This window comes from Aspergillus thermomutatus (assembly GCF_002237265.1).
Source record: "Aspergillus thermomutatus strain HMR AF 39 chromosome Unknown NODE_74, whole genome shotgun sequence".
NCBI lineage: Eukaryota > Fungi > Ascomycota > Eurotiomycetes > Eurotiales > Aspergillaceae > Aspergillus > Aspergillus thermomutatus.
In genome coordinates, this window is record NW_020798123.1 from 1 (window position 1) to 113094 (window position 113094).

The following is a 113094-nucleotide window of genomic DNA, read 5'->3' on the forward strand; positions in this document are numbered from 1 at the left end:
ATGAGTAAGTGGTGCGTGATGTGGACGGGAGTGTTAGAGTGTGGTGAGAAGGAGGGGGACCGCAGAGGCGAGGCGGGGAAGAGCGTCGGGAGGGTCAGAGGTGTATAAGAGGCAGGGTGGATACCGGTTTCAGGGACAGGACGGGGAAGGGGGGAACCAGCACGTGCTGGAGTGGAGGAAACGGGGGGCTGGGTCTAGCGGCAGGGAGAAGCGGAGTATTTCGTTTTCTTCGTCGTCGACGGATCCGGCGCCGGGAGAGAACGGCCTCGGGGCCGGTGCCGGTGCCAGATTCGTGCTGGGGATCGTCGACGCGAAGACGCGCCGGGGGGCGCGGGTGGCTTCGCTTACGAAAAGGGGCTTCCAGGTGGGTTGTTGGGAACGGCTGCCGCGCGATGCGCTTCGGGAGTGTGTGGGTGTGGGTGTGGGTGTGGACTCGTCTACGGAGCCTGAGCTGTCCGAGGCGCAGCTCAGGACTGCTGTTTATACAATTATTCTGACGATGGGGGTTTGGGTTGCGTCGCAAGAGGGTTGGCTGGGTTGAAGTTAGCATCGTACGAATCAGTGCCAATTAACGATTATGACGGTCATATGGTTAAAGATGCGAGATTTCCAGTTTTCTACCGAGTACTCTCTGCTGGGTCTATATGCGTCTATTTCGCTCCATAGACCGTGATACCTTCCACCAGGGCCTTGATCTGCAAGGCCAACAACCGCGAATAGTACCGGCAGAGCGCCAGATTCCCGCCCATGAACCAGAATCCCGGATGGCCGCTCCGCCGCCAGATTGTGCGCATCTCCCCTCCCTCGTCAAATCCCCAGACACTCTCGACGCGATCGGCGACCTCGTCGCCGAAGATGGCGCGCGCTTGCGTCTTCATGTTCTGATACCCGGTGGCGAACACGATCTCGTCGGCCTCCAGATGCGTGCCGTCCGCGAACTGAACTCCATGAGGGAGGACCTCTGTGATCTCCTGGCCCTGTTTGACCTTGATCTTGCCGTCCGCGATGAGCTGGCTGCCGCCCACATCGATGTAGTAGCCGCCGCCCCGCGACAGGTACTTCATCAGCAGACCGGCGTTGTCCGATCCCATGTCGACCTTGAAACCGGCCTTGTCCAATGCTTCGAGTTTCTCGGCATCGCGTTGATTCTGAGCGGCGGTCAACTTGAGCTGTTGCGCCTTGAACAGCTCGCTCGGGATGCTCCACAGGTACAGGTCCGAGTCTTCGGTCGGGGGTCCGGCCTCCTCGTAGAGACCCTTGAGCCCGATCTCGACGATCGACTCGGATGAAATAACACACGTTGTGCTTCTCTGGACCATGGTGACATCGTATCCCTTTTCGTAAAAGTCCTGTGCAATGTCATGGCCAGAGTTACATGATCCGACGACCACCGCTTTCTTGCCCTTGGAAGCGGGATTGGCTCCGGGAAATTCGGAGCTGTGGCAGATACGATCGCCCTTGAAAGACTCCATCCCCTTGAACTTGGGTAGATTCTTCTCTCCGGAATGGCCGGTAGCCTGGATGACGTGCTGTGGATGAAGGGTGCGGCTCTCAACCGCGCCATCCTCTCTGCGTCTTTCAAGTACGACCGTCCACTGCTTTCTAACATCACTCCAGGAGGACGACTTGAGCTTGGTTCGCGTCCACACATTGAGTTCAAGAAGCTTGGCGTAGGCTTCAAAGAACTCGGCTAGCTTGTCCTTCGGGGTGAATACTGGCCAATGCGGAGGGAACGGCAGATATGGCATGTGATCGAACCACACGGGGTCATGCAGCACGAGCTGGTGATATCTCCGCCGCCAATTGTCTCCAATGCGGTCCTCTTCGTCAACGATCAACGTGTCGACATTGAGCATCTTGAGACGAGCGGCCGCTGTGAGTCCAGATTGGCCGGCACCTTGTCAAGTCAGCATCAAACGCCTCGTCAATCCAAGGGATGGCGAAATACCAATGACCAGCACAACGGGACTCTTTCCTTCAAAATCCGAGTCCATTGTCCGTCTATCCTGCCAGTTCGTTCTGCCTAATTGCGCGCCATGCTGCACGCCCAGCGGTCGACGGGTGTTCAGGGCCTCCTCATGCCCCTTGAGCTCCTGGAGGGTAGTAAAGACAGTGAAGATCTTCCAGACCCCGTCCTTCTCCGCCAAGCGGACTACGCCCCTTCCATTCCCTACATCGTTTGCAAAGGTGGTGAAGAACTCAACACCGGTGACCTCACCGAACGCATCAATTGGACCAACATGGGGCGCACGGAAGGGCGATGACTGGTCAATGTCAACCTGGACCAGCCGTGCGGAATTCTCGAGGAAGCTGGCGATGTTCTCTTTGCCTTTGGTGGTTCGGAAATCCCACGACAGACCCAAATGGTCCCGCCAGTAGCCGTCCTCAAGAAACAGATCTGAGACTGCCTTGTAGTCCTTCTGTTTGAGAGCATTATTGAACTGATCAATCACCTCTGAGGCGACCTTGGCAGCATCGATAGATGTGGATGATGCAGTTTGGGGGAACTTTCCCATGGGGACATAGGATGAGCTTGGCTCGATTCGATCCTTCGAGGGGAGATCAGTGATGGGGACAGTCATTTTGTCAGTATCAGGAAAATAGAAGTTGAACAAAGAGGCAAAATGTGTACGAGAATATGAACTCGAAAGCAATCACTCCTTCACATTGACAATGAGTAATCAGAAAATGCGGGGTAATGTCAAGCCCCAAAACGGAAAGAGCTCGCCCTCTTCAGGCTTCTCAGCGCTGGTCTGGACAATGTCGACAGCAACAACCTCTTGAAATGAGATGACAGGGCAGAATGACACGTATTTGTAACAGGGGTCCATACCCTGTACGACTTGACAAGAAGCCTGGTCCTGATATACCAGACAATTGAAAACTTTGCATGGGATATATGCATTTACTGGGTTTGTTCCACATCTTTCAAATGAGGCAGTCATCTAATTAGTCATGTTATGTGCAACTAACATGTAGGAAGTGATTGCTGCACCTCTATGACAGCTAGCCGGCCTAGATGCGAGAGTTGGCGATCATTTGATGGGGTTAGATGTGACAGGACATTGTCATGTTGGCATTGTGTCTTCGGGCATCTGAGTCTGGAGATAGGTCCAAGGTGTCAGGAATCCAAGTCTAGTTCACAGTGGTTGCGCATGTTGTACCAGACAATACTTTGATCTCAATTGCGAGCACCACTTCCTGGGTTAAATAGAGCGGTACTCCACTATGTACATTGATGGTGGGTCAGCCAATAGAAGAGAATGGTTCCCAAGCAAAGAAGAAGACTACCAAAAAATACAAAAAGAAATGCTCACAAGCGGATTTGAACCGCTGACCTCATGATTACTAGTCATGCGCTCTACCAACTGAGCTATGCGAGCTCTAGATATTAGCATGCTCTACACAGTGCAACATCATGAACAATTGGATTGACTCCTTTAAATCTTGACACGAGAATCGATATTTGCAGAAACCGACTGTCTTTGTTTCTTATTTAACATGGAGCAAAGGTCTTTAGACTATGGATTTCCATAAATGACAGAATTTGACCTGTTCAGTCTAATGCTGTATTTCAGTCTAGTCTGGTCTGATATCGCCCGTGTGCTGGTTGTGAAAAGTAATATATATATGTAATTCATTGATCATTCAAAAAGAGCGAATTAAAGCGAGGAATTGACACAATGCAAAGACTATCTGCCTATTGGAAAATATAGCTATAACGACTACAATAATCGGATACAGGTCCGATTAGTGCACCCAACCCGACTAAGAAACCATCTCATACGATGAACTGCAGTGGCAAACCCAGCCCTACCATCCAGGTCGTCAATCCCCCCAGGTGAGTCACGCCACACAATATATACTGCTATCCGAAAGCGTCTTTGCCTCATTCTGAACAAGGGTGTTTCAACCCAGACGAAGTAACGGACCTGAAAGGAGCAACGATAGCACCCAAAGAGGACGCAAGCGAGGCGAAGATGTTCCCAGCAAAACTCGACAGAGGTCCCTATCTGAATACACCCGACGGCACCTCCTTAGGCATATAACCCAGCATAATCACCATGACTAAAAGGCTACTCGAACCTCCCCCATAATAGAATCATCACGACATGACTCTTATCGAATACCCTGCTCTCCAGGAAACCTCTCCCTCCTCGAAACACGACCAGCATTGAACGAATTCCGCGAGAAGAACCCCGTGTCCATCCTTGACATTGCGGGGGACGCTACCATGTCATTCCGTGACGATAACAAAACTCCACTTGGCGCTATATCGGAGAGGTCGAGAAGGAGAGAGGGACACGAAGATGTGGGGACTGCCGAGGGGGATGGGGAGTTGGCAGCCATTGTCTGAAGAGTGGCTGAGGGGAGTGCGCTGGCTTGTTCCAGCGTCGATGCTTCAATTCGGTAAATTGTGCGACCCTTCGAGGTTGGCGCACGTGCAATTCGTTCGTGGCATATCTGGATTCTAAGGGCGAAGCTTGGAGGCAGGAATGCTTGTGACGAAGCTGCAAGGACGCTGCGTCTGGTTTCCAGGAATAATTTGCATAAGCCACGGTGATGTCGAAGATTCCGTACTAATGCCGCGAGGGCGGCACTACCTGATGTGAAAGGATAGCCATACCGCACCGCTGTATATCGCGAATAGTCTGTCCCGAAGCCGTCGCCGTATCATGCTGCAGTAGTGCTAAGTCGCGTTCCAAGTCTCTATCCGTACCGTTGCCTTACGCACTGTACTCGCTGCTGAAAACTCCGTACTATCCAAAGACCTGATGCCAATACCCAGTTGCCCGATCGCAGATTCCCGTCTTGCCCTCCCAACTGATTGTTTTCCCCTCGAGCGCGCAAGCTGTCCAGCGGATCTCCTCCCAGAACTGCCTCTCAACGTCTGCGCCAAACGCCTCGATCAGGTCTTCTGGTGCCAGCCAAGCCCGCGTATACGAGCCATCTTCTTTAATTACCGGCCCGTTCTCATGGAAGATCGTTGCGGGGTTGAATTTTGGAAAGTTTGCGTGGATAATGAACGGTGCTGGAGCCGGGGCAGCTGAGCCCCTGATGCGCCATTCCCCTTTGCGCGTCAACGCATAGTCCTCAATGGGATTGTACTGGATCATGGTCGAGCCGGAGAAGCCATCGGCCTTGTGGCGGCCCAGAGCGCGGATTGGCTCGCTGACTTGGTAGAATGGCTCGTTGAGAACCATCGCGGCGGCGAGGAAGGTCTCCTTATCGCCCTCGCCGGCTGCGCCCTGCGAAAGCAGCGGGTAATAATAGTTTGGACCCCAGAAGTTGTAATACGCGCACAGCAGAAGAGTTCGGAGATGGGTTCTCTTGGAGACAAACACCTCTCCCGACTCGGTTGATTGGCGAATGTTGGGGGCTGGTTGCTCCAGAGAGGCAATCTGATAGAATAGCGGCGAGGCAGTTGGGCCCCAGAAGTCGGGGAACGTGACCAGGCCTCTAGACTTGAATGGCTCATTTGAGAATATGGATTCTGGTTTCTGTAGAGGAAAGGCATCTGCATCGAGGAATAGGATCTCTTCGAAGGAGGAAAAGAGCATCGCCAGTGGCTTGTACTGATATTTGGCGACCTTATCCCTGCTTCCGGGGACGGCGTCCAGGATCTCCGAGAGTACGACGCATTGCGCATTGAGAGATGGTAGAACCACCTGGCAGGTATACCCATCGTACTCGGTCCAGTCCGCCAGAAAGACCTCCATGGGTAGCTCCGAGCCCGTCCGTCGTAGCATTCGAAGCGAGATCACCAAGACCGGCATGTATGACGGGCCCGCCGTGGAAACCAGACCTCGTGTTCCCAGTTTGTAGTGTAAGGGCGGCGGATCCTGCCGAACACTCTTGACAAATGTGGTATGGGCCTGCTTCATTTTCGTCACATCCTCATCGGTCATCTGCAAGAGATTCGCGACCGGCTGGGTGTTTTTGGGGTCGAAGCCGGCCGACTCTGCGTTTGCGATCCTGGAGGGCGGATCACAGTTTGGCGCCGCCGCAGTCAGGAGGGGGTAGAAGTCCGTCCAGAATTGCTCATGTCCAGTGGTTGTGTCACCGGATTGGGATGATTGTGAGCCTGAAAGGAGCCATGTAGCAATCGCCACGAGGCCTAAAGCAATGAAGATGTTCCGTCGTCGAAACTGCTGGCCGGGTCGAGTCATGATCTTGATCGATTCACGCTTCTCATCCAAGCATGCATTGATGTGGTCTATAACCAAGCCTGGGAAATAAGGGTAGTGGTTTCCACAGAATTAAACGAACTAGCGTTATAATTCAATCATCAGAGAAGATAAATAATGAATGACGTGAAGTGAGAAAAGATAATAGAAATGATCAGAAAACTGGCAGCAGAGCAGAGAGCTAGATAAGCACTAGTCTAGTCTAGCTTGCAGAGCCCAATTTCTCTCAAACACAAACGGAGCTGGCATTTTAGTAGTAGACTAGTCAGTTTTTAATAACTACCTAGTCTATTAGCTCGGAATCCCATCCGGACTAGGCCAATGAGATCGACCAAGTCCGTTGTCCTGCTTGGCGGAGCCTTATGGCGCTAGAATAGGGGAAGTCCAAGACTCTGGTGTTTACTCTGAACATACCTAGAATAGGTGACAGGCTGACAGCAGTTGAAAGGCAGGGGCTTGAAACGCCTAATTGCTAACTAATCTAGTTCATATGTGCTCCCCAGCCTCCCTAAGTCCCGAGCCCCGTCCAGGCTGGACCTGACTAGGGCTAGTTTCTTGGTACCGGGAAGTCAGGGACGTCCACGTAACTAGTTGGATGCTAGCAAACTAGCTATCAGACCGTCTCTTGCTGCTCAGCCTGATGCTGACATTTTAGGCATCGATAACAACCGAATATTACCTACGGAGTATCCCCGAAGCCAATGCTCTTAGGGATCTTCTGACATCCTATATTATAATTTGTCCAGACACACGGCACTATTGAATATCACCCCAACATCTCGCACATCTTGTACTGCTTAGAGGACCCCATGCGAGTAAAGTGAAATGAAAGAAGCCACTGCGATCTTCATTTTCCAAAGTTCAAATACTGGCAGACTCGCACTGACCGATCAGTACTCAGTAGAGCAACCGTACTAAAAGATAGTCGCTGTAAGAGCTGGACTAGACTGCGGCCGAGTGAAAATTCTCCACAGAAGGATCCAATAATGCCTGCAAATTGTCAAAGACAGCAGAAGGATTTTCTTGAGGCGTGTGAGGCCGACCAACTGTCTTCATGCATACATAGTCCCCCATGTTAGTGGCCTAGCATAAAGCCCCGAGAAGCGTGGCAGACAGGGAGCTTTAATGTTTATTATTACTATCGTCTTGCTCGCAGTGTAATCCTCTCTCTCACCGATCCTGCCCTTCATGGGCTGCATGTGTATATAGTCCTAGCCAGACTGCTATGCTCCGTCTGTAATACCGATTTTCCATTACTTGTACTACTACTGTTGCTTTTTGCACACCGGCAGAAGGGCCATCATGTCCACCGACGGCTTTGAGAACTGCGTCTCCGGTACATTCTACGGCTTCACCGACTCCGAGAATAACGAGTTCCACCCCGGTGACACCTTCAATCTTCAGTGGGGAGCGATCGATGGCGGAAACACACCCCTCAATATCTCGTTGGGACGTGCAGGAGGGACCCTGATTGACAAAATCGTGGGTGCGTTAGCACTGGTCTTATAATCCTTTCTCGTCTTGTTCGATGTGATCTGACTTTCCAGCGGCCTAGCCGGCGCTTCATTCTCCACCAGCAGCAGCCTTTACCGACTCGTTGTGAACGACACCGCAAACTGCACCCTGGAGCAATACAGCTGGGCGATCCCCGCAGACTTCAACACCACCAACCCGCAATACCAAGTCGGCCTGTTCGATGCCTCGGCGAAGCTCGGCACCGCGGGAGTTGCCCTGTACGGATGGAAATCCTGGAGTCCTTATTTCTACGTCAGGGAGAAATCGACGACAACAACCTCAACCACCGCTACCGGTACATCGGCGACAGCCTTGCTGACGGGGACCGGCGAGTCGGCCCCGTCGGGCGTCACGGCAACCTCCACATCGACATCCACCTCGTCGGGTTCAAATTCCTCCAAAATCGGCATCGGCGTTGGCGTCGGAGTTGGAGGCGCGGCTGTCATTCTGCTTCTTCTATTTGCGGTCTACTTCCTGCGTCGACGCAGGAGGGCTAACCCACAAGAGGGAGCCCCGGCTCCCATACCAGAGACCATGTCCATGGCTCCGGCGGAGCTACCAGCCGTGGAATTGCCCGGCAATAAGAAACAGCAGCGAAATGTATTATATGAGATGCAAGGGTAGCATTGATACAACAGCTTTGTATTCCGTTTGGACAGGGCGCCGATAAACTATCCACCCGATCATCGTTTGCATTGATCGAATGCGATCACGGAGCTTTGTACGATAGGCACCTATTTCTGGGCGTTAACCTATGTATACTCTAGGGCCTCGTTTGCTTGTGGGTGCCATTAGGCTGGTAGGTGCTACAGCACTGCGATTCAGGTCATTAATAGAAAGATATACACCTGTCCGGAAAGTGACAGCCAGATCTCCAAAAAAGAGCTTGGTTGTCTTTACTGCTGTGAGAGTAGACAAGCGTGATGTTGACAAGTCAAAAGTAACAGGAAATAGATCTCACACAGACTGGGGTGCTGTACACAGCCCTAGTCGCCACATGAAATGGATCAATGCCTTGACAAAACTGCTAGCAGGAAGCGCAGATCAAGCGAAAGAAGGGTGCAGACGTCATCAACTTGCTATCAAGGGAATCGTAGCAGCTTCAGCAACGGTCTTGTTAATGATCAAGCAAGTTATAGATTGTCTCTTGACTTGGAAAAAAAAAATTGAATGAATAGGTAATGAATGGAAAGAGGGAAAAAAGCAAAAACATACAACAGGCGGGATTCGCTGGTGGTCACCCACCCAACTACTAACCGGCCGGCGTGTGGCTTAAGTACGGCTGAGCGGACGGGAAGCCCTGTTTTCCACACCCTATGGTCGTATGTGGTAGATTATGTTAAACATGATATTATATAGTTAGGAAATGAACATCTCTCTAAGCATTTATTGAAGATTAACGCTCGGTTGATTGACCAATGAAGAGAACTAACCAGATAGACTCCTCAGCTTCACATAGAGTCCCTCATAGTTGAACTTTATTGGTACATACCAAGTATCTACCTTACTATGAGAACTGTATGTTTTAGGCTGATAGAGCGTAAATTGACAATACTTAATAATAAGTAGCATCATTGGTCTAGTGGTAGAATTCGTCGTTGCCATCGACGAGGCCCGTGTTCGATTCACGGATGATGCAGTCGGCTTTTTTTACTTGTGCTTTCTTCGGACCTCATCATTTCAGCCCTCTGATATATAGATAGTGTTGCCTGTGCGTCCCAAGCCTGCTCATCTCTTGATTATTTTCCCTATGATCAACTTATTCATCGTCCCAATCCCAATTTTTGACAGTCCTGGTGACCAACAAACATCAGATAGCCATCACGCTTGATGAACTTATCGTCATCGCAGAGATTGAGAAGCAATTCAGCCATGCATCTTCAAGATGACTCAGAAGCTGGCCCTCTTTCATCCTCAGCAGCCACATCATTATCACCCATCGACTCCTTCCAAGCCCTCAAACCAGCCAGTTCCTCCTCTGGAATTACAACATTCCTACTCAGATGACGTTGCATATCCTGTATCACGCCTCCAACCTCAACCTGCGACTTGCCAGTCGAGCAGACGACAGTCACCGAGTACAAGCTTGCATTGAGGCTGATAATGCTATAAACTTCGTTTTTCACATGGTCCGCAAGCGCAATAAAGACTTCGTTAATCGACGCATTGAGTGTGGCTCCGATACTCCTGAATGAAGAGCTGTCGTGGACGTTGAACCACATCACATGTACCGAAGGAGGACCGAGATAGGTATCTGTACGGGTGTTTTGTTGGATCTCGCCAGTGTTTGGGTCCTGAAATCTGCCGTCCACAATGGGGACTTTGTGTTGGGGATGCCATTGGGTGAGGTGTCTCATATTGGGAGAACAGTTATCGATGTAGATTGTCTTTTATTGAGAATCAGGTAGCTGAAGACGGGATGTTCCAAATCTCTAACTACTGGTATTATATCCGTGGAACGAGGGGCCTCGGAGACTAACCTATCGAGTTCTGTCTTTGGTCTTCTTCCAGGCCATATGAGTGAAAGTGTCTAAAACATTGACCGAAGTGTCTTGCAAGCAGGCATGTGTCGTATGACCCTACCTTCATGCATAGTCGCAGTCAGTGCAGGGTTTAAACCAAGCTTTAGTGGGGGAGCTTTGTGAACCTACTAAAGTACTGCCTTGATGTATCAACGCCATGGAGTTGCCGCAGCCAGCTTGCATTTGCCTATGTAACCCTACATAAATAAGGTTACAATGAAAGAAGTATGCCTAGATCATATTAGAATGTAGTATATCACCTCTATCACGCCAATCACGAAAAATTATATTGAGAAAAGACGCATTATAGTCTTTCGAGCCAATTAGTCGAGAATGCTGTTGAACGGCCTGATATAGAAGCTATACAGCGATATACTCTGATCTGAGTAGAAAGATCTGATACCTTAGTTTCCTTGACATTGTCCAGCATTGAGAGACCCTTGCTGTTCCATTACTCCTTCAAATCCCAGGCAATCTGAAGCTTGAGGTTTGTCCAGCTTTCTTCTCACATCTTTCCATCGCCTTCCTTTTCTGACTGGCGATACTACACTCTCATGTCATGGACATGTCTTTCGCCGCCGTGGGCTTAGCCCTGCCCATGACCTCGACTCCTGAAAACGAAGTAATTAAGAATCTCCAAAAGAGAACAGTCATCTATCATCCGAATCGCTCGACCCGCGCAAACATTACTTTTGTCGACATCGTAGAGCATATTGTTCAGGGTACTACGTGCATGGAAGCGCCTTCTATGGAAATGATTGCACCTGCAATTCTGAAGACTCGTGCACTTGACCTCACTGCGTTCTTGATAGCATTTCGAATGATCCTGAAGAACACTCCCATCTTGCTGTCTCTACCAGCAGCATCGCTACGGCTGCAGCGCTCCTACTACAGCCCACAGTCTGCAGGCAGAATGATGTCCATTACCTTGTTGTCAAGCTCAAACTTGTAGAGGGAATCAAGGGAATATGCACAAGTAGAGTATTTCAGTACATCAATTAATCCAGATATCATTCTTCATGGTGAGAAACTGAAAGCGTCGTAGAATCTCGGCTATTCTTATCCCCGACGTAAACCCGGACATCGGACTCGGCCTTGGACCTGGGCCACCTCTTCGTCACCCGTCCGGATGACTTCCATCTTCGCAACCACCGGCTCCTGATACAACCTGGCATCTTTTCATCAGGAAAAGTGCGATGAACGGTATTTCGACTTCTCGTAAACGCCGTCGACCTGCATTGTCCTGCGAGCAATGCCGTCGACGCAAGACCCGTTGCGACCGGACCATCCCTTGCGGTCCTTGCCGTAGAGCCCGACATCCCCTGCCGTGTTTCTACAGACCAGGAGGTCAGCCAGAGGCTCAAAGGAAAACCACTCCAGAGACGCAGGAAGATTTTGCTATTTTGGATACTCCTGTTGGGACGCACGATGATTCCATCCTCCCCTTCAGACAAACTCTCGATGATCTCCAAGCGCGTGTTCAAAGGCTCGAACAACACTTACTGGGAGAAAACGGACCCAGACCGCAGCCGACACGAAATGCACCCTTTCCACAATCGTTGCAGGAACTTGATGCCCGTATTTTCGGCATTGAACAGCGACTGGTCACCCAGCCAGCCGATCAGCCGACCTCCCAACCATGCAGTATTCCACCAGTGCTGCCGCACCTTCGAGCTTCGGCGGATAAAACCAAGCTGTTCGGACCAAGTAGTTGGAGTCACACGTTTGAGCAGGTATGATCGCTACATGAGCATTCATTCTGGTATTCTGAGCACCTACAGTTGCACGCCATTCGCAAGGTCCGCATGGCGACCAAGTCAGCACCCAGCAACGATGTACAAACCGCGGAGATGACCAACTTGTTCAAGACATGTCGTAACCTACGCAGGACAATCAAAGCTCGCGACTCTCCACAGCTGATTGATCCCGTTCCGGACCTGCTGAGAAACCTACCTACCCGCGAGGTCTGTGACCAGCTGGTCCATCACTATCTTCGTACTCTGGAGTTGGTCTACCGCGTACTGCATGTTCCATCCTTCCAGAGAGATTACCACTGCTTTTGGGATGATCCGGAGTCAGCACGGCGTGGCTTTGTACTGAAGCTTCTCTTGGTTATATCTATAGGTTCCATATTTCATGCTGACGAGACAAAATGCGCTCCCGTCAGGTCGTCGGTGCGTCGTTGGGTGTGTGCCGCACGGTGGTGGCTCACTGGACTTTCGGAGGCCTCTGCAGCCAATTTGGAAGGAGTGCAGGTCTTTTGCCTTCTCCTCCTCTGTCGGCAGACGCACACTCTAGGCAAAGAGTCAGTCTGGGTTTCGGCTGGATCTTTAGTACGGCTCGCCTTTAGCCTCGGACTGCATCGAGATCCGAAACATTTCCCGTCCCTTTCTGTGTTCGAATGTCAGATGCGACGGCGCTTATGGGCGACCGTTCTGGAGCTGGCTACGCAGACCTCGCTGGATGCATTTATGCCTCCGTTGATCTCGGTCGACGATTATGACACAGAGCATCCGCTAAACCTTGATGACGCAGATATCGACGAGACAACTGCAACCCCTCCGGCCCCCAAACCAACTGGCCACTACACGGACTCATCCGTTCAGATTGTGCTGCTGCACTCTCTCCGAACGCGATTGCAGATTGCCCGCATGATCAACCGAGTCCACTCCGAACTGCCATACCATGAAGCCTTGGAACTAGGGGCCGCGCTCAGCACGTCCTGCAACGACATCGCCATATTCATACACACCCACAGCGCGCAACACTCCAACCACCCGATGAAACCGACCGACTTTCACCACAAACACCTCACCACCTACCTCCACCGATCCATCCTCCTCCTCCACCGCCCATTCACCCTCCACTCCCTCACCGACCCCCGCTTCCACCTCTCCCGCAAACTCAGCCTCGAATCCGCCACCACCATCCTCTCCCTCCTCAACACCCCCGACAACCCCCCAGACGACTTTACCCGCCTCTCCTCCTCGGGAGCAGGAACATTCCGCGGCCCGCTCTCCCTCGACATCATCAGCGCCCTATGCCTGGAAATAATCACCCAGCTGGAGGTGGAATCCGCGCGGTGCCCGCACCCGTCAACAGCCATACCCGGCTCGGAGCTCTTGGACGAGATTGCGCGCTCTGCGCGGCACCCCCTCCTACACACCCTCCAGCGTGCCCAGGCGCATCTCCTGCAAGCCATTGCGGACGGGAAGCCGAGTATGAAGCGGTATGGGATTCTGTCAGTAGCCCTGAGACAGATCGAGGCGATGAGTGCGGGGACTTGCCCTATGCGAGTTATTCGGGATGCGCTGGTGGATGTGATGCGGACGTGTGCGGGGCTGCTGCAGGGGTATCTCGATACGACGGAGGCTGGAGATAGACCGACGGAAGGCGTCGACGACTGGGACGCCATGGGGTTCACGCCAGATAGTGACCTGGACTTTTTGGTGGGTGTGGGTGCCCCCGGCTCATTTGCTATAGCTGACTTGATTCTAGCTTCGTGGTATGGGCTGGGACAGCGCTCTCTTGGAGGTTCCGAACCCGACGGATGAATATGCAGTGATGTGAAGTTTTATTATCTATGGAGGAATATTTTTGGTAAAGGTGTAAATGCAGTATATACAAGAAAGAAAGGTACCCGCTATACCCATGGTCTAATTAATGAAGCTCATACGAAAACGCCGGCACCGGCCCCTGCCCCTGCCTCGCTGACTGCTTGATCGCGTACCGGCTCCTCCACCCGAGCCGACCCAGCGCCAGCGTCTCCAGCGACTGGTGCTTCCCGCCCCAGAACTGGCCCTTGCCGGCGGCGTCGCGCTGCACCGGCGGGATCCAGAAATGCGTCACGGCGGCGCCGAAAATCATGCACGCGCTGAAGACGATCAGGATCCAGCCGTGGCGGATGGTGGGCTCGTTGCCCGGCCCGGTCCCGAAGTTGTAGTATGAGGAGAAGACCTGCACGAGGATGGAGCCGAGCTTGCCGGCGCCGGCGCTGATGCCGTGGCAGGTGGCGCGGTAGCGCGTGGGGAAGACCTCGGCGGGGATGATGTATGTTGTTGAGTTGGGGCCTGGGACTGGTTGTTAGTCTCTGGGTCAATCTGCACGTTTGGGGGGGAAGGTTAGCTTACCGAAGTTGAAAAGGGCCTGTCCGATGATGTAAAGAATGACAGCCACAGGCCCTTCTTGCTGGACAGTGATGAACATGGTCCCCAGGGCGATAAAGAGCGCAGCCAGGGCGAGGAAGCCGTATTTCTGCAAGGCGGTGCGGTCGATCTTGTGGATACAGAGGATGAGTAAGAGGCCGCCGACAAAGCTGCCAATGTTGAGGATGACGAGTGCGTGGATGGAGCTGTTCATGAACATTTGGAAGACGTTGGCGTTGGGGTCGTCGTTGGTTTTCCACACCGGCGCAGGGTCGTGGATGTTCAGGGCTCCCCACGTTTTGGCCAGGAACTGCGGGCTCGAGAGTCCGATGCCGTAGAAGCCGAAGTCGAGCAGGAGCCAGGACAGGGCGGTGCCGACGAGGGTCCGCCAGTTGCCTTCCGTCCAGAAGTACTGGATGAGATCCTTCCTGGTCAGATGCCAGTGCGAGTTGAGGGTGGCGGGCTGGAGGATCTCGGTCTGCGAGGGCGAGCGGCCTTCGCTGAAGCAGCACTGGCTCGTGACGGACATGGCGGGCATGGGGAGGTTGCTCCAGCTGTCCTCGGGGTCGAGCGACGGGGGCTCGTTGAAGAGGGTGGTGGCGTCGAACTCGGCCTTGACGGGGTCGTCCTCGATTTCGAGCAGGAAGCGAGGCGTTTCGGGGATGGCGACACGGAACAGGGTCGCGATCACACCGGGCACGACGCCGATCCCGACCACCCACCGCCACATGATGTCGAAGGTGCGGGTGAGGTCCTCATGCGTCTGGTTCTTGCTGATGGCCACGACGATCAGGGTGACGATGTTTCCGGCGATCTGACCGAGCGGTTGCATGAAGAAGACGCTGGCCATCATGCGGGCGCGATGCTTGGCCGGAGCGAATCTAAGCCGTTAGCTTCGTCCGTCCCCCTGGGAACAGGAGAAGAACCTACTCCGAGGTGATGACGGCACTGAGGGGATAATCCGCCCCAACACCAATGCCAACCACCAGTCGCCACCAGACCAGCCAGGCAAACACATCCATGCTCCCATGCTCTCCGGTCGAGGACATGACGACGCCCAGGGTCGACGTGATGAGCAGCATCAGCTCCACGCCGTACATCTTCTTCCGTCCGTTGCGATCCGCCAGATAGCCGAAGAGGACCTGTCCGAACAGCGTACCGGCCAGGGTGGCGATGTTGATGTAGGTGAGTTTCTTGGAGGAGACGGTATTCTGCCAGTAGACGTAGCTGACCATGGGGAGGGCCATGTTACTAGCGAAGAGCTATCCACTTAGCTTCTGGTCAATCTTCGATCATCTGGTCGGCACTTACTGTGTATCCGTCGAGAAAGAAGCCGACACCGGCCACGAACACGACAATCCATTGAAACCCTTGTCTATCGATCGTCTCGTAGATTTGTCGCATGCGGACATGGCGGTCCTGTACGGAGTACAATCAGCACACTGGCCCCTCCAGCAGAGTCTCGGACTCTCCACATAGGAGACAGACGTACCTGCTCATGGTCAAAATCCTGAGCCCGATCGGTCTTATACAGCCGCTTGATCTTACCCATGGTGATGACAGCGAAGGGAAAGATGAAAAATCAAAAACGATCGACACACGACATGATGGATGCTTCACATTGCACAGATCTAGAGATGCAGGCTAGATAAGAGAAAATCGTAAACCGAACGAGTTGGCCAAGGCATGGGCCCACGAGGCTAGGCAGTAGACTAGGCACTGACCACCTGAGGGGTTCGCTTTACCCTCATAAACTCAATGAAAAGCAATATGGGTACGGTACTCTGTAGCTCTAGTGCTCTGCCCTAGCTCGAACCAGTCATCCCATCCCACCAGGCCCGCCACGGACTCGACTAGAAAAATCCGCAGTGCCCGCAGCAAAATCGACGCAACTGATATCATGTTAGCATCGCAGGATGTTATTGGCTCCACTCGCTCCTCGATATCACTAAGCTCCCGGGCCTAAGGAGCCAGGTGCTGCACGTGCGGTGATGTCGTGCAACAACTGGCCCGCTGAGATCCACTTGTCACACGCAGTTGACAGTTGAAAAGTTTATGCGTTAGTCGAGGACGGAGGAGATACTTAGACGAGCCCTGAGCCGAGTGACTAGTGAGTCTGCACTATGAACTCCTCAGGTGAAAACAACCGACAAAGACATCTACTCCGTCTGTCTGTCGAGACAGCTAATATCAAGAACGATTACGAGTCTGGCCTACCCGGAAGCAAGACTGATTGTACCGTTTGTACGCATAGTTGTGGCGTGTGGCGAGTCGTCCAGTCTAGAACACAATGGCGATGACAAAGACATAGATGATAACTAGGGGAGACAGTGGGGTAGTCTCGCAACAGTGCCTAGTAGCTGTCTGCACTCCAGAATCTATCTATCTACTACATACTCCGTATTCCGTCTCCGTGCTCCGTACTAATCATTAATCCCTCCACGTGTGAGGATCTAATCGAAACACCCGAAGGATCAGGTTGTCAGCGGTCAGGTCACCGGGAGCTAGGTACCGTACTTATTTTGGAGTTTCCAGCGAGTCACAACCCAGCAGTCTGTCATTATCGATCATTTGTCAACAAGTAACAAGCAACAACAAGAAGAAAATGAAGATAATAACTGCGCTTATTACGGATACACACCATCAAAACTCAGAAAAAGAAATTCCCTCAAGCACCGTACCTAAAGTCAAAGTCAAAGTCAGTCCGTAATATTGCCTTGCCAAACTCTATCAAACGCACAATAGGGTATTTATTTCCGACAACCTAATACCTAAACTCCTTGCAATGACATAAAATAATGAATTAAGATGAGGGTCGACGTCCCATGTGATCCAAATATCCAAATATCCAATCACCGTAGCATGCACCCGAGCTTGGCGATTATATTCCTCAATTCTGTGCTCATGCCTCGTGCCTTGGGCCTGCCTTCCAGGTACCAGACATTAACATTAGATAGGTACTCTGCTGTAAACCGGCATAGCCTGCATATGGTACAACTATAACATCTGATTGGTCAAAAAAGCACAAAAGGCTTTCCGATCTGTGGCTAGTAAGCATGGTTCAAATGACACCAAACATCGGAAAATGACATACCCTGATCATCCAGGAACTGGATGTTCAATACTTTCATCTGCGCCAGGATATCAAAGTTCGGCTGCAGCTCCAGCACCACGGGCCGCCCGGCTTTCTTCCCGGGATTGACCGTCTCGATGCAATTTACTTGTACCGTCAGTATACAGTATAATTCTGTAGGGAGATGATATGTAAAAGATGGTAGAGGCATACCAGGAATCGACACATATCGCTTCAGCTCTTTGCGCTGGGAGTTCGCAAAAAACAGCATGACCTGTTTCCCGTTGGGCCCGCGCAGGATCCGCAGGTTCTGGCTGATGCATTCCTCGCCGCGGCCCTTGGATTTCGCCTCGGCAATGCCGGCGATGAAGACGAGTTTCGCGGCGAGGATGAGTTCCTGGAACTGGACGCAGTCTGTGCATGGTCAGCAGAGCGGACGGAGCAGACAGACTAAAAAATACTGACCGCGCCAGTCCTCAAAGGTATATGAAAGCTGGGTGGTGAAGACCGTGCTTGCGCTCTGGACGGTCTGCTCTTCGAGAAAGGAGATACGCAGCGAGGGTTCATCGCAGAGTTTGGGGTGTTCGAGGTGAGGCACGGGGAGTTTTGTTCCGTGGACTGGATCGTTTAGTCTGCGGTTTGGAGATATGCAGGGGCTGACGTACAGGTATGGATGAAAGGCGAATTCTGCCCTATCCCGCCCCCCAGCTCCAGTCCGCGCAGGGTGCCTGTGGCGTCTTTGCAGATGTCGATGTAGGTGTATCGTAGTTTGAAGAGTTTGCTATTTCGCAGGAAGGATCTGTGCAAGTTAGATTGACGCTTCGCAACGGACCAGGGAGCATACATCGTCACGGCGGGATTGAGCTGTAACCGAGTGACCTCGTCATGCAGCGATGGGACCCTCGACCTCGTCCCCGGCGTGGTCGCGGGGCTGATGGGCGGGTGGTAGAACAGGGACGACGGAGAACCCAGGATTGCTGATCCGGATGAACCTGTTGAGGAGGAAACTGTGCTTTCGCGACGGGATGGAGGGAGAGGAGGCAGAGGCCAGTCGTGATCGAAGACGGATACGGTATGGTGGCTCATGGCCGCGATGCGGGACGGCCGGTGGTCATATATGAGCACTAAGGGAGATAGGTAGGTGTATATACAGTTGTATACGAATCTGTAGATGATCGTCAAGATGACAGCTTCAGAGATGGATATTTATTTAATGAAGCTGAGGCCACTATCAATCTAGCAGTGGAACAACAACGTGGGAGGAGGGCGATCGTGCTGATCTCCGAGGCGTGATCGATGGGGCTGAGATGGACACTGGGAATCGGAGTCCCATTCTTCCTGGCTGGTCGGTGGAATGCCAATGTCAACAATGTGTGATTTATGACTTCAATTATGACGGATAATCATCAGATCGCAAAGGTGGTGGAACTGGACTGGACCCAGTTCAAGGCGGAGGGGTTGTTGAAAAGACCACAACTTAAATAGAGTAGTTAGCTGATAGCAGTCAGAAATGTCGACAGTAGAGCATCCTACTGGAGAGATTGAGTAAATAGATAGACAGACTGAGCCCTCGTGGACCAGACAACTGGATCGGATGTCTTGGTGGAGGTGCTAAGGGAGTGCATAGTGCATACATACAAGAGCAGGAATCAATACTAGTAGAAAGAATAGTGCCTCTCTCTATCCAGATAATCCAGGACTAGGCGACAGGGTTATCCGCAACGTGCGCAAATGGATGGCTGCGGTGCAAAGCTTATAAACTGGTGGGGTCCTTGTCAGCCTCTAGAACGGCGTTTAGGACGGGGATTCGATTCGATTCAGTCTTCCTCGGCTTTGTCCTGACAGTCATAATCGACTATTGTTTCTTGTGTTATGGCATATCCATGGATTCAGAATCAGCGGTTGCTGAACTGCAATTGGTGGTCCTGCTCACTATGGCACGATCTTCTTGAGTCATGGACATGGCATCTGTCCTGCACTGATATCACATTGATTCTTCTACAAAGTCCAAGCTCAAGCTAGATAGAGCTCTGTCCATTGCACTGACCATTGAGCTGATCATCATGACAGGCAGTCGCATGTGTCCTTTTCCTTTCTTTTCCTCCCAGATAGTTACAGACCAGCAATTCGCGTCCCCTGGATCATGTTTCCTGGGTCATGTCCCCTGGGTCAACTATTGATTTTATTATATCATTGACCCAGAAGAAATTTAAAGTTTTGAGGTTTTCGTCGGAGGTGGATCGGGTCCGCGCCGGATTTTCTTCGAAGAAAAGGAGCGGCAAACTTAGAGAAATGTGAGTACGGAGTACGGAGTACGGAGCACTGATACTGATAGATATCGAATGTATGACACAATCCCGAGGCAACAATTCAATCAGTTTGATCAAAGCATGTATTAAATATCTATATACAGAGTAAACCCCAAGTAAACCCCAAGGACTCCCCTCTAACTGGGTATCCAACCTGAGGCCCAACACATGAGACGAACTAAAATGGCTATCCACATCAATCAAAATCAAAAACAAAACGCGCAAAAGATGCTAGAAACCCTAATGCAAATCTATCAGCCACTCTGTGGCTATGGGGGAAACACCTGAAATTACGGAGAATAGACCAAAAACCGACAAGCTGGGTAACCGGCACTCGCCTGCACGACGCACGTGGTGACTAGTCCAAGACACACTGACCAGTGTCAAAACGGTCCATCAGACTAACCTGGAAGGATTCGAGATTCCTCATGTTGACTCCGGCCCCGACACGTGCTGACTGAAATGCCGGTTCTCTGTGATTGTTCCAGATGATCTATACAATACCGAGTTTGTTGAGGATGGAAATTAGATTAGACTTTCGCGAATCGTCGCGAAGCATTTTTCGTTGTCGTGACAAAAGGGGGTTTTGTGGCGTCGGTCTCATCCAGCCAGCAGACTTGTTGACTTTGATGCGGCTCCAGTCCGCGAGGCCACTGTCGCCAATGCTCTGGTCGCGAGGCGCGTGCGCAATATGAAACAATATGAAACAATATGAAAAAGGTGAAAGAATGCGCCGCTTCCCAAATCAGGGGACCAGAAATCACCGCAAAGGCTTCTGAGCAATAATGCGGTAGCTCGTACTGCAGAGGCGCATGCGGTCCATCTTGACAAACGCCTGACCGTCCAGACAGAGCCGGTTGATCAGAGTCTTGAAGTGGTGCGGCAGCGCGTGCACCTTGACCAAACCCAGGATGACCTGTCGCATGGACCGGAAGTAAAAGTCCACCGTGTCAATGAGCGGCGCCTGCAGCCCGTCCAGGCTGGCATTGTCCGAGCGCAACACGGTGAAGCCCGCCTCGGCCAGCGCCCGCTCCAGGATCTCCGGGGTGGGAGTGCCGACTGCGCCGATGAGCGGCTTGACGCGGCGCATGAGCTCCGCATGCTCCGGATTCGAGGGGTCGTACGCCGGCAGGCTGACCCAGTCGAGCAGGGAGATCTTGGCGCCGGGCTTGACGACGCGGTAGATCTCGCGGAAGAGGGCGGCCAGGTCCTTGCACAGACTCAGGGCCTGGATCTGGTAGAAGGCGTCGAAGCTCTCGTCCTCGAACGGCAGCGGCAGCGAGTTGAAATCCTGCACGACGAACTTGTTCTTGAACCCGCGCTTGTCGTTGAACGTCTGCGCCTGCGCGATCTGGTTGGGATCGATGTTGATGCCGGTGACCTGCGCGCCGCCGGAGAATTGCGTCATGTGCGCCGCCACCCGCCCGCGGCCGCAACCCAAATCCAACACCTTGTCGCCGGGCCCGAGCCCGATGTCGCGCGCGATCGACTCCTCGTACAGCAGCTGGTTCTCCAGCACGGTCGCCTTCTTGCTCATGAACGGGGGGATGTACATCTTCTCCACGTCGCCCAGCGCACACAGGTGGTTCAACACCCCGTAGTACGCTTTGAGGCAGTCGCCGACTTTCTCCTGGTAGTTGGGCCCCAATGTCTCGATCATCTGTTTCTCGTCCGACCAGTCGAGGTTATAGATGACATATGACGCCATGAAGTCGTCAACCTGCTTTTGCGTCAGGTGCTGCAGGTATCGGAACGCGGTCCAGAAGGTCTTCCACCGCTTCGGGGAAGCCGAGTTGTGCAGGTCCGGACGCTCTTTGTCCGTTGTCGAGGGGGGCGAGCTTGCCGCCGCCGCTGCTGCTGCTGCTAGCTTCTGCTTCTCTTGAGCGATGACGTCCACGGAGCTGCTGCTCTCGGAGCTGCGTCCGGACTGGCGCGACGACGCCAGGGCCGGTGTTGCGGTCTGTGTTTCCGTCATTATCTTGTTCGTTGATCGGGCGGTGATAGCGGACTGGAAAGAGGAGGTGATTTCAAGGCGGGCGAATATCTATTATGGGGACATCCTACGCAGACAAGAGGAAAAGGATACGAGCAAACATCCCGGTTGAGCGAGCGGGGCTCCCTTTGAATTTATAAGCAGTTAAGCACAGTTGAGTCAAGAGAAAATTTTCTGCACCGGCTCGTTTTCCATGAGGGGGCAGCTATCTAATTCGGATAACCGCCATATGACCTGCCATGGATAATAGGGGACCCTAAGAGTAAAGGAGTGAGGCGATCGCCGCAGTGGGCTAATTACTCTTCTTTGTCACCAGATCTGGAAGCTCACGGAAGGGTCGGATGTGGAGGTAGAAAAAAAAAAGAAAAAAAAAAAACTGTTGATAATCCAAAGGACGGGATAACACGGCAGACGATCCGGAATGGACACTGTCTCCTCACAGGAACAGACCCCCTGCGAGGATGAGTCAACGAAGCTGTGGTTGGTGAGGCTATCACAGACCGCTGCTTCCCCTCTGATCGTGAGGGGTAGGTATGCTGGTATTGTAGTCTACTTCGTTGCGACTTGATTATCTGTGCTTCTAGTCTACCTATGAGTATGACTTGATCAGCAATTAAAACCCGCCAAGACACTCCTCTCAAGACCCATCATAGCTCTATGACAAGGCTTAGTATCCAGAGCTATGCACAGAATCTGGTACATAGGGATCAACCCTACCGGGATGTCTCGGCTCGGCTTCGGCGTGGACGTTGCTTCTTTAAGGCTTCTGATTGACAGGAAGGGCTGGAACCCAGGTCTTGGCACCCCTTTCGGGTTTAGCCTGCTGAGAGAATTACTCGAATAGGGCAACTCGCCCCGGCTTCGGCCTTTGGACCCGAGTCTGCTTAGTCACGCTGTCATCATCGACGGTTGTTTTTGGTAAATCCGGATATCCGAGTCCAAATCCGAACTATGGATCAGCTCACTGTACAGATTACTATTGAAGTAGACTCTTCCAATGTTGTCGAGATACTAATCTCTGGCAAACATACTCCCTGATGCTTGCCGATCCCATTATGAAAATGCTGCGATCTCATGGTTCACTCTCAGACCTCTGACGATCCATACAGAATTTTCATTCATCACCTCATCTATTCTCGTTGTATTCACTCCATTCAGAAAGGATTGTCCTGGCCTTGTCTCCCCATCACAGGTCCCGTACTAGACCTGTCTATCCGCCGGCCGCTGTCAACACAATATCAGCGCTAGCCACGTCATGGCCGTCCTCAGCCTATAGCTAGAGATGGACTCACGCCCTATGGCCAGGGTATGGTACTTTTGTATGCACATCACCGCTGTGTTTGTAGTGTAATGAGCGGGGTAGCTCCAGCGGTCATCCAGACCTGGAAGATTGGAACATAATGTCCGTTAATTCCATTCAAAGAACCGAAATTATGTCGAGCAGATATTACACAGACGGGAATATCCGGATATCTGTATATCTATAATCTATATCTAGAACGGTCACGTGTCTATCCTTGGATAGCATCAAGGCCACGAAGGTACTGCTGATGCCGAACCAAGCATCTCTCTGCTGTATACCTTGTATACTGAGTTACAGCAAGGTTCGAACCGCCGCAGGAACCCCCGTCCCAATCTCTCGGGAAAAAAAGTCAAGATAAGCTTAAGCGTACCAGTCTAGCGGCCCCGATCTCCTGACGCAGACAGCTGATCTCCGGCTCCATGGCAATGGTCACTGGTCCTCTGCAATCGTAGCTCCGAATCAGGATGAGGACGGTTCCACTGTGCTAGGCTGCAGCGGTGGTGCACCGTGCTCGGGGGACCGTAGTCGATCTACGGGGTGGGAGGCGTGGGTGGCGCTCGGGTGTTAGGTAGCAGCGTTTCCAGAGGGCCTGTACTGTCGGGCTTAGTTAATCATGGTGTGTCGCAAGGCGTTGGTACGTGAGGTCTACCTTATGTGTCTCATGCTCTGTCGGTGTGTACTGGGTGGAATTCCGTCTGGTTGGTGGCCTTGTACTTGCCTGAGGGCTCAGGTTCTTGCGGAATTTCAGGAGCTCGGCTGTTGGGCTGGGTTATGCATTGTCGCAGACGCAATGATGTATATGACTCTTTCCTGTGTTACTGGCTCGGGGATTTAGTACATTGATAGAGGAAAGGTACTTCGTCTCTGGGTCCCTGACAGGATTCATGCGTGATATTATATTGCCTTCCTGATGAACTTGACCGTGTCGAAAGCAAAAGTACATATCATGTCGCCTGAACTTCGTATTTATCTGTTGGCGATGATTCAGCGAGGGATATCTCTTGAGAAAGTCCGGGTTTCCGTGCATATAGCTACAATAGCCTTGAGTCTCCTGCACGTCAGCATACCTTCGCCATCGAGAAGATCTCCACTTTGCTGATCAGTGATCTATATGACTCATCAAGGTATGACATCTCACTGCGTGATCTGGAGTGAACTATATTTCATTCAACGCCGGATGGTGGTACGGGTGGGACAGTCCGACAGAAGCGTCGAGAATTGTCACTTTGATAACCGAATGGCCCATAATATTATGTAAATTACCACCCTAAATCAGCCTAAGAATATGTAGACTATATGATAGATCAACTGATTTAATCACTGCCGATCCGACCCTCTAAATCGACAGCACAACTCCCCACACAGACAGACCTTATTCAACTGCTTCCAATAGTGATCCGAGTAATCTACCGTGATCTCTCTCCCCGCGACTATCCCTCGTGAAACCACAATGATCCGCTCCTTGCCGCGCCAGTAGAACCGTTGGAACCGGCTGTTTGGGCGGCATGAATGGTTGATAAACCGGGTGAAGTTGCCCATCTCGCCCTGGTAGATCTGGTACGTCCTGCCCTTCGTGCCGCCTACCATGACATCCACGCCGGAGACACCATGTGTTATGAGTCCAACGAATTCGCCGATTGCCACCCCGCGGTCAAAGTTCTGCAGCCAGCCATCCATCAGCTGGACGTCTCTTGGGAAATAACCACGATGTGAACTTACCACACGGGCCACCACGCCATTGTTCTTTCCGCTCGCTGTGCTGAATATCTGCACCGGAGCAGGTCCTTTGGCGCCTCCGAATAGAGCCGGAAAACACGAGCAGTGGTTCTGTTCAATGTCGTCCGACTGTTTTGCCTTGCAGACCTGGCAGATATCCGGATCCAGATCGGGTGCGCGACGGGGGTCCTCCGTCCCGAATACGGTCGTATCAAGCACACACTCGTCGATGAAGCGATAATGAAACCCGTTCGGCAGATCGAGGTGCGCATAGGTCGCGTGCAGGGGTAGTGCAGGCTCTCCTGCCACTGTCACCCACTCGTGGGGATGGCCATGATACTGGCGCCGTGTATCCCCTTGGCCGATGACATGCAACAGATCCCTCCATTCGGGGTGGAGGGTGTCCGCCGCAACTTCCAGACTCGACCGGAGATGGCGCAGACGAGTCGAGAAACCCTCGCCGAAGCCGGTGCGGTATTTGCAGAACCGGTAGACACCGGAGCTGGCAAAGATCAGGCCGGGCCAGCCGCCTGCATCTTTGATTTCCTTGTAGCCGCGCCAAATTGCCCTATTTCGTCAGTGCGCGGTAGGAAACGAAACGGTGGGCTGAGATACATTCTGTTGCGGAGATCCTTCTCCTTCCAGTTAAGGACCGCGCAGGCCTCTTTCAGCGCGGTCATTCGTGCCTCAGTACTGGATAAATGCGGGTTCTCCAGTCGGATGACAGCAATACGTGCTTCATAGCATTCAATCCAGTAGGCCTGGACGATCATCTCCAAGGCGCGAGACGACTGACTCTGGTTGTAGTATTTCATGCAGAGAGTGTTGACAGCTCGGAAGACCTTTCTTGTCAGCCAAGTTCTACCCAAACGTCGAGCACCGCTCACTCACATCTCCACTGACGCCAGTGCGGATGTTAATCGTGGGTTCAACCACCTGTCCGGTCAGCAAAGTACACGCAATTCGATCAGGAACTTACAGAAGGAGTCCGGCTCAGCTTCACAGGTGAGTACATCTGTCTCCAGATTCCCGCGATCAACTTATCGGTTGATGTAGGCTCCAGGACCGGCGCGGCGTTATCTTGTCCGGCTTTTCTACGCTGTGGAAACCCAGTGTCACTATGGACCTGCCGCACGGACCCGGAGACCATGTCTAGATCCTGTAATGAAGAGTTATCGCCGCTGCTGTCTAACTCTGAAGAATCTACTGTTGTCACGGCCGGCTGGAGATGTCGTGATGGTCGCAAACCGCTGACCGTCTTGTGACGTTTGGGAGGATGCGCTTCCTCATTTTGGATTGACTGAGGGGTCAATGGTGTGCTTTCGTCGGGTTCATCGTCCTATCAAATCAGTATACTAGATATTACCAGTCGAAGATGGTCATACTCGAGGCGGAGTCGCAGTCTGAGTGGTTGGGGAATATGGAATCACTCGTCCATTCTTAAGATCAATGGAACCCTAATTAAGGTAAGAATTAAAGCCTCGTATACACGAAGGAGAAATTACCAGCAGTATTGGGTCAGGCAGAGGCGAACGGGCATGCGGAGATGCGTCCTTTGGAGAGATGGACGCTTCTATCCGCAGGACAAGATGATCTTTGCTCTCGTAGCTCTGGTTCGCTTTCTGATGACTCAAAATCGACGCGAGCTGCGACGGAAAATGCTGGTTGCACAGCAGTGAGCATAATTCCGATACCAATGGAACCGCCATGCCATCGAGTCGACAGATATCAGATCGTAGATGAAGATGAAGATGATGTTTATACTCTGCTCCCCATTGGAATCTGCCCGCGCAGAAAACCTGCTGACTCATCGATCAGAATTCAGAAACCTCAACGCCATGACGTCAGGCATCCCCACCGGCTTCGAAGTATGGAATATGGATGAACGCCATGAAAAGATGCATGGGGGGCAGTTCTCAAGATGAAGGTAGAGGGACCGAGGAGACGCCTGCGGTATGCCTTATGCTGTGTCTCAATGCCCTCTCAGCTAGGTTATCACCCATATCGTGCCCATACATTCTCCAGCTTTTGTCAGCCAAGGTCAATACTCAATCGTCCTCCCCACCGAGAGAAACTTTCGAGGAACGTTCGATCATCCTCTGACGAAGAGGCCAAGATGTCCTGAGACAAAGATTGCATAAAAGGCGCACCCATTCCTCTTCTAAGCTCTTTTTCTTCATCGCCAGTCATATCCAAGCCCCTCCGTATAGTTCATCTCATGCATCATTTTGATCCATCATGTCGTTCGACCAGCCTCTGACAAGAGAGAAATCGTGGCTCTCCTATACATACGAGGACCGCGAAGGATGGAAATCAATCCGTGCTCTCTGTCTCTTTCGGGGCATGTATCACGACGTCCGTCGTCGACTGCCCTACTACTGGAGTGATATTCGAGATGCCTGGACATATCGCGTCGTCTCAAGTACTATCCGGATGTACTTTGTCAAGTGCGCTTCACTCCATACTATCGCTATTAAGACTGTCTACTGATACGCGGCAGCATGCTTCCTGCCGTTGCATACACACTGGACATGTACCGACGCACTGGCGAATTCTACGGCATCAACGAGGCCCTCTTCTCATCTGCTATGGCGGCAATGATCTTCAGTGTCTTGGGAGCACAGCCTCTGACCATCGTCGGTATTACTGGTTTGATCTCGCTGTTCAACTACACCATCTACGATATCGTGACCATCTACGAACCGGCCATCTACCCGAATTTCATGTGCTGGACCGCCATCTGGGCCGCTATCTTCCACTGGCTTGTGGCTGTCTGCAACCTGTGTGACTACATGCGCTATGTGACGGACTTTTCGTCCGAGTCGTTTGGCGCCTATGTCGGCATTATCTACTGCAGTGAGTCTCAGCCCCCGACTATGGGGGTTTGATGGTACTGACCGGCGGTAGTCAAGGGCGTCGAGGAACTAGTGAACGAGTTTACGACGCAGGGCAACACGGCTGGGTTCATGAGCACTATGATTGCCATCCTATACTTTCTCACCATCTACGGTCTGGAACGGCTTGGGTCCAGTACCGTCTGGAAACCGTGGTTCAGGGGTCTACTGGCTGACTACGCATATGTGGTATGCATTCCCCCGGTACGCAAGATCCCCAATCTCAACTCACATCCGTACAGATTGGGACCATCTTCTGGGTAGGATTCTCGCACATACCCGGTAATCTCAAAGCCACCAACATCTCCTTCGTCCCCATCACGCGGGCCTTCTACCCTACACAGCCGCGCGGCTGGCTCATCCATTTCTGGGAACTCGATGCCAAATGGGTATTCGCGGCACTACCCTTCGGGTTCCTGGTGATGCTCCTCTTCTACTATGACCACGTACGACCTCTCCACCCCCCTTCAACAGATACAGCACTAACCCAAGAAAAGAACGTAAGCAGCCTAACCGCCCAGGCCAGACAGTTCCCCCTCAAGAAACCCGCCGGTTTCCACTGGGACTTCTTCCTCCTGGGCTGCACCACCTTCCTCGCAGGTATCACAGGCATCCCCATGCCAAACGGCCTAGTGCCCCAGGCCCCCGTCCACACCGACTCCCTAACCATCTACGAAACCTCCCTCCGCACCATCTCGACCGCCGAAGGCGAGGGCGCCGAGATCCGCCGCCCCATCGTAACCGCCACCGCCGTCGTCGAGCAACGCCTCTCCCATTTCCTCATGGGCCTGCTCATCGTCGGCACGATGACGGGCCCGCTGCTGATCGTCCTGCACACGATGCCCGCCGCCGTCTTCGCGGGCGTCTTCTTCACCGTCGGCTGGGGATCCATCGAGTCGAACGGCATCCTCCAGAAAATGGTCTTCCTCGCGCGCGAGAACAGATTCATCCAGCGCGGTGAGCCGCTGCTGACCGTGCGCAGGCGCAAGATCGCGCTGTATATCGTCTGCCAGGCGGTGGGTGTCGCGGCGACGGTGGCGATCTCGCAGACCATTGCGGCGATTGGGTTCCCGATTCTGATTATTGCGTTGATTCCGTTTCGGGTGTGGGTTATGCCGAGGTGGTTCAGCGTGGAGGAGCTGGACGTCATGGATGATTTGACGGCGGATAATAGTGCCGTGTTGGCGAGTCTGGGGGGTCCGCCGCGGTTTCCGGGACAGCCTGATAACGAGAGGTTTGGGCTGGAGCGTCGCTATTCGGAGCAGAGGTTTGGGTCGACGAGGCAGAGGGCGGGAAGTATCCATCGTTAGTGGATGGTGGGGGATGTATATACTAGAGGTGATGTTGCAAGAGATATAGGAGTACTTTAGGGTTAGAACACATTAGTACTAGCAAAGATCTATGTGAATCATAAGAACAACAACATGAACTTTTCCCTTCAATAACCTACATTGCACCCTGATATAGACATCCTGAATTGACGGGACCCATTATTCATCTCTTCCAAGGATGTTTACGATAAGCCAGCAGAAATCTCCCAATGGCCAGATGACCATTTGCCAGTGCCAGTTTCGCCGCTCTTTTTTTCTTGATCTCAAACTCTTCGGTGTCCGGGTGATAGTTCAACAGGAGATGTAGAGTGTCAAGCCTGCCATTCCCTGCAGCGGCTTCAATGGTGTTTAGTCCCTGCTCAATGGCAGGCGCTCCATTGATATCTGCCCCTGCCAGAAGCAGCATCATCACAATGCGAATGTTGCCGTGCATCGCGGCCCCCTGCAAGGCCGTGACTCCACCCAAATGTGCTGCTGGCGCATTGACATGAGCTCCATGAGCCAGTAGATATTCCGAGAGCTGCACGTAACCCGAGCTTGCAGCCTCTTGGAGAGCTGTCCGGCCTCGCACTGGACTGGGCAAGCCATTGACATCAGCCCCATGATGCACCAAGAGCTCCGTCATAAGTCGGGAGTTCTGTGACACTGCTATTTGCAGCGCAGTCTTCCCTCCATACTTGTTTGCCGGTGCATTGACGTCGGCGCCCCTTTCGAGCAGTAACTGGACGATGTCGATATTCCGCATAGAAACGGCGGCCTGAAGGGCCGTGACATCGCCAGAAGAGTTGCTTTCACAGCGGTGGTTTACGTTGGCGCCTGCAGAAAGCAGACACTGGACCACTTTAAAGTTGTGTCTTTCGGCTGCAATTTGAAGAAATGGCTCCGACGGAAGGGACGGGTTATTGTTAACGACTGCTCCTCCCTTGAGCAGAAGCTCCAGCAAAGGCACGTCACAGTTCCAGCTTTTCAGAGCTAGCCCTATAACTTGATTCTTCGTGATGGGGTCAGATGATATGATGTCCGGTTCTTTATCGAGGAAAAGCTGGACAAGCTCTTGATCACATCTCTTGGCGGCAGCTTCCATCACCGAGATTCCAGCAAATGTAGCTCTGTTTAACTTGATCTTCGCGCCAGACTTCAATAGCATCTTCACCATAGACACATGGCGGTTTTCAACTGCAGACTGCAAGGCTGTGCGCCCTCCAGAAAACGAAGGCGGGCCGTTGACGTCTGCTCCATGGTCTATCAATACCTGGACCAGATCTTCGTTGCCTTGGGACGAAGCTTGCTGCAGAGGGGTTAGGTTTGTCTGCGCACAAAACCCCACGTTTGGGTTCGCACCCTTCTCCAGGAGTTTTCTTGTCATTTCCAGGTCTCCTTTTCTCACTGCGACATGAAGAGGCGCATATTGCTTCTGGTCTTTGGGACTCTCAGTATACGCTCCGGCTCGCAGCAGTAGGTGAACTATTTCATTCCTTATCGCCGAGTCTCCGATTTGGATAGCTTCCTGGAGAGCTGTGACCCCTTCAGTGAGAATCGGGTCGGTATTGACAGCTGCATTTGCATCAAGAAGGATCCTGACCCCTTCGGTGTTGCCCGCGGCTACTGCTATCTGCAGGGCAGTTTTGCCTTTCTCTTTGGCCGGTGGAGCATTTACATCTGCCCCATTCCTGAGCAAGATGCTCAACACTTTTGTATCCGAATGTATAGCAGCAGCCTGAAGTGCTGTCCTTCCACGATAGACGCCAGCAGGGGCATGGACATCCGCCCCCTTCCGCAGGAGAATTTCAATGATCCTTTCATTCCCGACCATAGCAGATATCTGGAGTGCGGTGTGGCCATACTTTCCTTTCGGCCTCGCATCGATATGAGCTCCAGCGCTCAAAAGCATGCGAGTCATGGTGATATTCTGTGCCCGAATAGCTGCTTGCAACGGGGTAAAGACGGCCGGATAATGCCATTCGTATTCGTCAAGTTCCTGGTCTAGAACTGTAGGTGGGCATTTTCTCAAGCTGGCGTTGACAGCGGCGCCTTCTTCCAACAGAAGCTGGACCACCTCCCAATTCTCGTTTTCTGCCGCTAGAAGGATGGCTGGCTTAAAGGAATCGGGGAGGCCAGTACAACCAAAAAGCAAGTCTTCGTCTGGCTCTTCTTCTGATTCGGAGTCTGCATCGCTGTCCCCAAGGTAATCAGGACTTCGATTGTCACATCGATAGCCTGAGCGAGAATCAATGTCCGCGCCTGCAGCGATTAAAAGCTCGACTATTTCGGCATCGGTAGATTTACGGCATGCCATTTGTAGAGCTGTACCTCTCTTGGATGTTGTGAAAGAGTTCGGGTTCGCTTTCTTATCAAGAAGGAGTTGCACCAAACCAGGTCCACCATGCTGGACAGCAAGTTGCAGAGGCGTGAGTCGGGCGCAGTCTTGCGGTGGATTAACATCAGCTCCAAACTGGAGTAAAAGGGCCACAATATCAAGTGCATTGGAGTTAGTGCATGCAGTGTGGAGTGGTGTCTCCCCATCGATCACTAAATTTGCGTCTGCGCCGGCCTCCAGCAATATCCTTGCACAATCCGCGTTATTGTACCTGAGCGCTCGGTGAAGAGGTGTTGTTCGCATACCCAGCCCACTAGGTGCATCTACGTCCGCTCCAGCCTGGATAAGGATTCGACAGATCTCAATGTCTCCCACGGCCGCCGCACTAGCTAACAGGTTGCTCATGAATATCTCGATTGTCGTGGTCGTTGACTTCAAGAGCGCTTTAAGTCTCGACTGAGAGCCGCTTTTCTTGATAAGCAATACCAGCTTGTCCGTTGACAACAGGGACATCAGGTTATTGGATGACAGGTAGACGCAGAGACTGAGATAGTGAGACAGATTTTCCGGGGAGGGCGATTGAAATATAGCCTCGGCTCTTCTTGCCAAGTCGCTGTTGACATCCCCTATTGTGATAGGTTCCAGGGCTGAAATTAAATCGCTGGGACTATGACCACTGAACGTACGGGTCTGCTGTAAGAGAGTCCAGCGGGTCTCTTCAACAATGTCGTTGGTGATGGAATCAGCGCCGTACTGAATATGGCTGTTCCTATTTGTAGATGTCGGCGTACTAGCAGACCTTAATACAGGCAGACATTGTTCCAACGTAGCATCCCCGAGATAGGAAGAGGCTGCAGCTGGCTCCTCATTCCCTTGCAAATAGAACTCCGATAAACTCAGCTCCGGGAGCTCAATCTGGAAGGCAAGAGGGTCCCGATCGGCGGATTGGAACATTGTAGAAGTTTCAAGATTGATACCATCCACGTTCAGGCCCTGGCACCAGTCCATCGCAAGGACGTTCGCGGAGTCGTCGGAGACAGGACCATCTATTTCTAATCGGGGCGTACCCACGACAACCCCCTCCGGGGTCTTGGGGTCTGAGATGATGAACGGGTGAGCATATGGACGAGGAAGCAGGATAGAGAAAGAAGTCATCTATAGATACGCACCGGAGTCTCCCATCCACAAATACTGCGACGACAATGAGACATGACGAGCTGTTTCCTTTCTAACCTTCGGATCAGGGATGAGGTTGCCGTGTATCCTGACGTCGCCGGGGTCTTTTCCGTCTCTTTTTCGCTTCTCGCGACGATGCGCAACGTATTTCCAGTCTTCATCGGTCGCGTTCTTTTTGAACCCCCACTTCTTGAACTGCCGAGTGTACTGAGGTTCGCTGGGAGAACGTGGCTTCCTTTAACCGGGACTGAACAACTTTCCAGGGGCATGACCAACTGACCTTTTGCGGAAACTGTGCCTCTGGGACATATACTCTTGAATCTGCTTTAAAGGGCATTGCTGATTCAGCCACAAGTCCCTGAGCTCGTCGCGGTGGCTCTGCCATTCGGCCTCTTCCTCCTTAGTTCGAGCCATGAGTTCTTTTTTTCGTTGCTTGTTTGATGACTCTTTTCCTTTCGAGTTTGGCTGTCCATGAGGACCGTGACTCGTTTATATCCCCCCATATCTCCAAGGGAGATAGACAGCGCCATAGGTACGAAAGGGAAAAATTTTCACGCTGAATCCTCATTGGATCCTGCCAAAAGGTACAGATTATGTTTCTGGAGGCTCGCAGCCTTGTCGAATAATGGCTGCGGATACGTATCTTCTGGTCTCGACAAATGACAGCAGGCAACGTCGCGCCGGACTAAGCCTTCCGCTGGCCTAGCCATTGGTTTGAGATATTCTAATCCCTGATCCGGGGTGTTATGCCTCCTTGTTTTCGATTTCCTTTTCCCTTTTTTCCTTTTTTCTTTTTCTTCTCTTTTCCCCCAGCCACAACGCCAGACCGCCAGACCGCAATTCTGGTAATCTTACGGAGGTATGTACATTGCCCCTTTTGTCTTCTTTTGATGGCTTTCGCGACAGTCGTCGATTTCCCAAAATATCTCTAGGCAGCAAAGGGTAGCGATTCTCGGGACAGACCCGACACCTCGCAAGCATTTCGCAGGATTGGATACAGGATTTACGGCGTAGAGAGCGTATTGCAGCTCAAAATCTCAGCAACACGTTCCTTGGAAAATATGCTTTGCTTCGCCAACGTTGTATACAGTCGTAATTCCCCCATTTGCACCATCCCATGCCTCAAAGGTCTGCCGATGCATCAGAGAGGACCTCAACGAACTTTAGATTGCTCGAGAGGCACAAATTAGTCTAGTTCCGCTTGGTTTCCCAGCTACGCGGAGGCAACTTGGGCAGCACCAGCCCCTGGCCCCGTCCAGTCCTCTCACGGGTCTTTGTGCTTCCAAGGGCACGCGACGCCTTTAGAGCTTTAGAATATTGCAAAGCGATCTTTAAATCTGGAGAAAGGGGTCGTTGGATACCGTTAGAAAGTACGGGTGTAGCGGTCGTTGTCAGGTCAATTTTGCAGTCCTCACATTCTATCTGTAATGACCTAGGCTGCTTGGCATGCAGTACAGCCTCAGCTCATCCTTGTACCTGGATGAAACTATGGGCACTACTTAAGGTAGTTCACTATGTTGAGTGCTGGCTCAGCTGCTATTGGTAGAGACCAGAATTTCAGCCTAGGTGATGATTCCTATATGATTGGTGCTTGACTTAATCAACAGTCAAGCTTCATCATCAGACGGATTTGGCATCTAGTATTTACACTCAATGCTTTTCTGTCACTTATGATGGAGGATAAAAGCCTCTTCCCTGTCATCTCAGAATGGCTTTCCTGCCCTTGAAAAAGAGGGAGGTCTCTACGCTTCTGGATACAATCAACAACTTCCATTGCCTGTCTTCTTCTGTGGTGACCTAGAGAATGGGGTGGTCAGTGGAGGCTATCATTGCACTTATCACTCTACTTGTTACTGGCCCTCCATCCCTTCTTCTACTTTGGAACCATCTGAAAGACCGCAATAAAGAGCCTACTTTTTCAGCAGGTGAGTTCTACTACAGGAAGGAAACCTAAGTCCTAAGGAAAGAAAGGTTTAACCTAGATCCTCATCTAGATCGGCCACGGTCACGAGTCATTCTCCCATGGACGTCGACACAAAAGGATACCGAGCATAACCAGCGAACTCTTGAGGACGGCCTTGGTACCTATCATGTTCCTGCAGGTCAGTGCCCGTGAACTTATGAGAGCTAGTTTTGAGCTCTGGCACTCGCTGTTCTCGCGGCTAATAGGATACTCAACCAATCGAGCTGCGCAGAGATATCTATCTGTCAAAGAGCCATTGCAGAGATCCACGTGTCGTATAAAATGGCCGATGATTACTTATCTCGCTGAAGCGCCTCGGAAAGGCTGTGACGGCGCTGGTGCAAGGCAAGAATGGATATAGTGGAATAGACACAGTTAGGGCTGGTATGAACGACACTGTTCCTTTTATCACAAATTGACCGGGTATCAAGAGCGTGTATAAGCTTTAGCCATCGGCTACACCTGAGCGAGATTCCCTTTCTGCTACCTGCTTATTCCAGCATCTTCACGCAAGCTTGTGCAGTAGCCCGAAGGCCCGAAGTCTTAAAAGCGCGAGCCAGCGGCTACAGGTCAGAGCACATTGACTGCTGATGATAGTATCCTCAGCATCACGTACGTGAATCGAAAGATGTTTGCACTATAATTATCTATTAAGAAACCAGCCAACCAATCAATTATCAGTCAATTGGTAGGAGACTTGCAAGATCAAAGTCTAGCTCTTGGCCTCTAGCTTCCAAATCCAAATACCCAGGTGCACTCTGCTCAATAATCCGAGACCACAATTCACGACTCCCGTAGCCCGCAAAAAGGAACTCGCCTCGTTGCCTGGCGGATTCCAAGATATCGAGGATGGGGAGGTCCATATCCAGACTTGGTAAACCAGAACATTAGCACAAGGATCATACGACAAGGGCATCAACGGGGGTCGTAACATACGGTTGATTATAATGTTCATGGCCACCGATACTTGACTGAGCGAGTTCAGACACACTGCGGCCTAGAATCTGGCCGAAAGACATCACTTGCCCCATATTCCAGGGTCTTCGGAGGGTGGAAGCCTTGATGCCACCGCTAGACGAGTACTCTACCAGTGCCATCCGACCAGTATCCAACCCCGTCTGGTCAATCACGAACCAAGAGTAGCCAGCCCACGTTGCGAACACGACCGTGCCAGTCCGGGTCATGGATATGGCATGGAAATCCGCGGTCTCCAGGAAGAGCGCCGGTAGGACGTCGGCTAGACCAAGTGAGTCGCCGTGCGCAGACAGACCGGTGGTGGAGGGATTCGGGGTGATCAGAGTCGGGATGTGGCATCCCGGTGCTTGCCCAGCCCCCGCCAGGTCAAAGGGGTGGACGTCGTTCCACTCGTCCTGGTGGACGTACAGCAAGATCAGGAATTTGAGTAGGTGGATGTAGTTGCGAGGGTTCGTTTGGCGGTCCACTGGAGCGAGACACACGAACCGCTTGTCGGGTTGAGGTTCTTGTGCCAGCGCAGAAGCTGGGTAGTCTAACGCTGAGGATGGCGACGGGGCGCGAAGCTGGTAAGACTGCTCCAATGTGTTAATTCCAATGTAGATATCATATTCATTTCATACACTGACAGCTCGAAAGTCCTGAGTAGCCGCTGCCCATTTCTCCACCAGGACGCGCCGTTGACGTACTTCATCCTCAACATTAGTTGTTGGGCGCCATTCTTCCTAAAGAAGATGTGCATATGTGAGTCAGTGATAAATGTATACACGACTTGCATTCCATACTCTTATGAATTGCAGCCAACCCTTTGTCTCTTCTTGAAGCTCTGACGGGGATAGCTTGGTCGGATGAAGACTGATGGTCGCAGGGATCCCGCCAGGCCAATATGATTGCGATGTCGGATGCGACATTTGGTGGCTTCTGAGGAAGGAATCGAGTATTATGTTGTCTGGTGTAGATAGAACCCCGAAAATAGTTGAAAAAGAAAAGCGAGGGGGAATTCCGCAGGTTAACTCCCTGGACCGAGGCCAAATTCAGGGCCCAATAGAGGCGAGGAAATAATTGATTTCGACTTTGAACGCTAACAAGAGACAATAATGATTGGTGTTATTCTGTAATCTGGGAAGATACATTTCAGATTTGCAATTGCAAGTTATTTGTAGGTAGCATAAACGGGTCTAACAGCACTAACTTGGAGGTCGAATAGGGGCGGTACTACTGTGTATACGGAGTTGCTTAGCTGTCTCCGTACTAGTGTTGTCTAGCCCTAATCAGCCCTAACATATGCTCAATTGCACCCTCCATAGGAACTGTCGCAGATGGCAGATGCGCAGTACTCATCCGTTGATCCGCTGAGAGAGAAAAGAGCGTCTTAGTCAGTTGCCTTCAAGTATGTCTACTAAGTGTAATCACTTACCAGTAACCATAAATACTGCGGCAGTTTCCGATATTGGAAGTGAAGCAGGTATAACTGCTATTATCAGCACCACAGAGACTATTTAGAGAAATAGTGCCAGAATAAGGCCCATAGCTGGAGTCACAGTTTAAACCACAATAGTCGCTCATTAAGCCACTGCAGGCATATTTATTAGATGGAAATGTGGTGTCACCAAGCTATTATGACGTCGCTTACCAATAGCCATAGATAATCGCAGCAATCTCCATAGGCAGAATTGAAGCAGGTCCTGTCATTATTATCAGAACCACAGAGCCTATTAGGAGAAATGCCACTAGCACAAGCTCCAGCAGTTACATCCCAGCTTGAGGTTGCGCAATAATCTCTGGTTGAGCCACTGGAAATTGGGCTATCAGAATCCAACGCGATGCAGCCCTTACATAAGGATGAAACTTACCAGTCACCCTGATTGCTACAGGATTCGCCAAAACTAGACTTCTCACGCGTGTAGCCTGTGACAAGTTCCATCTGGAGAGATTGTGAGGCTGGTGTTTCGCAGGCATGTGCTGACCACCTTCCTGCAGAGCAATAACCAGCAAGCATGGGTGACCGAACTGTGGACAGGCCAAGTCCCGCGGTACTACACCATGAATCTGTTCGACAGCACTAACAGCCCTGCCGCCACCTTCTTCGGTAAAGACACAGACCGTTGTGTTCTGCTTTGGGGTTGGCAGGAGCAGATGACAAAAATGCATGGACGGGAGGCCCTGTTTTCCACACCCTATGGTCGTATGTGCTAGGTGATTTCTATTAATATGAACTATTCTACTCTCAGTCTCTGCTATTATCAAGTATCATGGCTCACTATTTAACTGAGCTGAATGTCTCTGAATCCGCCTGCGTGGTGACGATATTTGCGAAGCTTGATCGAGGTCGGCAAAGGATTTCCCTGTCGATATGGTACTCCAATGTAACGACTGCCATCTGAATAACGGGGCGCACACAGCAACACATATTCTCTACCAAAGCTAATTCGGAATTGTATGTAGTCTCTGCCCCCCCTATTGTCTGGAGGATGGGAGGGCGTTTAGAATCATCCAAAAGCTAAAGACACAGCCCTATACGGAGCGTCCCTATGAACGCTGCTTGGTATATGTAAATAAAGAAACTGCAATGGATTCTTTGATTTATTTCGTGAATTATAGAAGATGGCTATTCCCCATGAACAAATAACCTCTCACTCAAAGGCTCGAAGATCTTTTCTCCTGGAGGACCGACAGGTTTCCCAAAGACCAGCTGTGCCTTGAGACTCCAATTCGCAGGGACCTCCCATTGCTCAGCGACACGGGCATCAAGCATTGGGCTGTAATGCTGCAGATTGCAGCCCAGCCCTTCCGCTTCCAAGAGTGTCCAGACTAGCGTGGCGTTGGTAAGTGACTCTGACAGATTGCACGCGGAAACTTACGGGCAAATTGATGCATTCCATTGGCATGTTCCGACCCTTGACAAGATTAGTTTGAGTCCGTTGGAGTAAGTGAAATACGTACATTGTGGGAATTTATCCTTCGGCATAGGCCATTTTCCCCCGAGCTTGCCGTACGGAGCTGGGTCTTCATAGAACAGGACCTATTCCGCGTCAGTCGGCATTCCGACAGGATTCCAAAGTCGCAATGCTACTAACCGTTTCATATCCTGCACGGTACATGGCGATTCGGCGCTTGTATAGCTTCTCAAACAATTCCGGAGGCACCGACGAACTGGCGACTTCGGTTGCGATGTCCCATAGTTTCCGGTGCTCGTCCTTAAGGAGGACCACCAGACGAGTTGCCTGGCTGTTGAAAGGGCTGGGAGTGTGTAGTACCACCTCAGAAACGAGGTCCCGCAGTCGCTCGTCAGATATTGTCGATTCGTTGGTGAGGGCGTAGACAGATCGACGGCCTCTGAAGCCGTCGCTTAGAGTAGCAGCCAGGTTGTGCATGTTGAGTTTGAAACGGTGCCACGAAATATCCAAACGAGAGAAAGAGAACTGGTGCCAACATCGCAAGTATCTTCTTTATCGTCTTTGGTGGCCCAACACGTCTCCCCTGCCGGGGTTCGGGATTCGGGGGTCGGGTCTCCATTAGTGAGACGGTTCTCATCAATCAGATGAACCGTCAGATTGCGCAGCGTCTCCCGCAGCTGGACACGAAGTCTCTGATGCTTATGGGAACAACGCATGTAGATCCCTCCTCACTGCCCCAACTGTCAATGGCCCTTAATGCAGCCTTGCGATATGTATGGTTGATCTACGTGGGAGTGAGTGCGGCCAGTCTGTTCGGAGCGCTGGGGGTGGAGTGGAGGAGTGTGACAGATAAAGTGGCTGGAAGTGGACCCCAGAGGGTCGAAGCACAGAAGACTGTGAATAAAGAGTCGTAGAGGTAGAGGATTATGCTAGATCGCAATAGAACTCGGTTGCGTAATGGCATATTTGGTTCAGCGTTATTGACGTAGACACTTTCTAGCAGGTATGGCCAGATCAACTACAGAAGTGATACGTGGACTACACCTGGTATTTGGAGTCTATAGCTACCTTAGAATAGAAGTAGTCAATCTAGCGGGGGAAAGGCGTAACCGCTCCCTAAACCACCTCCCTAAAATCATAGGTAGATCAGGCATCAACCCGCTAATAGAGGGACATAGAGGCTTGAACATAAGCATAAGACCTTTGGTCTCCCTTTGCGAGTAGTATATACAAAGAGAGTCTCGCGATCCTTAGTTCCTTACAACTGGATCTTCTGTATATATAAAGCAGCATTATGGGAGCCTCATCGTCTGAATCCTGCTTCTTTTCTCTAATATTCAGTAATCTGCGATCTAGATAGCATCGTAGCTCCTGTAGCTAGGCTAGCAGTAAAAGTTCCACAGCCGGTGACAGGTGTGGAGTCCATGTATCAGTTTTCTTCAACTGCCGTAATTCAATTTCTTTCTGATCGAATGTCTCACATATAATCACCGATGATAAACAGGCGCCGAGTCCTTGGCAATCTGCCAGATCTCCCCCAGCTCCTGCAGCAGCGTCTGGGACAAGGGACCCGCCTCGAGAATGTCTAGGTTCTGCTCTACTTGAGCTAAGCTCGACGCTCCAATAATGATAGCGTCGCCATGCCGCCCGTCCAAGGCCGAATGGTGCATCACCCAGCGTAGCGCGGCCGCATGAGCCGTCAGGTTCTCCCGTTCTGCGGCCGCTCGCAGGCGATCAGCAGCCTCAAAGAGTTCGTCCTTGAAGTAGTCCTCCTGGTAGACTTTGCCCAGCGGGGTCTAAAGAGCTCGCCAAACATAAGCCACTCTGCTCGTAGTTGGGAAAAGGGACAACATATACCGTTCCGTCGAATCGGGATCCAGCTAGCGCGTTCTGCGACACGTTCTTGGAGGCCTTGCCGGTGAAGAGACCCGCGGCCGAGGGACTGGATTGATCATCAGCGGCCGATGGTCATAGAAAGGCCGGGCCGGGCAGAAATACATACCTATATGCATAGAAGCGAATGCCATGCTTCCTCAATGTGGGAAAGAGCCCCTGCTCCCCGGAGCGAATCAACGCATTATACCGCCCCTGATACACTGTCGGCTTAATGTACCCTTCGCGCTCACAGATCTCGATCATCTGCTCCACTTCCTCTGCCGTGTAGTTGCTGACCCCTAGCTCGGAAAATTTGCCCGCCCGGTGGGCTTCGTCCATCGCCCGCAGGGTCTCCGCGAAGGGGGTCGCGCGGTCCGGCGCGTGCAGGTACATGATGTTCACCTTGTCGAGGTGCAGCGCGTCCAGAGACAACGGAATGCTTGCGGCGATCATCTCTGCGGTGTGCGTACCGGGCCGCCAGGAGACGACTTTAGTGTCGATGGTGGCCCAGTCGCCTGCGCGGAGGGAGCCCAGGAGGGCCTCGGACGTACCTGGGGCGCCGACCGGGTAAGCACGCGCCGTGTCGAGATGAGCGACGCCGCGGGCCCGAAGTAACTCGAACAGAGGGAGGGTGTTTTCGGGTCTGTTGAATTTGGCCTGGGGATGGCTGGGATCTCCCATGGCGGCGCAGCCGAAGACGAGCTCGGGGAGGGAAGATTTGCCTATCATTCTGTTTGTGTTGGAGATTTAGGTAGCTCAGGTAATTTGTTGAGCAAGCAAGTCATGCGACTAGTAGGACATATTGGATATTATGTAGGAACTACTGAAAGGTCTATCTATCTATCTGGACGCAAACCCGAGCGGAACACCCGAAATGATATCGGGCCTCGATCTCGGGATACAAACATGGAAAAAAAGAATGTGAACATATCTCGGGGCTTGACGACTCATCTACTTATGGATGCATGACCAGCTTATGGCCATTGACCCCTCCTGTCGCCAGAATATCTAGCGTCTTCTGCACATTCTCCAACCCACCCTCGACCACGCGATGGCGAGTAGGCACGATGCGTCCCGATGACAACCCCCACGGCAGATATCGCTGATAATACCATTCCCGCAAGTCCCGATTCGCCTCTTCCTCCAGCGCCCACGCCATAGGGAAATAGCGGTATTCCACTTGCGGCGGAAATTCAAACTGAAACCGGGGTCCTTTCGTGGGATGCAAGCCATACAGTACCCCGCCCGTCTCCCCCAGCAGCCGACACAGAATCTTGAAGCTGGGCGGCAGACTGACACAGTCAATAACAGCATGGTAAGGGCCATGGCCCTTGAACTCCGCCACGATGTCTCCCTCCGGCTGAGAATGATCAATGATGTGCGTCGCGCCCAGCGTCTCGACGAAGGCACGGTTCTGCGGCGACGAGGTGGTGACGACACTGTAACCCGCGTCGGAGGCGTATCGCGTGCCCAAACCACCGCAGCTAGATGAGCCGCCGTAGATGAGGATGCGCAGGCCGTTGCGCGGGGCAATCCCATCGCCGTCCGTAGGCGGGCGTGCAAGGCCCATGTGGTGCGACAGCGCGGCGACCATGGTCGTCAGGTTGATCATGATAGCCGCCGCGGATTCCAAGCTGGTCCGCTCGGGAATGCGGGTGGTCGTCTCGACCGATGCCAACGCGTATCTCTGATAGACCCCATGGGCGGGGTCACTGAGGGTGCGGTCGGCACGATTGACAGCGACGCGATCGCCCGGTTGGAACTCAATAACATCGGGACCGACTGCCAGCACGTCGCCAGCAAAGGAAGTGCCCAAGATAGCCGGGTATCTTTTGGGGTGGACCTGGAAACGTTGATCCTTGAAGTCGATGGGACTGAAGGCGATGCATTTGTTCTTGACCAGGATCTGCCCAGGCCCGGGTTCGTAGAGGCCAGCGGGTCCCAGTTCGACTGGCTCGCAAGCGGCATTTTGCCAGCATGCTTGGTTCTGCATTGTGATGTGTTGAGGCGACGTAGGATCGCTGGCTTGTCAAGGTTGAGCTGCATCAGGATGGTCTCCATTAATAGTTTTATGCCGGGGCTCGGAGAAGAACGCCGTGTCTGACCCGAAAGACCCGAATAGAGAGGCAGCAGATATACCTGGGCTGAAAGAAGTTCTGAGGAACAGACCTTACACACAGCTTGCACACACTGACATCCAGATCCGAAAGCTAAACAATGAAGTACAGTATCCAAGAACCGGTGCCGCATCAGGCGGCACACCATGAATCGATCGAAGCTCTCTGGCGCTTGGTCTGGAGGAAGCGTGTATGTTCCAAAAGAGAAAAAATCTACGTCCTTCTCGAACCAAAATGGAGAAACTGACGTCAGGCAGTGTTCCGCTGGGATATACCCGTTCATGGAGGCCAAGTTGGAAGACTTTGAGGGGATTTTCAACCAGCTGATAGAAGCCCATCATCGTCCTCCCTACAACTTTGACCGTATTGCGGAGACATTCTTCCCCGTAGCGGAAGATCTGAACTCGAGAGGAGACGCAGCCGAGAAGGAGGGCAATCTGATCTTGGCCTGCGAGTTGTATCTGCGAGCGGCGGCCGTCTATCGTATCGCTCGATTCCCCTTTCCCATCTCTACGCGACAGTTGCATGCCTGGAAGTGTCAGAAGGCGGTCTTTTTCAAAGGAGCGCGGTATGTCTGGTTTATTCCATTTCCTGGGTATCCGAAAACACGCTGATAGCTCAATGGACTACTCGTGCCCCCCATGCACGAGGTGTGGATTCCTCATGTTCACGGCGCAGGGAAGGAAGTACGCTCCCACATTCCCATCTGTGTTCGCGTTCCTAGCCATGAGTCGTCGACCAAGTTCCCAACAATCATCCAGATCTACGGACTGGATGGCTATCGCACAGAATTCACTCGCAAGTCCAATGACCACATCCGCTGCGGATATGCCTCGATTGCCGTGGAGATTCCCGGTACGGGCGACTGTCCTGCTGTTGTTCAGGACCCAACTAGCCCCGAGCGACTGTGGAGCAGTTTGCTGGACTGGCTGGAGCACCAGGACTGGGTCGATCGCAGTCGCCTCGTTGTCTGGGGGGTCAGTACGGGGGGCTACTACGCGGCTCGTCTGGCGCATACGCATCGAGACCGAGTGGCGGCGGTGATTGCACAGGGGGCCGGGGTTCATTATATGTTTGAACCCGATTGGTTGGACTTGTCAAGTCATCTGGACTATCCATTTGAGTACGTACCTATGCTTTCTCAGAAGGAGCCTGGAAGTGGCTGACGTCTCCTCTAGTCTGACCTACTCCTTGGCTGTCAAATTCGGTTACAGAGACGTCGAGGCCATGAAGAAGGATGCCCTACAGCGGTTTTCCCTGCTTGCGAATGGATTGCTGGATCAGCCATCTGCGAAACTTCTTCTGGTCAATGTAAGCGCGAGACGCGCCTCGTTATCCTGATTGTTATGGCAGCTAATGACTCTTGATAGGGAGTGAATGACCAGATCTTTCCCATTGAGGATTCATACTTGATGCTGCAACACGGGAGTGTCAAACACGCCCGGTTTGTACAGGGGCTGGGGCACATGGCCGAGCCGGCAGCGACTAAGATTATCAGCGAGTGGCTGGCTGGTTTCTTCAGAACCTTTGCTCCTTGAGGCAGCTTTTGCGGATTTGCTTCTCTCTACTGGGGATAATTGGCTTGTTTTGAGGGTTACCTAGATCAACAAGGTCGACGCCAACAGCGATGTTACTATTACCCTCTGGCAATATTTCTTCTGCAGACACTGTTACTAGATCCTAAACTAGCTCATTTGGACATCCCACTATCATCAAACCTAGGTAGTTTTGGCCCTTTCCCGCGATCGAATTGGTTCCCGACTGCCTTGTAAGATGCTTGAATCCCGATCCCCGACGACTACCGAGACACGTCCGCTCCTGTATCTTATGGACTCGGAAAAGATACAAAGACGCCTCAGTTACCCAATTGCCAAGCACAGTACCCGCATTTTGTCTATATCTTGGGCGAAATGCGCTGCCTTGTCACCCTCGCCGTCCTCGCCGGGCTGAGTGTTGCCGAAGTCACCAACCGACTGGGCCAACTGGATTCCGACCAACTGCCCAAATTCCTTAGCGACGGCGTAAGAACAAGCTCTTTGTGGTAGTCATGCATACTAACTCTTCCTGAATAAGCCCCTGCCCCATGGGCTTCCCTGGGGTCAGAAAAGGAACCCCAATGAACACCCGCCCGCAACAGGCGTCACCCGGCGCTATGATTTCACGGTGGCCCGCGGCACTGCCAGCCCCGATGGATTCCAGAAGCAGGTGTTGTCCATCAACGGGCAGACCCCTGGTCCCAGAATCGAGGCCAACTGGGGGGACTTCATCGAGGGTAGCGACCTCTGCTTAATTTCTTGTCTCGGTGGGAGCTGATCAATCGATCATCGCAGTGACTCTGCACAACAACATTACGGGCCCCGAAGAGGGGACCTCGCTGCATTGGCACGGTCTCCTGCAGCGAGAAACTCCCTGGTACGATGGTATCCCCAGTGTGACCCAGTGTCCCGTAGCTCCAGGGTCGTCGTTCACGTTCCGGTTTCGGGCAGACCGGCCGGGCACGACATGGTATCACTCTCACTATTCGGCTCAGTATGCAGGCGGTCTTTTTGGTCCTCTGGTTATCTATGGACCAAGCCATGTTGAGTACGACGTTGATCTGGGACCCATCTTTGTGGGTGACTGTATGAAGGCTCTGTCCCTGAGGACGCTGCTCGACGGGCTAACATTGACTTGCAAGACTTCCACAAAGACTACTTCACTATCGTCTCCGCAGGTCAGAAATCCATTACCCCCCCAAAAACTAACCTCTGCAGTGGTCGGAAATGACTCCGAGCTATGGGCGCAATCATCCGACAATACCCTGATCAACGGCCGGGGCAATTTCGACTGCAGCCTCGTCACCGACGCGACCCCCTGTATCAGCAACGCGGGCCTGTCCAAGTTCCGCGTCGAACAGAGCAAGACGTATCGACTGCGGCTGATCAACAACGGCGCCGGAGGCCTGATCAGGTTTACCATAGACGAACACATCCTCACCGTGGTCAGCACCGACTTTGTGCCCATCGTTCCGTACAATACCACCAATCTGACGCTGGGCGTGAGTTTGTGTTTCCCGCAGCTATGTTCCATCCAGGATATCTGTGCCACTGACCCCAGCATGTCGCATACAGATCGGTCAGCGAGCCGACGTCCTGGTCACGGCCAATGGCGCCAGCAATGGGGCATACTACATGCGTGCCACTCAGCCACCAATCCCCTGCGCTCGTGCCAATCAGCCCAACGGGACAGCCATTGTCCTCTACGACGATGCGGCGGAAGACACCATCCCGACCTCCAACGCCTACGATCTCGGCCTGAAGATGTTCGGTTCCTGCGCTGGCGAGCCCCTCAATCTCACTGTCCCGTACTACGCGATCACTCCCGATCCGAATCCCTCCACCACCCGGACCATCGTGGCCACCGAGCCCGTCAACGCCACCGGCAGCCAGGTCTTCGAGATGGATGGCTCGTCCTTCCATGCCAACTACAACGAGCCGCTGCTCCTGCGCGTCCACCAAGGTGATTCCTCGTTCGCGCGGCCCTGGAATATCTACGACTTTGGTTCCAACAAGACTATCCGTATCAATCTGTTCAACAATAACACCAGTCCCCATGTGAGTCTTGCCTTGAACCCCAGCGCCGGCCCGATCCGTCCACTGATCAGGCCCATCCTTAGCCCATGCACATCCACGGCCACGACATGTACGTGCTTTCCCACGGCCCAGGCGAATGGGACGGCTCGACGGTGGTAAACCCGCAAAACCCACTCCGCCGCGATGTCCAGATGCTCGATCCCTTCAGCCACCTGGTGATTCAGATCGACGCCAACAATCCCGGTGTCTGGGCGTATCACTGCCACATTGCCTGGCATCTGTCCATGGTAAGAGCTGCTTTTCTAACGACGCAATGCCATCCGAGGACAAGGTGTGCTAATCTTTTGACTAGGGAATGTATGTCAATGTCTTGTACGGCGCCGATGATGTGACACAGTGATGGCACGCCGCGTCTTCGCAAGTGCAACGCTCCGATAACCCTACGGTAAATTCTTCTTGTCCCTGTGTGGGAGCTTTGGTTTGTTGACAGTGAACAACCCACAAAGGCAGCTCCTCTCGCATACCAGTGGGTTCTGCTATGATAATTAGCATCAGGGCCTGCAGCGTTGGTCCGCATGCGTAGGCCGGACTGAGAACACATTCAGCGGCTCTTATGTACCTACTCTCCATTCCTTTTCTTTTTTTCCCGCATTGGCTCTACAGTGACTCCGCTGACAGGGACGCGGACTTAATTCCAGAAAGGATACGCACACCCATTGATCTATGAGCCGGGACACGGCTGGAGCTACGGTCCCGGTATGGACTGGGCCGGGCGGACGGTACATGCTATACTCTGATCAGATAAATACGGGAAAAGAGAGCTACTGGCTGACTCGTAGCAGATCGAAGTGGTTGCCCAGCAAGACCTGGAAAGCTTCATGGATACTCACATCTGGAAGCGTATAGGCATGCATTCCACCACCTTCCGCCCCTGGACTCGCCCAGATCTCACCGCGCATTCTGTTGAACTGGGCTGGCGGCGTCCTGACGGCTCCATGATCCCAGCGACGGTGCCCCTTGCGAGTCCAGCAGCCGACTGCTGCGGAGGGCTGGGGTTATATAGCACGCCAAACGACCAGACCAAACTCCTTGCCAGTCTATTGGCAAACGACGGCACCTTGCTGGCTCCGACCAGCGTGGCGGAGCTAATGAAGACCCAGGTGGAGGATAATATTTATTTCACCACGGAAGCGAACGGCACGAACACTCAAAATTCCTATGTCAACGGTAAGGCCCCTCGGCCGCATCGCCAGTTGTGGCCCAATGGCGCAACGGGTTGTTTCGGGCTCAGCTCCGCGATCAACAACGACGCCTTTCCTGGCCGCAGAGCAGCAGGGAGTGCCAATTGGCAGGGAATGCCTGGAATCCATGCGGTAAGTAGCGCATTTTCCGATATCAGTGTAGCTTTGTGGGGGGAATGTTCAGCCTCTAAGCAGCCCACCCCTCCAATCATTTCTCCGGTATAGAACACAGGCTAACACCACACATTGTTCATTGCCAGTGGTTGGATCGATCCACTGGCGTTGCGGGACTGTTCTTCTCCCAGATTCTTCCTCCTGGGGACCCGGGAGTCACAAAGGGTTGCCGTACGTTGGAGGCGGCGATATACCACCAGGTCAGATCGAGGGATGAATGACAAGAGGACAGAGGCCAGATTCCCCTCTATGGACATTATACCATCTCAATAGCGCTGTTGGCTATGGATTATGATGGTACGCAGCCGGAGAGGGGCAGATATGATCATTAGTAGGTACATTCTTGTCATGGATAGATAACATAAAGACCAGGCCAGGATGTAAGTGATAACGTGTGATTGCTGCGTAGCACCCCTAAAAGGTCTAGAGTAAGATCTCTTCCACCCCTTACCTAGAGTTCTCACCTGCGCCACCTGTTTTATATCTGTTTTTAAAATTTTCATTATTACTGTACTCCCTGGCAGCTTTGCTATCTACGTATCTGGTAGAGGGATGGACTTGTGATCGGGTCGGGTTCAGGGTGGGTACAGGCCCAGTTGGGCCCACCCGTAGCGGGTTCAGGTAGTACGGTAGACTAGTACGTAGGTAGTACTAAGGTATGTCTGAGAAGTTAGAACCCCGGCCCGCCGCCCAACACCTGTACCCGCCCGGGTTGGGTCGGGCCTTGGGCCGGGTTACCCGCAGATGGCCCCCGAAATTTAAGAAGGGCGGGGTTGTTCCAGCCTATCTAGGGAGGCGGTAGCCTAGCCTAGTTACTGCCTAAAATTTCAAATGTTCTCAGATTACCATTATTAACATTCCTCCAGGGATCATAAGGTGCTAGTCTCAGAATCCCTGCGGAGAAATAATATCCAGTTCGAACCACTATGAGATGGAGGTCCAACATATTGACAAATGGCCATGCCACGGAGGCACAACACGAGACACGGACATGGAGGCCAAAATCCTTGCCTAGCCCAAATGTGGTAAATGCACGCCAGACAAAGGCGATCAACCAAGACAGCACCACATGGCCAGGTCCAGACAATAATACTAGCGCAGATTTTGACCAACGCCCTGCGTTCATGTCACTGGCCGCCTCTCACATCAGATTCCGTCAATCGCAGTTCAGTCCTTGTCCAGAGCAGGCCTCAATTGTCTGATTGAGTCTCTGGCCGACAAAATTCCCCAGGGCAGAATAGATGTCCCTCTCGCCGGTCTCGGCCTCGAAGGTTCGGCAGTATTTCTCTGAAAACCGAGCCTCCAGCTGCCTGATCTTGCGCAGTTCATGCACGACCAACTGCGCGTTGAGCAGCCGCCCCGCCTCGTCGTCCATTTCGTAGACCCCCACCGTGAGGGGCGCGGGTCGAAAAGCTACGCTACGCCCCCGGCAGAACGGCGGGATGCTGATCTGGGCGATGCTGCTGTAGATGATGAGCACGTTAGAGATGATCACGGCGATCAGAAAGGGGAGATGTGGGTCTTCCTTGCAGGAGCATTCGAGGAGTTGCTGTAGCCGTTTCGTGATGCCAGAACAGACCAGCAGCGCCTGGCCGGTGGTTAATCCGCTGGGGGAGTCCTCATCGCGCATAGAAAGTCGATTGACGCTGGCGAGCAGACGTTTGCCGACGCGGGTGCAGTCATGACCAAGGGGAGTCGCCAGACCGGTGTTGGATTCGTTACTCTCAGATGTCATGGTCATACTTTTGCCGAGGCCAGGTGAATGCATATCGATGGGCTTAGGTTTCAACGTCGACATTGCCGTAGCACCATTCTCGTCCCATTCTCCAGACGTATTCAAATTGAATGGAGCATTGTTGTGCGATGACAGAGTCCCCGACAACAGCATGGGCTGGTCTACAAAGTCCGGCCAAGCCCAGAGTGGACCGAACTCGTGGGCCGTTGTTGCGACGTCAGGACAAGGACGTTGTAGTCCCGCAGAGGGGTCCAACGGTAGAAGATGTGAAGATGCGCCGGGGAGATGGTTTAGCAGAAAATCGTCCTCTAGCTCCTGACCATTTTCCGTGACGTACGCGCTCTTGGGATCCGCAAACCCAGACTCAAAGCTAAACGGCGTGATGTAGCCGGGACCGTCTGTCAATGTCGGAGCGGGCATACTCTTTGTGCCAGAACTGGTGCTCAGTTCGGAAGCAGCAGGAGGATCGGACATGCCGTGGTTTCGGCGATCTGTTGAAGATGCCGATGTTCTTGATGATGGCCGGGATGGCGATAATGACGGTGGTATAGACCCACCGGCGCCACTCATTGCTGCCGGTGGTGTTCTTTTACGCTTATTCCGAGCATCCTCGTTGCTTTCATCGCCGTGGTTTGTCCCGTGGTTCTCTCCAGCTGTCAGAAGAGTGGCCAGCCTCGCTGTTCGTAAGGAGACGCTGTATTGGCATCTGTGGCCCAGCTTGGTGCAGCGGCCACAGCTGGGATGCTGCTTGTCGCATCGGACCTTGGAATCCGTGCAGTAGTCACACGAGGATCGTAGCTTGATCACAGGTGGGCCGGATTGTTCTCTGGATCTCTGGGCACGACTTCGTCGAATATCTTCCATTGTGCACTCTCTTGTTTGTCCTGTGCAATAAATTTTCGGTTCGGGCGTAAATGAAGAAGATATGATACTTGCAGCAAGAATCTAGGGGGGACGAGAAGCATCTATTATAGTGAAGACCGCAAGTGCACCCTTCTTTTAGGCAGACTCCTTAAACCTAGTCGCTCGGCCAGTGTGAGGGTCAGTTAAACCATCCAATGTCCAGCTCTGTATGGTCAGATAAGTATACCTATCAGCCGCAGCAAATGAGACCCTAAAATCGCAACGGCCAGCCATGCGCCGCAGGTCCTGTCGAATTTATCTCATTCGGAGCAACCTACGGACCAGATTGGCCACAGCCCCCATTCGAAGGCTTGGGATGGTTTATCCCGAAGACGTCTGGCAGGCAGTGTTAGCAAATAGCAAATATTTGGTTAATCATCATATGTATTTTAAGTGACCCATCATGTAATATTTTCTGTAAATTCTGATAGTAAGCAGTAAGGGATGTAAGTAGATAGGCCCACTTTTTTCTTAGTTAAGGAACAAGCCATCTGTTTCTGATGATTTAACAAAGCTTAGGTGTCTTTTTAAGCCAGTGATGGTTTTAGCAATGTGAGATGACATTTCAGGTCCTTCTTTGGCCTATGGCACAGTGTGGGAGGGTCTCGCATTTACGTCGGGATGGAGAGTGGGTACAAAAGGGCCTCTTCAGGCAGAAACCGACGACCGATACAGAAGGTCATCAAGTCTGGATTCACCACAGGTATGTGCTCATGGGGGCCCCAAAAAGGTCCCAAGTTTGCGTTCTTATGCCCTGACCATTACCCGCGGCCCCAGCACCAATTAACAAGGGCATAAAATGCTCCGCTTTGCCTGCGGGATGCGCTTCATAACTTTGGGGAAATTGCCGCCACGATCTCAAGATCGCAGATCTCGTGTCTGGGTCGGAGACAGCAACAGCACGTTCAAGCTCAGCTTCGAAATCGGGTGTTGGCTTGTTCACCTTTCCATTCCCTCCTCTTTCCGGAAGTGCCTTCAAAACTTTGTCTAGATGATGATACGAGGAACCGCTGAACAACAACACATTACTGGCTGAAACCCAGCACCTTGTAGAGTTCTCGCGATTCGACCAGCTAAATCCGGGTCGCCTGGCGCCGGATATTGGTATTCGTACGCCTCTTGTGGAAGTCCAGGCGCACCAGCATAGTCATAATATATTGGGGGGTTGCGAGCTGCAGATATATGAGGCTGGGAAGTTTCCCAGTGGGCAGTGAACACAATAATGCCACGAGAATTGTCAAGAATATGGGCATGGGATTGTAAAACATCGATCAAGGGTTTTTGGTGGTTATTTCCCATGAGCACGTAAGGACCAGACCCATGAGAAAAGAACAGGGAATTCGCCCGTTTGGAGCTTTGCGTCGGCATTTTGTGGTTCGAAGATGCGAATACAAAAGAAATTAATTCTTGAGAAAGAAGCTACTGTACATTTATTCTGGACTGGCTAAATAACTTAACTTGTACTGTCAATCAGACTTCTGGTGGTCGGGAATCTTGGTCCCGGACCCGACAGTACACGGATCACGGATTGCCTCTTCCGTGCCACTAATCCTGCTTTAAACAGGCATATTCCTTCCTCTCATCCAATATCAATGTGAAGAAAAAGGAGCTGCTCAACGAACAAAAAGTTATCTGGGCGATGGCATTACACATCCTCGTCATCGGAGCTACTGGTGAGCCCTTTGCCTGCCGCGAAGTTTCCTTTGAGGATTGTCTTTCTCATCATGTGTAGGGCCATCGGGCTTGGAATTCTGCAATGCCGCATTGACACGAGGGCACAGATTGACCCTTTACGTGCGAAACCCAGCTAAGCTTCCTACCAATATCACTAGCAGTGAAAATGTTTCAGTTGTGAAGGGAACTCTAGAAGATATTTCTAGTTTCCAGCATGCTGCAACTTCCGGTCCTACAGTCTTTGTCTCATTCGCAGGCCCTGTTGTAAACTCCAAAGGAACGGTGCGTTAAAGAACTGGCTCACTCTTTCCCTCACCTCTCACTTCCGCAGAAGGCCAAATATGAATATATTGACGGAATACTAGCCTGTTACTGATGCCATGAAACACATATTTCCTATTTTGATTGCCAATAACTACCAGAGGGCAATGGTACTCGGCACATGTTCATTCACGGCGCCACAAGACAAAGGCGCTCTCAAGTGGAAAGCGTCGATTATTCTCGTCAAGATTATTGGCGGGTCGGCCTATGACGAATTCAAAGGGCTTGGTGCATATGTGACATCTCAGGACGTCTCGCAGCTTAAGTGGACTTTGTTCCGGGTGCCTTTCTTGAATACTGGCCCCAATGCACCGGTGACGGCTACTTTCACTGGGTCAGGTGATGATGGGATGTTCTTATCCAGAAAGAGTCTGGCGAACTGGGTTTTGGACGAGATGACTGAAAACTCTGCTTGGGTTGGCAAGGCGCCTGTTCTGGCGAATTGAGGAGGGAACTGATGGCCTAGCTGTTAGGGAAGCCGTGGCCTAACACAATGAATGTACTTTCCTGATTGCTCATTAGTCTGAGATTCATAGGCCCAATAACTAGAAATGTAGAGTGTGTCTGTCAATACTTTACATCCTTAGTTGACACCTTTGTAAGCCAACATGTCTCAGGCAACGAAGAAAATGATCAAATGAATCTACCATTCTTGAACCTCGCCGGTGTAGAGGACAACCTTGCCACCGTACTGCTCCTTGGTTCCCTTCGTAATAACATCAACCATACCGCTTGTAGACTTGTCGATGGTGTCCGGCGCTGATTCCAGACCCCATCCTTTCGCAGCCCCGTTCCCCATGTCGGTCTGAACCCAGCCAGGGTCCAGTACAAAGGTGTTGAGCCACTCATCTTCGGAGTTGATTCGAACGCCATACCACGGGAGAATGGACTTGGAAGCACCGTATGCCGCATTAGGGACGGGAGGCTGGCGGCTAGAGAGCAGGTTAGTCCAGTAGAAGACATTAGATGGGGAGTAATAAGAGAGAGCATGTCTTACCCTAGAGCTCCAGCTCCAGACCCCATAATAGCGAAGACAGGTTTGGTAATCGACTTCTCAAGGAGAGGACGAGTGGCTTGGTAGAGAGAGACAACGCTAAGGACGTTCACCTCGATGTGCTCGACGATGTCGGCGCGTTTGACATCTTTAACCAGGGGGTACACCTTAGCAATACCGGCATTGGCAACAACGTAGTCGATATGGTCAACGCCCTTGTCGGTGGCCTTTTTGACAGCGTCAAAGGCAGACTGCTCAACACCGGCGTCGTACTTCACTACGATAATGCTGCTGCCCTCGCCCACGGATAGCCGAGATAGCTCCTGGGCGGTTGGGTGCGCGGGATCGCGAACCGCAGCCACGACAAGCTGCGAGTGGCTTGATTAGCTCCGGACAGATCTCGGTTAACTGATAATAACTTACGTAGTTCGGACTGGCCACGAAGTGCTTCACCAGTCCGAAGCCCAATCCTCGGTTAGCACCGGTAACAAAGGCAACAGTGGGAGCCATAACAGGGGGTAAAATTGGTTGGTATACGGCAAGAATGGAGGGGATCGAACTGGAATTGATCACTGCTTTGGCACGGACTGGGAGGCACATAGAAACGATTATTTCTAGTCATCTTGCCGGAAGGTTGATTACCAATCTCAATTACAAATGCGAGGCATGATGGTAAGCATTTGACAGGGGGTTTGGAGCTACTGGATAAATGGGGCGAAGCGCAATCTGCACGGTGACTGTGTGTATATACAGGATAATCATGCGTTTAACACGCGTGTTCGCGCGAGATCATCTTGCATCAGAACTGGTTTACAACGATGGCTGAGGGCTAGCTTTTTCTGATAATGACTCGGAGCCATCGCAGTGTATCTCTCGCCACTAGCCAGCATCCCGGGACCCAAGCTAGCTGGTAAGATGGAACCTGACTATTTCACTGGCTAGCTCCAAGTATAACAGATGCGTCTAGCTTTGACACACTGGTACGAGGGTTATTACCAAGTATGGCTTGGTGGAAAGTACTTCCTTCGCCTGCAGGAGATGCACAAACAATACAGTATGCAATGAATCTGGAGTACCGTCGCAGATGCTGAAGAATATGAAGGGCCCATTGTACGCATCAACCCGATTGAGGTGCACTACAATGACCCTGAATACATCGACTTGGTTGCGGGTCCGTCCAGGAAGACCAACTGTCACCCAAGTCTGGCAAGAAAAACAGGAACCCCCAACTCGATGGTAACAACAGTTGAGCATGACATTCACCGCCAGCGACGAAACGCAGTGGCTGGATTCTTCTCAACGGCTAGTATTTGCCAACTTGAGCCCATAATCCGAGCTACCGTGAGAAGACTTCTAGAATGACTTGAGGAGATAGCACGAGCAGGCTCTCCCCCAGTGCAGATTCACCACATCTTCAAAGCCTGCACTAGTGATGTGATCACCCAATATGCCTTTAGTGATAGTTTTGCATTCATGGAGCGGCCTGGCTTCAGGAAGCCCTATTTTGATGCCACCGACATGTTCTTTAGGCTGAATCATATCATGATATTCTTCCCTTAGTTCGCTACTTTAATGCAGAAGACCCCCAGCTGGTTGGTCAAGGCCATAATGCCGAATTTGGCGGAGCTTGTGGACAAGAAATCAGTATGTATTATTCAGGCGCTGCTCTCTCCCAAGCCCGCAGCAAGCTAATCTTCATGTAAGTGGTGGATTGATTGAGTTCGCGAGATCAGGAACTCTCTAAACCCTAAAGGAATTAAGAGCATAATTTTGGAGGGTATCCTTAATAGTACTCTTCCTCCTGCTGATAAGACAGATGCCTAGTTAGTAAGTAAGGCTTAACTAGTCATCTTTGCCGGCAAGGGTATAATAGCATTCACACTCACTGCTACTGTGTATAAGCTTTTGGCTAACCCTCCTGTACTTAAGTATCTCTAAGCCAAGCTCCGTGCGGCAGTACCAGACAAGGAGTCTATTCCTTGATTCTCGGAGGTTGACGGGTTACCTTTCTTTAACACTGTGGTGCAGGAGGTCATCCGCCTACAGGCTACACCCAGGAGTCATGAACCACCAGATGCATGTCCCTGCCAGCCAACCAGTCATATATCACAATAAGATGGATCTGGTCGTACATACACTGTACTAACAGGATTCCTTATGACAAGTTATGAGCATGAGTCCTCTGTGTTTGCATTTGAATCCAGATGTCTATAAAGATCTATATGCATTCCGCCCACAATGCTGGATTAACAATCCTTCAACTGGGGCGAGCATTCTTACTAATACTAACTTTATACAGCCTTAGGATCTAGAATCCCCCTTTAATCTACCTATATTATTTCTACTAATATTAAGTATATAATAAGTATAAATTTACCTATATTAATATTTAATTTAAAGCTATATAATATTAAAGTTAAATTCTAGCTTAGTAATTAGAGAATATTTGTAGCGGGCAAGGCCCGCTGTATGCTCGAGCCTATCGGCACTCGCGAGCTGCCTTAGGCACCAATCTTTTCTTGTTCGGCCGTTGCGGCCCTAGTTAGAACCCCTTAGCGATTTCTTACCGTCCAAACCTAGGTCATAGGTTGACCGGCTTCTAGCCCGTGACAATATTAGTTAATTTCTATTAGCTATATATCAAGCTTATACTATATATAAGAAACTTATTAAGTATTAAAAATAAGTATAATAGTAATTTATAACAAAACAAGACTAACACTAGTTAAGGTTTAACTAGTGTTAGAGTCATAGTGAGGTTCCTCTAACACTAGCAGACCTTTTTTTGACACAAGCTGAGCTGTGTCCCTAAACAGTTATGTAAAGCCACCATATTAGTCATAATGCAACTAAGGATGGGTTGAATTGGACGGGCCGCCTATCTAAACAAGATTAACCAGCAAGAATCCGCAAGATGCAGGTGTGATCTAGTTAACTTACTTCAAAGGGCTTGAATTAGTGGCTAGTTTAGTTTATCATTTAATTCCAATACATCCGCCTACCGTTGAGATCTGGTTCCGTGTTTTGCGCAGTTGCCAGACTGATGTAAGGACTCCTCTACACCTGGTATCTAACCAAGTCCCACACCTAATGCAAAATAGGAATACAAATACACCAGAGAAACAGGAACTTGATTTTGTTTAGATCATCAGCAGGGCACATCCCTGCTAATGCACATCATGAACATGGTTTCTGGACCACTATCAGGTGCTGAAAGCCATCTGGCTACACGCACTTGCGCTCAATGCAAAGGAAGCAAGAAGAAGTGCAATAAAGCGCTACCAAGCTGTAGTCGATGCTCTAGGTAATTCGGTCATCTTTTATCACTCCATTAAGCCTGCTCTGGCGATTCCAAAAGTTGACGTCCACTGATAGAGGAAAGTAGGCTCTCACTGGGCTGCGCGTATGATGAACCGCCCGATGTGCCTGACATGGGCTCTGGCTCGGAATTCAAGTTTGATGAAATACTACGTCGTCTTGACAAAATTGAAAAACACATTTTTCAAAATGGAAATCAAGTGGCCGCCGAAGCGAATGGGACTATTCCACTCGGGATTACCTCTGCCAGTGATGAGACGGCCAAAAGCTCCGAGATGCAAAATTGGCAAATCAAGCCCGGTCTTCTCCGGCCATCGTACCGTGCTTTCCTCTGCACTATGGATTTGATGCGATTTCTTGAAGAGAAGAAGACATCACTGGACCAAGTACGTCGCAAGTACCTTCGGACGATCCATAGCTGGTTGCCTATCGTCTCCGAAAAGCGGGTCCTGAAGGGATTCGAAAGAATTCAGAATGGTGATCCCTCTGCAGCATCCACACTTCTGGTGTTCTCTATGCTACTTGTTATTTCTAATCCGTTCGACGACGAGGATGGATCCTCGCCCACCGAATCCCATCTGTATCTGACCACTAAATATCAGTTTTCCCTATTCCTGTCGCTATCCTGCCCTTCGATAGAGCTGGTTCAAGCCGGGATTCTGATAGCTTTATACGAACACGCTCAAGGAGCCACGGATATGGCATACGTCACCATTGGAACATGCGCGAGGCTAGCTTACCTGCTCGGGCTCCATAGAGCTGTACCCTGTCCTTCCATCACAACAGAAGAAATTCAAAGTAGGGTCGAAGAGGAAAATCGCACTTGGTGGGCTATTGTTGTGGTAGACAGGTTCATATCTTCCCCACTGCATTTATTCTTTAGGGGCATCCCTTGCTGACTGTTACTCATTCAGATATATCAATATGGAGCCACTAGCACCACCTAGACCAGCTGCAGTGGAGAATCCAACTCCAGAGGAGACCCTTCCGCAACAGTACCAACCATGGCCGAGTACATTCCCTGCCATTCAGTCGTCCCCTTTGTCGAGTGGTAACAGCGAAGGTGATTGGGACTACGCCCTTGAGGCAAACGCGGCTAGAAAGCTTGGCCAAGTGCAAGATTTGATCCGCGAAAACTATTCGGATGAGACCATACGAATGGAGAAAGCATTCCAGATATACAATGAGCTGGAAGAGATGTTGATACATATACGAAGGCGACATAATATCTCTCTATACAACCGATATGGTGGAGGCTTTGCAACGGGTATTGGGTCAGTTTCTTTCTCTTTTTACTCGCCATCAGTCAGTCTCTCAGCTTACATTTCATTAATCACTAGGGCTGCATTGACGCTTTTACTCTCCTTCCGCCAGGATTCCGGGGGAGCGACCGGAGATGACGTCTGTACCTTGAAGCTCCAGGAATTGTGTCATGCCATGGTGGTGATATGTAATGACCTGGAGGAGGTGACTTTCAACCCCAGCCTCAGTCTTGATTCAATACCGCCATCGGTGATCAGCGCCATCTACTACGCGGCTTTGGGACAAAAGGTTATTCGCCAGATGGATCTCTCCGCCGACGTTGAAGACTGGGAGGGTTCGATATTCATCAAGTCACTTCGAGCTCTCAGCACGCGATGGATGCTGGCCAGTAAGTTATCTTCTCCTCTTTCCTTCAAGTGCTTGGCCACAGTAGTCAATGAAGATCTAACCAGTTACATAAATTTGTTAGAACGATACCTGGAGATTTTACAATCCGATGAAAAAAAATAGGCTAGGACAAACCGGCGGACGGGCCTTGTCAGGGGCCTCAGGGCGGCCGCCCGCGGCCGACTCGGAAGACGATCCAACAGCCCTGATTAGTGAGGAATGGATCCGTTAGCAATCAACAATCAGCAATCTGAATCGGCTTACACTTCTACAGTCCTCGAATTTACCCAGTATCCATTAATAATAATGAAGCAGTTGAAGCCCTCTTATAAATTGGTTCACCAATCCTCATTCCGTCCTTTTCCATCCTTTTCAAATAAACCTCTGGTGCGCTTCGTCGCAATCCCTTTGTTCTTTGATCTCCGATATTCCCCTCAACAACGCACGGCACTTTCTTCAGAATGGCTAGAGCAACTGTCGTGATAATCGGCGCCTCTCACGCTGGACTTGGAGTTGCAAATGGGCTCCTTAAAACAGACTCCGACAAGGTCAAGATTGTCTTGATCAATCCGTCGGAGAAGCATTACTTCAATATTGCGGCTCCGCGGATTCTCGCAAAGCCCCAGTTCTTCCAGCCGAATCAATATCTCCTCCCCATCGAAAAAGCATTTGCGCGCTACCCCAGGGAGTCGTTTCAATTCATCAAAGGAAGAGCAACCGGCATCGATACCGCCTCAAAGACAGTCAAGGTTTCCTCGCTGCAATCGGTCCTTGCCTACGACTATCTCGTAATTGCATCCGGCAGCACGACGGCTTCCTCACTGCAGGGGGAGCCGGCTCCTTTCAAGCCGTTCGGCGACCATGATATCGACGCCTCCATTCGCTCGATCCAAAAGGTCATCTCCAATGCGACAAGTGTCGTCGTGGGTGGAGCAGGCCCGGTGGGTGTCGAATTTGCGGGCGAGCTTGCAGAGGCTTTTAAAGATAAACGGGGCGCTTCGGTCACTCTCATTTCGGCGTCGAAACATGTCTTGCCCGGGTTAAAGGAAAGGGCCAGTATTATGGCGGAGAAGGTCCTTGCAGAAAAGGACGTCAAGGTGATTACCTCCCGCAAGGTGGTGGACGCCGTGCGCCACGTTTCTGGCAACAAAAGTCAGTGGGTTGTCAGCCTGGACAACGGCGAGCAGCTTGAAGCAGACGTGTACATCTCTACGACGGGGGTGATCCCCAACAACCAGTTTGTCCCCGCAGAATTTCTCTCCGCCGATGGCTGGATCAAGGTAGACGACACACTGCGTGTTACGGGAGGGGATGGCTCGATCTACGCGCTCGGAGACATTACCGTCCAACCAGTGCGCACGGCAATCAAAGTTGCAGAGCAGGTCCCAGTGGTTGTGGCCAATCTCAAGGTTGCAATCCTTGGCTGGGGAAAGGCTGCTACCTACTCCTCCAATGACTCTATCATGATGCTTGTGCCGATTGGAGAAAGTACGGGCACGGGTCAGATGTTCGGATGGAAACCTTGGGGAATTCTGGTTTCCAAGATCAAGGGGAAGGACTTTTTTGTTTCGAAAGCTGCTGGGATGCTTGGTTTGAGCTGAGTTGATCTCTCCATGTCTTATGGCTTACATCCCCTTTTTTTCCCATCAGAAATTGCGGCTGCGTCTCCCCCCTCTCATCATCTCTACTTTGCAGTTTCCTTTCCTGCTGTCAGCCTTGACTGGTTGCTGGGCTGGCTAAGCTAATTATACCCCCCTTTCTTTACTCCCAGTGAATTCATCTAAGTTACAGGATGGTAAAGGTGCATTCCCTGGTTTTCCCTAACCTGTAGTAAAACCTGTTAACTTACGAGCACTATCTCCTCCTTGAATTTCTTAGCTAAATTAAGAAGACAAAATTAGATTAAGAAGATTATTACGCTGGTGAAGCAGCATACTGGAATAAGAGACACTTAAGTAGTTAGTATAATAGGCAAAACATTATTATCATGATATAAAGCTTGAGGATGATCACATATAGGGATAACAAGCTCTTTACCTGGTGGTCAGGGCCAGATTATAAATGACTTAGCAGCTGACAGATCATGTGAGTTGGGATGTTCCTCTGTGACTGCACTCATCACCTGGTGCTAAGGCTGGATGAGACTCTGGCTTCTCCCCTTACTAAAGGTTAAGTCTTATGACGTTCGTTTGATTGACATTGATTGACATGCTCTGCGCCATGCCCATAATACATAATAAGGAGTAATTCAGGCTTTCCAGAGACTATTGGATGGATGGGGATTCTAGAAGCTGGACACATCTTTATGTCCAAGTCTCCAAGATTCTCTTACGGCAACAACCCCGCAGAGATCTGCTGCCGATCCATCGTAGTCTTCATACTAGTGAGTAGTGACCAGTGTGGCTTCAGTTACCTCGAGCAGGAATATTCATATACGTATATAACATATATACCAACGTAAAAGACCACACTGAAGATACAACTGGCTGACCACAAAATTCCCAATTTAGGAGTTTGCCGCTGGGAATTACCATGTCCCATCCACCTGCGTCGCTCCGGGCAGCCTGCGCTCATCCGGACTCGCTATTCACCATTCCGGAGGAGGATCTCCTGCGCCTGGTATATAAGGAGTTTTCCCAAGAGATCGACCGTCTCAAGAGAGCGTACTCCGTTCGGCCGCGTCGCCCCTCAACCCCGCCCAACACCACGTCGCCCTCGTGCCTCCTGTACAAACAGAACTACGACGAGGTAAACCGGACGCTCGTAGCACTCCTGACCCTACGATGGATTTACACAGGAGAATATGAGATCTTAGTTGGGTCCCAGTCTCCAGAGCTCCGCTTATCCATGTCCTCATTCGATTGGATCCGGAGATTCTACGCCCAAGCCATCAAGGGCCCGAACGATCTCTACATCCTCATCACCTCCGTCGTCATCAATGATCTAGGCAAGGACGCCCAGCTCGCATCGAATTACCGCGTCCTGACAGGGAAAGACATCTCTACTCTCAACCACGACGCCGTCCTCCTCAACGTATGCACGGCCGCACGGAGCCTCATCCCGGCGCTGGCTCACTTCCCCGCCCCGCAAGACCGTGACCATCTCATCAGCGGGATCGAAATCGGCGCCTCCTTCAACTTTGGCCAGCTGGCACAGGCAGAAAACGCCCCCGCCTGCCTGTCTGTTTTCCAGACGATGAAGGCCCCTCACCACCGCCACAGCGTCCAGCTCCGCTTCATGGAGCAGCTACTGGATGTTGCGGGCGCGGCAGGCCACCTGGACTGGACCTGTGCCAAAACACTCACCCAGCCGGTTTTCGACGCGTACCGCGATGTCTATGATGCCTGCGAGGGCGTCATGGCTGGCACACTCGATGTGCGCAGTGGGTATGACCTTGTCTTGGCGCGACGGGCGCATCGTCTCCATACCACGGGCTTCCGGCTGCTTCATGTGGAGGAGGATCGAGAAGACCGGGCCCTGATGCGGGTGTTGTGCATGGGGGGCGTGACGTCGCTGGACACCGCGCGGCGCTATGAGGCCGCGTGGAGGACTCTCGGCAACGCAACCCGGGAGGCGCTGGTCAATGCCCTTAATGTTGTGGGCTCGAAGGATGAGCCAGCCGTTCAGCCGACGTATATGCCTGCATTGCTTGGCAGCGTCCACGATGACCAGCGAGCGTTGGCATGTGCACTGGGGTATCTTGCTCGGGTCATGGGTGCGACGACGAATCTGCCAGATTGCACACCAGTGGTTGTTGAGAGGAGTATGTTGGGCGTGCTGAAGCAGTACATTGAGGGCGGAGATTTCGATCCTACTGTTCTTGAGAGGCTTGATGTACCGGATGCTGTGGTTGCTCTGTAACTTATGCGATGCCTCTTTACCCTTAACGGCACAGTTTAGAGCGTGGAAATATTCTTGAAACAGGTCTAGTTTCAAGGCTCCACGACGCTGCATTTACCCTTTGCTTTCATTTGAGGCGCCCACATGTACATTTAGCCAAGTCTTCGCCGTATTTCGTCAAGTGACGTTGTCAGATTCATTAAACCATCTTCAGCCTACGTCCCAGCACGACCCATTCGCTTGTGATGCTTCATCTTCTTCTCAAAGTACACACTCGTCCACTCCCGATTCCGGGGCATCAACCCCCAAGCCGTCATGTGCGTCTCTTCCTCCTCCGTCAGACCCAACCAAGCATACAGATCTTGCCGGCGCTCGACGACCTTCTTCTTTTTCGGGGAAGGACGAGCACGTTCCAGGTCAAGGACGGCTCTTGCTCGTCTCCCTCCACCTTTCTCCTCGACCACCTGCACCACCTGGGGTAGCTTGGGGTCCCCTTGGTCTTCGTTCCATTCGCTATACCAATCCGGGTAGGACGAGACAGTCGCCTTTAACCTCGAGCCCACCCAGCAAGTATATGACCCGTCCTCTTTTTCATCATCATCATCATTGCGTTTGCGGCTTGTAAATGCCTTCCAAATCCTCCTCCCCATGTGCGAATCATCGCAGCCAAACTTGTGGGCGGTTAGGATGGTCGCGGTGACCATCACCACCACCGTACATATTTGCGTGTATAGGGCCGACATGCCAATCGCGACGACGTGCACGCCGAACGCGACCCAGCCCAAGAACCGGGTCGCCTGGTAGATGCCATGATTCGGCACCCGCGGGGTGGTCGTGAACAGTAATTGGATCAGATGTGCGGGCGCAGCAATCGTGACGGCTTTCGAGTCGTCAGTCACCACGATGACCTTGGCGATAGCGGAGGGGTCCTTGGGCTCGACGGGCATGGCCATGTGTTTGTCTTTCCCTCGATTCATCCTCGTTTCGTCATATTTGCCCTTGTAGTCGCGCGCTTCCTGCTGCGCTCGACGGACATTGGCATCGATCCCGGCGCGGTTCTGCGCGACCAGGAAACATCGCACAACCACAGACACAACCATCGCCATCACATTGGCAAACCCCCACCAGTCCGCCGTCAACACCGTCAACGCAATCAGCAGCCCGTGCACCGGCACCGCAACAAGCAACACGCCAACCAGGACCGTCTTCCACCTGGAGGGCCGTGGCTGCTCAACAACCTCCCAGGTAATCACACTCCGCGCCTGACGCAGGTCCTGCGTGCGCAGCCATCGCGAGAACCAGCCCGCCAGCTCGGTGGTCACGATCCCCGCGGAGATGTTGTACAGCGTGAAGCCGAACTGCTTGGAGGTGAACCGGTTCCCCGCCACGACGAAGGCGCCCAGGAGAGGCAGGTAGTCCAGGTAGTGGCTCGGGACGAGCCGCCCCGTGATGCGGTCCATCTCCTCCGCGCCCAACAGCGTTACCAGGCCGAGGGCGTCGATGCGCAGGCCGGTTCCCTCGGCCCAGGTGTTCAGGCGCTGGTGCCAGGGATACATGGCTGATTATGATCGTGACCATAAACATTCCCATGTGTCTATGTACCTTAGGAGTTTATATCCATCCTTGAGTCAGGCTCCGTCAGCTTTCAGCTGCAATCAGAATTATCAGGCTGCATTAGACACAACTCGAGCCTGACGTTAGTCCTGAGTAGTATTAGCCTGCAGCCCCCAAAATCTCACTCAGTAAAATTAAAACAGTTGTCAGTCGTAATGTTAACCGAATAATATATGACACATAAGCTCAGTCCACCACTGCGGCGCTGGATCGGCAGTGTAACTGACTCGTTGACAGACCCTCCAGCAGCGGCAGACGTCGTTATGGAGGGTAAGGGACGGCTGGGACGCAGATCGAATACGAGGGCGAGGCTTAGCGGGAGCACACGGACGTTGCCTTGTGCGGTTCGAGACCCCCCTTTTCACTGAATGCTCCATAACAATGGATTACTACGGAGTAGGCTCTGCGCACTGGCGTCCAGATCCCTGTCATACCACGGGATGTATTGCGCTGATTGGGTGTTAAATGATTCTGAGGATATCCTTTACCGAGTTGGGAAAAGCATTCGTTGGTCAGCTGTGAAAGAGGATTCGGATGATTAATTTCCACAATTGCGCACGAGGCCGGGACAGCCTCGTGTAGGGTCAGCTCTCTTCAGGCGAAGTTGAATGTTATATAACGGGTGATGCCTGCCACTGAGAAGTAATCCGTAGGAAGAGAATCACGCGCACCCAAAGACAGGGGTGGGAAAACGAAAGAAAAATGGAAAAGACAATGGCGGCATCTTCCCAGTCTCCCACCACCAACGGGCAACAGCATTTCCATCTCCCCTTCATGGGAACCGACAGGGCAAAAGACCATCTCGCCACGCAGTACAATGGCAAATGGTCAGTGAGAGAGAGATTCCGGCGACCAGCAGCCATCACCGCAGACCAGCTTGATGATCGCATGCGAGAGCTGGAAGATGCCCGCGGCGTGTACAGAAAGCGACGGTATCGAAATCCCGAGGGCGATAACTCGCACGAGAAGTATCCCGACCTCGACACGTACTACAGCACCAATAAGGAGATCCCTCGCCGGCTCGCTGTGCAGGCGACCCCAGAAGCCCATAATGATCCTCGGCCTCGGCATTGGGGTCTACGCAAGATCAAGGGCCACTTGCCGCTTGTTATTCGGTTGGCGGAGTTTTGCCTGAATCCGCTTGGGTATGAGTATGATGACGAGGGGGACGACGATGACGATGACGAAGATTATGCGATCCCCCGTGAGAAGCAGAAGGAGAAGAAGAGTTGGGGCATGGTGATGAGAGACCTTTGTCGACGTACCGTGCATGCCCTGGCATCGACGGTCTGCACCATGCTCCTCGCGTGGATCATCCAGTTGATGCTCTCCATCCAGATTGTCACCGCGCCGTGGACTGACGACGGGTCGACCGAGCCGTACGCGGAGTACGAGAACGTGCAGTGGTACTGGCCCAAACACGCCGTCAACCCGCTCGATCAGGCGCCGAACAACGACCAGCCGCAGTCGCAGGTCGCCCGACTGGCGATCCCTCGCCGGCTGGTGGTCAAAGACGCGGCCACAGGCCAGTGGGTGGCCAAGAAGACCAACGACCTCCGTGATCCGAAGACGGGCCTGCTGCCCCCGTACATTTTCCTCAGTTTCTCGCGGGGGAATTTCCTCGGCAAGTCAGACGAGGCCCTGCGGCCCTTTTTTGATCGGGTCGCAGAGGGCCTGCTGGCTCATGAGAATGAGCACGGACAAGATGAAGAGCCGGTGCGGGCGTTCTGGGTGGACGTGTATTGTGTCTCGCACGCAAGCGACGAGCAGAGAACCAGGGATGTCCACACAATCTGTGATGCCGTTCGCTGTGCAAAGCGCGTGTATGTGGTCCTGCCCAATGACGATCCGGAGCACAAGAAGATCTGGGGTGCGCGCATTTGGACCTTGCCGGAGGTTTTACTCGCTGCGGACAAAATTCGATATTGTTTCTCTTCTCCACCAGCAGCGGGAGAAGGATCCGATAGCCAGGTGACCTCAAGACCGCACGAGCTCACATTGACCGATATGCTCGAGAGCTTCTGGCCCGGGTCCAGCCCCGAGTCGTGGAAGGAAGACGACGATGACGACGAGAAAGACCGCAGGCTGGAGCAGCAACATGAAGAGGCGATCGGCCACCTCATCAATCATTACAGCAACTCAACCAAATTGACCGAGTTGCAGCTGTTTACCTGTGCAGTCCAGGCCCTTGCGGAGCGAGCCGAAGGGAAGTCGACCGAGGGCTACACGACGACCGACCTGGCCTACGCCGCCATGGGTCTCTTGGCCTATCGAATCACCCCCAATGCCTCGGACAACGCCTTTCAAGCCATCGCTCGGCTCTCCCTGGTTAACGATAGCAACCGATTGCTAGAGCGCCTGGCCTGCCTGTGGCCGCACCCCGCAACGAAGAACGATCAGGAACAGGACCTCATTGTGGCCGGCAGCGAGGAGCTTCTGCGCAATATCGCGGATCGCGACCAATACGCGGTCCATCTCTGGGACATCCAACCTATGTGCGATGTGGTGGGTATCGGTGATGACCCCTTCACGCCCACCGTCATCCTGGACCGCTGTCGAGCGATCCCCATCCGGTGGAAGGATTTCCCCAAAATCAAATATGTCAAGGACCTCAATGGATTCCGGGCCACCATCTCGCAGAAGATCGTGTACTGCGGCGCTTGGTTCCTCGCAACCGGATTCGGCCTCTTCGCGTCCGCAATTGCGCTCCTCTTCTCGGTCTTGCCCTACGACAACAGCTCCAATAACAGCGACGATCGCGCACAGCGGCGGCCGAACGACGTCCAGCCGGCCATGTATCTCCTAGGCGTGGCTTTGTTCATGGGCTGTGGATGGGTTATATCGTGGTTCAGTCCGTGGGCGGTGCGACAGCTCTGCAACGGCGGATACACGGGGGTCTCGTGCCATTTGGTCGGGTTTGAAGGAACTATGCCCCTGGGCGAGATCGAGAAGGCCATCTGTGGCTTCGACAATAACCGGTTCTCCTATGCTGCCTCGTCGACCATCTTCTCCAAAAACCTCCGCCATGTCACGATGCGAGCCGGCAGAGTCCCGGGCGAGGGAGGTTGGGCGGCCGAAGCCGAGCGCCTCGGTGTGCCTCCGGGCCACCGCCTGTTCACCATCGTGGATACAGGGAACTGGACCGTGTCGGTGATTGCTGCCGAACGACCACCCGTGGTGGCCTTGATCTGTGGCCGCGAGGGCGGGATGCTCCGGGCCCTCCTGTGCAGCTGGCGCTTCGAGAACAACTGTCTGTATCGCGAGTGTGTGGTGCGCATGCGGAGCTCGCTGGAGCACCTGGCCACGCCAAATGACTGGCTGAAGGTCAGCTTGGCTTGCCAGGGCGCTGTGGCTCGCACACGAGTGAATCACCGAAGGCTCGAGAAGAGTCAAAAGCCTGCGCCCTCTCCTCAGGTTGCTGTTTAGGCTTTGTCCTATCTTCGTATCTATATCGATTTATAATATTATAATGCTTGTATGGCTAGTCGCCAGGTAAAAGCAATCCATCCTCTCATTGTATTATGGGATATGCTGCTAGTCGTTGGGGAAGATTGGCTGAAGAAGGAATTTGCAGCTAACTAAACCAACAGCAACCCTACTATACTCCTAGATAGGTAACCCGCATAGCCAGGGAGATATCATAGCCAACAAAAATCGCTGATCGACGAAGAGGATCCAGGAATTGCAATGCGACCAAACCCCCACATCGCATCAACATCTATTACACCCAGGGCGATGTCATATTCGGGCCGCTTAGGTAGACATTGATCTGCATGGCCTGGAGCGCGCCATTGTAGAACTGGAGCACTTCGAGAGTGTCACCGGTGGCTCCGAAGGGAGATAGCAGCGGCATAACACCCATGGCTTCCATCTCCTCCATCCACACCACCTGCGCTTCCTGCGCCGCAGTCATGGCGTTCGGGATGAAGGCGGAGACGTTCGAGTAGGGGTAGACCGTACCCGGCACAATGCCGCTGGTCACAACGAAGCCCAACTCCTCGTCGACGACCAGGGCCACTCGTGCGTTCGCGTCGGTGGGGTGATCGGCGGGCCAGCTGCAACCGAGCGGGGTGGTCGAACCGTTCCCGTTCGTCCCGGCGTCGATGACTCTCCAGCCCAGTTCGGTGAACTGGCAGTCGTCGCCGATGGGGACCGACAAGTTGCTGGTCGAGGAGAAGAGGGCCTCGCTCAGGGCATACAACGCGTCCCGGCTCGCCTTCTTCCGATTCGCCGGCGGCGACATCAACTTCGCGTAGTTCGTCGCAAGCTCCGTGGCCGAGAAGGAGAAGCCGTGGTCGCCGCGGTTGCGGTTGATGAACAGCTCCAGCTCGGTGATCAGCCGGTCGACGACCTTGACTCGGCCCCGCAGGATCGTTTCCTTCGCGTCGTTGCCTTCGCTAACGTCCAGGGCGAAGTACGCCGTGCCGTTCTTGGTGTCGATTGCCAGCAGCCTGGGCGCGCCTGCCTCGGTGATGGTGCGCCACGACGTCATCATGGCGAGCGCTGCCGGGTGCGAGTTTTCGGTCGCCTTGTAGACCGTTGCCAACGGCAGGGTGTACGGGTTGTGCGCCACCATGGAATCCAGGATCTCGGTGACGAGGTTCGTCATGCACTGTCGGGAGCAGTGGCTGTTTGACGGACTCCTGTCGACCAACGCGTCGGGAGCAATGCGTCGAGGCAGATGCAGAGATGCTCCACCCGTCGCGGACACCGCCATCGCGATGCCCATCGACAAGCGAAGCAACCTCAATGGACCCGGAATGTGCATTGTGAGTTATTGACGGAAAGAATAGCAACGCTGCTGATGTCAGGTAAGGCTATGCACCGCTCAATAGATGATGCTCCTAGTAGACGTGTCAGAAGGAAAATCCCACACTTTATACCTCAATTCTCCAGATCAGGCCACGCGTCATGCTCACCTTTAGTACAGTACTACAGTCGTATGTAGGTCGACAACAAGATACCTGACTCCGACAAGAGCAATACAGTCAATAATGCACTCTTATTCTTTCGGCTCCACGCTCGGCTCCACCCTCTGATGGTTGTACCTCAATGGCAAGCCTAGAGGAGGACCCACACAGTATCTCAACTGTACTCGATCAGTATCCTTCAAGTATAATATAAAATCGGGCCCTCCTGGAAATCAAGCTTGGCGCATTTATAAAAATATGCTACGGAGTAGTTATCAGGAGCTCATACAAATCGGGCCCTCCTCAAAATACGGTTGACGTATGATCCACACTATGATCTACTGTAACGCGGGGTTGAAGTCTGGGGTAAGTCTCTCCACTTTTCCGCTAAATCCGCCCAGACCATTCTTCTAGACTATTGTCATCTGCAGCGCAAGTCGGTTGAGAAAGTAGCTTTGCGTTCTCACAGCCTTTACATTTGACTTTATGATTCGTGTTCATGTAGACTCAATTAGACATTGCAGCCCTGATGGTTGGCTCCAGATGCGCTAGATGCAATAAAACTTGGCATGTAGTACCAAACGTCAAACATGCTACGATCAGAGAGCTTAGCCACCTTCCCCAGACATAAGCTGGACATTTATTATACAACTGAATTTCACATATCAAATCCAGCAATAACTGGTATATAGTAAACAGAATAGCAAACATCGAGCTTCTACAAAAACTGTGGTTTCAGCCTTCTTACTTCAGTAGGAAAATCTTCCTTTCCTTTTTCTTAGTCTCATGGTTTTTTCTACTGCTTTCTCGACCTGCTGTTGATTTACATCTGACTATCCCGAGGTTGAAAATGTATCAATCGCTGAATCCAAGTTGATAAAATACAAGTATACCGGATTTGGAGTATTATGTCTATAATCTCAATCTGAAAGGCCACAAAGAATCTATGCTGCCTGCAGTTGCACGATTACTTATAGTCTGTACTGTAACCGCTTGACATAGATCCCCCCTCAGCCGATGGCCCAACCTAGTAGAGCATATGTACAAAGCGAATAGGTCTAGGTACCTATTCCTAAGTCCTAGTGTAGTTATGCCCTTTGTATAACTACTTAGTAGGAAGCTACGGAGTCATCTGCTGACGGGATCCCTGCCTCCCATTGGTGGAAGATGCTCATATAGTAGCCTGCAGTAGTCAGCCTGAATCAACCTCTCTCACGCTTCTCTCATCTGGGCTTGGTGTAACTAGGGGTGCTTGATAGATATTAAAAAAGAATTTGTCATTATCCTGACTATGACCTGTAAAGAATACAAAGCTACTATGGACAAAATCTGGGGAAGATCGGAAGTACAATCCCTCCATATAACGTGAGTGAGCTAGCTTCTCGTCACCAAAGAGCAGGCGGTTTCCCTACTGTTGGTAGGCTGTGGTCCACAGTGGAAAGCTAGATTGGTGGTATTCAAGACCGATATGACCTCGCCACCAGAAATAATGTGCGGGCCTTTATCAGAGTAGGACTTTCATTGTTAGAGAAGGCTGGAGGAGTATATAGTCAGTTATATAATCAGTAAAAAGATCTGGTTTGTGATCAAAAAAGGGCGGTATATAAGCAACACTGATAAACCAATACTAGAAATTCTAATTATACAATTCAATTTTCTTTAAACCCAGATGCCGAATAGACCACTGCTCAGCTCTTCCCGTCCCCTCTATCTCCTAATTGAAACCCCAGAAAAAGCCCAAAACTCCCTCACAGCGTGTGCTCTGAACAACCATCCCCCCAGCCGTAGCTATGGTGACAACCCGAATAGACCCGGAACGACTTGGGGCTGAAGTTGAAGACACAGACCTCGGACGGGTCGTCGTAGTAGTCACAGACAGGGTTGAAGCTCCCCTTGCTGCCGTTGCACTTCGTACTCGTCCAGAACGTGATATACGCCTCCTTGATCCAGTAGACCACGATATAGTGCCAGGGGGCGTGGCTGCCCGTATGGCAGATCTTGTGATTGGCCGCCACGGAAAACTCATTGCCCTTGCCCGCGGAGTTGCGCAGGAGCATGCTGATGGTGTTGGTGGTGGTCGACCGTTTTTGGCTGCTGCTGCTGTCGCTGCTGCTGTTGCTGCTCGACAGCCCCAGGAGTTCCTGCTGTTGCGCGCTGAACTCGGCCGTGGCGTTGTTCGTGCCGGCCACGATGGCCAGGAACTCGGCATAGCTCTCCTCGGGGAGGTAATCGACGCCGCGGCTGGATTGGTTCAGGGCGTAGATCTTGGGCAGCTGGCCCCCGTAGTAGCCGAACTCGGACAGGTCGACGAACGGGGTAGCGGCGTTGAGTGCTTCCGTGGCGAAATTGTGCTGGAAGGTGATATTCTTGGTGCTCACGCTGGACGCGCCGGTTGCCACGGCGCCCAGGACGACGGCTGCCAGGACCTGAAGCCGAAGCATTGCGAAGGGTGAAATTGAAACAAAGATGAAGGATGAAGGGGATAAAGACTAAGGAGGAAGGAACTTTCTTGATGTAGTTATACCCGGGCCTGCTCGCTTCCAAAAAAGAAAATGTCAGCGTTCAAACATCTTTCATAAGAACTGTCGGTCAGCACTACTGTAGTGCAATAAGCTTGAACCAAAAGAGTCAATGCTAGACCTTGGTGACAGACTAAAGCCCCTATAAGCAACAGCACGCACATCACGGGTCGATATCATCTTAGTGAGATTAAGCAGTTCCACAGCAAAAGATAGTCTAGCTAGTGAGCACAGCCTTCGCGAGCGAGCCGGACATGAATTCGGAACAGACGACTTCCACCCACAGTCAGTCTTTGGACTTTTCTATGCCTGGATTCAATTGAAGGTCACAATCCCCGTGCGATATGTGTCGATGGTGAAGACAGATACAGCAGTATTTACAACTATGATGATACTTTTCTCTCCTGTTGTCTGTGTATACGGTGTAAGTGAAAATATTTGTATTCCAAATTATCTAGGTATTCAGTCGACACAATACTGCGACTATTCGTACTTTTCTACATACACTACAGAGAAAACCAGGATCTAGAAGAGTGGGGTCTAATCTATCTTACGCAATCGACTACAGAAAGCGTTAACATCTAAAAAAGACTATGGTGGTCGTAGAGTGCCTAGTCTCACTTGAACGGAAAACCCGCGACGATTATTATTATTGATATTATTACGGGCTGGTGGGAACTCAACCTTCTTCTCATTAAGACTTTGGTCTGAGGTTAGGGTTGTCACAAACTTTAGTCCTGGAGCTTGCTTCTCGTGGTTAGGGCAGAGGATAGCCAGATGCTAAGAGTCGAATTTTTCACCGGATATTGTCTTTCAGGGATAGAACGTGAACTGTATGGAAAACTTGGGTAAGGGAAATAGAGTGGAGAAATGAGGGTGACTAGAAAGAATAACATGCAGCAAGGCATACTTGTCCTAGATCTGGCTTAGCAGTCATTACATACAGATTATTGCGTAGATACAACATGTTTTCTTTTAGGGAGCGGCCAACGCGATGTGCGTAAGAAGATTCGGTTTCAAGTTCAGTGGCTCGGTTCCTGTTCGAATCTACAAGAGCTTTTTGTTTATCTCGAGTTGTTTAATTGCGGATAAAACAGTAATACAATAGTATGACGGGTCTATATATCTTTCCGCATGGTACATCTGATGCTTGCAAGAGGGCATCCTAGCTACCGTAGCTCATCGCATGATCAAGCTGGATTGAACGTGTACTCAGAAGTTGTTCCACAGGTCACAGAAAAAAAACCGTATCTAGCCCGATCCCCGGTTCAGCCACGCATAAGCCTTCTTCTTGGTGCCGACATATTCGCCCCAAAAGGAGAAGGTGTTCCGGTTATAGCAGACGCTCGTCTTCAGCGGCGCTACGACGAACTTCTTTTGCTGCTTCTTCTGGCACCCGTGATGGGGCCAGATCTGCATCTCCAAGTAGAGATCCCCCGAGAGGTTGGAATACTCCACGCTCTTCCACTTGGTCTGATAGCTGTGACACTTGTTGCTTTTGAAGATCCGCACATCATCCGACGGACAGTGAAGGAAGTCAGATAAATAGGCGCTGTAGTGAGAAAAGGACCGCTTTTCCAGCTGCGAACCGGCGGCGTTGACCTCCTCATCCTCCTCCCGGGCAGTCAGACCTTCTTCCAGACTGACGAGCCGGGTCCCCACCGCATGCAGGCCGACAGCACCCTGCTCGACGAGCCAGGCATAGGTGACCTGCACCGTATGAACGCTGCTGGCATGGTTCTCGTTGTACTCGGTCGTGTCCTCGGCGGCGATGGACACCTTGTCCGTCGACATCTTCATACATTCCAGGAGACGCTCGTCGACGCCGCTGAAGTCGATCGTGCGGTTCCCCGGCGGAAGCACGGTGGCGATGCCCTCGTCCACGTACAGCCGGTATGAGATCTCCGTGGCATTGAGGCAGGTAAGGAAGTTATCCGCCGTATGCTGATGGAGGGCAGTAGGTCCCAGGACGGTGATGTTGCGCACAGCATCTGTTGCTTCGACGGCCTGGATCCACGCGGACGCAGCCGCGCAGAGCAGTATTGGCCATTTTTGGGGTCGCATGATTCTTATATCTCCACGGTGAGCGGCGCAGATATGAGGACGGCAAAGGGCTATATATGCTTAGATAACATTGTAATTAGTAGGTAGTTTCTCAGCGGAAGAGGTCAGCTGGAGGGAAGAGATACGAACACGAGGTCTAGGTTGAAACAATCTGATGTCAAGAGGGAGATGGTCAATGTAGACAGAGGATTTTATACCTCGATCGCCATTCCTCCGTCTATGCTCATTACAGTATACCGTGCTGCTTCCGACCCCATTATCGTCGTATAGACGAGCGAGAGATGAACCTGGAAGAACTATACCACCATCCGGTACGTGATTGCCTCCTATTGCCGCTGATGGTGTGTCTTGGGAGACCTAACTATCAAGCTTTAGTAGGCCCACCAGTGCATTTGGTCTTAGTGCTGATGTGCTTAAAACATTCAAGAGCTTAGTGATAATACTCCATATCTTAAAAGCCAATCAAGCCTTCAAGATTACGTTACGTATAGACTTACTAGCAAGCTGCGATAGTACCGAAAAAGAAAGAGTCATTTAAAATCATCATGTGAGTCATACCGATGGTCTATTGAACACTAGAGCACGAGGTATATACTAGTTATGGGGGACGCGTCATCCCTTGGACCATGAGCCTATTCGGTACTCCGCCAAAGAAGAATAGTGAAGCTAAGCATTCGCGTACGGACCCAGCCGGCCATAGCATAAGCATAAAGTTATTAGTAAAGACTTCGATCGAACCATCATCTCTCTCTCTCTCTATCTCTTCCGAATAACAAGCAACCGACCTAAGAGTGATTTTGCCGTTTTCTGTTCGTGCCTCACAACACCCCTCTCCCTAAAGCGCTTATCCACACCACAGACCGACCGACCTTTCAAAAATGGTCACCGAGTCCCCATCGACCAGCTCCCCTGAAAGGGTGGAGGAGGACTCTATGCCCTTTGAGGAAAGCGAGAATGAAATGGACGAACAAAAGTTTCTCGAAAAGTGGACTTATAACATCCGCTCTGATTTCACGTCCTCGTCGGGCATGCCGGCCACCTGGGCTGCCGGTCATCCCAAGCACTGGGGGCAAGAGAAGGCGAAAGTGCGCCTCGATGGCGACGCCACCACGCCTACCCTGAGCCCCGATGATCAGTTCGTCGCGGTGGGGATCGGAAAGGAAATCCAGATCTTCCGTGTGGGAACCCAGGAGCGAGTCGAGGTGTTGCACGGACATCCCGGGGAGGTCGTCACCGTCCTCTTCGCGCCGGGCTTGGTCCAGGGCTCCTCAGGTAACGCGCGATATCTGTTGGCATCGCAGAGCGAAGAAGAAGGCGTGGTGGGTGGGTTCATCATGATCTGGGGGCTGGACCACAACGGGAGGCAAGTGTCTTCTTCTTTGACGGGCAAACCAGAACAATCACCATCATCGTTCGATGTGGACAGTCCCGCAGCAGCAGACGGCAGCTTCCACCAGTTTCCGGGCGAACTGGGCTCCTTCGGGAGTCCGATTTTCAGTCCCGACAGTAAAACCATGGTGTATGTCGTTCCGAACATCACGATCCATGCCTATAGTCGTGAATGCCAGTCCCAACCCAGTGTCAATCTCTGGGATGTGGAGAGCCGATCCCTTCGACATGAGCTCCGCGGCCACACCGATGCGGTCATGTGGATCGGGATCAGCCCGGATGGCTCGCTGGCTGCCTCCATCTCGTGGGACGGCACCGCCCGGATCTGGGATATCGGCTCCGGCGACGCCGTCCACATCCTCGGGCCCTTGGATGGCCAACTCTGGTGTGGCGCCTTTTCCCCGGACTCCAAACATCTGGCCGTGAGTCAGGGAGATCCGGCCTCGATCTATATCTACGATCTTACGACGGCACAGGCGATCTCTCGGCTCGAGATCCCCACCTGGATGCGCTCCATGGCCTGGAGTCCGGATGGGGCCTTATTCGCGGGGGGGCTTGAGAATGGCACACTTGGCATCTGGGACCCGTACGCGGGGATGAAACAACTCCAGCTATGGTCGCTGGGATTTGAGGATGAGATGATGCAAGACTATGCGACTATTGAAGGCGTGCGGTTCATCGATGGAGGGCAGAAGCTGATGTTCCGGATACTAGAGGGAACCGTCGAGGTGTATGATTTCAAGACTAATACCAAACAGCAGTTTACTCGGAGTGCCGATGATAAGATCGCCAAATGTCCTCGCGGAGAGATGGTCTGCTCAAAGGACTCCAGGCTTCTTGTTGTTCCCGATGTTGACGGAGCCTTGCGCTTGTGGAGTCTCTAGGTTCGGTTCAGGCAGACGACCCGGACTAAAGTGAAGAGGACGGCCGTAGATCTGTAGTATAACATGCTGCGAACAGAAAAATGGCTCCCAATTTAGCTCAATCAACGCTTGATCTTATCCACGATATGTCGATCAGCGGGAAACTAACTACTTCTCAAATGGCTGAAGCTGCTGGTTGCAGTAAGCGGGCAATTATCCGACTTCGTTCTCTATGACCTCACTACAAAGCGTGCGTGGCTCGTTCCACTGCTTGCCGCTTTCCACCATATGCTGACCGCATACTAGAGATCAATCCCTGAGAATTGCCGGCAATTGCCCATTCCTCTAGCTGATTCAAGTCCTCAATGTGACCTCGTGCTCCGTGAACTGTTGAAAAACAACGGGGATCTAGTCTTAGAGACGTCACCCAGCGACAAGTGCACTATGAGAGACCTTATTATGGGATTCTCAGTGAACGATACATCCGCCGCGCGGCTCGGAGGTGTATGGTTATGAATTTATGGACATTGTTATGGACTCTCCTTTGGCTGATCTGAAGAAACGCAAAGTCGAAAAACAGGGTCTTGGGTGGACCTCCCTTTTGAGTGAGGTCCGCTGTCTTTTCTGCTCCAACCTTGGAGATGCTATCATAGGAGGGCGTGCAACTGAACCCAGTGCACCTTGCAACAGACTAATAGAGGGATTCGACCTGCTAGCAGCAACAATGAGGAGCATTGAACTGTTGTCTGAAAGGTCTGGAGCCCGTCAGTCAGTTACTGCCCCCATATGCCGTTTATCAGCCAAGCATATCTGGCATCTCACCGGGGACCCGTTCACTCAGTGCAATCACAATGATCGGAGCCAGTCTACTTGCTGGAACATGATGGATTTTATGCAGGAAGTTCAATCAGAAAATCCGGATGATTCAAGATCGAATTCCAATACGGTTCGTTTGTGCAAGGAGGGCGCGGTTGTTTTCGGGCGACGTCAAGCTCAAATCAGATTTGGAAGATGGGTAAACATTGAAAACATTTACAACAACACGGCCGGGGGTCTCAGAGGGGGTTGAATTGCAGCTCTCTATTCTGTTTCATCAGTTTACAATGAATCGGGACTTTACAAGGTCTCTTTTTCCCGTATGGCCCCATATCACCCGTCGGCTCGAGGGATATGATGCCTGCAACTCGAGGACTTGATGGCGTAGATGCTTGTATATCGCATAAATCAGCTATTAAACATCACATAACACGACGCCTGCAGGCTCCTGCAGTACCAATGGATTTTCAGGGGCTATGCAGATAAACCTCTGACCTAGGTCCTATGTAATAAGTCATGACCCTCAGGGGTGAACAAAAAACATACAACAGCGGGGATTCGCTGGTGGTCACCCACCCAACTACTAACCGGCCGGCGTGTGGCTTAAGTACGGCTGAGCGGACGGGAAGCCCTGTTTTCCACACCCTATGGTCGTATGTGCTAGATTGTTTCACTCTAGTACTCTATCATCTTTGCGCTATCGTTGAGTATCGTGGCTTACTTTCTGAATCTGCATGTGCAGTGATGATATTTATAGAGCTTTATTAAGGTCGGCAGAGGAGCTAACAGCGTCACATATCAGTCTCTGCTTAGTTGCATGAAACAAGGTTAAAGGCTGTATGAATCTAGTTGTTGCAGCTTAGGATGTGTGACTGATAGCAAAAGCATGAGCTTTGCACTAATGACACAGACAAGTCAGAGCTCATAACTTCTATCAGATTATGGATACTATCGCAAAGTATCAGACAGTATAGATTTTCACATGAACTTAGCAAAATATATACTCCGAATCATATCATCTCATCAAGCTCCAAAATCCTCCCGGGTGATTCCACTCTGATCGCACATACTGCGGAAGATGCCGTCCGGCTTCCCCCATAGCGCTAGAGGGGTGTCCATTTCGGCGATCTGACCTTGATCCATCACACAAATGCGATCATAGTTGATGATTGTCCGCAGACGATGAGCAATGCAAAGTAGAGTCTTGCCTTGAAACCCTTGCGCCATCGTCTCCTGGACTTTCTGGTCTGTCTCAAAGTCAACAGACGAGGTTGCCTCATCGCATATGATGATGCGGGCATCGCGAACGAGGGCACGCGCCAAAGCCATTAGCTGCCGTTGGCCGAGTGAGAAGTTGAGTCCCTCCTCTTCGACGGTTGTGTCAAGGTGCAGTCGCTGCACGGTCTGCTGCTTTTCGTTCATCGATGATGGTGTAAGAGTGCCCTCCTCCGACTCGTCCTCTGGTAGCTCCTGGCCGACGAGATGTGCCTTGCGTAACGCTGCCCATAATTCCAGATCTGTATGCTCGTTGAAAGGATCCAGGTTCGAGCGGATAGTACCCCGGAAGAGCGTCGGATCCTGTGGGATAATAGCAAGACGGGTCCGAAGATCACGCAGCCCAACAGTGGCAATATCAATGCCATCGATCTTGATACTTCCTCCGGAAAGCTCGGTGAGACGAAATAGCGCGGCCATGATGCTTGATTTGCCGGCGCCTGTTCTCCCAACAATGCCAATACGTTCCCCGCCCCGAACGTCCATAGTGAGTCCCTTGAGCACCAGAGGCAGCCCGTCACGGTACCGCATTTGCACATTCGAGAACGTAATTCTCCCCTTCTCGGGCCAGCTCTGTGATACCTCGGCCAGCTGAAGGGGCGCTTCCTCGTCCAAGCTGGTGCCATAGTAATGGATCCGCTCGGCGGCATTCATATTATTCCCAACTTCAGCGAATTGTCGAATAGTGAATTGCAAACTCAAAGTGATATTCAAAACGTATGACAATACCAAACCGGAGATACTTGGCCCGACGTTGAAACGAGAGGTGACGACTAGAATTCCCACCACCAGGATCAGTAGACTGCCGATAGCATCAAGGCGAATCGAGAGCCATCTCTGGTTGGAGAACGTCAGGAAATATGCGCCATTCATTGAGTCGATGCTTTCATGTAAATTCCGCTGAAAGTACCCTTCCATTCTATACGCCTGGATGCTGGCGACACCGTTGATGGCCTCGCCAAAACGTGCAAAGACCGTTGAGCGAAGCACCGAATCATGCCGCTTCAGATTCCGCGCGGAAGCTCTATAGTAGGTTGCTGCGAGTAAGAACAAGACAAACAGGGGACCTAATGCAATAGCGAACTGGTCATGGCGGTTAGCAACTTCATTACACGCACCTCACCCTATGGTACTCACATAATGATAAAATGCGATGATCAACCCCATCGTAGAAAGGATCTGAGTGAACGTGAAGGCAAACATTCGAATAGATTCGCCAAGTTCACTGTCCATCACCTGGACATCCCTAGAAAACCGGTTTGTGATTCGTCCTAAGGGGGTTGTGTCAAAGAAGGCCATTGGGGCTCGCAGGACTCGGTATATTGCGCGCTGCAGCATTGTCTTGCTAGAGTGCGCTGCGGCAATGGTCACATGCAGTGCGAAGCCGTACAGAGCCAAAGCCTGTCCTGCACAGATTCCCGCGTATATTCCCATATACTGGCCCGTGGTCAGGTTTTGAAACTTATCAGACGTCCAATAAGAGACCCATAGGCCGGTCATAACCAGACCACAGTTGAGACAGGCCAACAGCACGAGAAAAGCGATGAAGTTGAGGAAGAAAGATCCAGAGGCGGTGATATAAGCTTTCCAAACGGGCCACCCAACTGACCCCGTCGCTACCTCTTCCTTTGACATCAAACCGGCAGCTGGTTTAGCCTTGTCAATCTGGTCTTTCGCCGGTTTTGCTTCATCAGAATTTTCGTTGACATCATCATCCGATTGCTTTTCCTGTTGCGAGGTGCTCGACATCAATTCCCTAAAGTGTTCATTTCTTCGTACGAGATCGTCAAAGGTACCAATCGCGTCGATAGAGCCTTCTTTCATCACAATAACTCGATCACACCGGCTAAGGACATGAAGCTGATGGGTTGCCAAGATACGACATTTATCCTTGAGCAGACCGCAAATTGCTTTATCCATGATATGGCGTCCGACATGGGCATCAACTGCTGAAAGAGGGTCATCCATGAGAACGATATCTGCCTTGGAGTAGACGGCTCTGGCAATATTGATTCGCTGCTTTTGGCCTCCAGAGACCGTGATCCCTCGTTCTCCGATTTCCGTCTGATCCCCGTTCGGGAAAATCTCCAGATCGGCTTGTAGAGCGCATGCGTCGATCACGCGGTCGTAGAATTCTTCGTCGTAATCACTTCCAAAGAGAATATTCTCTCGCACTGAGACGTTCTGGATCCAGGCGTACTGCGGGCAGAACGATCGAGGCGCACCCATTCGGATTTTGCCCTCCGTCAAGCGCATATCACCCGCCAGAGCCCCGAGCAACGAGCTTTTGCCGCTACCCACCGTTCCTATCACGGCAAGCAGTTCATTGCGCCCCACCTTGAAGTCGATATCCGTGAGCTTGAATGGCGCATGCTCAGTTGTATCACTGTGGTTGTCGGGCGTGCTGCTGGGCGTTGCGACTTTCGGCGGGAGCTGGTTACATTTCGGCTTCTCTTCCTTCTTCTTCTTCTCTCCCTTGTTGCTCTGCACTTGTTCCCAGGTGAATGATGCATGCTCGACCTCGATAGCCTTGTCCATGGTTGTATCCCATTCGACCGGGTCAGACCTTTCCTCGGCCTGGAGGAACTCCTGGATTCGGTTGATAGCAGTCCAAGCATCAGTCATCTGTGTGATAGTCAGGTTGAGCATGATGAGTGGCATGCGAAGCACATTGAACAATGCCAAGGACGCAAAAATGCGATCCGGGGACATGCCATGATCCGACAGAGCGTATGTGACAAAAGACAGCAGCGATGCAAATGTTGGTAAAGAGACCATGCACACTACAACAGCGTGTCGGACGAACAAGAGTCTTTTGATGGAACCGATCTCCCGATTGCGAACTGCCTCGAGTCGCTTTAGGAAGCTGCTTTCCCAGCCAAAGAACTTCACAAACCTCACACTATACAATATTTCTCGGGTCAAAGTGACCCGCTGATCAGTGATTTTATTGATGGCTCTCCGGAGATGCACCAGGAGGCGCATAGCCCATGCCAGAGCAAATATTCCGACAACCAGGAGGGCGTACCCGGCAAGTGCACTGTAGCCGATGTTGACAATCAGTATGACCAGAGCGACGATAAGACCGATGGGTGAAACCCAAAGCATATGAAGCATGCCGCAAGCTGTATCGATACGATCCACATCCACGCCCAGCAACGTCGTGATGCGTCCATTACTCCAGCCGGAAATCTCCTTCGCCGCATCGTTTGCTGGTGCTTTAGATGAACTTCCTTCGGAGCGTTTCTGTCCAGCGTCATCGACGGGCTTCCCGCCAGCTTTGGCACGGTTCGACAACTTCATCGCTTTGGCGAAGATTTGAGATGTAAGGCCCGCTTTGGCCATCCCTCCGACAACCATTCCTCGATATAACGCTTGGTTCATAGTCAAACTCTGCAGCACTTGCATGGCATAAAGACCAAAGGCGTAACCCAGTCCCGGTCCGATGTCTGGTCCAGGTGTTCCGTTGATATGAGCTGCGTAGGCTTCAGTCGAGAAAGCGATAAGGTGCCTAACCACGTATGGCGATAGAATCATGCACATCATGCCAACAAGCTGGCATATACCACCAACCACAAGGTCATGTCTTAGGCTGTCGATAAGAGCCCGCACCAGGGGTCTCTTGCTCCCTTGCTCGATTCGCTTCCTAAAAGCCACCGCAAGATTGTCTGACAAGATATCCACCGCTCTGTCCGGGTTGACGGTCCATATATCCTTCGGTCCCAATGGTCGGAGATAACCCACCTATACGATTTTGTAAACGTGCCGACTTTCTGGGGTTCGAGATTTTGAACTAACCTTCATAAAGGGGGTCATCCACTCAAAGAAGATGCGACTAAGGATATTCGCCTCATATTCCCGAGTCACTTGTCTCTCACTGGGAACAGGGGGTACCTTTTGCAGTCGCAAAGGGTTCAGCTTGCGCCATTTGGACAGCTGCGGTTGTGGAGCAGTAACTTGGTCATCCGTTCTCTCTGCCTGTTTGTGCTCAAGCGGCAGTTTCTCCTGAGTAGGTACTACCACCTCCAATTGGGGTTGGGAAGTCCCGGTCATCTCGATGATGATTTTATGGGATTGTCGATTGATCAGCCTAAAATAACATCAAATTTCCGACACCATCTTGTATCGAAAAATTGGCGAAAAGCGTAAGCGTCCCCGGCGTAGATGATAAGAAGCACCAAGCTTCTCGTAGCCTTTCTACTAACCCAATGCTCTGCAAGTTCGTCAAGTCAGCGAGCCATTACAACAGTAGTGGAGCTAAGTTTGTTTTGTACGAACGTTATGCCAATGCCACGTTATGGTATCGTACGAATACAGGGTTGACAGACGATCAGACTGGAATTTGAATGCGAAAAGCAGTGCTTGCTTATTCTCGGGTCAGTAACCGCCCACAAGTCATCATCAAACGGAAATGCATTGATAAGCAGGGATAAAAACCTGAAATGCAATACCAACCAATCGTATGCTAAGTATCCAACAGAGATATGGTTGCACCCGTCAGTTGCAGATATTGAACGATGAATTGCCGAGGATTGCGATAATCTGACTTGCTCAATACTGAAAATTCATTAGTCCTTGGATAATGATTGATGAAAGAGAGGTCGGACTGGTATTGAGAATGAGTGTACGCAAGGGGCTCACTGGATGCTATTCGTATTCTCTCGTCTTCGCTCTCTTCTTTCTTGATCCAGTCTTAGTCAAAACGCAGAGGGACTTCGTACATTGCAGAGTCATGCCGGGGGAAATAACACATTTAGTAGTCAAGAAAGAGCCTGATATTAATCAAGCAAGCCATACCCGATGAGTCAGACGGGGGAGATTCAAAGGAGATACCATTATTAAATCCGGAGGTGATAAATCACTAGGGAATCTCTTCCTCGGCTGGGATCTTTGCATGAAATCAAGCTGTTGGTTGTTAAGCAATAGACTAGGCCATGCTTCTGCGGGGGGAGCTTGTTGTACTTGTCGCCGACTCGCGGACTGGCCGTTGTGTGGTCCGTATTCGTAATCGAGACATAATGCGGTCGGTCAATCGGTTGCTTTTCCAGGCTAGTTATCTGAGGTCTTCCTCAAAGTCTCAAAAAATTATAGATACTTTGTAGTTAGATCATAAAATGGTATGATATAATACAGGAGGTAAAAGCAAGGCAAAATTATGAGATGAGAAAGAAGAGGGGAAAGAGAACGCGGGGACAGCCACCAGCACTCAATCCTTGGACAAAAGGCCAGGCATATAGTCTACTTCATGGCCTTATTTACATGCTTCCTTACTTACCTTCTTAGAGTGAATGCTGGGAAGTATATGAAAGACGCTAATCAATGATTGCAATCTAAAAACCGAGTCATACTATCAGACATAGACTAGTTCATTCATAACCGGCATCAAGTTGTTGTCCCATCCATATGGGTAACGAGCTAACCATCGGGGGTCGAACGAGTGCTTTTGTCTTGAGCGAGCCAGTGTCTCGTTTCTCCAGTTATAGCGGCCAGCGGACATTACTGTCTCTGGTCAGGATGTGTTCACACTTGGCATAGCCGACGACAGGCTAGAAGCTCGTGGTCATCGCTTAATGCGTTTTGTGGTGGGCGTCCCTTAGTTCTTAGGGACTCTGAAACCCCCAGGAAAGTGATTAATTCTCAAGGCTGATCTTGACATTCTTTTCTGGGCCTGGAATGACCTTGTTCTCAGCCTCGCCCTTGAGGTTTGGAAGCTCAGAAACAGCCTGTGCGATGATCTCCAGTGCCTTCTGGATCTCTTCTTCAGTGATCACGAGGGGAGGAGCAAGGCGAATGATGTTCTGATGGGTTGGTTTGGCCAACAAGCCCTTCTCCTTCATCAGCATACAGAGATCCCAAGCAGTGTGTCCATTGGTCTTGGACTCGTCAATGACGATCGCATTGAGCAACCCCTTGCCACGAACGGTTTGGATGATGGGGCTCTGGATAGCCTTCAGGCCCTCGCGGAGGACGTGACCGAGTTTCTCGGCTCTTTCAACCATGTGTTCCTCTTGAACGACCTCCAAGGCTCGGATAGCCACAGCACAGGCGAGAGGGTTACCGCCGTAAGTGGAACCGTGGGTACCAGGCTCAATGGTGAGCATGACGTCTTTACGACCCAAGACACAGGACACAGGGTACATGCCACCGGAAATGGCCTTGCCCAGCAGAACCAGGTCGGGCTTGATTCCGCTCCACTCATGGCAGAGCAGTTTGCCTGTACGGGCAATACCCGTTTGGATCTCATCACAGATGAGCAGGACATTGTGCTTATCACACAGAGCTCTCGCCTCCTGCAGGTAGTCATCGTCGGGGACGACAATGCCTGCTTCGCCCTGAATAGGCTCTACCAGGAAGGCGGCAAGGTTGGGTCCCGCGTTCTCAAAGGCCTCCCGCAAGGCCGCCTTGTCATTGTACTTGAGGGGCTTATCGGTTCCAGGGATTGTGCATCCGATACCTGGCAGATACGGACCGTAGTTTTCGCGCGACTCAGGATCGCAGGACAGGGAAATAGCAGCGAACTAGAATAAGAAGGTCGGTCAACCGATAATGATCGGGTCCATTGATTCTCGTGCACTTACAGTACGTCCGTGAAAGTTGTTCTCCGCGCTCAGAACAACGGCTTGGTTCTCCGGAATGCCCTTAACCTTATAGCCCCACTTACGAGCAATCTTGATTCCCGTTTCCACGGCTTCCGCTCCGGTGTTCATGGGCAGAACCATGTCGAAACCAAAGTACTTGGTGACGAATTCGGCAAACCGGGGGAAGACGTCATTGTAGAAGGCACGGGAACTCAAGGTCAATCGTGAGGCTTGGTCGACAAGAGCAGCCACCAACTTGGGGTGGCAATGGCCTTGGTTGACGGCAGAGTACGCTGACAGGAAGTCAAGGTAGTGGCGGCCCTCAGGATCCCAAACGGAGGTGCCCTGAGCACGAGCGAAGACAACAGGGAGGGGGTGGTAGTTGTGGGCTGCGAACTCCTTCTCCGCCTGAATGGCCTCCTGGGTGGAGGAAGCATGGTAAGAACTGGTGCCGTGGGCAGACATGATGGCGGAAAGAAGAGACGAGGTGATCTTGAAAGAGATAGTGTTGATCAAGGGTAAGATGAAGCAAGATGGTTCGAACAAAGAAAGATAAGATGGGGAGGAAATGTCCGCTGAACAGTCAGAGACGAACGAGTAAGTCACCGTCCTTTAATAGCACGAGGATCGGAAACACCTGTTAGAATTGAGCACCGTGGGAAATGAAGAAAAAACGGCAAAAAAGCAAATTGGTAGAAATCGCCATTCCAATACGCAGGCTTGAGACCCGCTGGTGTCACCTTTTTGAGGCAAGAGACATGGGCTCAGAAGGAGGACTAGACCCCTAAGTGCAGGTTTACCCGCTGTATATCGCTAAGTGCAGGTCTACCCGCTATCCCCAACAACGATGATGTCGGCGATCCACCATTCCTCCAGTGATCCAGTCAGTTTGCTTTCCACCTGACTTTATTCCTTCTTCGCCTGGCTGATCTGGGGCTTCCGGTTCGTCAACTCCGTGCATATTCATCCATTGTCGTCCTGTCCATTACTCATCTTTTCCGCGCCTCCACTGCGCGACCGGGGCGGATCCCGTCGCTTTTTGCCGGCCCGGACACTTTGTCCTCTTGGCCTCAGACCAAGGCCTATGGTTTATTGATTTTGATCTCTTGCTGGCATCGGAGGATATCGCGGGGATAGATAGATACGCTCAGTGACATTTGCCTGCGATCATGTCCTCGTCGCGTCGAAGGAGGTCCTACACGTCTTCCTCTTCGTCGTCTCCGTCCTTTCTCTCCCCATCACCGCCGACTTCGCGCCTGAGGCCACAATCTCCTCCATCAAGTAATACCAAAACATCACCGACATCAACAACGCCCTTGTCAATTAATATCCTTCTGTTCTTAATCTCTTTTCGTCTACTCAACGCATTTACTGTTCGCACCTTTTTCCAGCCTGATGAATTCTTTCAATCCCTTGAGCCTGCCTGGCAAATCGCATTTGGAGAAAATCAGGGGGCATGGATAACCTGGGTTAGTGGAGTCGTATCCCCCAACATTATTGTCTGCAGTCTTGCGTCGCTTTCGATTGTGTTCCAACCAGTCACATCATTTCATTTCAGTTGCTAATTTCTGGATACTTGACGCCACCGATATAGGAATGGAGACATCAACTGAGGTCTTCTATCCATCCTCTCCTCTTCGCCGCCGTCTACTCCGCCGCCGATGTCGTCGCCCAGCTTCTCCGCCTCTCCCCCGCATCGCGCGCGGATCTCCTCGTCGCCGCTCCTCAAACTGCGCAGGCGGTAATCGCGGGGCTCGGGGACTTTTATACTTGGAAGTTGGCTCGCTATGTCTATGGCGCTCGAAGTTACGAGGCCTGGGCTACTGTATGTTCATGTCATTGTTCGCTTGATAATTGATATGAGGACCGAGGTTGACTGTCGAAGCTTGCCTTGACTGTCGTTAGCCCATGGCAATGGTTTTGTTCCACCAGGACTTTGTCTAATTGCCTTGAAACAACAATTACCATTGTTGCTCTCTCCTTGTGGCCCTGGAGTTGGTCATTTGTGACACCGGAACGCAAGAGGGCTACTCGCGCGGCCTGCAGGGAGCGTGCTCAGAAGGGTCAGGAGATGTCAAACTCGCTGCAGAGGTACGGTGGATGCCCATTGGATCTATATATAACTCACACAGCAGCGCAGGCTACGTCAATGTCTGTCCCTAGCGGCTGTCGCCTGTATTCTACGACCGACAAACGTTCTCATCTGGATGAGTTTGGCCAGTGTCGCATGGTTTCGAACTTCTTGGGACAAGAGGAGAATCCTCGTGCGCGAGGTATTGCTTTGCGGGTGGGTTGTGTTGCCAGGCGCGTTGCGAAATGATAGCTGATAAGCTCATAGCTGTGCCGTTCTGGGTTTATCGTCCGTGGTAGATCGGCTTTTCTACGGGAGCTGGACGTTCCCTCCTTTGAAATTCCTGTATTTCAACATTGCCCAGTCTCTAGCAGTCTTCTACGGGAGAAATGACTGGCATTATTATATCACGCAGGGGTTTCCCCTTCTACTTACCACCGCACTGCCGTTCACTCTCATTGGCCTGTACCGCGCTCTGGCCCAGGTTCGGACGTCCGGACTGGGGCAGTTACAGTCTCTCGTACAAGCTCAGCTTGCGCTGATATGCGTGGTCATGCCCTTTGTACTATCCCTGGTCTCTCACAAGGAAGTACGATTCATCTATCCCCTTTTACCGTCTCTTCACATCCTAACTGCACCACCTCTGGTGGACTACTTCCTGCCTGCGGTCCTCCGCTCGTCTCGCTCGTATATGCCTAGGAGGCTCACCCTCGTCTTCCTATTGCTGGTTAACATCGTCATTGCCCTCTACACAACCATTTACCACGCATCCGGGCCGTCCCACGTGCTCTCATACCTCCGGCAACAGCATGAGCTACATGCTCCGGCCGCCCAAACTCCTTCAACGCTCAGTCGCCCAGTCAAAGACCCCTCTCAGCGCGGAATCACAGCCGGCTTTCTCATGCCCTGCCACAGCACCCCCTGGCGCTCCCACCTCGTCTACCCCACAATCCACGCCTGGGCTCTCACCTGCGAGCCCCCCGTTGACCAAACCGCCGCCCAGAAAGCTACCTACATGGACGAAGGGGACCAATTTTACGCCAACCCCGCCCAGTTCCTCCGCGAACACATGGCCGGCGGCCTCCGCCACATCCCCCGGAAACCATCCTACCTCTCCACGCAACCACAACCCCAGCCGCCGAATACAAACACTAACCACCCCAATCCCATCCACGAATGGCCCGACTACCTCATCTTCTTCGCCCAGCTCGAGCCCACCCTCCAATCCCTCCTCCGCGCCAGCTCCTACGCCGAATGCTGGCGCTCCTTCAACACAGCCTGGCACGACGACTGGCGCCGCAAAGGCGATATCGTGGTCTGGTGCCTTGACCCCGCCGAACAACAGGCCTGGCGATCCGTCACCCGCCAACGGGACCTCGAGAAACGCGATAGACAATTCGACCGGATCATTGAGAGTTTTCGGAAAGAAGCGAACGGGAAGCGGGATGGCAGGCTCTCTCCGTTCCGTCGGTGGATCTCGTCTTCTTCTTCCGTCTCCCCGTCGTCCTCGTTGTCTCTGTCGTGGCCGTCGTCGTGGCACTGGCCGTGGGGCCAGCGGAAGCGGAGATCCTGGTTAGATTTTCATATTCCGCAGTGGCCAAGAACACAATCATCATGGACGGCCTGGGGAGGGGACTGGTTCAAGGCCTGGAGGCAGAAGAAGAAGACCAAGAAGGTTCTCGAGCGGGATCTGTGGTCGTAAGAGCTGTATTCTCTCAATCCGTCAACTTGTTGGAAAAATGCGTGCATGTGATACCTCCTGGGATTCTGGATCTGATTTATGTGCTGTAACTATATTCACAACAAACCATAGCAAAACTCGGCTCGGATCTATAGCGATTGTCTCCTTATTGATGATCTTGGCCTTGATAGACGGTATTCCATTTTTTGTCCCTGAATTGTACTATATACCCTTGCTGATATGTCCAGCCGTAGCGTAGCATACACGGGGGCTCAACAATGCCCGCAATTCTTCATTCTAATGCCAAAATCAAAAACGCCAGCCAATGATGCAACCAATTGTCACCAACAAATTTCGCCAAGATCAGATACAATATGTGGATATACACAGAAGAAATATTTTCAGAGCGTCTTCGGAAGACAGGGCTGACGGTGGAAAGAAAGGGTTACCGGTAACGGGCGCTCAGATTGGCAAAGGCGTCGGGGCTGTGCCGTCCGCTCTGAAAGCCATTGATATCTACACTCTGCTGGCTCATGTGGGTCCTTGGGAAATTGCCATTCAGCTGGGGGGCTTTTGGTGTCAGGTCGAATCCACCACCGGCGGTGCCTTGCGCCCCGAGTGCTGCTGGTTGCCCACCCATGAAAGGATTTCGTGACCCGGCTAACTGGGGAGCAGCGGAGGCCTGCGGGCCGTTGGTCTGATGCTCGTTGATACTCGGCATTGGCTGGGTTTGGTGCGCTTGGTTCAGCGACATTCCTGTCGGGGCTTGCATTTGAGAGGGGTGCGGCATCCCGGATGCTGGTGCAGAGGACGTATTGTACAGAGAGAGGATGCTGCCCTTGTCCACGCGGCCGGTGGGCTGAGCGGCAAGGTACGGAGCGGGCTGCTGCAGCCCATTCTGTGGTTGTGACTGGTACTGGGGTTGATAGACCGCATTCTGTGGTGTATTTGGGGCTGCCATCGACTGGAATGGATTCTGGGAGGCAAACCCCTGCTGCAACGGCTGTGCCTGCAAATGTGGTTGACTCTGGATGAACTGTTGTTGCTGCAGCTGTTGTTGCTGCTGGTAAGAAACCTGACTAAAGGGCGACGTGGAGGACAATGCTGGCATGGTGTTCGCATGCTGGGGCGGATTAGGCAGTGCCCCTCCAGGACCTAATTGGGCTTGTGACTGCATTGAGGTCGCCGCCGCTCCGAACTGGCTGAAGAAGGGGTTTGTCTGAGCAACGCCAGGGCTCTGGGTGAGTGGTGTGCTAGTGAAGGGCGCTTGCGGCTGGGCTCCGGACTGGAAAAATGGGTTTTGGCTTCCGTCGAACGCTTGTGGGGATGAGACGTATGTGCCTTGTGATTGGGTCGAGGTAACAGGAGGGGTAAGAGGGTGCTGGTAGAGGGGCTGAGGAAGCGAAGCTTGACGACCAGGATATCCTCCGGTTTGATGCGGGAATAACGGCTGCGAAACCTGTAAATGCTGGAATGACGCCTCAAGAGACTGCACGGGCGCGGGCGCAGGTGCGAGTTGCTGTTGTCCTTGTGAAGTTGGCATATCAAACGGATTGTACGCGCTGCTCGTCTGGGAAGACGCTTTGAAGTCAAGCTGGTCGAAAGGATTGACGGAACCGTCCCCTCCAGTATGATTGTTTGTGGAGTTACCAGATGCCAAAGGCCGTCCCAGCGATGCAGGTCCTTCTCCCAGTCTCTGTAAAGTCTCGATGGTCATCTTCAAGTTACCGTCAAGACCTTTCAGGGCCGCTGCGTTCCGACGCTCGTTGGTGAACCCCATGTCTCTCAGCTGGACCAGTTTCGACTCAAATGATGCGTCATTTGTATCACGGACGGAAAGCCCAAACCCTTGAGAGCCAGAGTTGGAGACGCTTCGGGGTGGAGGGGAATCGTGTCTTTCGGATCGAGGTGAGGTCGCAAAGGGTCTGTTGGACGACCGCTGGAGGTTCGAGGTGGAAGAAGCGGACCGCAACCCAGGGCCCGAAAACCGGCCAGACTTTGGAGGCAGTGGAGGAGGTGAGCCTTCCGGTGACCTGTCATAACCGGAGTCATGACGACTTGGAGGTTTCGGTTTTCCATCCTCCAGGGAACGATACTGGTATTTCTGCCGGATGTACCGCTCCATGCTCGAATCGGCCTCGTCGATATCCTTGGGGACCGGAGGTTTGACGTTCTTGGGATTGAAGATCTTGTTCATGAGGTTGTTCCCGTGGGATTTCATGTTCTGTGTTCCATAGGCAATCAGCTCATGCGTCCTCGAATTGTTGACTTGGCCCGTCCACTCACGTCAACTTGATCGGCCGTCCAAGTGTCCATGGTCAAGGACTTGACCTTGGAGATGTGTGTGCCCAGCTTACGATGCAGAGCTGCGCACCGCATACATAAGAAAATTCCCATCTGTATTCCATGCGGGTCAGTTATCGTGTCGTGGAGGTAGAGTCGTGTGCAATCGAATGATATACGTACATTCCAGCTGGCCCATCCTGTGTGCAAATGGCTTATCAGCGACTGGCTTGCAATTCTATAAAGGTCTCGAAGAGCATACCTGGGTTGAAGGCTCCACAGTCTGCACATCGATCATTGCCCGGCACTGAGCGGATGAGGTCCTGCAAGGCTTTCTCATTGCGTTGCTGCTGCCGCTTACTGACAACGCTGGGCATCTTGGTAAAATCCGGAGAGACTACCTGGCCCTCTCTTTGTTGATAACGTGCACCTAACAGAAGCCGAGGGTATCAAAACTCCAAGCAAGAGGTGAACTGGGTTTGGAGCAGACAGAATCTATTCACGAATGATGGAGAAAAAGTGGCAGGGAGCGGGCCGAGCTTCCGTATGCGGGAGATAGGGGGATCTCAAATAAGAATGCAAATCATATTTACACGATATGGATGCAAGGCTCAAGGCGATGAGTTTTCAGAGTATACAAGCAGAGAAGAGGGTCGAGATCGTCAGAAAAGAGAAGTGAAGGAGGAGCGAGGATGAATTGCAGCAGTTAGTTAGCCCAGGAGGAGAAGTGAGAGAGAAAGCGAAGTGGTCAGGGATGATAAGATGGTGGGTGTGGGGAAGACAGAACAGAAGACAGTGACCGCGCCGATTTCTATGCTCTCGGTTATTAGATAGACATTCCTTCGATCTTATGGATTTGATATAGTACTGATGTTTTTGAATCTACACTTGGAGGTACAATGGCTATTTTACCGTTGATTCTTGGGCAGAATCTAAATTGTCTTGTGCAGGACTGTACATTCCTCCCTTTGGATATAGGTAGATCCCCTAGTCAAGACCGCGCCAGGCCAGGGGCAACCAACTCTCGAGTCTTGACTATTTTACTGCCAAGCACAGAAAACGTCCGTGACTCTCTCTTAGACTTTCTCGGTTCCTTCATAATCATCTTATGATCTGAGTCCATCGTTTGCATGTCTGTCAGACAAAGTCACAAAAACCATGGATAAATACCACATGAAAGAGGCTTGTGCTGTGATATTGGGCCGTCTCAAGCGAAATTGTCTTCAGCTTTTGCGAAACAACTCGAGGCATCCATCTATATGGTTCATCTTGATGCTCTACAGAGTAGAGTCTACGCTTCGCACTACGAATACCATCTCATGATGGTTGTGATAGAATGTATGAGCAGCAGGTGACTCACCCCACCATCGCACTCAGAGTCTCAGAAGAAACTCCAGCACGGTAGAGGAGCCTTATTATGCCCTAGGAATTCCTTCTAGTACGCCAATATGACCTACCAACCTGTAGGAAAAAGTAGGATTTGGAGGTTGATTATGCGTTCGTAGTGTTATGAAAAGTGTAATGAGAGAAAAAAGAAAGAGAGAAATTGTTGTGTGGAGGATGAAGAATATAAAGGGCTGGCTGGACGTGTGTCACGTGGTATATGGGCCTAGGATTAGTGTGCTCTTAGTCAGGTGACCTCGATTGTCGAAGTTTTCATCTTTTTCTTTCGCTGAAGAAAGACGCTTTTCTCCTTCTCTTCAACACTCATCCAGCAACAATTCGCACATGCTCATTGATGTATGAGCTATTGCCTGTAATCTCAATTCAAGACTCGATGGTGTCTCCTATATACTTTGTTCCAATGTTGTTATAACCACACAGCACGCGTCTAGTCTCTCAATGGCCAAGTCGTATGCTTTTTATCTTGTTCGTTCAGTGGAAGATCAAAACCAAACAGTTTTTAGCAGAGCTGCGTCTACTCCACCCTGGTGTTCGTCTCTTTCGAACGGCAGGACTATTTTTACGACGGACATCTTACCTTTATCATATCATGATGAGAGTATATCAATGCAAACCCTGTTGTTCTATACATGAATATCCTGTACGTGGAACCATACTTCTTTGTACTTGAATTTAAAGCAAGAACTCTAGGCTTTCTGGTCATGAAGAGAGCAATACAACATAACACCTTCTCTACATCCGGTAGCATTATTCCATAGCCGGGTTGGCGACGTAAGATGTCTAGATAGCGCAATCAAGGGCTGAATGATGTCGAAACCATCAGTCCGTTGCTTTCATCAACTGGTCTCGAGTATTATCCAGGTCTATTGTGAGGGAGTTCCGTCTAAAGTTATTGATAATCAGCGCACCCAAGTCGACGTGGTGAAGATTTTAGCCTTCAGAACCTGATATAATAAACAAGCAAACTCTTCAATCTCAGCTGGACTTGATGATAAATCGCAGCAAGTCTCGAACTCAAGATGAGTGAGATGAGTAAACAGTAACCAATCCTCCAGGAAGCAGAACAGGAACACCAATGAAGAATGAGCGTGAGAGTGAGGAGTGGAGATCGGAATCTGCCGCGGTTATTGAGACGCTTGACTCTTGAGTCTTGAGACTCTGCCAAAGAGCGTGTTCCTGTTAATAATGTTGTGATGGACGACGGGGTGCCGGGGATCCGCCCGACGAGCCATCTTCGGTTATCATCGTTGCTAGTACTCCGTCAATCTTTGTTTTGACAGAAAGATAATGGTATCAACGCAAGCAACTGTAGATAGATCTCTCGAGAATGAATGATCAGTATATCTGAGGTGCAGGAGGCAAACGAGCATTGGGAGCCATGGATCGGCCTATTGCCACGGCCATTCGTGTCCGATATCCCCTCCTTGCCAAAGAAAAGAAGAACCTCTGGGAAAATGCGGAGAGAATGTCTGCTGAGTCAAAAGAATCGGGTCCAGAGCTCACAAATCTGGGCATTGTGGTTGGTGCTTACGGCTCCTCCTGGGCTTCGATGGGCTTCGGCGTTTTGTAGTCTAGGAGCAGCAGGAGGAGGAGGAGGGGATTATCGATTTCTTATGGAACGGGAACAGCTGCACTTTATTAGGAGCAGATATCCCTGTCCTCCTCCTTTATCATTCTTATTCCTTCCCTCTCCCTCTGTCAGGTTCAGTCTGTTCTTCTTAAATTGAAATTGACCTTGTATATTATATAATATCTATCCCTCTTCCTCTCCCCCTCCCCCATCAATCGAGAGCTTCGACGACTATCTCTACACAGTCCTTCCTTCGCTTCCTCTCCTGCACAATGGCTTCGGCTGCTAGATCTGCTTCGCGCGCCTTCTTGCGCTCCACTCCTGCTACCTCCTCCTTCCGTCCTGCTGTCCGCACTGCTCGCTTTGCTCGCTTTGCTCTCCCATCTCAAGGCTTCCGTGTCGCTGCTCGTCGTGGCTATGCCTCCGAAGCCGACTCGGGCAAGTCCTCTTCTAACGTTTTCCTGTGGGCTGGTCTCGCCGTTGCTGGTGGTGCCGGTGCATACTTCTACCTGAACGGCAGCGACTCCGTCAGCTCCAAGACCTTTGTTCCTAGCAAGGAGGACTACCAGAAGGTGTACGATGCCATTGCTCGCCGTCTTGCCGATGAGACCGACTATGACGATGGCAGCTATGGACCAGTAAGTCCTCCTCCGCTTGTCAAGAAAATACACGGACAATGAACAGAGTGCTGACCTCTGGTGATTTGATAGGTCCTCGTCCGCCTGGCATGGCACGCAAGTGGTACCTATGACAAGGAGACCGGCACTGGAGGAAGCAACGGCGCTACCATGAGATTCGCCCCCGAGTCCGATCACGGCGCCAACGCTGGTCTCAAGATTGCTCGGGACTTCCTCGAGCCCATCAAGGCCCAGTTCCCTTGGATTACCTACTCCGATCTCTGGACTCTGGCCGGCGCCTGCGCCATCCAGGAACTGGGTGGTCCCACCATCCCCTGGCGCCCTGGCCGTCAGGACAGGGACGTAGCTGCCTGCACGCCTGACGGACGTCTCCCCGATGCTTCCAAGGACCAGAAGCACATCCGTGACATCTTCTACCGCATGGGATTCAACGACCAGGAGATCGTTGCTCTGTCCGGTGCCCACGCCCTGGGCCGGGCTCACACCGACCGCTCTGGCTTCGACGGCCCCTGGGACTTCAGCCCCACTGTTTTCACCAACGAGTTCTTCCGTCTGCTTATTGATGAGAAGTGGCAGAGCCGGAAGTGGAACGGCCCCGCCCAGTTCACTGACAAGACCACCAAGACGCTGATGATGCTTCCCACCGATCTTGCCCTGGTCAAGGACAAGGAGTTCAAGAAGCACGTCGAGCGCTATGCTAGGGACAGCGATGCCTTCTTCAAGGATTTCTCTGACGTTTTCGTCAAGCTCCTCGAGCTTGGTGTTCCCTTTAACAGCAAGGCTGAGGACCGCTACGTCTTCAAGACCTCTGAGTAGGGGGTTCCACTGTGGTTACTTCGGTCTCTTTTCTTTGTCTGGATAGCATTGCATTTCTGGTTTGTTCGTATCTTGATATCCGACATGTGATTTGCCGTTTTCTGATAACCATGTCATTGTGTGACGTTTGATTTACTCTGAGAAACTTGGGCAGATGAGTTGGAGTATGTCATAAATTTGGGTTATAACTGTACTTGGTGCCAATAGACATATTCCGAGCATTAACCGTGCCGACTAGAGTAGAGTTCTGGTTGCATCCTCTGAATTCTGCCTGAGGGGCGTAGCGCTTAGTCTGCATTAATGTAAAAGGTTCATGTCGCAGCTGGCAAGAACCATGACTTGATTTAGTCAAATATTAATACGGCGGAACCGCTTCAAGTTGAAGGCGGCGGCGGACCGACATTGCATTTTTTTTGTCCGATTCAATACCTGCGGGCTTCATCCCAGTCGCCTTTTTCACTACATCCTACGATCAAGCAACACTCATGCCTGAAATACCGAGACTCCTCGAATAAGCTCAAACACTACCAGCAACTCCCAGAAAGCCGCCCGCAAGCATGACCAGATCCCAAACACCACGACACGATTACTACGAAATCCTCAACCTCCCACTCACAAGCACCCCGACAGCCTTATCCAAACAACAACTCAAGGTCGCATACCACAAGGCTCTCCTGAAACACCACCCCGATAAGGCGACTTCGATCGCGGCGGCGCCCGCGCCCGCATCCACACACGATACGAAAATCCCCCAGCGCCCGAGTCCCGACCGCAACGCTGATGCCTCTCCGACGTTCACTATCGACGAAATAACAGCGGCTTACAGGACACTCTCTGACCCTGCCCTGCGCGCGGAATATGACCGTGTGCTCCGACTTGAGCGGGCGACGACGGCGAAGGGGGAGAAGAGCGCGGTGACGGCGTTTCATACGGGGCTTGAGGTGGTTGATTTGGAGGATCTGGTCTGTGAGGAGACGGGCGATGGGGAGGGGTTACTGTGCTGGTATCGTGGCTGTCGGTGTGGAGATGAGAGGGGGTTCATGGTTACCGAGCTGGACTTGGAGAAGGAGGCTGAGCATGGGGAGGTTGTTATCGGGTGCCGGGGGTGTAGTCTCTGGATGAAGATCTTGTTTGCGATGGAGGAGGGCGATGGTTGAGCTTTGGATGTCTCGGAGGTTGGAATTGCAATTGGCTATATGGCTTGTCTTCGCCCTAGTGGTTGGAGATCGAGGCTAGATACTCGCTGGCTGTCCCTGCTGGATAGGATTGCGAAAGTCTTGCTGCAGAGGATTGAGAGGCACGATCGGTGGTGTCTCGTTCAGAGTCGTCGACTCGAACCAGGCATGTCAGGAGCAGCCGTCCACGCATCACTCTAGGCGGGACCTTGGTTAGAGAGCTTGCTGGGTATGGAGTCCTTGCAGCCTCTCGATAGAGCAGTCTGTGCCGGGAGTGGAACAGTTGGCTTCTGACACAGCGTTGGTCGGTGTGTTCACGAATGGCTGATACGTGTAGGACTCTCTATAGATCTGTACGCGTCTATGCGACGTTCACGATGGGATGGAGTATCTCAAGTTGCTCCATGAGTTTTACGAGCCTATGTTTTGATACCATCGGGTGTGAATTCGAGGGAATGATGTGTATATATAAATTAGCATGGCAATGACTATGAGCAGTCGTCGGAAAGATAACAGATTCAATCAGTGATTATCGATTGATCAGGCACAGATCGCTACAGGGAAGCACAAGAAGACAAGCTCTAATGCTAAGCATTCTGGACTGCAAGCATTGCTGGTGCTGTTGGCGATGTTGTGGAGGGGCTCAGCTGATGACATATTTTGCCCGAAACAGAAAACCACCATGTCTCTCTTTCCCACTGTCAACTTCATCCTTCTTCCAATCATCTGCTCAGCTGGTCAGAATCCGTCGCCATAATGTCCGCACCTATTCACATCTCCTCGAAGGAGCAATTTACCATGCTTCTATCGACTTCCAGATTCGTCGTGGCAGACTGTAAGCTCCCAGTTTGCTGATTCCCCGCCCCCGCTGCTCTCCTGGCTGCCCACAGCCGCGAGCTCTTATGCCTACTCATCCCCGTGTCACTGACAGCTACTGACTATTTTTTTCCCCAAAAGTTTACGCAGACTGGTGCGGACCATGCAAAGCTATTGCCCCCGCATACGATCAGCTGGCCAAACAGCTTTCGCGCCCGAACCGGATTACCTTCACCAAGGTCAACGTTGACGAGCAGCAGGACATTGCCCGTGCATATGGAGTTACAGCGTACGTCAAACACATTGCACCAGTCACACCTGGCGCAGATCCCAAGAAATGCACAGATACTAACAGTCTCGCCAGAATGCCCACCTTCATCGTTTTCCAGCAGGCCCGCCCCATCTCCACCGTCCGCGGCGCAGACCCCAAAGCCCTCTCCGACGCCGTCCGCAAACTCGCCTCGGAAGCAAGCAAGAACGACGACTCCGACTCCGGCGAGGCTTCGGGTGATCTCAGCGGCGGGAACGGCTGGATCGGCGCCGCCGTGCCCAAGGGATACAGCGATATCACAGACCAGTACGAACCCAAGGGCCTGGAGCTGCTGAACCGGGATAGCGACTTCGGCACCGCGAAGACGCTTTTCGAGCCGTCGAAGCCGTCCGCGCTGAGCGACAACGGGAAGAGGAAGGAAGGCGCCCCGGCGGACTGGGTGGAGAGCGATACGGACGAACAGCTGATGCTCTTTGTTCCGTTCAAGTCGACGCTCAAGGTCCATTCGCTGCAGGTTACCTCTCTTGCGTCTGCGTCCGGATCGGACGAGGACGACGAGGCGCCTATGCGTCCGAAGACAATTCAGCTGTACACCAACCGCGCGCATGTCCTTGGGTTCGACGAGGCGGATGACACCACGCCGGCGCAGACCGTGACGATTCAGCCTGAGGATTGGGATTCCAAGACGGGCACGGCGAAGATCGATTTGCGGTTTGTCAAGTTCCAGAACGTCACGTCGTTGGTCATCTTCTTCGTGGATGGGGATGGGGACAGCGAGAAGCTGCGCGTGGATAGGATCAGGATCTTTGGCGAGGCGGGCGAGAAGAGAGAGATGGGCAAACTGGAGAAGATTGGTGATGAGCCGGGCGAATAAGCTCTTCCCTGAATTGCATACCAGTATTCCATACAGTGTCGGACATAGCATACGACTAGATTAACGACTACGATGACTTCAGTGAACTCCAATTCCAAAGACAATTTCATTCAGATATCCGCAGCTACTGTCTACGATTCTATCTCAAACCCACATAAAAGAAAAAATGAAGTTTGTCCGATCCCAAACCAAATGGTCTCATCCTTGATAGAATTCAGAAAGACCAATAAAGTAGAACCGGGGTGCAATTCCGTTGCTCTGTGACACAACTGACACCTGGTATAACATCACGAGAATCGATGTCCAGGCAACACGGGTGAAATAGTAGTTGCGTCGCCGCACGAAGAAAGAAAAGAAAAAAGAAAAAAAGTAAGAATGTTGGCTGGCTGCGACGAAATTTATCCTTGTGGGAGATTCGGAGGATGGGGATACTGTTTTTCCATATGAGGCTGGTGAGTATTACATAATCAATTTTTCCTTTGTGGGATGCGAAATGCCAAGCGAGTACAGATACAGATAGAATTTCTCTCGCTCTTCTCTTCTTCCTTCCTTCTCTTCAAGACAACACCATGAATCGTAACAGGGTGTAAGCCTGTGATGAGACAAATGGATGATTATATGATAGGAAGAGACTGAGTCTCCCTCTGGGAGCATGATCTCAACATTCTACATCCACTGAGGCTGTCGCTCCTGACCTGATTTACTTCTGGTGATTGTATTGGTGGTTCGAGGATTGTTTGTTTAGTGTTTACGCGGTTGGTTGCGCTACGTGTACCCTCCTAAAGAAGGGAACAACGCTCTTGTTTTTTTGCTCTTTTTTTTTGCTTTTTCATGTCTAGAGATGAGAACTGGGTTGTAAAGAGGACGAGGATTAATGCTCTGCTTCTGTCCGTGTGGCTTGTTATTGCTTTCTCGAGTGCCTTGCATGATGCAGCCATCTTCAGCACGGTCGACAGGGCTCGGCTGCTGCTTGGTGTTGAATCCTTTTTAGCTTAGCGGTAGCATTTCCAAGATCCGGATGGTCTCGTGCTGTGTTGCCATCTTGGGCTTCGTATGACTTCTTTATAAGACTGCTTGTATTGTGCAAGGATAAGGTCCATGGTTCTCATGCAGTCTCTTGCGTTGAGGTGCAGTCTTACTCACCTCAGCAAGGCCCAGTGTCACCCGTAGACACCTTCATAGTTGATGCTGCCGCGGCTCACGAGCTCAATTCTCAAGATAACTCTTCCCCGCAGCAGCCAAAGTCTCAAGCAGACTATCAAGCACGGGCGAGGAGTCAAGGACGCGCCTTGATCCTTGCACCGTGATCATTGCGCAACACGCACAGCGCACCATTTGGAATGTCCTCGTGTTCTGTGCCATGGCCCATGGCCCATGCCGCAATGATTTCCACTTCAACCCAAGGAACCAAACAGCCACCATTGTTTCGTGTCGAGAGATCTGCCACAGGAAATACCTCATCCGCTTATCTGCTTCTCTCCCTGATCGCTCCTCGATCAACCATCTGTTGTGCTGTTCGGCATTACGTGAGATAATCAAATGGTATCTTCCTCGCGGGATGGCGGAATGGTAGTCTCCAGAGTCCAGAGTCATTGGTTGGGAGGACCTCCGGGGCATTGGGACGTCGATCATGAACAAGGGTTTGAAGACGGCCTAAATCAAGTCAGAAGCAGTGGAAGCACATCATATCATCGTATCTCTCTCCCGCTCCAGACCGATAACTATTCCAGGTGCCTCATGCATGGTCCCATTGGCTATGCACGCCTTCAAGACTCGATTGAAGTATCACGGTTTGATGAGAACACCGCAGCTGTTAGCCTCAGAGCTTCTCAGCCAACTACTCAAAGAGGTATCTTGGAATGTGGAGTATTGGAGTAAATCCTTCCAGATAGAGTTCACGCCTGAATTTATTGGGACCGCACTATCTGAGATGGGCATGCTCTAGCTTCGTACGCCGAGATTCGATTCGATATCTGCACGTCTCCGTATCAGCAAATAGTGACTATTTCTCTCAAAGTTGGGTCTAATGTCTATGTGAGAGGGCTTAGAGACACCTCTCCACACACCTTGGCAATATTCGGCTTGCAGTTGTAGTAGCAAGTAGCAAGTTGGAACTCGGGTAACCGCTACTCCATAACTCCCTGCCCTTCATGGATATTTGGGTGTTATGGATCCCCGCGGGACTAGGTATGAGACAATATAAGCCCATCAACGCGATAGGCTCAGTAGACGATCTCAGAGATAGAGCATCTCACAGGCTAGGTAGCAGCTCGAGTCATGCCAGGTGATAACGCCCCGATTTCTGGATAACAGAGCCTAACCCCGCTTGGCCTCGATAATATGCTGAAAATGTCTGTCCTCGGCAAACATAACCCATCACAGCTGCAGAGTTCATCCCAAGCTTCCCAGCGCTCAGTAACCTCCAGGTTAGAGTTTCGTCACGAGAGTTACCAGAAGTATGGCATTGTCAAGTCAACGGCGAGCGGCAACGCAGAAACTCTGTTTTTCGTCTCCAGAATCAAGGGGCTTAACCTCGATTATTCCAGTCCATTCTGAACTTGAAGAGCAGAGCCACCTGAGGAAAGTTTGATTGTGTTCTCCATACTTGAGAGAGACACGAGTTCTGAAACTTTCTCTGGCAGTATGGACTACCTTATGGAGGACTCGGGGACCTTGGGAAGTCTGATCCCACGTTTTTCGCCGTCCACCGTCCACACTATCTATGAAAGTCAGCAAATCAACAACATACCATAGATGGTTTAGACTCGGCCTCGTCGACCAATACCAGCTGCAAACCAATGCACTCTCAGACGCAGGAACCAGGAACAGATAACATCAACGCAAGAACTCCCACTCCATAAGAATAACCCTCTACGGTATGGTACAGTAGCGCATGGTTTAGTACGTCCACCTCCACAAATCGAATGCAATCTGCATCCCGTGGACTCCATAGAGACTTAGCATGCGGTAGCCTCACCCAGTGGACGCAATCAGGATTTGAGCGCTGAGCGGTTGCCATCGGTGCACGTGTTTGAGCTATCAACCTAGGATCCTCTCTGATGCGGATCAACCACAATAGTCCTCCCACTGAAGACATGCTATTTTATTCTCTGGGAAAAAGCAATGGGGCGCTCTACCAGACTGACAGATGGCGATTTTCACCAGGAGCTTCTTTCGCACACACTGATTCCTTAATCCTTGCTCTCTTGGCCCCGTTGTGCATCTCGGCTAGCGCAAGTGTCGGATGCATCCGGCATAGTTGGGGTGGCTTTAGACCAGCCACAGCAGCAACTTGGCCACCTGGCGAGAGAGAGAGAGAGTCCACTTGACCATTCTCGTCCACACAGGGACATTACTGGCTATTATCGTTATGGCTTATTTAGCCCTGTCAATACTCGACAGTAGCAATTTATTTGATGATGCGTGAGACGATAACAGAAACCCCCAGTGAATTAAGCGGCCAGGTTGTCCTGTATCATAATATAAACAGGCCCCGCAGATTGCGATAGAGGGAATAGCTAGCCTGACAAGCTTGGTGCCATCTCAAACCTACTGTAATGAATAACCGCCTGTTCTTTATGAATATCCTAACTCCTAAGAGGACATATAGCTGCTTGGCATTGATGGCTCTGAGCAAAACTGTCGTGCCTTGAATCTGTTCTCCAATAACCACAGCTTCATTTCAAGCACAGTGACAGGCAATGTCATAGCGCACACGGGACCTCCTAAAGCCTAAGGCCTGGACTGAAGGTGGCCAGATCATTGATTATGGCGTCGGCGGAGGACGGAGATGTTACCATTACTATCGACGCTCGAGGCACGTGCTCGCCGCCCTGAAACTTAGTTTGGATTCTGTCCTCTGACCTCTAAAGCTGGTACTGAAGCCGGGCCGGTCGAATGTTCGAGGTGTCTTCTACTGTCAGTTGAGTTTGGGGAGCTCTAGTTGAAAGTCTATGAAATGAGGCTAAGCTTAAGTTTTGAAGGACTGTTAGGGAGAGGTCAACAGGGAAACTCTGAACTCACAGTATGTATTCTATTTCTAAAGTAGGTACGTAGCTCTGCGGATGCTCCATGAGCGTATGAACATCAAATTCTCTTTTAATTTCCCCCAAGAATTGCCCATAATAGATTCCATCAATGAGGATCTGCATCCAAGCACGGAAATAAGTACCAGAAAGTTGCAAGCGTTGCATATCTACCACTCTCAGTACTCCGTACCAAGACAGGCACTACGGATCACGACATACCATACCTGGACACCCAGACACCGTCGCCACTTTTTCCCGAGTCAGGCCATTCGTGTAATTGGAGGGATGAGGTACGCGTAGTCTGTTTCAGATTTCGAGCTTACTGGCCTTCGACATGGAGCTTGACCAAAAGACTGGGTAATTCCGTCCTAGTCTCGCACTCTAGCCCATCCCAGCAAGGTCCTTGAAAACCTCCACAGTCCAGCAAGACTAGTCTGTCCGGGTCGGGTACGGTCGTGCCTCCACTTGCTCTTCTCGGCTTAGTGGGGGATCTGCTGATGTTCGCTTTTCGCAATACGTCGCTTGGCGGTGACAGGGTGGTGTTAGAAAATACAGATTCGGAGTCGTACTGTACCTTATGATTGTGCAAATGACTATCGATAAGCCAGCATTGAATCAGCAGTTTGAACAGCGCAGTCTGTCCTGAAGTTCTGCAGCGTCTCGGGTTGTGGGGGCAAATAACCGAATGCTCGTATTCCAGGATCCTATACTCTGGTCCGTTGATAATAAGCTTTATACATGGTTGACGGGAACGTGAAGTTTCCTGAAGACTGGACAGGGTCAAAGAGCGTAACTTAGGGCATAACGAGTCTCGTCCCCGAAATCCTCCATTTTGAGTTGACATGCATGGTATGACAGTTTGGAAAAGTGTTACAGAAAGTATCCGTAGTCTGAGGACGTTGTACTATGCTGAAATCTCTTCTCCATTCCACTTTAAGGTGTGGAATGACAGTGGAAACCGGCTCGGCACTGTTGGCGCTTGCAGAATATTGCATGATGGCGAGAGTATCAGGTTATCTGAAGTGTCTGATGTCTTCGATGTACCTCTGTAGTTTGTACAGTAGGACTCCGTAATGAGTGGAAGTCTAGAACCCGAGTGGCTACTTGCGTATGGCCTTGAGTCCTTGACATTATGACTGTCTGAGATAGTGATATGATTCTTCTATGCTTTCTCTTTACAGACACCGAGCTTCTAGGTTTGAATGTTTGCTATCTTGAGCAATCTCTTGGATCCAAGTATGATACAGAGATAGATACTTTCTTGCGAATTCAAATTCGGTAGCATACCACGAAGCTAATAACCTTAAAAGCTAAGTGGCAAAGCTGCCATCGCGCTCATAGCAACCAGAACAACATCAACATCAACATCAACATCAACATCAACATCAACATCAACATCAACATCAACATCAACATCAACATCAACATCAACATCAACATCAACATCAACATCAACATCAACATCAACATCAACATCAAAACAAAAAAATAACATGTTCTGCTTGTCAATAGCTGATTCGCCCGGAGAAAACCGCTCAATTGAGGCCCATTTCCTACTCGCACGGTCGCCTGTCCAGCAGCTTGCTCGGACTACCGCCCATCCGCCGTCCGCGGATGCGCCATCGAAACCCACATTTCCCTATTCCATCCTTTCCAGGTAACTATCTTCAAGAAAAAAGGGCCTGGCTGTCTCGTCAAATTGCGCTGTTTGACGTCTACGACATGTTTACCTTTCTTCCGTGCAAATCCCGTACCAGCTCCATAATCCGTGCTCTGCAACTCCACAAACTCGGTCACAGACCGAAATTTCCAACCATGCAAGACAACGGTTGCGACCATTTGTTCTAGGCTACGTTAGTCCTCCAGCCATGCGGTGCTCGGACTGTGGGGTGTCTGCCGTAAGTAACGACTAACGAGTTATCTGTCATAGTACTACTAGGTACGGACTATCTACTACGTACAGCCCGAGTAAACAGTCCGTAAAGTAAGGTGCTTTCGGAAGATGTCAATCACGCATCGGACGGGCGAATTACAGTGCTCCGGAAGGGACCACCGATTGACAATCTCGATTGCCATGGGCTCAACGTTTGTGATCCATCAGAATTGAGAATCCATTGACGAGATTCTCAAATTTAGATCCTACCTTGGGTAAGTTGGGTTTGTCTTTCTGCGTTCATCAACAGGCAGCAGGCAATGACAGATGTGATCCCTCGATCTCATTTTTCGTCTGTGCGACAACGGCTTTTTGTTTTCTTTGTGTGGCACTCCGGCTGTGGCGATAACCCTTGCTGCAGGCTGCAGCTGCAAGCCCTGGAGACTAATAGGCAAACGACATCAGGTTTAGGACGGAATAATACAGTAGTACTAGTAGCTGACGGCAGTCGGTACTCGACGGATATCGGATGATGTACGCGACGGTCGACATCCTAGACGACGCTGAAAGTAGGTCTCCATAGTCCATATAGAGCAATATATTTTCGAACTTGAGTGTGGATTCTGGAAGCATAGTAGCAATCTAGTACTGCTCCGAAGCCTTCGATCTCTTCTCGAAGGAATTGGTACAGCTTCCATGCATAGAGGAGGAGGCCTTGGTGGGTAAACTGTCAATCTATTTGATCCTATAGTGCTGACAACCGACCCTAACCAAATTGCAGTGGGGGTTTAATATGGAGCTCTGATTGGCATCGTTTGCATCAATGTGAGATAGCACTGAAATTTATCAATTTGGTAGTGATTTGAATCATCTTTCAGACACCTTTTCTGTAATCCGTAGATGTTGGCCCTTACTTGAATGTGTTATCACTGAAATTTGGGTGCACACCCAGGGACCGTTCCGGCCCCCCGGAAGCTTTCCTCCCGTGACCCGTCATTAAAGGTCAGGGGTCGGCCAATAAAGTCAGATTCTATCTTGAGACTGTCCAATGGAGGTTCACGGATGTCCAGCATTTAGGTACTCGGAGTCTGGGCGTCTCATTTCCCAAGTCAGTCAGTGAGGTACCTGACTGCGCGGTGACTTGTCTCTACGTGGGAAATCATGATCTTGGGAAATTAACCGGCAACTCGGCCCATCAATTTGCTTTGTGTTACATAGGTCTGTCAGGTACCCTGGGAGAAGAGACATGCATGTCTACCTACCCTACGGGGTACTGTAGTCTGTACAGTCCTAAGTGGCAAATAGTGGGTTGATTGCACCCAAATTGCGATTCGTTGGACTCAATTCCTCGCTGGACCCAAGATATAAGTCAATTTTGGCATAAAGATATGACAGCTCTTCTGGAGTCCCTTGCTTGCAATTCTGTCCTGTCACTTTGCTATGCGCTGCAAATCATTTCATCATCGGAGCCCTTGACAGTAAAGCATACGCCCATCATGTTTCATGTTGTGTTGATCATGTCAGCCCTCTAAGGTGAAGGCGGTGTATGCGGATCTTCTTATGTATCAACTGTCAGACTAAACAGTCAACACCGGTGGTGGCTAGTGGGCGAATTGATAAGCAAGCAAATTTTCGAGTTTCGAGACCGTTCCCATAGATAGGCGGTTCAATCACGAGGTGGGATTTGGAATAATGAGGCAGCCAAGGAAAGATCATTGATTCGACAGTCACATTTTGGTCTACATCTACATACAGACAAAAGAGTCTGGGTGGATAAGTACTTACTGTACGTAAGGTAAGGTAGTCACCATGTATGGATATCACAGAACAAAGCAAGAGGTTGCGTCTGATCAAGCAAGGGTCGGCATATGTATGTTTTTCTTTCCAATGCCTCTCCGCATTTGTTCCTGCAGTAGCCCGACCAAAATTGATCCTATCTACCGTTGAACAGGTCGAATCTCAAACTTAGGCTAAGAGTGCCTGAGGCCCAAGCACTGCACTTCCGAGGCAGCTCTTTGTTCACATGATGGACAACAGTACAACTGTCAAGTCTAACTGCCTATCAACACCTCTCAAATTTCAGACCCCAAAAGCAAGTTCCCGTCCGGCCTATCATCTGCTTGCAATCGTTGTAGATGCTCTCTTCCCCAGAAAATCAATCTCGATCGGTAGTGGTCGACGACCGGCAGTTCTTACCATACGGAGAAAAAGTAGCAGTGGCACACTACCTAGGTTCAATACTTTGGGGGACTATTTCTGGCTAGCATATGGTAAGATGCACTCCAATATCTACATGTTCTCCATCAAATCGAAGAAACTATTGACCAGAATGTTTCGGAATGAGCTCAGCAGTATTTCTCTGTAACAACTTCGGTATCCGACCGCAGTATATGAAATATGGACTGCATATTAATGTAGATTGAATGCACGTCCACACAATCATACTTGCCCTCCGCCTCTCTCAGAGCCAGAGCAAATAGGATGATAGGAATGTCGGTCTGGAGGACCATGCTATCACTTCCGCGACAGTGGACCCTGTTCGCAACCGTTTCAACACTGCTCTAAGTGATCAATCATGCTTCTCAGAGTAATACTCGGTTGCCACATTTTATATTATTATTGCTCACGTAAATTGGTTCATGTCACTCGAGGTTCCCTAGGTTCTCTACTCTAGAGAAGCAGACTATGCGCAATTGTTGGTTCCTGAAACCCAAGGAAAGTCCTGAGCGACGTGGCCATGAACAGTGGGTTGAACCAATCACAGCAGTGTCCTGAAATTTAGATGGGCAGACTTGTGTCGCACGGGGAATTGATGCTGATTAGTGACTGGCTCAATGATTACTTGCCTTATGTAACAGCTTCGAACTACTACCCACTTGCTGATCCCGTTGGAACTTTGCAATGCTGATCTACTGTTCACTGACTCTGAGTCCAGTACCGAAGCCATCGTGTTATGATTTCTCATTCTTTTGATCTGGTTGTGGATTATCTTGTCACCTTGATTGGAACGATGGAATTCCCCAAATGGCGGACGGGATATCCCAGCGGGGCCGCCTAGCTTAGCCGGGCGAGTCAATCCCTCCCATCACGCGCAGAGTCTATTGGCTTTCAATGCACTATCTATCTAGCGTTCTAGCTAACTCCTATCAGCGCGGCATCAAAAAGAGTTACTGCCACTCCGCCAGTCTGCCACACCACCTTTCCTCAGTTGCTGCAAAGTTGCGCATGAGGAAGAGGGCCCCCACTTTCGCATTCTCCCAGGATTTTCTGTGACTGGCTGGATTCCAAGCGCTCCCAGTCACCAAACCCATGGGAAATAGTCCACTGATAAGCTGAAGTTGATGCGTGCTCCATTGGTAACGAGGCCAAAGGTTGGCAAATGGTAACCTTCAAAGTCAGTTCTCTGCAGGAAAAAGATATGAAGCTGAAAAGGTTATTCCTCTGAGGTTCGTTCTCGTCGGTGGATGGTCGGTTCCATCGGTAGGCGCGCGTCAGCTGGCTTGAAAGAGAACTGAATTATCCTTCTTTACTGGAGGCCACTATTTTGGGGGGTGAGGGAGGGACAATGTGAGCATTTTCAATCCCTTCAGTAGTACTCTGTATTTCTCTACTGCCATTGAAGCTGAGGTCTCGGGGGGAAAGTGGCAATTCATAGCCCAATTTTCCTGATCACACCAATCATTGATCTCCATCGGATACTTCTACATGAAACAAGACTCTCAAGGTGACAACGGCGTTCGTCAACATTTCAAGTCCCATAGGTTAGGTACCTCCACTGCCTCCAGCCAGTGCTGCGCCGCTGCGGTATTTGCCGACCACTATCTGTACTTATCTCCCCTTCTGTTGTTAGGTGTATACGGTGAGACAAGGCGTCCATATCTAGGTACTACTGGTAGAATGATAGCAAGTAAGAAATCTCCGCATTTACCGGTAGGATACACTCTGTATGGCAAATTCCACCTCTTCAACTATGTATCTCCTGTAACAATCTAACTACGTACTAATATTGAGGCCAACTTTCCATTCGCAACGGGGCCTGGGACTGGTCCAAATCCAACTAATGTTTCCTACTCGTGCTCTTGAGCGCCACCCACTAAGACCCTTTTGGGTTCCCCGGCCGAAGTGGTGGGTCAGAATCCTTTTTAGTACAAGACTACAGACCGGGATCCGTCACTGACTCTCCGACCAGTCTGTCTAGGGTAGTTGATCTTACCCATCCGTGACCGGATTGAGGAAGAGCACAACATTTCCATTATTTCAACTTACTCTTGGTAGTGGTATCTGGGTCGGTTGGAGATGGCGACTATCATCGTCTTCTCCTGCCGTGATGGCGAAGAATGAAAAGACTCTTAAAACCCTCAGACTACCTACCTATCTACCTATATGGGAACAAGTCCCACCTCCCGCGGGTCTCCGCTTCCCAGATTTCAATTGCGACTGGCTGATAGACATTTTTATCTGAAGGAAAAGTGAGTTTTGCATTCTGACTTTCTGTAGGCTGAGATGCGCATATCTTCCGCCCCAGATTGTAGAGTTGCAATCCAAGGCGAGAAAGTATGGAAACCAGCGAGGTACCCTACCTGCCTGATACTGGATCTGTTAATGGTTCACGCATACTGCATATCTACCCATTGCTGGTAGGAACAAAATTTAGAATCATCAAAGAGTCTGGTTCGTGATCCATTATGACACCATATCTCCCGGGTATTTTATTAGTAGTGGTTCGAACTTTGGGAGTAGGTGGGTGGGATAAAAATACTACTACTAATAATAATATCTAATAATGGTATGATATTTTAAAATTGCTTTTATTTTGTTTTAATATAATTTATTCTTTTTTTTTTTGGTAGTAGTACCTACTCATACGGAATATAAATTATTATCATAGTATTATTATCATTTTTCTGGCACCACCTCAGTACAAGCCACTACTACCACATGTGCACCTCAAAGAGAGAACTAAGTACTTTAATACTAGAACTAAAAGTACGACTAAGAAGCCACTACCAATTGCGCTACGAAGCTGTAGCACAGGCAGATCAGTCGCTCTTTTTATCCACTGCCCAGTGCCCACTGCTGCCCACCCCGTCGCTCCTCGTCCCATAGTTATCGGCCTGGCCTGTCTCTCACTATTTCCCCGCGACTTTCAGTTTCCTCTCTGTACTGTACTCTAGTCTGCATTGCATTGATCTACCTCTTCTTATGGATTTCTGAACTGTTTTTGACTTTTTTCCCTTTCTAGATTCTGTCTTAATTCCCTTCGTGCCATTCCTTTTTATCTCTCTTCTACTACTTAACCTTTTGCCTTCTTTTTTCCTTTTCCTATATCTCTCTTTCTGTTCCCGTGTCATTTATCTGTCTCCCGGTGCCTTGATCGAGAGCGTTCCGAATCATAGATAGATAGATCTTGTGGTTTGGCTCGTGTCGAGAAGAGGTCCCTGTCTTTCCTTTAACAGACTCCAGACACTCGTCTATATTGGATACAACATAGTATCCAAGGCTGGGAAGGAAGATCAACTGGCGGTTCTCAAGTCATTCCTTCATTCCAGAGAAGAGACACCACCTCTATATACATTCATTCATCCCCAGTATTGTCGCCTAATATCCATCACTCTTCGTCGAGCTGCGACCTCGTCAACAAACGCACAGGAGGACCCATTCAGGTCAACTATACATATAGCATAATCAGCAGACAGCAAGACAAGGATCAGAGGTTCGTCTCTTGAGTCCTGGACATCTTCACCGTCTGTTCGTGGCTTCCCTGACTCACCACTGTTACCTGGCTGCGGTATACTTAACTAACACCTTTTCAAAGTCAGATACAGTAACCCGCAGCAATGGACGCAACATACACAATGGCACAGACCCCAGTGCAGGGACAACCATCATTTGCATACTACCCGACTGAGTCGCAATCGCGGCAGCAACATTTCACCAGTCACCCGTCCGAGATGCAGTACTATGGACAAGTGCCGCCTTTCCCACAGCAACAAGCACAGCAACAGCACTGCATGCCAGAACAGCAGCCCATCTATGCTGCTCAACCTGTGTTGAACATGCATCAGATGGCCACAACCAATGCCTTCCGAGGTGCCCTGAGCATGACTCCCATTGCCTCCCCACAGCCAACACATCTCAAGCCTACCATCATCGTGCAGCAGGACTCTCCAGTTCTCATGCCTCTGGACACAAGATTTATCAGTAATGACTTCTATGGGTTCCCCTCGACCCCACCCCTGTCCACATCTGGAAGCACAATCAGCAGCCCCCCGTCCAGCAATGGCTCTCTTCACACCCCGATCAACGATTGCTTCTTCTCATTTGAGAAGGTGGAAGGGGTGAAGGAAGGTTGTGAGAGCGATGTTCACAGTGAGCTCCTGGCCAACGCTGACTGGTCGCGGTCTGACTCGCCTCCTTTGACACCTGGTGAGTTAGAAATTTTTTTGTTGTTCGGTTTAGTGTTTTATTCCTTTTTCAATCTTCGTACATTGATCGCATTTTTTGAAGGATCATGTTCCGGGGATTGTGTTGGGGAGAATCTAGGGCTAAGCAGGGGCTAACTGAACCCGTTCTAGTGTTTATCCATACTCCATCCCTAACCGCCAGCCAGAGCTCAGATCTCCTATCGGCTCATGGATCCTGCCCATCCCTTTCTCCATCGCCTTCTCCGGTCTCGTCAACTTTCATCTCTCATCCCCAGTCAATTCTCTCAGTCGAGCCCTCTCGATCCGACTTCTGCGACCCTCGACAGCTTACTGTCGAATCGTCAGTCGGAGCAGCTACAGAGCTACCACCATTGCCTACTCTTTCCTGCAATGAGGAGGAGCCTAAGGTTGTTTTGGGCAGCGCAACTGTGACATTGCCGATTCACGAGGGCTTGTCGCCTTCATTCTCGAGCTCCTCCGAGGATCCCCTCGGTTCATTGCCCACTTTCGACAGTTTCTCCGACCTTGATTCGGAGGACGAGTTTGTCAACAACCTCGTCGACTTCCACCCCAGTGGAAGCACCTACTTCCTAGGGGATAAGCGGCAACGTCTGGGCACATACCTCCTTGATGAGGACGAGTTCCTGAGTGAACGCAGCTTGGAAGATTTGGACGACCAAGAGGCCTTTGCCCAATCCGGTCTTCCTTCCGTGGAGCCCTCCGATTTTATCGCAGCCGAGGTTGATGCTACAGAGAACACTGAGGAAATGAGCTCGAAGAAGAGAGTCACCTCGCGCAGGTCGCTCAAGAGGGCGAGCGCGTCGGAGAGCAGCTCGGATAGTCTTGCCAAGAAGACCCAGGCTTCGGCCGCCAGCCGATCTGGTCACTCTGAGACGGCTTCGTCAGCCCAGCAGTCGACCGCTTCTTCTCGTCAAAACTCGACCGCCAACGCATCCAGCTCTTCTGATTCCCCGGCTGCTCCTGTTTCAGTCAATCGTCGCGGTCGCAAACAGTCCTTGACCGACGACCCCTCAAAGACCTTTGTCTGCTCGCTATGCTCTCGCCGTTTCCGCCGCCAGGAGCACCTGAAGCGTCATTACCGCTCACTGCACACTCAGGACAAGCCGTTTGAGTGTCACGAGTGCGGCAAGAAGTTCTCTCGCAGCGACAACCTTGCTCAGCATGCCAGGACTCATGGCGGTGGTTCCATCGTGATGGGTGTTCTCGATACAAACAGCTCGAACACCCAACCCGCCTTCGATGAGCGTGAGCCGAGGGCTCTGGGGGTCGCCCTGTACGAAGCTGCCAACGCCGCAGCGAACAAGTCAACGACGAGCGAGTCATCTGACGGAACTATTTCAGACACATCGTCCGTCGGTGGCCGGCCTGCCAAGAAGCGCCGACGGGAGGACCACGCCTGAATTTCCATTCGCGAGACTACTAGAAGCTCTATAATGATGCGATGCGACCAGGAGCTCTCCTAATACTTAATATACTTCCCTAATCGTTCTTCCACATCAGGGCTGGGTGAATCTGGCTTGGTCATTTCCTTGGGTTGGCGTCCGGACTGTTTGCATCGGTGGGTTATAGGAGGGGGAGGTTCCAGGCATACGAGCTCCTTGCTCTTACAAGGACGGAGGCATTCGGCTGCCTGGATAGCAATCGAACTTGGGCGCACTTGGGGTCCATGGCACTGGACCAAAATCAATAGAGCGCATGACGATACCTACCATTTTCTGGCGCGGACGGTTGACTTGGGCACTATTCGTTTTTCTTCCCTTCTCCTTTCTCTGTCTTTTTTCCTTATTCTTGCCTGCGAAGGACTGGAGGGCCTACAGCCTTTCCAACGTTCGCCTGTCCACCCTTTTCTTTTTATATAATTTTCTCTCATCTTGCATTCTTTGTGACTTATTTGATGTAATATGTGTTTCCCCCCACGTCCTGCTTTCGTTCCTCCTCCCCCCATCTTACTGTGCTGGCCACATGTACCATCTAATCTGCCTTTTAGCAGTCATTTTCTCACCCATCTCACTCATACCCTTGGGTGCATTAGACCCCTCGCTTTGACTGAATTTATTTATACCTTGCATTATTCCCCTTCCGTCAAATGATGTGTTGCGTATACCGTCTGTACTCTGTAGTGGCATAGCTAGTGCTAGTGGTAATCTGAAGAATTGGTGAAAGAATTGCTACCTAAAAAAGAAACATTACTCAAGCAAAAAGAAATTAGAGAGCATGTCGCCAAGTTTCACATTTATTACTTGTTTGTGAAGGTACTCCGTAGAGAGGTACTAATTGCTGCATGGCCTTCACCTACATCTGAGATGGGGCAACTCGATTGTATAGATCCAGTATTCAAAATTTCTGCAAAATGCGGCGCTTCCCTTCCAGCGCTTTACTTGAGTAAGTGGTCGACGATTCTCATCAACGCCTGATACTCCTCCCACTCAACATTACATTTCAAATCAAAAGGAGGGGCACATCTCAAGAAGACATAGAGACAGAATCAGGGTGAATTTTCGAGGCGCCCCTCACTGCGCTACAAAGCCAAGCGGGACAACCTCCAGCGACAATGTCGCCACCAACACAGACTCCCCCAGCAACACGAGGGCTAAACGTGATCGCCTTGATATCCGGTGGGAAAGACTCACTCTACTCCATCCTGCACTGCATCATAAACGGACACAAGGTCGTCGCTCTAGCGAATCTGTACCCATCTACATCCAGACAGGCGGCCAGTCCCGCCGCAAAGGACAATCATGAACCTCCCAGGGAGGAAGAGGACGAAGCAGAAGAAGAAGAAGAAGAAGACATCGACAGCTTCATGTACCAAACCATCGGGCACAGCGTGATCCCGCTCTACGAAGCCGCCCTGGGCATCCCGCTCTACCGCGCCCGCATCACCGGCGACGCGGTCGACACCTCCCGTATCTACCGGCACAACGCCGCAGACCAAATGGCCGACGAGCCTTCGGCCGAGGAAGGCAAGCAGCAGCTGCGAGACGAGACGGAGTCGCTCGTTCCCCTCCTGAGACGGATACAGGCGGCTCATCCCGAGGCGAATGCCGTCTCGGCCGGTGCCATCTTGTCCACGTACCAGCGGACGAGGATTGAGAATGTCGCTGCGCGGCTGGGGCTCGTGCCGCTTGCTTGGCTGTGGCAGTATCCCGTCCTGCCTGCCCCCGCGGAGCGGAGGGAGGTCTCGGCGGTGTCGTCTGTGGTGGGCGATGCGGGGTTGCTGGAGGATATGGCGGCTTGCGGGTGTGAGGCGAGGGTCATCAAGGTTGCTTCTGGGGGGTTGGATGAGGGGTTTCTGTGGGGGGATGTGGCGTCGGCTGATGGGGCGTTGCGTAGGCGAATTGTGAATGGGATGAAGCGGTTTGCTGCGCCGGAGGATCTGCGGGGGGCGGTGC

General features: G+C 51.5%; 35 protein-coding genes across 35 annotated transcripts; 16 read left to right on the forward strand and 19 right to left on the reverse strand.

The window, feature by feature from the left end:
• Positions 1–37: 37 nt before the first annotated feature.
• Positions 38–541, forward strand: CDV56_100017 (uncharacterized protein; the record flags this gene model as incomplete). Its single annotated transcript, XM_026753636.1, has 1 exon — positions 38–541. A coding segment is annotated over one exon (504 nt), but the record flags the coding sequence as incomplete, so codon positions are not given.
• A 109-nt stretch (positions 542–650) lies between these two features.
• CDV56_100212 (flavin-containing monooxygenase) lies at positions 651–2582 on the reverse strand (the record flags this gene model as incomplete). The annotated part of the gene is made up of 2 exons (XM_026753831.1): positions 651–1897; positions 1949–2582. 2 exons carry the CDS (start codon positions 2580–2582, stop codon positions 651–653), a joined length of 1881 nt encoding a protein of 626 aa, XP_026615126.1.
• Positions 2583–4760: 2178 nt separating this feature from the next.
• On the reverse strand, positions 4761–6170 carry CDV56_100924 (alpha-mannosyltransferase; the record flags this gene model as incomplete). Its single annotated transcript, XM_026754543.1, has 1 exon — positions 4761–6170. The coding sequence occupies one exon, from the start codon at positions 6168–6170 to the stop codon at positions 4761–4763; it is 1410 nt and encodes a 469-aa protein (XP_026615127.1).
• A 1320-nt stretch (positions 6171–7490) lies between these two features.
• CDV56_101347 (uncharacterized protein) lies at positions 7491–8327 on the forward strand (the record flags this gene model as incomplete). The annotated part of the gene is made up of 2 exons (XM_026754966.1): positions 7491–7674; positions 7744–8327. 2 exons carry the CDS (start codon positions 7491–7493, stop codon positions 8325–8327), a joined length of 768 nt encoding a protein of 255 aa, XP_026615128.1.
• A 1256-nt stretch (positions 8328–9583) lies between these two features.
• On the reverse strand, positions 9584–10060 carry CDV56_101654 (uncharacterized protein; the record flags this gene model as incomplete). The annotated part of the gene is made up of 1 exon (XM_026755273.1): positions 9584–10060. One exon carries the CDS (start codon positions 10058–10060, stop codon positions 9584–9586), a length of 477 nt encoding a protein of 158 aa, XP_026615129.1.
• A 724-nt stretch (positions 10061–10784) lies between these two features.
• CDV56_101804 (fungal specific transcription factor domain-containing protein) lies at positions 10785–13795 on the forward strand (the record flags this gene model as incomplete). Its single annotated transcript, XM_026755423.1, has 4 exons — positions 10785–11143; positions 11565–11958; positions 12007–13674; positions 13724–13795. The coding sequence occupies 4 exons, from the start codon at positions 10785–10787 to the stop codon at positions 13793–13795; spliced, it is 2493 nt and encodes an 830-aa protein (XP_026615130.1).
• A 90-nt stretch (positions 13796–13885) lies between these two features.
• On the reverse strand, positions 13886–15922 carry CDV56_102244 (phosphate transporter; the record flags this gene model as incomplete). Its single annotated transcript, XM_026755863.1, has 5 exons — positions 13886–14295; positions 14356–15251; positions 15301–15632; positions 15682–15789; positions 15863–15922. The coding sequence occupies 5 exons, from the start codon at positions 15920–15922 to the stop codon at positions 13886–13888; spliced, it is 1806 nt and encodes a 601-aa protein (XP_026615131.1).
• A 203-nt stretch (positions 15923–16125) lies between these two features.
• Positions 16126–18529, reverse strand: CDV56_102536 (uncharacterized protein; the record flags this gene model as incomplete). Its single annotated transcript, XM_026756155.1, has 6 exons — positions 16126–16262; positions 17465–17590; positions 17657–17857; positions 17909–18061; positions 18109–18242; positions 18288–18529. The coding sequence occupies 6 exons, from the start codon at positions 18527–18529 to the stop codon at positions 16126–16128; spliced, it is 993 nt and encodes a 330-aa protein (XP_026615132.1).
• A 1983-nt stretch (positions 18530–20512) lies between these two features.
• Positions 20513–26473, reverse strand: CDV56_103069 (uncharacterized protein; the record flags this gene model as incomplete). Its single annotated transcript, XM_026756688.1, has 8 exons — positions 20513–21712; positions 24420–24707; positions 24768–25332; positions 25380–25606; positions 25656–25700; positions 25744–26103; positions 26150–26221; positions 26270–26473. 8 exons carry the CDS (start codon positions 26471–26473, stop codon positions 20513–20515), a joined length of 2961 nt encoding a protein of 986 aa, XP_026615133.1.
• A 529-nt stretch (positions 26474–27002) lies between these two features.
• CDV56_103763 (anion exchange family protein) lies at positions 27003–28968 on the forward strand (the record flags this gene model as incomplete). The annotated part of the gene is made up of 4 exons (XM_026757382.1): positions 27003–27211; positions 27265–27620; positions 27672–27847; positions 27901–28968. 4 exons carry the CDS (start codon positions 27003–27005, stop codon positions 28966–28968), a joined length of 1809 nt encoding a protein of 602 aa, XP_026615134.1.
• A 184-nt stretch (positions 28969–29152) lies between these two features.
• Positions 29153–32896, reverse strand: CDV56_103986 (uncharacterized protein; the record flags this gene model as incomplete). The annotated part of the gene is made up of 4 exons (XM_026757605.1): positions 29153–31932; positions 31993–32403; positions 32476–32699; positions 32763–32896. 4 exons carry the CDS (start codon positions 32894–32896, stop codon positions 29153–29155), a joined length of 3549 nt encoding a protein of 1182 aa, XP_026615135.1.
• Positions 32897–35122: 2226 nt separating this feature from the next.
• Positions 35123–38791, reverse strand: CDV56_104573 (uncharacterized protein; the record flags this gene model as incomplete). The annotated part of the gene is made up of 8 exons (XM_026758192.1): positions 35123–35315; positions 35382–35992; positions 36041–36142; positions 36223–36338; positions 38055–38228; positions 38279–38314; positions 38361–38439; positions 38495–38791. 8 exons carry the CDS (start codon positions 38789–38791, stop codon positions 35123–35125), a joined length of 1608 nt encoding a protein of 535 aa, XP_026615136.1.
• A 1010-nt stretch (positions 38792–39801) lies between these two features.
• On the reverse strand, positions 39802–40918 carry CDV56_104967 (aldo/keto reductase family protein; the record flags this gene model as incomplete). The annotated part of the gene is made up of 3 exons (XM_026758586.1): positions 39802–40110; positions 40172–40256; positions 40317–40918. 3 exons carry the CDS (start codon positions 40916–40918, stop codon positions 39802–39804), a joined length of 996 nt encoding a protein of 331 aa, XP_026615137.1.
• A 226-nt stretch (positions 40919–41144) lies between these two features.
• CDV56_105065 (zinc-binding alcohol dehydrogenase family protein) lies at positions 41145–42182 on the reverse strand (the record flags this gene model as incomplete). The annotated part of the gene is made up of 1 exon (XM_026758684.1): positions 41145–42182. The coding sequence occupies one exon, from the start codon at positions 42180–42182 to the stop codon at positions 41145–41147; it is 1038 nt and encodes a 345-aa protein (XP_026615138.1).
• Positions 42183–42406: 224 nt separating this feature from the next.
• On the forward strand, positions 42407–43844 carry CDV56_105162 (alpha/beta hydrolase family protein; the record flags this gene model as incomplete). Its single annotated transcript, XM_026758781.1, has 5 exons — positions 42407–42496; positions 42564–42874; positions 43031–43429; positions 43485–43617; positions 43677–43844. The coding sequence occupies 5 exons, from the start codon at positions 42407–42409 to the stop codon at positions 43842–43844; spliced, it is 1101 nt and encodes a 366-aa protein (XP_026615139.1).
• Positions 43845–44216: 372 nt separating this feature from the next.
• Positions 44217–47514, forward strand: CDV56_105308 (uncharacterized protein; the record flags this gene model as incomplete). Its single annotated transcript, XM_026758927.1, has 8 exons — positions 44217–44327; positions 44380–44578; positions 44637–45343; positions 45417–45899; positions 45962–46165; positions 46577–46657; positions 46721–47251; positions 47380–47514. The coding sequence occupies 8 exons, from the start codon at positions 44217–44219 to the stop codon at positions 47512–47514; spliced, it is 2451 nt and encodes an 816-aa protein (XP_026615140.1).
• Positions 47515–48449: 935 nt separating this feature from the next.
• CDV56_105641 (uncharacterized protein) lies at positions 48450–49892 on the reverse strand (the record flags this gene model as incomplete). The annotated part of the gene is made up of 1 exon (XM_026759260.1): positions 48450–49892. One exon carries the CDS (start codon positions 49890–49892, stop codon positions 48450–48452), a length of 1443 nt encoding a protein of 480 aa, XP_026615141.1.
• Positions 49893–52033: 2141 nt separating this feature from the next.
• CDV56_105902 (uncharacterized protein) lies at positions 52034–52372 on the forward strand (the record flags this gene model as incomplete). The annotated part of the gene is made up of 1 exon (XM_026759521.1): positions 52034–52372. The coding sequence occupies one exon, from the start codon at positions 52034–52036 to the stop codon at positions 52370–52372; it is 339 nt and encodes a 112-aa protein (XP_026615142.1).
• A 197-nt stretch (positions 52373–52569) lies between these two features.
• Positions 52570–53430, reverse strand: CDV56_105939 (uncharacterized protein; the record flags this gene model as incomplete). Its single annotated transcript, XM_026759558.1, has 3 exons — positions 52570–52858; positions 52924–53288; positions 53344–53430. 3 exons carry the CDS (start codon positions 53428–53430, stop codon positions 52570–52572), a joined length of 741 nt encoding a protein of 246 aa, XP_026615143.1.
• A 2921-nt stretch (positions 53431–56351) lies between these two features.
• CDV56_106186 (uncharacterized protein) lies at positions 56352–59489 on the forward strand (the record flags this gene model as incomplete). Its single annotated transcript, XM_026759805.1, has 4 exons — positions 56352–57088; positions 57153–57512; positions 57579–57889; positions 58426–59489. 4 exons carry the CDS (start codon positions 56352–56354, stop codon positions 59487–59489), a joined length of 2472 nt encoding a protein of 823 aa, XP_026615144.1.
• Positions 59490–60420: 931 nt separating this feature from the next.
• Positions 60421–61749, forward strand: CDV56_106444 (uncharacterized protein; the record flags this gene model as incomplete). The annotated part of the gene is made up of 1 exon (XM_026760063.1): positions 60421–61749. The coding sequence occupies one exon, from the start codon at positions 60421–60423 to the stop codon at positions 61747–61749; it is 1329 nt and encodes a 442-aa protein (XP_026615145.1).
• Positions 61750–61943: 194 nt separating this feature from the next.
• On the reverse strand, positions 61944–63284 carry CDV56_106548 (uncharacterized protein; the record flags this gene model as incomplete). The annotated part of the gene is made up of 1 exon (XM_026760167.1): positions 61944–63284. One exon carries the CDS (start codon positions 63282–63284, stop codon positions 61944–61946), a length of 1341 nt encoding a protein of 446 aa, XP_026615146.1.
• Positions 63285–64044: 760 nt separating this feature from the next.
• Positions 64045–66768, forward strand: CDV56_106674 (uncharacterized protein; the record flags this gene model as incomplete). The annotated part of the gene is made up of 1 exon (XM_026760293.1): positions 64045–66768. The coding sequence occupies one exon, from the start codon at positions 64045–64047 to the stop codon at positions 66766–66768; it is 2724 nt and encodes a 907-aa protein (XP_026615147.1).
• Positions 66769–67063: 295 nt separating this feature from the next.
• CDV56_106832 (uncharacterized protein) lies at positions 67064–68110 on the reverse strand (the record flags this gene model as incomplete). Its single annotated transcript, XM_026760451.1, has 1 exon — positions 67064–68110. One exon carries the CDS (start codon positions 68108–68110, stop codon positions 67064–67066), a length of 1047 nt encoding a protein of 348 aa, XP_026615148.1.
• A 1890-nt stretch (positions 68111–70000) lies between these two features.
• Positions 70001–70693, reverse strand: CDV56_106993 (uncharacterized protein; the record flags this gene model as incomplete). The annotated part of the gene is made up of 1 exon (XM_026760612.1): positions 70001–70693. The coding sequence occupies one exon, from the start codon at positions 70691–70693 to the stop codon at positions 70001–70003; it is 693 nt and encodes a 230-aa protein (XP_026615149.1).
• Positions 70694–72022: 1329 nt separating this feature from the next.
• On the reverse strand, positions 72023–72835 carry CDV56_107091 (uncharacterized protein; the record flags this gene model as incomplete). Its single annotated transcript, XM_026760710.1, has 1 exon — positions 72023–72835. One exon carries the CDS (start codon positions 72833–72835, stop codon positions 72023–72025), a length of 813 nt encoding a protein of 270 aa, XP_026615150.1.
• Positions 72836–73713: 878 nt separating this feature from the next.
• Positions 73714–75108, forward strand: CDV56_107160 (WD40 repeat domain-containing protein; the record flags this gene model as incomplete). The annotated part of the gene is made up of 1 exon (XM_026760779.1): positions 73714–75108. The coding sequence occupies one exon, from the start codon at positions 73714–73716 to the stop codon at positions 75106–75108; it is 1395 nt and encodes a 464-aa protein (XP_026615151.1).
• A 1818-nt stretch (positions 75109–76926) lies between these two features.
• CDV56_107317 (ATP-binding cassette transporter YOR1) lies at positions 76927–81231 on the reverse strand (the record flags this gene model as incomplete). The annotated part of the gene is made up of 3 exons (XM_026760936.1): positions 76927–78261; positions 78316–80922; positions 80977–81231. 3 exons carry the CDS (start codon positions 81229–81231, stop codon positions 76927–76929), a joined length of 4197 nt encoding a protein of 1398 aa, XP_026615152.1.
• A 1577-nt stretch (positions 81232–82808) lies between these two features.
• car2 (ornithine-oxo-acid transaminase) lies at positions 82809–84221 on the reverse strand (the record flags this gene model as incomplete). The annotated part of the gene is made up of 2 exons (XM_026761198.1): positions 82809–83696; positions 83757–84221. The coding sequence occupies 2 exons, from the start codon at positions 84219–84221 to the stop codon at positions 82809–82811; spliced, it is 1353 nt and encodes a 450-aa protein (XP_026615153.1).
• A 704-nt stretch (positions 84222–84925) lies between these two features.
• gpi10 (putative glycosylphosphatidylinositol-alpha 1,2 mannosyltransferase) lies at positions 84926–87529 on the forward strand (the record flags this gene model as incomplete). The annotated part of the gene is made up of 5 exons (XM_026761292.1): positions 84926–85225; positions 85351–85581; positions 85642–85847; positions 85897–86043; positions 86095–87529. 5 exons carry the CDS (start codon positions 84926–84928, stop codon positions 87527–87529), a joined length of 2319 nt encoding a protein of 772 aa, XP_026615154.1.
• Positions 87530–87953: 424 nt separating this feature from the next.
• CDV56_107781 (putative GTPase activating protein for Arf) lies at positions 87954–90168 on the reverse strand (the record flags this gene model as incomplete). The annotated part of the gene is made up of 4 exons (XM_026761400.1): positions 87954–89732; positions 89795–89905; positions 89975–89991; positions 90054–90168. The coding sequence occupies 4 exons, from the start codon at positions 90166–90168 to the stop codon at positions 87954–87956; spliced, it is 2022 nt and encodes a 673-aa protein (XP_026615155.1).
• Positions 90169–93037: 2869 nt separating this feature from the next.
• CCP1 (peroxidase) lies at positions 93038–94219 on the forward strand (the record flags this gene model as incomplete). The annotated part of the gene is made up of 2 exons (XM_026761572.1): positions 93038–93403; positions 93476–94219. The coding sequence occupies 2 exons, from the start codon at positions 93038–93040 to the stop codon at positions 94217–94219; spliced, it is 1110 nt and encodes a 369-aa protein (XP_026615156.1).
• A 557-nt stretch (positions 94220–94776) lies between these two features.
• Positions 94777–95376, forward strand: DPH4 (diphthamide biosynthesis protein 4; the record flags this gene model as incomplete). The annotated part of the gene is made up of 1 exon (XM_026761633.1): positions 94777–95376. The coding sequence occupies one exon, from the start codon at positions 94777–94779 to the stop codon at positions 95374–95376; it is 600 nt and encodes a 199-aa protein (XP_026615157.1).
• Positions 95377–96150: 774 nt separating this feature from the next.
• CDV56_108062 (thioredoxin-like protein 1) lies at positions 96151–97355 on the forward strand (the record flags this gene model as incomplete). Its single annotated transcript, XM_026761681.1, has 2 exons — positions 96151–96229; positions 96352–97355. 2 exons carry the CDS (start codon positions 96151–96153, stop codon positions 97353–97355), a joined length of 1083 nt encoding a protein of 360 aa, XP_026615158.1.
• An 11756-nt stretch (positions 97356–109111) lies between these two features.
• sebA (putative C2H2 transcription factor (Seb1)) lies at positions 109112–111102 on the forward strand (the record flags this gene model as incomplete). The annotated part of the gene is made up of 2 exons (XM_026762040.1): positions 109112–109682; positions 109832–111102. 2 exons carry the CDS (start codon positions 109112–109114, stop codon positions 111100–111102), a joined length of 1842 nt encoding a protein of 613 aa, XP_026615159.1.
• Between the last annotated feature and the right edge of the window lie 1992 nt (positions 111103–113094).